General features: G+C 42.5%; 5 protein-coding genes across 11 annotated transcripts in view; 2 read left to right on the top strand and 3 right to left on the bottom strand.

Annotated features, from left to right (window-relative positions):
- Positions 1-7,268, bottom strand: part of rab11a (RAB11a, member RAS oncogene family) — an 8,426-nt gene extending 1,158 nt beyond the window's left edge. Inside the window, exons 1-4 of the mRNA XM_034105469.2 lie at positions 7,075-7,268; positions 4,652-4,847; positions 3,731-3,924; positions 402-482 (exon numbers count right to left, since the gene is read on the bottom strand). Of these exons, the coding sequence (XP_033961360.1) occupies positions 402-482; positions 3,731-3,924; positions 4,652-4,847; positions 7,075-7,114 (511 nt within the window). The 5' untranslated portion in view covers positions 7,115-7,268. The remainder of the gene's footprint in view (positions 1-401; positions 483-3,730; positions 3,925-4,651; positions 4,848-7,074) is intronic.
- Positions 7,269-8,705: 1,437 nt separating this feature from the next.
- On the bottom strand, positions 8,706-12,409 carry sh2d7 (SH2 domain containing 7). Its single transcript, XM_034078001.1, has 5 exons — positions 12,258-12,409; positions 11,346-11,435; positions 11,090-11,255; positions 10,189-10,419; positions 8,706-9,392 (listed from the first exon to the last, which is right to left on the bottom strand). The coding sequence occupies exons 1-5, from the start codon at positions 12,407-12,409 to the stop codon at positions 8,706-8,708; spliced, it is 1,326 nt and encodes a 441-aa protein (XP_033933892.1).
- A 10,764-nt stretch (positions 12,410-23,173) lies between these two features.
- Positions 23,174-32,615, top strand: dapk2a (death-associated protein kinase 2a). Its single transcript, XM_034105468.2, has 9 exons — positions 23,174-23,257; positions 23,581-23,663; positions 25,969-26,190; positions 26,848-26,986; positions 28,229-28,358; positions 28,490-28,565; positions 28,661-28,813; positions 29,058-29,103; positions 29,622-32,615. Exons 1-9 carry the CDS (start codon positions 23,255-23,257, stop codon positions 30,273-30,275), a joined length of 1,506 nt encoding a protein of 501 aa, XP_033961359.1. The 5' UTR covers positions 23,174-23,254; the 3' UTR covers positions 30,276-32,615.
- Positions 32,616-41,839: 9,224 nt separating this feature from the next.
- herc1 (HECT and RLD domain containing E3 ubiquitin protein ligase family member 1) lies at positions 41,840-118,997 on the top strand. 7 transcript variants are annotated; one of them, XM_034105463.2, is made up of 79 exons: positions 41,840-42,211; positions 46,453-47,429; positions 48,095-48,190; positions 48,431-48,625; positions 49,501-49,812; positions 50,067-50,163; positions 50,906-51,049; positions 51,253-51,380; positions 52,029-52,173; positions 52,652-52,823; positions 54,018-54,152; positions 54,345-54,510; positions 55,573-55,698; positions 56,590-56,811; positions 58,480-58,632; positions 59,139-59,271; positions 60,037-60,228; positions 60,381-60,605; positions 61,225-61,398; positions 61,487-61,601; positions 61,711-61,831; positions 62,319-62,490; positions 63,181-63,490; positions 66,693-66,813; positions 66,943-66,994; positions 68,249-68,520; positions 68,691-68,906; positions 69,026-69,146; positions 70,155-70,392; positions 71,347-71,519; positions 71,755-71,910; positions 72,018-72,124; positions 72,610-72,720; positions 72,809-72,979; positions 73,089-73,328; positions 73,555-73,638; positions 73,859-74,418; positions 75,433-76,057; positions 76,393-76,666; positions 77,094-77,304; positions 77,399-77,568; positions 78,439-78,555; positions 79,019-79,274; positions 79,705-79,826; positions 84,045-84,271; positions 85,181-85,449; positions 85,985-86,037; positions 86,169-86,369; positions 86,532-86,706; positions 87,270-87,537; positions 87,905-88,118; positions 88,675-88,934; positions 89,019-89,146; positions 89,655-89,788; positions 93,001-93,201; positions 93,325-93,455; positions 93,532-93,755; positions 94,575-94,695; positions 94,856-95,059; positions 95,147-95,248; positions 95,335-95,508; positions 96,824-97,123; positions 97,209-97,274; positions 97,367-97,492; positions 99,284-99,422; positions 99,866-100,047; positions 100,176-100,331; positions 100,480-100,602; positions 100,730-100,832; positions 101,131-101,300; positions 101,676-101,814; positions 102,308-102,477; positions 102,879-103,048; positions 103,502-103,667; positions 111,903-111,979; positions 112,771-113,023; positions 116,074-116,226; positions 116,668-116,973; positions 118,319-118,997. In XM_034105463.2, the coding sequence occupies exons 2-79, from the start codon at positions 46,479-46,481 to the stop codon at positions 118,502-118,504; spliced, it is 14,952 nt and encodes a 4,983-aa protein (XP_033961354.1). In that variant the 5' UTR covers positions 41,840-42,211; positions 46,453-46,478; the 3' UTR covers positions 118,505-118,997. The 7 variants fall into 7 exon arrangements, with proteins under 7 accessions (XP_033961354.1, XP_033961355.1, XP_033961347.1 ...); XM_034105464.2 differs by having other exon boundaries at positions 63,157-63,490; positions 75,457-76,057; XM_034105456.2 differs by having other exon boundaries at positions 63,157-63,490; positions 84,048-84,271.
- A 915-nt stretch (positions 118,998-119,912) lies between these two features.
- Positions 119,913-138,181, bottom strand: LOC117441993 (circadian-associated transcriptional repressor-like). The gene is given in 7 exon segments (XM_071202603.1): positions 119,913-121,674; positions 122,935-123,050; positions 129,544-129,622; positions 132,027-132,102; positions 135,634-135,663; positions 135,666-136,050; positions 137,998-138,181. Coding segments are annotated over 6 exon segments (1,044 nt in total). The 5' UTR covers positions 136,011-136,050; positions 137,998-138,181; the 3' UTR covers positions 119,913-121,276.
- Positions 138,182-144,179: the final 5,998 nt, after the last annotated feature.

The raw sequence follows: 144,179 nt of genomic DNA, 5'->3' as shown, positions 1-144,179 counted from the left end.
TAAAAAGTACTAAGACATTATTGGCGTTGGTCTTTTTATGAGATTTGTTGACAATAAGATGAACACAACAAACCGATAAAGGCTTTCATACAGATAGTGCAGCAGGACCATTAACACAGAACTGACAGCAGTTATAACTTTGCACTCAGTCATCTCACCAGTGATAACAAAAGCTAAGCCGTTCACATATTGCGTGCTAAAAAGTGAGTCCAGTATCTCTGCCCGGTAGCACAAGTTCACTCCCCACCTGACTTCCCCCTCACTGTAATCTAACTTATAAAGAGGACACTGTGTCATTTCCTCAGTCAATGTTTTTTACAATGTGTTCAAGTTTAGGAGGTGGTTACTGTGGAGTATGAAATTGCAGAAACCGGCATGTTAAACACTAACGCAGTACACACCTGTCAGGATGGTCTGGAAGGCCGTCTCAACGTTGGTGGAGTCCAGAGCCGATGTCTCCAGGAAAGACAAACCATTCTTCTCTGTGGGGGAGAGTGAAGCAACACGTTATATGTCCAACATGTCACATTCCACAGATAGCAGAGCAGTGTGTGAGACCCTTTAAACACAGATTTGTGAACGTGAAACTCGTACCAACCACCATTATTACATCATTTCTTTACCGTTTCACCACTGCATTACATCCAATCCCCATTACAATGCTTTTATCAGAATCATTAGGAATTTGAGAGGAGGGAGGAAGTAATTGTTTTGTCAGTCACAACATCTCAAGTCCCGAGTCAAGTACTGAGTCAAATCTTCTAATCGAGCCGCAATTCCTGTATGACCGCAGAGTTATCATATCCAAACTCATTTATCTTTGGCAAAAAAAAGATAACATCTTTTTTTTCCTTTGAGCTTTGGAGAGGGTAGCAAGTATCTGTTCTTAGGCTCGCCTATACTAGTGCTACCCCAGATCCTGCTCCCTTTCTGTGCCCTGCTGTCCTCGACCATTTTGAGCCTGTATCCCTCTCTTCTCTCTCGGATGTAGTCAAGCACCTGCGGCTGACAAATTGCACCTCAGACAGCATTCCCTCTCGCCTTTTTAGAGATGTTTTCGAATCAGTTGGAGCAAGTATTTTATTACTTATAAATACCTCTCTTAGCTCAGGATGTGTCCCAGCTGCCTTCAAACATGCCGTGGTTAAGCCACTACTTAAAAAGAAAAATCTCGATCCCTCCATTCTCGCAAATTTCAGGCCCATCTCCCAGCTACCCTTTTTATCTAAAGCCCTGGAGCGAGTAGTCTACGCCCAGTTGCAGTCATTTTTAACCACCCATGGTATCCATGAAAAATGTCAGTCTGGCTTTAAACCTATGCATAGTACTGAAACAGCCATTTTAAGAGATTTTAATGATCTGCTCTTAGCCGCCGACTCAGGCAGCCCAGCTGTCTTGGTGCTGTTAGATTTAACTGCTGCCTTTGACACTGTGGATCATAGTATCCTGTTGTCACGGCTTGAACAGTCCACAGGCATTACAGGCTCTGCTCTTGCATGGTTCAGGTCTTATTTGACGGACCGTAGCTTCTCAGTGCAGTTAGGTGTCTTCTCCTCTGCCAAAGCCCCTCTTACCTGTGGGATTCCCCAAGGCTCGATTCTGGGCCCCATCCTTTTTCTATTGTACATACTGCCCCTAGGTTCAATTCTCACAAAACATAATATCCCCTTCCATTGTTACGCTGATGATGTACAGATCTATCTGCCTCTCAATCAAAATGCCAACTCATTACAGCAGTTGAAGGACTGCTTAATAGAGATTAAATCCTGGCTGAGCCAAAACTTCCTCACCCTCAATGAGAGTAAGACCGAGGTCATCTTTTTTGGACCCCAACCAACAGTCTCCCCGGTTGATATTCTGGGCTCCCTCAATACAAATATCTTCCCCTCTGTTATGAACCTTGGAGTGACCTTCAACAGCGCCTTTAAATTTGATAAGCAGGTTAGCACTGTAGTCAAGACCTGCTTTTTCAAAATACGACTATTGGCTAAGACCAAGTCGTTTTTATCTTTTAAAGACCTATAACGGGTTATTAACGCCTTTGTTACCTCGAGAATGGATTACTGCAACGCTCTGTATGTGGGTATGGATCAGGCCTCAATTAGACGCCTCCAGCTAGTTCAGAATGCAGCTGCACGTCTTCTCACTGGCCATAAAAAGCGCGACCATATCACCCCAATTCTGGCTTCATTGCACTGGCTTCCAATTCGGTTCAGAATAGATTTTAAACTCCTTTTATTTGTTTTTAAAGCCCTAAATGGGCTGTCTCCTGCTTACTGTATATAGCCGAACTGCTCCTTCGCTACACCCCAGGCAGAGCCTTAAGGTCGGCTGATCAGCTGCTGTTGATAGTGCCTAAGACCAGGCTTAAAACCCGAGGGCATCGAGCTTTCGCAGCGGCTGGCCCGAGGCTCTGGAATACTTTGCCCCTCCATGTGAGGTCAGCCCAGACCCTGGGGGTTTTTAAATCAATACTTAAAACTCACTTTTTCTCTCTGGCTTTTGTTTAATTATCTATTTATTAATTAATTTAGTTATTTATTTATTCATTTAGTTCTTTATTTTTAATATTTATAACATAACATAGGATTTCATAAAGTATTTTTAAAATAGTTTATACATTATTCGAATATAGGAATAGTAGATAGGATTACTTAAAATATAGTACCTTATATTTTATCTTTTTTTCCCTTTAGACCCTTGTGGTTTATTCTTAAAAACCCTTACCCACCCCCCATTTTCCCTCTGCTGGTCTATGGCCTTGTAGAGGGTAACGGGGTACAGAGTCGCTTAGATAAGCGGGGGAGTGCATCTGACGAAGAGATAGGTTGTTGTGCTCCCCATCTCTGTTTCTTATCTATATCTAATAGAACTGCTCCGGTCTTGATAGATTGAGTGGGGAAGTTCATGAGATCTTTCTAGAGGGTTATCAAGAATAACTTTTATCCAATGACCTTTCCCCTCTCTGTCTGTGTCTGTGTATTCTCTTGTTCCGATTAACCCAGCCAAATCTTTTTTCTTGTTTTGTATCTATATCTACGCCGGGATCCGGAGTCGAGGCTGATCCTCTTGCTGTAGTCCTGTGTCTTGGATCCTCTATCCTGAGTTCTGGATTAAGTCGTGGACTTCGGGTCGTGGCTGAACCTGTCTCTGCGGTCCTGCCTTGGGTCTCGTCATGCTGCTTCCCTGATGGCTTCCACAGGATTGTAGCTGACATCCTCGTGGATTCATCTTCTTATTACAGACACATGCATTTCCTAACTTTCGGTCTATATGCTGTAAAATGTATTATCTCTTCAATTTACACACGGCATCTATTGCACGTCTGTCCGTCCTGGGAGAGGGATCCCTCCTCTGTTGCTCTCCCTGAGGTTTCTCCCATGTTCCCCTTAAACTGTGGGGTTTTCTCTGGAAGTTTTTCCTTGTACGATGTGAGGGTCTAAGGACAGAGGGTGTCGTTTTTCTCATACTGATATTCTGAACAATCTGTGTTGTTGCATTTGCTGTAAAGTGTCTCTACTGTAGGTTATTTTTATTATATGTACAGAACTTTGGCTCGACCAAAAATCGTTTATAAATGTGCTAATATATGCTATATTCCTGTTGTGTTATATAGGTTTGTGTGCATGTAAATGGTCTGGGAAGGCTAAAATCCAAAGGTCACCTCCAGAAGGGTTTCTCTCTTTTTTATATTTCTTTGATATTTGTATAAACACTACGACAGTCTCACCAGCAAAAGCCCGCGCCTCGTCAGTGGGGACGGCGCGGAGGTGGCGCAGGTCGCTCTTGTTGCCCACCAGCATGATGACGATGTTGCTGTCGGCGTGGTCCCTCAGCTCCTTCAGCCAGCGCTCCACGTTTTCATAAGTTAGATGCTTTGCAATGTCGTAGACTAAGAGAGCCCCCACCGCCCCGCGGTAGTACCTGCAGCACAGAGAGCCAAATGACAGCAATATTAAAGGAGAGCACTATGATTCCACTCCAACATGTCCATGTCAGCCTGTGGAGTTATTCCAGCAGGAAACCTCAGAGGCTCATTGGGTTTCAGCTCATTGTCTGACATTTGTCCAACAGCTTGATATTTCTGATGTGCTTTTGGTGTAGGATTGCAGGAAGTGAGAGATTGAAAGCTCCAACATGGACATTGTTTACGTCTTGACGTCACCTCTACCTCCTGTTTTACATTGGAAAGCAGGCATACAACGGCTCAGCAGGAATTCATAACTGTAGAGAAAATATGAATGACTGGACTGAGAACATTTTGTTTTTGAAAAGAATTAAAAGCAACAAATACAGATTAAAGAAGAATATTTATGTAAATAAAAATATGTTTTGATCTTTCTTCATTTTTTCAATACATTATTGGACATTTTTGGATCACACAAGTCTAAAAGATCTAAAAGTAGAAATACTTGCTTTCAACAACATGAATACATGCAAAAAAAACATCCAAAATGTTATTTGTTGTTTAGAAAAATCAATACATCCCTAACATAATTAAAAAAATGCAGATCAGGAGGAGGTTTTTGAAATGAATCTGATAAATAACAATTCTGAAAGAGTGAAAGGAGCCGCCCTTTGAAGTACACTCTGAATAGTTGAATCAGCTGTTTGTATTGGACTAAAGTCTGTTTCTCTCCTCTGAACTCACGCTGAGGTGATGGCTCTGTAGCGCTCCTGCCCCGCTGTGTCCCAGATCTGAGCCTTCACCGTCTTGCCGTCCACCTGGATGCTGCGCGTGGCAAACTCCACTCCGATGGTGCTCTTACTCTCCAGGTTGAACTCGTTGCGGGTGAAGCGGGACAGCAGGTTACTCTTCCCCACCCCCGAGTCACCAATGAGGACCACTGAGACAGAGTACAGAGAGCAAGGTTTAATACAAACTATAAGAATGATATACGTTAGAAAATGTACTTCTCTAAATGACCACCTGTATGCATCTTACTTTATGAGATTGTTTTACAGTAGAAATGTCAAACACTCTGGTTTATGACACTCATTTTGAGGATTTGCTGATTTTTTATTTCTTTTACAAGACACTAAACTGAATAGCTTTGGACTGATTGTTGTTCTGATAAAACGAGTTACTTCAATTATATATTATATATATATTGTTACATTATTAAATTTTTTGTGACAATTCAAATACTAAATGATAACCGAAAATAATTATGAAAACAATTGTCGGATTATTTAATGTTGAAAAAAAGATTCACCCTGCCTAGTGTTAATGAAGTATTACAACGTGTTATACACATATTGCCTACTCAGTTAGGTGTAAGGTACTCATACAGTATGTAGGCACGCTTTCGCTTTTTATACGTCCTCTTTTATTCCTTTTACTTTTTTCATCAATTTCACTTTATAATCTATAGCCTACTGTATTCTTATTTAACTTTGTGCATGTAGCTGCCAGAATATGTTGAACCTTTAGAACCTGTATGTGTTAGGGTATTAACTCATCTTTAATTTATTACCAAACAAACATGTATTGCAAATGTTGTCGAACTAAAATTGTTGCCCGAAGAGGTAACACAAGTTTACTCCATCACCTCAACAGAAAGCACTCATTGTAGTAGGCTACGAAGAACGTATGGTAATACGATCTGTTTCAACAACCAACGCTGGTGAAATGTCAAAAGTAATGTAGAGTCAAACGTATAAATGTAAATGCATTTCCAATTATTGAAAAATAAATAAATACCGTGATAATGTTATAACTTGGAAAAATAGCGTGATATGGGTTTTTTGTCATACCGCCCAGCCCTAACTTATTGTATGGAGTTCAATAAGGCAGTATATACACGAGGTCATAAGGACCAAGTACGCGGTGCTAAAGTACACGTAATGCTAAACCAGTGTCAGAATGATCTGTGGTGGAAAGTCAAACATTCTTGAGAACTGTACTTTTTGTGGTCATTGTACTTCACTTGAGTATTTCTATTTCTTTTACTCCTACTCTACTAAATCCCAGAAGGAAATATTTGAGTCTTTACTCCACTACAAGCGACTTTCAGATTATTATTATTATTATAGATTTAACAACCCAGCATTATATAAAGTAGTTGAATTAATAGAATGCACCTTAAACAATCATAGAAAACAAACAAAATATAACACAACCACATAATATTAAGCACAGCATTAATCCATTAAAAAATTAAAACATATTGGTACATTTACATTTTTTATATCTAATCGGAACACTATAAAATAGTCAAATAACTTTTGACTCTGTAACAGTAGAGTAAAAATAACAATATTACGAAACTAAAATAAAAATACCTTATATCTTAATTTAGGTACGGTACTTGAGTAAATGTACTTCGTTACTTCAGGAGGATCTCAGTTTGTTTACACTGACTTCATTTTTTTGCCAAGCCGGAGCTGCAGTGCAGTTAATAAATTAACACTTTAACTGAAGCTAGTTAACGTTAGCTGCAGGATTCAACGTAAACTAAAGATTAAACGTACACTTAGATTTTCGTTTCGTTAATTATTCTGTTCGCTTGGCTGGTTAGATACTATAACATAGTAACAGAAAGTGTATTTATACACTTGTCAAAATCAGCGATACACACAGATATAAGTGCTTCACAATAAAAACATAAAATAAAACCGTTTGTAGACAGACACTGTAATGTTTGAATAACCAGGTAAGAATACATATAATAATAGAGGAATAAAGTTAAACAATGGATGATTACAATATAATGCGATAACGGTTAACGTTAGGTGTGTCCGATGTGAAGCTGGTCCGCGCCCACTGATAGCAAGCTAACATCAGCTAACTGCTAACGTTAGCCGACGTTCAAGACGCCCTGTCGTTTAACGATAACTACCGTAAGGTGACGAACTGACTGCTCATGTAACCTCCACTGTTCACAGAAGGGTGGTGTCAAGTCCTGCACATTGATTAAACAAGCTGACATCTCTCCTAAAGCTCGGTGAAAAGCACTCGGAGCACAAAGGTTGACTGCGGCTAAGTTAGCACAGCCTGACAGTTAATCAGCTGGCCCGTTTTACACTGTCAGCTAACAAGACAATAAGGAGAAAAAAAGGCTTTGGTTTTACCTTTGAACAAATAATCATATTCATCATCTCTAGTACCCATCGTCTTATTGGGAAATGGCAAGTCCAAGATTTAATTTGTGTTAATTAAAGAAAAGCGATGATCTACTGTATTTTATTCTTCTTCCAACGGGAATCTGTTTGGAAGCCCTACTTCCGTAATTCCTTCTTCTTCTCTGGCAGAGTGTCAGCAGCACACAGAGGAAACTCCGGAACCTGGTGGTCAGGAAAGGGAACGGCAGAACACTTTTGAGCAGATAATCAACTTAGTAACAGAGTAATTATTTAAACTACCTGTTTTTCTATTTTTCTATTCTGTTCTACATTGGAAAATAGGTTATAATGGGAATGTCATGCAGCAAAGGGACAATGGTCATATTTGAGACCAAGGTCTCTAAGGACTCCAATGCGGACATTGTTTGTGTCTTGACGTCACCTCTACCTCATGTTTTGCATTGGAAAGCAGGCCTGCTGCAGCTGAGCAAAAGAGGTTATAGTGGGAATGTCATGCAGCAAAGGGCCAAGGGTCATATTTGAGACCAAGGTCTCTAAGGACTCCAATGCGGACATTGTTTGTGTCTTGACGTCACCTCTACCTCATGTTTTGCATTGGAAAGCAGGCCTGCTGCAGCTGAGCAAAAGAGGTTATAGTGGGAATGTCATGCAGCAAAGGGCCAAGGGTCATATTTGAAACTCACGACTCTAAGGACTCAGGCCTACCAGGAGATCTACCCTACTACATACTTGATATGTATGCATGTATGTGTATGCAGTGTGGATATAATGTACTGCACTGCATACAGATAGATGACAATAAAGCATCTTATCTCTTCTAGTATTGTAACTTTCTCTTACTGTTTCAGCCCTATAGAAGATTTGTTTTGTGTTTTGGAATAAAGGACCTTTGACCAATGGGCAGTTGTACTCCCCAACACCTGCAAAGATTCAATATGTACAATCAGCGGTGTTCCCCTTTAATACACATCATATGAACTTGGTTAACACTCGGATCGTCCAATCAAGTCAAAATACACACCTTATTGACATGAAACACCTTTGTGAACTACTGTGGGATTGTCACTTCATATTATCAGTTGACTATTATATCTACAGCAGCAGCTGTCACGATGTTTCTGTATTGCCTCAGGGTTGGATTCAAATGTTTGGTGTGACAGACTTTCTCCTGTCAAACATGGCTGCTAGACATGTGGTGAAAATAATTATTGATTTGCATTGACGTCATTGTGGTTTGGGGCCAGTTATAAATGTTATCTCTTTTTGTTTGCTGTTTTTTTAAAGATTGATAATGAGATAGAGATTATTGTTTATTACATTTCACAAAAAAGTAAAGTAAAACAACACAATTAACATAATTCAGGGGTCCACTTCTAATCGATTTTCTTACTTATTAAAATGCTTTTATAAAATGACTTTATTTAATACTAATCTAATCTAAACTTTAGTGTCAGGTAACAAATAATCAAACAGTCAATTCCACACGTTGAGTCCTTTTTATTTCTTGTTCTCAGGAAAAAATTTCTTCCAAAGAATATTCTGCAAACAAAAGAAAAAATACATCAAATTTGATATTTCTGCTCTCAATAACATCCACACCACTCATTATTCTTTCAGACTTACATTTTCCCCCAGGTGGCTTTGGAATTCTTGGTCTTCAGCTCTTCCAGAGACTCGTACATGTTGCCTTGGGCGATCGCCGCCTCCCCTGGGATCTGCTCATATGTGTCATCAGGCACCTTCTGGGGAACCTCGGCATACATGGGGTCTCCCTGCGGAGCTGAATCCCCCCCAGGCCCCCCCCAGGTCTGGTACAGCGGGTTGGACTTCAACATCTCCAGACCACCACCCTGCTGCTCTGACATGGAGCTTGCACTCGGACTGTCTCTGGGGCTGTGGAGGGAGTAGGTGTGACAGGTGACCTTCTTCAGAGGAGTGGGTGAGTACGATTCTGATGTTGCTAAGGAAAGCGTGCTGAGCCGATTGGAGTGCTCCTCCACCTCCTCTTTCCTTTTTTCTTCCTCTTCCTCCAAGTTGCTGCTGTTTAGTCTTGGTAGAGATGTGCTCCTGCTCCCCACATGTGTCAACTCAGAGTATGTGATCCCTGGAGGACTTAGATCACCTGGATAACTCATGTTGGAGGTGTTGAATGAGTCTCTGTCAGAGACTTGGTTTGTGTTTCCTCTGAGTCTCTCTGATCTGTTTGGTTCGGCGTAGGTTTCACTTGGATGTGATGTTGTTTCGGGGAAAGATCCTCTCAGGGAGAAGCCCAAAGGAATACCTCTCTTTGGTACTGGAGGAACACCCTGAATGACATAATGGAACTACAATGATAATATAGTTGACAAAACAATCTGTCCTCATGGTCGCTTAGTTGCAATCTTACATGATCTTCCTCAGCAGGGAAATGAGTGTAAACATCAAAACTAACAATACTTTCTTACTTCCCTACCTTAGCTTACACTAATCTACCTTTGCTTTTTTTTTTGCCAATTGGATACCACCGAAGACTACAATCTTTACTCATGGTAAAATATGTTAATTTTGTTGTAGTTGCCAGCGATTCTCTCACTTGTTTAGCATACTCAGCCCGACTCAGCCTGGTTGTTGGCCCGGAAAGAACCTCGATTTTGGAGAGCCAGAAAACTGTGAAATAGTACCCGCTAGCCGGAACTACGCCTAGTGGAAACGCAACCAAAAACGGCACGGCACGGCACGCTTAAACCGAGCTGTAGTGGATATGCGCCATAACTTCTCTTTTTGGTGTGAACGCAAAATTCCAGGCACTAACGGAACTAAAAGGGAAAAGTACGGGTCAAAGTACTCCGGTGTGAAAGTGCCTATTGTTTTGGATCTTTAAAATATCTGAATCAAACATAAACTTATTGTTTTAATAAAACCTTTCTTTTTTTAGCACATTGGCCTTAATTTAACAGAGGGCTATGTAAAAAAGGGGGAGAGGAAGGTATACGACATGCGACAAACGTTCGGTGGCCAGAACCTAACCTTGGACATTGTGATTATGGTATGCAAGAGAACCAATTGGGTGCCAAAGATACTTACTCATAAAACCTTTTAATGAAGTTCAAATGTTCATCATACCTGTGAGAGGGACACTGTGTCTACAGAAACCACTCCTGTCACTTTTCTGTTTTTGGATTTCAGCGGCAGTGCAGGTGTAGGAGGGTCATTTTGCTGCTGGGTCCTTTGATTGTTGCCGGGGCCGCTGTGATCATCTTGTTTCTGGTCCCAACGAGTCCTCAGGGCTTGGACACTCACCCCAGGCTTCCCTTTGGTGTATTTTACCACATCATACAGCTCACCTGAGTCTACCTGAAAATAACAACCATGTTATCAATTATTTGAGACATAAACATGATGCTGGTACCAGTCAAATGAAACTAGTGGTGTAGTAACTATGGCCTTTCAAATGTCAAAGTTAGAGTTGAAGTGCAACGCCTGGTTGTTCAGCGCATTATAATGTCTGGCTGAAGGATGGGAGGTGTGTCTGTGTCAGCAAAAGAAAGTAATGATAACAATAAATGATCTGGTTTACAAAAAATGGATGCTGTTTTAATTATTTCATTTCCAACAGATTAAAAAAGCAAACTCTTGCTAGCCTCATATCATAGCCCATAATGTTTGCTGTGTTCGCCGTTTTTAGCGTGCTATTGTGCTAACGTCTCCTTATTAGCACTAAACACCAGTACAGCGTAGTCCAAAATGTAAAGTCACCTAAGTTATTGAATTTTGTCCTGTGGGCATCAGAAAATCATCATTTTGTTTCAATCCATCCAATAGTTGTTGAAATATTTAGTGAAACCAAGATGTTAACCTTATGGCCTAGACTAGAGGAAAAGTCAGAAGATTATTAGGTCTTCTGGGATCCATGAACATTCTGCTGCCAATCCTTGTAATATCTTGGAAATGTTTGACTACATTCTTAATAGAAGGAGGAAGAAAGGAACTAATAAACACTTACATCAAATTCTTCATTCTTCACCTCATACAAGCTGGTGGTCAGATATTCTCCAAAGGGCTGGATGGGGCTGACTTTGAAATGTTCCATGAGCTCTGTGAGGCTTTTGTATGTCTGACAGTCTCCTGCTATGACAAATTGTCCGTCTTGATTCTGGGTGATGACAAAATGGCGGCACCTGTCATGTCCCCTTTGGAAGAAAAAGCACAACTGGTGAGATGAAACAGAAAGGCGGTTAAGAAGCAAAGGAACACTGTTGAACAGACTTGATTGGCCTCACTTGTAGGACAGGATGTAGCCGATGGCTTTATCACTGAGGCGGATGAGAAAACAGCCCTGAGCCTTATCTCTCAGCAGATCTTCTGTGTCCCTGAGGCAGACGGCAAAGCAGGACAAATTAAACAGACTTGTAGGCCAATTAGATTTGAATATCAATGCCGTGTGATGAAACCTCTGTTTTCTCTGAGTGAGGTGAGTGAAAGTGAATCAATAGGATACAGGCTGGACTAATATGATATATTCCTGTTACTTCTAGAGTTATTGGTACTGTCAAAAACATTGATTTCCCCCCTGCACATAGCCTTAATATCTGGAATCAATGTATTATCATGTTCTCCTTACCTTTAAGCAAGACTATGTTACTTTTATAACTAATGAATCTACAGACTGGTAGCTTTTGGATAATGTTAGCAAATTAGGTTAATCCTACTTTGAAACTGCCAATGAAAGATCAAAGGTTATAAATTATTGAAATCATTTAGATTTGATCTGTTTTGTTCAGTTAAAATATTAAAATACTGTTTACTGTAGATATGCCTGTATATTGCATTTTATATTTGAGAATCTAACTTTATACACAAAATGTAATTAATTATGTGTAAATAGCACTTTACTGTTGCATCTTGAGCTGGAGCTAATTTTGACTTGTATTTGCTATTTGGCTTGAGTAATAGCCAAATAGCAAAAAAAGGAAGTTACATTCCACCACCGCCATACTCCACTACTGCAATGTAAAGATAAAAAAACATGGATGAACAAAATTTGCCTGCTTCAATCTATTCAAATAAAGTCAAAGTAGAACCTACAGAGCCAACACATGTGTAGCTTCTTATATGTCAAATAATTCAAAAATAAAATACTCAAACTTCTTTTCACTCCGTCACCACATCCTGTGTTAGGATTATTTTCTTACTTTCGTGCAACGAAGCCTTGAAACCAGTCAGGGAAGTTTCCGTTGTTGAGGATGAGCGGCGCCTGAGTCTCAGAGAACCACCTCAGCACCAGCTCCTTCAAGCCTCCCTCGGATGTCTCAGAGTTCAGGTCAACACCCGACATCTTCTCCATCCTCACAGGTTTGCCAGGAGCTGACGGAGCAGTGGTGGAAAACCATGCATGCTCTTTGCTCAGGTGACGTTTAATCCTCTAAAGGAAGAGGATAGGATATCTCATTTGACTATTTCTGATAGCATCACTCTCATCTGAATAGTGGCATTGTTTTTAGTTTATCTACAAATGACTCTAGCCTATTGCTCATTGGGCTGCCAGTTTCATTTTACTATCTGTGTTCCCTGTCCAAGATTGAACTTTAAAGGTTGATCACGCAGTACATATTTCATTTTGTTTGTTCATTTTAATTTAAAAAAGAAGTTTCTCTACGAGACTTTAGAAAATGTATACGAGCAAATGATAGAGCTTCAAAAATAAATATCTCTGTGTGCGTACTTGTATTGATCTGAGTTGAACAAATGTGATTGCACAGTTTTATCTCTCCCACAATATTTTTACAAGATAAACTATTCAAATGTAGTTTAAGATGTGAGCAACCATTCCAAAAAGCTGGAACCACATTCATTATGTAGGTGATGTGTCCATCAACCAGAGAATTGGTAAAATGTTGAACTGAGCGCTGAATGTGCACCAAAGTTATTACAATTCATCCTGAAGGCCAGGAACCATAAATGTTTCAGTTCAATATATTTATAAATACATTTTAAATCAATATGGATTCAGCTTCTGGGGAATATGAATATCAGATATCACAATGGATTTCATGAAAATCCATCTGTAAATTGCCCATATTTTTCACTCAAACATGTCAACCTCACAAAAGGGCAAGTTGAAAAGTCAGTTTATCATTACTCATTAGGATTCATCTTCTGGGGAACATGAATGTGAACAAACATACTAGATGTGTTCAAAAATGTGATCAGAATTTGCACATTACATTTGTCTAATGTGTTGTGTAAACGTTTTGGTAGATGGAAGTGTTATGGAGAAAAGATCAGGTGGGCCACAGTATATTATTCTAATGAATTTATTATAAATTGAAATGATTATAAAAAAGTGTATATGTTCTGGATCAAGACATGTAACCAGTAGGCTAGCTAGATTAGAAAAGGTCAAAGAGAAGGACAGCCAGCTGTTATTAAAGGAGAGAAATGCAAGTGTATTTTTGAAATGCTTTAAATAATTTACATTTACCGGTACAAAAATCAATAATGTTTTTTAATTAATGAGGCTGAATAAGAAAAGGTGTCAGTACTGACTCGACAGACAGTGTACTAGAACGCGCAAAACAACAGGTGTCATAGTTTCACGTGCGAGCAGAACAGATGACCGGACCAAGCGGCACAGCACAGACACGTTGACGCCAAACTTCATTTATATTATTGCCAAGTAAACATTTACTTTAATTTCTACCAAACTACATACCTGATTTCACACATTCGAATTTGCATTCTGAGTTGCCTCGTCTTAGTTTTTCATTCGGCATAAACAAAATACACACACTATTTGTAACATTTTAAGCAGCAGTGTAAACACAAAAACAGGAATATTAACATTAAGTTCAAACTTACTGATTTGCTCGGGTCACAGTTACCATGCATTTACATTTGGGTATGGGTTAGGTTTAACCCTTGTAGGCTATGTTGTTCGGGTCTGTGGGACCCGTTTTCATTATTAATCTAAAGAAAAAATATATGATAAACTATTTGTTCAAACTCAAACTCAATGGCCTTCATTTTCTTTGAAGAACTCAGAACACATTTTCAATGATCATCCACTGTACACCCGCCCCTACACATTTATATTACATACAGGGTGTTCGGGCTAACAAAAGTGTGAAAATTGTAGGTACCTACACTCGGTCCTCCTCCTGTCTGGGCCTTGTGTGTGTGTGTGTGTGTGTGTGTGTGTGTGTGTGTGTGTGTGTGTGTGTGTGTGTGTGTGTGTGTGTGTGTGTGTGTGTGTGTGTGTGTGTGTGTGTGTGTGTGTGTGTGTGTGTGTGTGTGTGTGTGTGTGTGTGTGTGTGTGTGTGTGTGTGTGTGTGTGCGTGCGTGCAGGGGCGCCGCCAGGGATTTTGGGCCCCATGAAAATATATCACATTGGGCCCCACCACCAGGCACAGGCCACTTTGTTTATAAATTACCTCGATGGCCGTACCAAATGGTCTAGCGGTTCGTATACGGCCCGGGGGCCGGAGGTTCCCCACTCCTGCTTTAATATAATAACATTAGTATTAATATCATAACCAAAATGTCTGTGATTAACATTTTGTTTACAGACTGATCACTCAATGCTTCAAACTGTCCATCATCCTAAATCAGGGATGGGCAACTTTGATGGTGGTGGGGGCCACATAATTGATGTACTGGCCACCAGGGGGCCGCAGCTTCACTTGGAACACACACACACAAAAATTCCATGTGTCGTATGTAATTATTAACAAATATACTAAGTCTGACATCTTCATTGACATTTTACAATCAATGGGAACATCCTCTAATAAGCCACTAAACAAATATCGGTTCACAGAAATGTTATTTCATTTTTACAAGTGGCATGTTTGTATTGAACAGGTTATTAAACAGTGCAATACAACTATTTTAAACTATTGGAAAGCACGGAAATTGTGTGTGTATTGAGATTAACCATTAGATGACATACACATGAAGTCATGAACACTAACCCAGACATTAGTTGTCTAACTTGAACCTAAAACACTTGTAGCCAGTCTCTGCATTCCCCTTATTCCACAATGAGGGGAGTGTCCACACAGACACCCGTCAGCCCGCACTCTGCAGTTCCTCAGCGCCGCCCCCCTCCCTCCCGCTGACATTATGAATGAAAAGCGTAGTAATCATAGATAACACGGCAGGGTCCGTGACAGTTTGTTTTCATCTGATTTCAAATAAACAAAGTCTTTTTAAGAATATTAAACTTTTTTCGCCAAATTCAGATGATAAATACAAATGTTAAGCTTGTAAAGGCATAATTACAAGCGGCAACTTAACGTCACAGCAGGCATAACAACAGCCAGTGTTTCTTGTGTGGGTTTCCCCGGAAACAAACACAATACACACAAATGCGTCACAGATTATTTTGCGGTATTTAAAATCATGTACACAGCTCGCGACGTAACTAGGAGTCTAGTGGACGGTATCAGTACTACATTTTTTTTTTAAATTAAAAATTAATTTTTAAAAAAAAATTAATTACGTTGTTTATAAATTAATCTGAGGGCCGCAAAAAGAGGAGGTGGGGGCCGCATGCGGCCCGCGGGCCGCTATTTGCCCATCCCTGTCCTAAATAGAGTAAAAGCAGTTTTTTGTTTTATATAGATCATTGGCTATGTGGGAAAATACTGTGTTTGAAATGTATAATTTAAATTAGATGTTAGCTTTTTGTTATATATATATATATTAGGGCTGTCAAACGATTACAATGTTTAATCAGATTAATCACAGCTTAAAAATTAATTAATCATGATTAATCACCATTCGAACTATGTCCAAAATATGCCATTTATTTATGTATATTGTTGTGGGAATGGAAAGATAAATGAAAGAAGGCGGATATATCAATTTAACATACAGTATGTATGTTTATTATAACATTTTTCTGCATGTCAAAATGAAAGACAACCCACACACCTATCAATCATTACGTGTTGATTTCTATCAACGGGGGAGTACTTCAGGAAAGTCGACAGAGGGGGGGGGGCTAGTGGAGTACTTCGTGACCACAGAGTGTGAACGTTGTGATCAGCTGTTTTAGCGCAGTTCTCCAGTGAAGGGGGGAGTCTCCCTCCGCAGCCGGTTGGCGTAGTTTTGGCACAGTTCCGTTGTACAGACCGACGTTAACAGCAGCCCTGTCTGTGCACACGGAGTCCGACTCTGTCGTCCGGTGATCTAACCGCCTTCTGGAAAAGCTTCACAAGTACGTCGGTACGCAAATGCGCTTTGTGACACAAGTGACGGTACGCATTTCAGATTACGCACATAACCTGCGTACCAGTTATGTGCATAGATATATATATAAACACTAGATGGCTCATGGGAGATTTTCCAGCGTAGCTGACCGGCCGCCATCTTGCTACAGTTAACAGTTACTCTGATTCCCGTTATGGTAGCTGTTGTAAGGTGAGTGATCTGCACAAAAATACTCTTAACTCACTGAAATCTTGACTGATTTACAAACGGTTTGGTTTATTATAAACATGATTAGCATGGCTATGATACAGGATGCTTGGACATGTTGAAATTGCAGCTTTTCTTTGTGTATGTGGTTGTATTTATTAGCTGGCTAATAACAAGAAGCTGTCAGTGAGACCTAGTATTACAAAGTTGACCCAGCAACTTTACACCAGTGGGAGAGGCAGAACTGTTCTTTCTTTTCAACACAACTTAAGTTACACATGATTTCTTCCAAGTGGTTTGGCTTGTTAAAAACATATTGCATTATGATACAGGAATTTGCTGGCTTTGTGTTTACAGAAGTACCTGACTATGCCGGACTTGCAGCCTACGGATGCTCTTATCACCGCAGTCTGTCTGTCTGCAGTCTATATGAAGATCTCATGTCAAAAATAATTGTGATAAATTAGACGGAACTGGCCTGTTGGTTTGGTTCTTCTGATAAAGGTGTGAATATCTAAATAATATACCAACATATGCTATTGTCATTAGTTGTGTCCCTGTTCTTAAAGCTAAGGCATTGCTAAATTAACAACTCTTGGCTTACAGAGTGGTAACATGAGACCGATTTTTCTATATAAAATATAAATGTATTTTAATTTTATAATTGATTTTAAATATTAACAATATAATAAAAATAAATGGAAATATATACACCGGCAAATATTTAATATAAATACCTTGTGTGTGTGTATAGCTTTATCTGATTAATGTTGTTTTCATATGAAAGTCCATGATTATAAGTATGCAGTATCATAACTACATCTTTGATGTTTATAAAAAACCAAACCGTTTGAAAATTGGTTGAAAATTGAGCAAGCTATGGTTATTTAAATAGTAAACCATAATGTTATGAATGAGAGAACTCCCTGTAGCAAGATGGCGGCCAAGTGGCAACGTCGGTCTCCATTGGCCAGCAGCGCGGGTGAGTCATCTAGTGTTTATATATATCTATGGTTATGTGCACCCCTGTACCAGAGCCATATTATTACTATTATATGGCTCTGCCCTGTACTACAGCAAAAGTATTCTCCGTCGGGACTTCCTGCAACAACACCACGCCGTTATCAAAGATGTTCTATTGAGAAGACGATCACTACGTGACAAAAGTTTTCAAAACCGTGGCGACTGAAATCAATCTTACTAACTGCTGTCTGTGCAATTTACTCCGCGCGAGTTGGCAGACTTTATTTTGCTTACTTTAACATCATTTTTCATGGTGGGGCTCAGCCATTTCTTGGTATGGGTGTAGCCTACCCCAGCCATACCCTGGCGCTGCCACTGGTGGCACGTATGGGGCGGGCCATTCTGCACATGCGTTAAATGCGTTAAATATTTTAACGCAATTAATTCAAAAAATTAATTACCGCCGTTAACGCGATAATTTTGACAGCACTAATATATATATATATATATATATATATATATAACAAAAAGCTAACATCTAATTTAAATTATACATTTTGGGTTTAGGCAGCATGGATTTTTCCTCTGTCTCAGACACCTCCTACCCACGGTCGTAATAAGCCCACGGAGGGCCATTATTACGCCTCGTGTGGACAGCACTGCACACACCTCCGCGAGCCGGTGTGGAATGCAGCGTGTGGAGGGCTCTGGCATGGTTTGTTACCAACCACAGCACATCCAGAGAATGTACACCCGGCACTATCAGAGTACTGTATGGTACTCAGGGTGGCGGCGAGTATGTCTGATGGACAGATGGATGGGCAGAGGGTAGTCTCTGCAATTCGCCTCTCCCCCCACAGTTCTACGGGATACAGGAAGTCCTGTCATCCCAAGAACAGTGTCTCGCACTCTGGTTAAAGAAAGCCTTTTCCCAGGGTTCCTCAAAGGGAAGAAAATCAGGGATTTTTACTCCCGCTATTTTCTGGTCCCGAAGGAGACGGGGCGGGGGGAATGAGACCCATCCTCGATCTGTCAGTGTCAAACAAGGGAATGGCCTTTTCCCATGCTGACGATCAAACAGGTGCTGGAGTGTGTTCACCAGGGAGGTGCACATCCATAGTCCTGAAGGATGCTTACCTCCACGTAACCATCATCCCGAAACACAGCAAATTCCTGCGTTTCTCATTCCTGGCTCCACACACTTTTTTCAAAGTGGGTGGAGACAGTTGGAACAGCTACTCAGAATGGGGATGAGGGTTATTTTACCTGGACGACCGGCTGTGGCTGGCTCGCTCCAGGGAGGAAGCGGTTTTTCAGACGATATAGCTCGTATCTCATCTGTCAAGCCTGGGTTTTCATTATCAACTGGAAGAAGAGCTGTCCTCTTCCCTCCCAGACATTTAACTGGGAGTGGAATTGAACTCAGCCCGCATGAGAGCGCAACTCTCACAGCAGAGAATGGAGAAAGTGACAGCTCTCCTCCGGTGCAGCTGTTAACTTGTCGGTTAGCAGGCAGCGCGGTTTTTCCTCTGTCCCAGATGTGCCTACTACACACGGTCGTAATGAGCCCAGGGCTGTTATTACGCACTGTGTGAATAGCACTGCACACACCTCCGCTCATTCCTCAGCAGGTTTGAGCGTGAACGCGCCTCAATGTCCAGAGTTTACGTGTGAGATGCAGTGTGTGGAGGCCCCCTCGCAGCCTTTTTCGGACCGGGCCCCTCTTGGGTTGCTTCACGGGCAAAGGCGGCGAGGGCTCTGACGTGGCTCGTAACCATGACAACCACAGCACATCCAGAGCAGGTCGCGCGCTCTCAGAGTATTACTCAGAGTGGCGACGCACGTGTTCGATGGACAGATGGATAATAATAAGGAGCAAGGCTCACTGGTTAAGCCGGCTGCCCCTGACCTGTCGGTTATAGGCATCATGGCTCGCTGCATAAACCGGCTGTCTTTAAAAACCTATAGGTTTTTAAGCAGCTCGGACAGCTCACCTCCGGCGTGTCACACCCCGTGCGTCAGAGGAGACGCATGGTGTACATTCCTCCTTCCGTGGGTTGGGATTGAACCCATGGAAAAATCTCCACGTCAGTGGGGGTGCCCCTGAGCAGAGAGACGTCACACACCACAGTGTTCACAGACGCATCTCTCGCAGGCTGAGGAACGTGCATGTCGCAGGCAGTGGGGGGACAGTGGCCGGGTCACATGTCTCTCCATATAAACGTGCTGGAATTACTATATGGAAAGTAATCCAGCACTTCGTCTCGTTGCTGTACAATCAACATGGGTTGATTCGAACAGACAACAAAGCAGCGGCGGCCTGTATAAATCGCCAGGGAGGTGTTCGATCAGCACAGCTGCTGAACACACATCCTAGCCAAATGGACAATGTTCCGTTTGGTGTGTAGGGAAAAACCTGGACCCCGTTACGGGCCCCCTGCCACGTGCTGTCGTTCCTCCAGCTGTTGCTGGACAGGAATTTGACCTATAGCACGGTCGAAACATATGCTGCTGCCATTTCATCTTGCCACGTAGGTTTGGTGTCAGCACGGTGTTTAGTCACACTCTGACAAAACGTTTTCTACGGGGAGCACAGAGACTCAGACCTGTGTCACGCGCTTTGGCACCTCAATGGGTTTTGGCTTTAGTGTTACGCGCACTGAGTAAAGCTCCATTTGAACCTTTAGATCAGGTTCCCCTGAAGTTCTTGTCAGCCAAAGTAGCTCTGCTCTTGGCTCTGACATCAGCTAAAGGGTGAGTGAATTGTCTGCTCTCTCTGTGGCTCCGTCATGTCTCCAGATCCAAGGAGATGGCAGCTTAGCTGTTTTGCGCCCTAACCCGGTTTTTATGCCAAAGGTGATCACAAGCTTGTTTAGATCGAGAGTGATAACCTTGGAGGGCTTCTTTCCTCCTCCTCACACATCAGAGGAGGAAGCCACATCTCATCTCCTCCGTCCCGTGCGCGCGCTGTTTGTGCATTATAGAGAGCGCTCATTAGGGCAGCCTCTATCTGCACAGCGCCTGTCACACTGGCTGTGTGAGGCTGTGTCACAGGCGTATGTTTTCTCTGGGTTGGATCCCCCGGAAAACATTAAAGCGCACAGCACCAGGAGAATATCAACTTCTACGGCGTTGCACGGAGGAATGACAGTGGAAGACATTTGCATTGCTGCATCTTGGTCTTCACCCTGTTCTTTTATTCGTTTTTATTTGAGGGATGTCTCCCATTCCTCTCTGACACATTCAGTACTGAATTGCCTGCCAGAATGAGTAATGTCGGGGGTTTTCAATTGCATGCCCTCTCCTGCCTGTCAGCACTTAGAGAGCGGCCTTCCTCTATACATAGTCCCATTCGCAACAACCATCTATTTCTCCCCCCTTACACTGATGGGGCCTTCTCTATGTGGTAGAGAGTAGGTCTTATAAGAGTAAGGGACCTTTACATTAACAATGTTTTCGGTAGCTTTAGCCAACTCTCTGACAAATTTTGCCTTCCAAGCACTCATCTATTTCGCTACTTCCAGGTCCGAAACTGGGTTAAACTAAACAACCCTTCATTCCCCAATATCCCTCCGGATTCAATAATTGACTCAATTCTGGACACTTTAACAATCGAAAAAGGTCTGATTTCAAGAATTTACAATTCCGTCTCCCACCTCACAGAAACATCGCTTGGTAAAATCAAACAACATTGGGAAGAGGAACTAGTCCAAGCCATAGATGATGAGGTCTGGGATGGCGCATTAGCGAGAGTGAACAATAGTACGTCCTGTGCCAGGCTCAATCTTATACAACTAAAAGTTGTCCACCGTATCTATTACACCAACTCTAAACTCTCCAAAATATATCCAAATGTTACGGACACCTGTAACAGATGCCACATGTCACCAGCAAACATGACTCATATGTTTTGGTCTTGTCCTCGCCTACAAGGATACTGGACAAGCATTTTCAATCACCTTACTGAGGCCTTGGACGTGGTATTGACACCATGTGCAGAAACTGCCATTTTTGGAGTAATACCTGGCCACCGAATGTTGAAGAGGAAAACTAAGGACAGTATAGCCTTTGCATCTCTTTTAGCACGAAGAAGAATACTCCTAGAATGGAAATCTTCTATACCACCTAAAGCATCTCAATGGCTTCAAGATCTAATGTTGTACCTGAACTTGGAGAAGATTAAATATAACCTGAGGGGCTCCTCAAAACTATTTGAATCTGTCTGGGGCTCTATGATAGCCTACATAGCTGAACTTAAGACACTACATGAAGGAGAAAGAGGGGGAACTACGAATGTATGTTTTTTTTTTTTCCTTTTTTTCCTTTTTTTTTCTTTTTTCTTGTGTCTCTTTTTATATTAATTTTTTTTTTTGTTAATGTATTTATTTTTATTTATTTGTTCTGTCTTTGTATACATGTATGTATGTAGGTAGGTACGTGCATGTATGTGCATGTGTACATGTGGGTATACATATGAGTATATGGGTACAAGTATTACTGTTACTATTCTTTATTCCCTTATCTATACATTTTCTTTTAATATTATCTTCTATATTACTTTACTTTTACCTATACAGGTATCTATCTTATTTATTTAGTTAGTTATTTATTTTACTAGCTAGGACCGGGAGGGAGGGAAAGGGGAAAAATAAATAAAAATATTGACTGTATAAATGTAAACTCATTGTGCCTGACTCAAAAAAAAAAAGTACAAAAAAAAAGAGAGCGGCTTTTGTTCCCTTCTCTCGTTTTAACAAGTGAGACTCGATCTCTACTTTTTATAAACGACAGGTAGCCCGAGTAAGCCTACCTTCGTTCCCTGATGGAGAAATATTCATTTTTTAATGCTATATTCCCTGGGAATGGGATGCTCCATTTACGCACGGCGAAATGGACATGGGTTATTAACTGAGTAGGTGTGTTTTGTGCTTCTGGTAACGGACGGAACCAGTGGGGCGTGGACTACATCCTGCTTCGCCCTTAACCCAATAGCGATAGCCTTAGAGGGCGAAGCCTTATACGATACAGAACTGGGGTTATGTAATGTAACCCAGCTTCTACTGTATGAGTATAGGCGCAGCCCTCTAAGGTTCGGGCCCCACTGGCTCCGCGAATAGCTGAAGAAAAGCTGTGGGAGTGGATTGTAGGGCCTACTTCCTATTTATACGGAAGTGAGCCCGGAGGTGGGGCCCACGTCATAGGTGGGCGTGGAATAAGTCTGTCAGTGCTGCACACGTGCAGTGGGGATTACCCAATAGCGATAGCCTTAGAGGGCTGCGCCTATACTCATAGAAGCTGGGTTACATTACGTAACCCTAGTCTTACGGGAACCAATCTTTATATTTTTCACATTCTATCCCAGCTGCAAATTTGGTGCGGGACACAATAAATAAAGCTTCGCCAGTTTGTGTCCTTATCACAACCGATCAAGATGGCCAAAAGATTAACCATATATGCTGTTTATATTGCTTGTAATTAGGATGTAGACATCTGTTGAGTATTTTAACATAAAATAGTTTAATTGTGTTGAATTGAAACCCAAAAAGGCAGCGGGTCCACCAGACCCACGAACACTGGCTGAATAACAAAAATATGAACACCACATAAGGGTTAGCAAAAAGCGACATATTTTAGCTTCTCAGTTAAAAGTATTAACACGAAATGTTTTCACACTGAAGTGCAGTGTGACTCTCTCCCAGGCTGGGGGGGCGGGATGTGTTGGGACGTCGCAGAGTCCTCGTGTGCTCAGAGACGCACACAGGGCAGCAGGAGGACAGGGGAATCAACATGTGAATAATTTTTCTACATGGTAATACATTTTCTAACCTATTCATTGATTATTTTTATTTGTTGTCCTATTATTTTTGATAACTTGTGATAGTTACAATTATAGTTTCCTTCTCCAGACAAAGTCAAGTAAGCCAAACTGTCAGTGGGTGTCTACATTTGAACTGCATGACATTATTTTTGTATAACAGGATATGTTTTTAAATCGTCTCATTCATTTTTATTAGCTTTTTTTTTCATGATATTTGGGACATTTTTATTCCAGATGGTGAAACAACTGTTGTCTGATATTTCAGGTAGGCCTAAAGAGTAATGAAGAAAATGTATTATCCTAACTAACTACAGACATCAGTGAGGACTGCAGCTATGGACTTATTCAAACAACAGAAAGTGGAGGATTTCTATGAAATTGGTGAAGAGTTGGGAAGGTACACTTATGCATGCATGCATCATATCTACTCATTCACTTCTTAATTTGTTAATAATTGCATCTTGCATTTGATTTAATCAATAATGCTGGGATGTTGAACAGTAATCAAAATCCAAATATCGTGTAGCGTAATGCAAACACTTCTAACAGTATCGTACATGCCAGGAAATGACTTCATATCAAGAAACTGAGCTACAACATAGGTCTATATTTCAACTACATGTTACAATCTATGTATATATTCTTTAATTTCAGAGTCAGCCAGGATCACTGATATAAAATGATGATCTATGCAAAATCTAAATTGTTTAATTTGTCTTATTTTATTTTAAGGCATACAGCACGAAATTAGATGAAGATATTTGGAAATGTAGTTGTTATTTCTTCACATGACTACCACAATATTCCAATATTGTACATAATTGGTTAGACATCCGCAATATGAATATACCAGAAACAACTTCGTGTTTATTATGAACGTTTTGTTTGTTTGTTTGGTTGTAGAATTCTTTATACCTTTCAAAATAAAACATCACTCAGACTGAAACATAGTTTCCTTTTCTCAAAAGCATGTATGTCACGGCCCCAAGCAGTCATTGCTTTGCTATAACAATACGAAGATCACACTGAATCATTGACTGCATGCTGCAAATGACAGGAGTCAAACTGTGTGTACCTAAGCCTCCTGCACAACACAAGTGTTTCAAATTACACTAAAAGACCCCTGGTCTACTTGTGTAGTTTGTTTCTGTGCGTTGTCAGGTGGGGACAACTGTTATGCATGTCAAGCTGCTTTTTAAAGGACACTTCTATCTTTAGCCGCAGCTATATCTACTCCCAGACTGCCGATGAGGAAGTGGAGTGTAAGATTACAAACCATTCAAGTGAACCAGAACTAAAAGTATGCAGCTGTACAGTCCTGTGATATTTGAATTTAATGACTGAAAGACACAAAACCCTGTATTTAACGGAAGTGTTTGTATTAGACTGTAAATATGGAGACCAGTGTATCGCTTTGGGGCATAGCAGACTGTGTTCCACACTATAAATAAACTGCAGTGGTGGGAAAATGCAAGTGACAAAAATAAACCACATTCCCACCAGAGTTCTGTAGCATGTGTTAGTGTGGGGTGCCTAATACTTAGTAAGCTTTCAGTAACAGACACGATTAAAATAACTCGTTATTTAATAACTTACGTGAATGTATAACCATCCCTACATGTACAGGCTTTTTTGAGTTATTTATTTTTAAAGTTAGATTTGTTCTCCTCTCATTGAAGTGCAGGTATCAGGCCAATCTTTTTAACTTGTATATATTTTCAAATTAGTTATCCGTCCTCATTGTGCCTATCAGTATTCCATGACTCTTTAATGTTATTTATTGAACAGTTTTTAGTTTAGCCTCCTACCTCAAGACAGACAAACTGTATGTCACACTCCCAGGTTTATGTCACGGTTTTAGTGTTGTCTGTCTGGTTATGGGTTTTGTAAGTCGGTTCATTCGGTGTTTTGTCTGGTCCTCCTCCCTGGTGGGGAGTTTCCCTGGTGTGTCTGATTGTCTCATTGTGTTCACCTGTTGCCCTTGTGTTTCTCTCTCCCCTGCCCAGCTGTGTCTTGTGATTACCCTTCTGTGTATTTAGTCTAGTCTTCCCCTGTGTTCCATGTCGGTTCATTGTTTCCACTCCATGTTATTCCACGGTCTGTGTTCCTTGTGCTGCTCGTTTGTTTTGGATTTTTTTGGATACTGCCTTTTTTTGCCACAGCTTTTATTATTTAATAAAGTTCGCTTTTCGTTAAATTCTGCATTTGAGTCCTACCTGCTTCACCCAATCGTAACACTGTATGCATCTTGAAGGTGGGTTTAATGGGGAAGAAGAACCTGAATAGGATCAATTTGCCTGTAAAAATATAGGTTTGATACTTCTCACTCAATCAAAGAACTGAACAATTTTGTGATGTTATAGGCATGTGATTACTTGATTAATCACGAAAATGGTTGTAACAATATATATTGCGGTAAGCCACATAGAAGACTTAAGCGATTAGAGTATATTGATGTGAAGCATCTTCCAAATGAGGTGATGGCCCCAAAACAGTGACAGGACAAGGTTAGGGTTAGGGATGCATGCTCAGTGCTATCTGCTGGACAAATACACTAATGATGATTTGTAAATGACCTCAAATATTTCAAGGACCAATATAGTAACAAATATATCTGTGATTATTCAGGCGACAATCAATTTGGTCAAGCCACTCATAGTTTTTCAGATGTAACCCCATGTAATGCCTGCTCTGTGTTTCAGTGGGCAGTTTGCCATTGTAAAGCAATGCAGAGAGAAAAGCACAGGGCTGGAATTCGCCGCCAAGTTTATCAAGAAGCGGCAGAGCATGGCCAGCTCTCGAGGAGTGCGGCGGGAGGAGATAGAGCGGGAAGTGGACATCCTGCAGCAGATTCAGCACCCAAACATAGTCACGCTGCACGACGTCTACGAGAACCGCACTGATGTGGTGCTCATCCTGGAGCTGTGAGTGAGGGGGATCAGTTTATTTGAAGTCACAAATGTATTCATAGTACTGTTATTAAAGCATGGTGCTGTTAATCATAAAGTGTCTTTGGCTCATATCAAACTGGTAGGTCAGTCAACACAACACAACCACACACTGTGATTTAGAAAAGGGTTCAAAACTTTATTTTAAATGTTATTAGACAGCCTTGGGTCAACAAACCTACCTCTTGGCTACATTTCAGGGAACTTAAAACTTCGTATTAAGTGTATTATTGGGCAAATCAAATGACTCTATCCAATGGGCCAATTAAATGAGGATTCAATGGGCCAATGAAAGTACCTTATTCAAAAAGCCAATCCAATGACTCGGTCCAAACGACCAATCAAATCACTTGCTCAAATTGGCCAATCAAATCACTAGATCCAATATGACCCCTACCACAATAAGTTACCACTTATATATGCTGAAAGTTCTCAATAGTATCCTTTAACGTGTGTGTGTGTGTGTGTGTGTGTGTGTGTGTGTGTGTGTGTGTGTGTGTGTGTGTGTGTGTGTGTGTGTGTGTGTGTGTGTGTGTGTGTGTGTGTGTGTGTGTGTGTGTGTGTGTGTGTGTGTGTGTGTGTGTGTGTGTGTGTGTGTGTGTGTGTGTGTGTGTGTGTGTGTGTGTGTTGCAGGGTCTCTGGAGGAGAGCTCTTTGACTTCCTGGCACAGAAGGAGTCTTTGAGCGAGGAAGAAGCCACTCAGTTCATCAAGCAGATCCTGGAGGGGGTGAACTACCTCCATGCAAGGGAAATCGCTCACTTTGATCTTAAGGTTTGTCCAGACAAGACACGTTACACGGTTTTCCCGTTCTAGAAGAGGTTCAAGGTTCTTTATTGTCAAACTAACATAGCTACAGAGTAATTATGTCGTTGAAAATCTTAGGTCACAGGCTTCTCCAACAATGCAACACAATAATACAGATAAGCAGACAATATTAAAGTATATTATATTAAAAGTAATACAAAAATAAAAATAGTTCTAAAGAAAGTGGAATAGTGCAATACGAGTCTATATACAAGTTATTGGACTGATATATTAACTTGTATATAGACTCGTATTGCACTATTCCACTTTCTCACTTTTTTTTTGAACTATTTTTCTTCTTGTTTTACTTTTAATATAATATACTTTAATATTTCTTTAATACCACACACAAGAGGTCACGTTTTCAAGTTTCAGATTCACTCTCAATCGACCTCATTCAGCTTAGCTGTGACATTTCATCAAAGCGGCAAAAGCTTGTTTTCTAACTAAAGGATACTGCTCATAATGATTCAGCATATTTTGTTAGGCAAAACAAGGAAGATTCATTTTTACAGCAAAGTTCACAATGTGCAAGGCAACTTAAAGAGCTTGACAGCAACAATTAAAAGCATTACAAATATAAGGCAAAAAGAAACCCAGTTTTCAAATATATTTATTATTCAAAAACAAAAAGAGTATTTTAAATATTATTACTAATATGATTTGTACATACTATTCAACATTACATCAATACAATGTTTCATTAAATGGTTTTGGGCACCTTTTCCTTCACATTTTGTTTCACTTGTCAGAATTAAGATAGATTAATCTAAACTTGACTTGACGAAGACTAAAATGAGATATGATCAAAAGCTCCAGAACAGATACTGAATCGACCTTTGTAAGATCATTATCTCCTGTTTCCCAGGTAAAAATATAACTTTAAACTCCAGCGAATGTTTTTTTGGGTTCATCTTGACTCCCTTGAGTTTATTTTTCTGTAAAGAGGAGCGAAAATGTTTGGATGTTTTTACTGCTGCTGTCCAAGTGGAGGTCTAAGGACGATGACCTTGTCACTTTAGTAAATTACAGGACACATATTTGTTCCACTAGGTGGAGCAATAAGGTCTGTTTAATGTAGAAAGTATAAATTGCTACATTTGCATACTAACTTAGCTATTTTCTGCGTGTCTATTTTTTCCTGATTTTTGACGAGGATAAAAAATGTGTATTATGTCAAATAAATGCCTTTCTCTCTCATACCTGCAGCCAGAAAACATTATGCTGCTGGACAAGAATGTGCCGTTACCAAGAATAAAACTCATAGATTTTGGTCTCGCCCACAAGATTGAAGCCGGGGTTGAGTTCAAAAACATATTTGGAACACCTGAGTTTGTAGGTAAGACAATGTTTTTAAACAAACTCAACCAAGAAACAACAGAAATGCAATCAAGCATCACTCACCGGACACCTGACAGTCAAAAAATGACATAAAACTGCATTCTTCCTCTCATCTATTTGCCTTTCAAGCACCGGAGATTGTCAACTATGAGCCACTGGGATTAGAAGCTGACATGTGGAGCATTGGGGTCATCACCTATATCCTGCAAGTGAACCACAAGCACCATATTGTCACTTCTACTGCAGCTACCGTCAAACTGGGTGATGAACTTCTCTCTCTGCTCTTTTGTTTTGCTCCAGGCTGAGTGGTGCTTCACCTTTCCTGGGAGAGACCAAACAGGACACTCTGAAGAACATTTCAGCCATCAATTATGAGTTTGATGAGGAGTTCTTCTGTCACACCAGTGAGCCGGCCAAGAAATTCATCAGCCAGTTGTTGGAGAAGGATAAGAGGTACAAATAAAATGACATTGTCCTTATGGCTTTATAATTGATTCAGAAGGAAGACTCTTAGGTCAGATGAAGTGCTACATGTGGAGGAGGTGGATGTTGGGGACCAGTGTAAATGTCAAATCGCCCTGAATTGAGAAAATATAATATGAATTAGTTTATTGGATTGGATTGAATTGAATAGCCACTCAGTGATTATATGTACGATCATCATTTTTTGGACTTTCACTCAAATGTTCTCTTACAGGAAAAGATTAACAATTCAAGAAGCTCTTAATCACCCATGGATCAAGGTAAAGAAAACGAACTTTCTATATTTTATTTTTGTCTGCAATTTATATTATATTACAGAGCCTGAATTTGAGATTAAATCAACATTTTATTTATTATATATTTTATTTAACATTTATTTCTAGATCTAAACTGCCTGTAGAAGGTTTAGAATCAGCTGCTATATGTTTTCCTTCTTTGCTTCAAAAAGGGATATTTTAAAAACAGATTAATTCAACGTTTTTGAATTTGAATCTGTCCCTCGATCATTATTTGACCAAAAACGGTGTAATTTGGCTCTAAATATTGCATTTTCCCGTTTTTCTTTTGGCCCTCTGCAGTCTACACATTGGTTAGGGTTAGGAGGTTAAATCATTGATTTGTCAGCCCATAGTATGTCCAGCTTATTTTCCATTGTATTTTCATCAATCGTAGAATATGTGTAGAATATTCACATTTCTGACTCTGCATTGCATGTATTTGTGCCTAGTCCTCCCTCTTTTAGACACAGTTCCTAACTCTCCCTTCTTTATCCCTAAAGTCCAATGAGCACAAGGAGGAGAATAAAGCCAAGGAGCCAAAGAAACGGGAGCGGCGCCAGCTGAAGACAAAGCGCCTGCGGGAGTACACTATCAAGTCCCACTCCAGCATGCCACCCAACAACACCTATGTAAACTTTGAGCGCTTTGCCCAGGTGGTGGAGGACATTGACCATATGGAGGGCTCATTTGTCAGCCTGGCAGCAGCCCATGACTCCCTGCAGGAAGACATCGATGCCATGGTCTCCATATACAATGAGAAGGAGGCCTGGTATAAGGAGGAGAGTGAAGATGTGCGCCATGAGCTCTCGCAAATCCGCTACGAGTTCCGTAAAGTGGAGGCCTTTAAGAGGAGCCTGCAGGACGACATGCAGGCCTTCAGCTCCAGCCTCGACGGAATCAGCAACCGCTACCAGGAGAGACAGAACCACTTCGATTCGCTGCATCAAGAGCTCAGCGATGAACTGAAGTGGGTGCAGGAGGTGATGGGTTCATTTCCCATGGATGGAGGTGGTGGAGGATACCCCAACTGCAGCTTCTCCACCGTCTTCAACAACGACGTAAATGAAGCCCTGAAGGAGCTGCTGAACCGCTCCTGTGGAGGAGAGCTGCTTTCCGGGATCGACCTGGACTTAGAAACCGGACAGCAAAGATAAATGCTTCAGTTATGCAATAACCATTTTAAATCATGGTGACTAGTAAAATCTAAGAAATAAGGCTTTCAAAAGGGTTTAAGTTCTACCTACAACCATTTGCTTCTGATGAGAACATCAAGAAAGGGTTCCCTTGTAGGAATAAGGGTTCAATTAAGAACCTTTTTCTTCCAAGTAACCATTTTTTGTAGAAAGAGTTCTTGAATGATTGATGACAGCATGGGTGTTACAATAACCTTCCTGGCCACACCCCCATAATGAATGTGATCCATGAATGTTCTGGGTAGCCTCATCAACCTGGCCCTTAAAGTAGCCTATCGAAGACTAAAGCTACTGGATATGGTTTCCATAGAAAATAGCTGATATGTTAAAGTAAAACCAATTTTAGGTTGCTCGGACTATACCCTAACCACAATATGTCATTTATGGGATTCAATCATTTTGGGCTCTAAAGTCCACTACAATGTGGTTCTTCGAGAATTCAGAAGACAGGATGATAATGGGTGAAACCCTTTTAAAAAGGTTATGTTTAGGTCCCCTGTGAATGTTCTGGATAAAATCCTTATAATATACAAGGATTCCCAGTAAAACACCATGTATTTTTGGCAGCACCTGTATACAGTGTAAAGGATCTGGATAGAACCCCAAGAGAGGGGTTTTGGGTAAAAAACATTCACGGATGGTTCTAGATATATCCCCTTTTATGCTCTGATAGGTTAGAAGGTGGAACCTTGAACATAAAAAGTGTTCTCCTATATAATGGGGACAAGCTGAAGAATGCTATATTGTTCATGTAAGACCTTTATTTCTAAGAGTTTACATACCCAATGTCACAATAGGTAGGTCTGTGTCAGGCCATAACGGATTATTTCTGTTGCAATACAAATCAGGACAGAAAAGTATTACCCAATCTTCACATTTTTTTATTATTTGAACAACAAGGTATGTCATCACATACAGTGCATACAATGCAATGGTCAGCAGACTCATTTTGGTATAACTTTTAGTCAATAATGTCAACCGTTGTGCTCTGTCCTGGAGATAAAGGTACTATGGATGTTTGTATTCTTAAATGCTTAAATGTATCTTTCAATGTCCAATCAAATATTTAAGAAAAACAAAATAGAATCCTGTACACACTAAAAAGCAGGTTACTTCAGATCAATGAATACTATGACAGCCAGCTGATATTTACACAAGCATGCTTACACAATAGTGTTAACTTGGTACCACTTTACAATAAGACTACCCTTATAAACGGTTTACCAATAGTTTGTAATTCATTTATTAATTAGGTTGTGAACACTTTATAAATCATTAATAAGCTTTTATAAGACATGAGATAAACAGGGCAACTGTGACCGGTTGCTTGCCAAATAGAGAGCACATTTGAGCCCAGTGACTCTTTGTGATAGTGTTCCACATTCAACCGGATCGAATCAGAGCTGGTAGCATTTTAGAATGTCAGGGGGTTTGCAGGTTATGGAAAGATGTCTTTCTTTATACTTAAATAACAGAAGTTCTTAAATTGCTTCAGTTTGAATTATAAAACACTGTTTTGGTTGATGAAGAAGTTCTGATGATTAGTCATGCAGCATAAGTTACAAGTTGTTTTTGTTTTTCTCAGTTTTTTTCGGTGGTAAAAATGTCTCATGATTTATCTGAAATGCCATTTCATTTCAAACTTGAAGACACACTTGGTCCGCTTGTTACTGTAGTTATGGAGCATTAGTCATGGTGGCAGTGATGAGAGGTGCTGTCTGCTGGGATAAGCTGGAACAGATCAGAGACAACATGGAACTGGAGGGTAATTTGTACCCCTTTTTTGTGAATGGGTCCACTTTTGAGGAATTCCAACATACTTTTTTTCTTAAAATATGTAACCACCAACTGAAGATTAAATGACTATACAAAATTGATGAATTATCTTAATGAGATTCAGTAAACGTTATAAAGGCAGCATGACTGAGAGAATGCAACACATTCAACCAAGGGTGTAACTTTGTTTTGAGAAGTGGGGGGGACACAAAACAGGGACTCTGTGGGTCCTTTGCAATGAAAAACGATTTGAATCCCATTTACTGCTTTTCTACAGATATGGTGTTAAAAAATACAAGAAAAATGTGTTGTGTATAATGAGTGTGCAAATGTATCTAGTATCCAATCAATGTCAACCTGCTTTATTTGGGGGTGGACCTCACATCAATTAGGGGGGTCCGGGGGCATGCTCCCCGGGAACGATTTAAAAAAAAAATTGTTAAAGTTAAATGCATCGATCTGTGGCACTTTGAGGGGAAATTAAGGGATTTATGGATACAGCTCTCAACACTCATGAAAAATCCTTAGGATCACAAACAATAAAAAATAATTTAAACTTGTTTATTTTATAAACTCCTCACTCCCTCCTCTCTCCTATCCTTATCTTATGTTACCTAGTTAGCATTCTTTATCATATTTATGCATATTTTACTAATCACTGCCCTTTAAACTGTATTTTAAAAATGTTACTGTCGTATAGTACACATTGGAATGATTTCTTACTTTATTTGTTTACGACTAAATTAAATAGATTCTCTCTCTCTCTCTCTCACACAAAATGCGCACACACACAGGGGCTGTGTAATCCTCCGTGGCGATGACCACTTGCGTAAATAAATAAAAAAATTAAACACTATTGAAAAGTGGGGGGGGACACAAACGGGATTTTGAAAAGTGTGGGGGACATGTCCCCCCTGGAAATTACGCCCATGCATTCAACGCACAAGAGATAACACGTTAAGCCAGTTTACCTCTCGGAAATGCTTTAAAGTGGCTAGTTAAAAGCATTTCACTGAGCTGAACATGTACTGGCTGTTAACCTTTTCACATCACTCTTAGAAAATGTATGTGGATTAGGGGTGTAACGGCTCACAGAAGTCACGGTTCGGTTCGTACCTCGGTTTGGGGGTCACGGTTCGGTACGGTTCGGTACAACAAGAAAAAGCAAAAAAAAGTCCCAAATGCATAATTCCAGGTTTGTTGTTATTTATTTTTGAACAGTAGTGCAAGTTTCAGTCTCAAAATAAAGAACTCTGACATTTTGAATAATGAACTGTATTAAACAGTTAAAAACAAACCACAAACAGTACCACACACACTTATGCGGCTTTCACACCAGCGCTTTTCAGTTTCTAGCTCCGAGCGGGAGCTTTTCTGGTTCAGCTCCAGTTTCCCTTTTCAGCTCCCGCTCTGTGCACACCGCCCACTGGCGCCCCAGAGCTGCCCTTGCTGCGTCATGACGTCACCGTTTACATCGCTGATTTGCCCCCCAACGGAAGCTCACAACAACAACAACAACAACTGCGTCGGGTCGATGATCGTGTTGCTTTTAATCACACGAAGCCAGAATAAATTGAATAACGACTTCTCCAACCTTATACTTTGCTCCAGAGTGCCGTGGTTCATTGTTTATTAATGTGTTTCTGCAGCATTTACCGACCGCTGCAGTGCAGCTCTTCCACAGGAGTTTATTCTCCCGTTAGCTCCCGGTTAGCTCACACTGCAGCGGCCGCTCTAAAGTATTCACTGTCCGACTCACACAAGCAGCTGATGCATATCCCCAGTTCCCCTTAGCCTAAGTGAATGTGTGTCAGTCTGAATTGACACTGTTTGGTATCACAACGCTGTTATGAAAGTTTCTCTGGTATAAAACGGGTGATGTTAGCATAGCAACCGAACCTAAACTGACTACTTGCATCCGATAGCTGCAATAATACAAAACAACACGTCTGCCTCTCTCCACAATGATCGATAACAGCGAACGGATGGTCAAAGTAAGGCACAAATAAACAGAACCACACGAAGCCTGGTTAGTGTTGCCTGACTTTATAAAGTGTGTTTATAGGCACTACTGCTTGTAGGCAGGCATAACAGTCGACCCATGGGAGGTGGGTTTAGTTTCCTGCACGCCTCGACATAAGAGAGACGTAAGCGACGTCACCTCTTAGCTCCAAAGCTCTTGCCTCTGGACCGACAATTTTTTGGAGCTGGAAACGAAGCGGATTCCGGAGCTAAGAGCCGGCGCAGCTCCGGTGTGAACTGGAAAACCCAGCGCTTTTCAGGCTCTAGCTCCGAGCCGGAGCTGAAAAGGCGCTGGTGTGAAAGGGGCATCAGATGGCCAGATTATCTATAATGGCTGATGTCAAACAAAAAGGTTTCATCAAGCTGTAAAACTAAAAAGAATGTCTTACATCATAAATAATAAGAAAGTGTTTCAAGAGCGCAAAGTCGTTGAAAAAAATATGCCAAAAGCTTCCGTTCTCATTCATAACACTCCGTTCGATGTCCCACTATGGGATGCGCCTCATCGCGGAGCAAACAGAAGCATCAATCTCATTACGCCAATCCTGATTGGCTGGTGATCTTGACGTCAACGTCAGGGGAAATCACCCCCGATAAGTAGCCTGCGCCACGACGCATGCGTCATTCAAACACCTCTTCTCGCTTCAGAGCACATCTCTAATGGTAGCCGGGCTAGCTTAACAGTCCACAGACTGAACCAAAAGCTAATTTCGGTCGACGGGCGTTAGCCGGCTACCCTATTCTGCCTCGCAGAAGAGTATAGTACTAACACACCAGTTAGTATTATACAGTAATCAACCTCGCCGTTCTTCCTCTGGAATTAAGGTAAGGTTTTGATTCTAAAGTTAGCAACACACCCGTTGCTAGCTTGTTTTTTTCCCTCACTGCCGACACCACGGTAGCGAGGACGTTTTTTCTTTTCTCTTCTCACGGGGGAGAAAAGGATTAAAAGAATATTACCACACCAGGTAATATTCTTTGAGGAAAAAGACCCACACTGTCCTTTTTTCTCGTAAAGCACCCACTCAACATGGGCCTCATAATAAAACTAAACCGAGAGTTTTGGTGATTATGAATTGCGTAGTGGCACTACACGCGACTTTTCTAGTGCGGGACGCGCCTACGGGTGCTGTCCTTTCACGGAAGGTGGTCACCACGGACGCAGGTCAGACAGGCTGATAGGGTATTTACGAAGGTCGCCCGGTGAGAGGTCCCTAGAGCAGAGACCTCCAGCGGGCACACGTAAACTACCTGGAGCTTTTAGCGGTGTTCCCCACCCTAAAACGCTTCCTGCCTTCTCTCAGAGGACACCATGTCCTCGTGAGGACAGACAACACAATATCGTGTATGAACCGCCAGGGGAGGTTGCGTTGTCTCCAGTCACACACACTGGCATACAAACTGATCCCTTGGAGTGGCAGACGTCTCCTCTCTCTGAGAGCGACACAGGTACCGGGAGTGATGCACCTCGGGACAGAATTACTGTCAAAAGGTGCACCACTCTATGCAGACTGGACTCCTCATCCAAGGATCGGGAGTCCGCTGTGGGTGCGTTACGGCGGAGCCACGTTAAGTCTGTTCGCAAAAGGAGAAAATGCTCAATGACAGCTGTTCTCTTTAATGCACGATTTAAACGCACTGTTAGGCGGGGACACACTCGTACACGATCGACCTCCGGGTCCTCTGTACACGTTCCCACCCCTGGCTCTGTTACCCCCAACTCTGGCCAGAGTGAAGGAGCAACGCCACACACTTACTCTGATGTTTCCGCCCTAGCCCGCAATGTACGGGCTGGCGGAGATATATCAGCTGTTGTGCGGGCAGCCATGGCAGCCCCCACCACGCAGGGACAGATTGTCTCAGGCGGGGGGGGCGATCCTTCACCCACGCCCAGAGCACGGGGCAGTATGGGCCTGACCCGTGAGTGGTACAATCTGAATACAGTGGGACTCCCTCAGAAGGTGATGAACACTATTCAGAGTGCGAGAGCTTCCTCCACCAGGTCTCTTTACGACTGTAAGTGGAGGGTGTTTGAGGAGTAGTGCCTTCAAGAAGGACACATCTCTTTTCAATGTCCTGTCGGGGTGATTTTATCATTCCTACAGGACTTGATCGATAAACACAGAGCTTTCTCCACGATCAAGGTGTACCTGGCTGCTATTGCTGCATGCCATGTGGGCTTTGAGGGCAAGACGGCTAGTCAACATCCTTTGGTTTGCCGTTTTATGAAGGGAGCTCACAGGCTCCTCCCTGTCTCCAGGTCGCTGGTGCCCTTATGGGACCTGGCAGTGGTTTTAAATGGGCTCAGAATGACCCCATTTGAACCCCTGGAAGGAGCTGACATGAAACATCTGTCACTCAAGACAGTGCTGTTACTGGCCCTGGCATCCGCCAAGCGGGTCAGCGATATCCATGCACTGTCTGTACATCCCTCATGCACTCTAGGGGTGTTGAAAATAATCGTTTCTACGATGCATTGCGATGCGGACGTGGACGATTCGGTCTCGATGCAGGGACGGAAGATAATCGGTTATAGAGTAGTAACGTTGCTTCCTGATTTTCCGGCCGCGGCTTTACTATAACATTTTTTCTGTCACTTTAATATCAAATCGGTCGGTGACGCAGAGATCAGGGAACAGACGTGACAGCGGCATAGCAACACGGAGCAGTCTGCTTTATCCACCAACACAAGAACACCAGTCCAGAACCGACAGCAGGACCCGCTCTCAATCACTCCGTGTCAGAGCCGCAGCGACACGGAGTGTGACAGGGATTTATGTTTTTCAAAAATAATCGCGTTACAATCATGTCAGGTTTTTGGTGGATTTAATTAAGTCTTGGATTGCAAAGTATGAATGTCCTCTAGCAATTTTCAGACGATATATACGTGTGTAAAGTGTGTGAAGGCAGGAGGAAAAAAGCTTCCGCGATCACCGTCTCCTCTCCGTTCCTCCAAGCCCCGCCCCCTCCCTGAAAATAATGAGTGACATGCTGATAGTGACCCGATAGAAACTTTGTTATTCACTTAATCACTGAGATATAATGCAGCTAATTTAATCTCATACATTCATGGGATTTATGTAACAGTAAGACAGAGAATGTAAGTGTGCACCCACATGCACTATTTTTGTTTGTATATGCTGTTGTAAATACTCCTGTTGTCTGCTGTGTTCAGACTCAAGTCCTGTGTGTGATGCCTCATTCAGGACATTCAGTGTCCTTTCTTAACAGAAGGACCGTGGCTAGAAGCTGCAGCTAGGACTGCAGAAGCATTAGCTTTTTGTTTTTGAGGATGGAACAACTTCACACACGGAGGCTAGACCTATACAATTCATTTATTTTGGTTTATAAATTAATGTCAAGACATTTATGTTATTGATTTCTGAAGCACTTTCTAAATAATAAAAAGAGAGTTCATATGTATTTACTGCATGTATGCATTGATGAAAAATAAGCCATGTGCAGTAATATAGAAAATTGAGGATGCAACGCATTGGTATGAATCGTGATGCACCGTGATGCACCGGGATATCGAACCGAATCGAATCGTTGACAGGATAATCGTAATCGAATCGAATCGTGAGACCAGTGAAGATGCACAGCCCTAATGCACTCAGTTCGCCCCAGGGCAAACGAGAGTGTTGTTGAAACCCAACCCTGCCTTTACACCAAAGGTGGTTGGTTCGTGTACCCCGATTGACATTGAGGCATTTCCTCCGCTGCTGGTTTCCTCCGGGGAGCAGCAGCAGGATCTGTTGTGTCCAGTCCGGGCTTTACACACATATATGGACAGATCAAAAGAGCTTCGTCTTAATGACCAACTCTTCGTGTCCTGGGCTAATCCTCACAAGGGTAAGCCTGTTACTAAGCAACGGCTCTCCCACTGGATCGTGGAGGCGATTGCTTTGGCCTATACGAGTCAGAATCTGCAAGCACCTTCGGGTCTGCGGGCTCACTCGACTCGGGGCCTGGCTACATCCTGGGCTTTGTTCAACGGTGTTTCCATCCAAGACATCTGTGCAGCGGCGAGCTGGTCCTCGCCGCTCACTTTTGTCCGCTTTTACAGGCTAGACGTCTCCGCTCCAAGCGTGGCCCGAGCAGTGCTGGGCACCTTGTTGAGTCGGGACTCCACCTGTTAAATTCTGGTTGATCGGTGATCTTCGAGATAAGCTCGTCTGGCAATACGGGAGCTACAATATCCCATTGTGAGACATCGAACGGAGTGTTATGAATGAGAACTATAGGTTACTTACGTAACTCCAGTCTTCAGAGTAACATGAAGTGAGATGTCTCACCAGACGGCCCTCCTTGCTATGGTGAAGCGAGAAGAGGTGCTTATTTTGAATGACGCATGCGTCGTGGCGCAGGCTACTTATAGGGGGTGATTTCCCCTGACGTTGACGTCAAGATCACCAGCCAATCAGGATTGGCGTAATGAGATTGATGCTTCTGTTTGCTCCGCGATGAGGCGCATCCCATAGTGAGACATCTCACTTCATGTTACTCTGAGGTCTGGGGTTACGTAAGTAACCTATAGTTATTTATTTTGGTTTCTCGGCTCTCATGTCGATTGGCTTCTTAAAAACAGCGGGGATCAGCTGTTGAACTGCTGTTGTCTTTTGCCGGGCTCCGGTGATTGGCAAATCTGGGTGATGCCTTCTGATATGATTTAGCATGTTTGGCGTGTGTCATTAGCATACCGCACCGCTATCGAACAACGCCGACACACCGTCCTCGTCGGATCCACCACTCGCACACTTCATCGTTATTGTAGTCCACAGGGAACCCGAAATGTTCCCACACAGCTGATTTAAAAGAATCAGGTGGGTTCTAGCTCCTGTGTGTTATCTGAAATCGCCATACTAACTTTCTTCTTCTTCTTCTAGTTCGTTTTGTTGTTGTGTTTCTTCTTGTTCTTCATTTGTTGTTTAAGGGCGGCTGGCAAACAGCTTTTAGGCGCAATACCGCCCACTGGATTATAAATAGTGTAGTGGATGCTGCCCTGAAGGACAGACTTTTTTCCCACTCGTAAAAAAAAGGCGTATTCGCCGTGTGACTGCATGTGCCGTGACGTCCGAACCGTGACGGTACGGGACGGATACCGTCACACCCCTAATGTGGATGTATGTTGACTATAGAAGTGGTGTTTAGAAGTAGTGTGGGGAAAAACATCTTCACATGCCTGGCCATGAGACTCAGGAATGATGATATTGTTATGACGGACAGTAAGACAACCAACCTCATACATATCAGGCAAAAGCATCTGATCTAATCTATTTAAATTTGTACTCTTTTAAAGTCCATCAGTGCTGCAGCTTGTGCTAGGTTAATTCAAGGGCTTTACACATATTATTGGCCCGGGGTTGACCGAAGCCCAAAGCTAAATGATTCACACTGCACTTCCAAGACCTTAAAACAGCCCTTGTATACCTAGCTATTTGTAACATCCTGATTTGTGTGAACCTTTTTTTTTCTTCTTGTTTTTTTGAAATGCTAGCATATTATGTTGTATCAGTTCTTGGCCAAAAGAGTTCCTGGCCTACTTGAATATCCACCCCTGCCCTTAATTACTCACATGCCCCTCAATTTAAAAATGATTTTCCCTGTTTATACATAATACTGCTTTCTTGTTACCCTGGCAGATTGTCTTTGTCTATCTTTGTGATTGAATAGCTTTCCAGCATTTCCTAGTATTTGATTTATATGATTCTTGACTTTACCGTGGTTATTGGATGTTTGCCTGCGCCCTGTCTGGATGAGTTTACTCCTTTTGGACAGACTATCTCTGAATGACTGCTTGTTTCTTCAGCAAATACCTTTAAACCTTAACCTTGTGTCTCTGGATGTGAATCTGTGTTGTGTGACCAGGAAAAAGTTGCAACGTTAAGAACAACAAGAAGAAAGAATGGAAGAAATATATATTATGACTTGTTAAAGGGGACCTGTTCCCTGTTATGCCTTTTGGGGTTGTCCCTTTCCTGGAGTGTGTTATATAGGTTTTTGTGCATGTAAATGGTCTGCAAATGGCCAGACAGTTCCAGACACAGCCCCCCAGACACAGCCCCCCCCCCCTTCCTGAAACGTTTCGATGGGACACTTTTGTTTACTTTAAAAACAAAGTGACATGACTATGTAACACTTGTGCTTCTTTTGGCTAGCACTCCAACACATTGTACACGATTGAACATTAAAGCATGTGAATGTCACAGAGTAGAGGCACAAAACACAAATATAAAGATGAAAACTTAGCATATTAGGGCCACTTTAAGTAAATGACAGACTTGAAAACATAACAAAATGTTATTCAACTGAATAAATATACAAGCGCAGTGAATTGAAACAAATATGTGCTATAAAAATATTAAAGCTTTGCAATATTGCTGACTGTTTGATCACTGAGTAAGAGTATATTAAAATAGGCATTGATCGCATTGATGATTCGACAACATGTGTAAATGTATGTTTAATATGTTGATCCATACAAATCTCCTTCTATGCTCATCCAAACATTAATTTGTATTTAATTAAATGTTTACATCTTCAAAGTGACATCCTGTTATAAGTAGATTGACTCAGGTTTTACATTAGCAGGTAATAAAGGGCATCCTGGGGACATTTGATGCACTTTATCCCAAAAAGTTATATGAAATGTTACTTAAGTAAAAGTAGAAATACCACAGTGTAAAGTCCTGCATTCAAAACGTGTATATTTAAAGTATTTAGTGCATTAATGTGTTCGTATTGTTTTATGTAGCAGCTGCTACAGTAGGTGGATCATTTTAATAACTTTATATACTGTGGGGGAACCCAGTGTCTACTCTGTACCAAAGTAAGGGGCAATAAAGTATTATATTAAGAATAAGATATTATAATAAATGTATTTGTGATAATATTTTGTAATCGTAATCTGAATCTGCAGTTTAGTAACTAAAGTTAAACGAGTGCAGTGAAAATGTGCCTCTGATTTTATGTGGAATATAAGTATTAAGTATAAGAACATTTAAATAATCAATTAAGTAGCTACAAAAACTTAAATGTATATCTAAGTAGTATACATACAAATATGTCCCATCTCTCATCCCCATCCCCATCGCCCTGTCCTCTCATTCTATTAGCTCTCCAATGTCAGCTTGCTAAAAACCCACAAAAAGGCTAAAAAAAATAAAGCCCACAAACTAATTGATAGGATCAGCTTCTGAAATAAGATTTGAGCTGCAACTTAGGCGGGAATTCTCTGTGTCTGCACCTTTATATATACAGTCTATGGTCTGCACCGGTAAGATAACCACAAAACACTCTAGCCACAACTTGGCATTCATTTGGAATGATAGACTTTTGCTTGTACAGGATATTTCTACATTGTGATATTACTACTGACTGATTTACCTAAGTAAAAATATATGAGTACTAATTCCGTCTCTGTTCAATAAGGATCAAATGAGTAAACTGACATTATAACATAATTATAGTATAGGCTATAGGCCGACTGTAAACTGCTCTGTGTGTATGTTGGTAAAGTAGCATCAAGGGTAAGTGTATCAGTGTATGTAAAAACAATAGACTGTATGAAGGTAAATGCATGCAATATCAGTGGCTATTTTATATTATAAATGCCATTTAATGCTTACCAAGTGTTCTCATGTTAAACCGCTGTGTGTTTTGGACCTCTTTGTCTTAGTGGGCGTGAATGTCTGCGCGTGAACCACTGTTGACGGTATGGTATGAGATAGAGTTAATGCAGGCAGACAGGCAAACATAGCAGGCAGACAGACAGATAGACAGGCAGATAGGCAGATAGACAGGCAGATAGACAGTCAGGCAGACAGACAGGCAGATCTTAACGTCACAGTCGGGGCTGGGCTGGGGCTCGTTTAGGGGCTGGGGCTCGTTTAGGGGTTGGGACTGAGCAGACCGCTCCCCAGAGTTGCAGTGGAAGCTACGGGAGAGGCGGGCGGAGGCATGGAAATCCATGCATGGCTCTGTTTCCTTTCACAGTAACCATATCGAAAAGCGTAAGGATATCCATTGAACTGTTCGCTTGCAATGAAACGCATTGTGTAAGCACAACGCACAGAAGAGGAGGCATTTGACGTTTACTGGTAAGCGAGCTTTATATTCCAGCCAGCGTTAGAAAGTGCAACGTTAGCTAGCGAGCTAACCTGTTTGACGCTATGATACAGCAGATAAGCCAACCTAATACTGGCCAAAATAGCTTCCACAAATGCTGGGCTTTTAGAAAGGTATGCACAGCGCTATGACTTTATAATAAGCCACCTGTCATACCTTTATATAAGGGTGTTACGTGTATGCTTTGGTGTTTTATGCTTTGCTAGCTGAGTGACGTGAGGAAAGTTAGCTAACGTTAGCTAACATAAACAGTAGCGCAAGTTGACAGTCGGTGCACAAACAACTGCCAACAATATTGCATCAAAGGTTTGTCCCAAGAGCTTGTAAGTCTAATGCAAACGTTACTGGTTTGATGCCATGTCGGAAATGTTAGCCAGTGTCCAGTATTGTCAGCGATTTGTTAAACAGTTAGCTGTAGGTGATTACCACAACAGGAAAACTGGGTTTCTAATCTGACACAACAAGCAGGCTAACAACCTTCTACCACTTAGAAGCCTGCTGCTGTGTCATGGTTACTTAGGTGTCTAATGTTGTCTTCAGGTGCTAAGCTAGTAACGTGCTAACAACCTCTGCTTAAACTATAAATACATTATTGTTAGCATGGGCCGTTTCTGCAGATGACTTGTCCTGTTCATTTAGCTAGCTAGATGCTAACCGCCTATAATAATCACTGAAGCGACCTAAACAACTACAGTGTTGACTGTAAGCTCAGTGGGTCTGTCAACATGGTGAAGGGGTGTGTGAAGAAAAGCACTCGCCTTCAATAAGCAAAAACACTAACCGACACCAAGAATGGTAGCAAGCAGAACAATGTCAATGATAAACACATTTGTTTATACAACAGGAGGGTGGATTAACAGCAGCCCAGGCTGTAGTCAGAACTGGATGAATCTTTTAGATCCAGAACTATGGGCATTGTAGCAATACTCTGTGGTCAAACGTTTTTCTTTAAATAAAAGTACACAAGTATAAACAGCAAAATAATAGCCGCAGTTAAAGTAATCATAAAGAGAGAAATTATACTTTTAGTACAGTACATGACTTCCAGTTACCTCCCATCACTGGTTGTAGTGAACATTTAAAAGCAGTTCATCTCTTGAATTTAAGCTATCATGGATTAGTAAATATGACTTTAAAGAAAAAAATTAGCTGCATTTGTATCCACTTCAGTATGTGGTTCTATAGGTTTGGATATGGAAATAACTGCTCCCCTGGCCTGACCTTCTGGAATGAATGCTGTGATCAGGTCACTTTCTGAGTCTTTTGTTAATGGTCCACTTGGTCATAACAATGTTGTAGGGTTTTGTGTGCTCTCGCCTGGTCTGTTGCTGATACTGATTTCTCCACCCTGCACAGTATGTCAAATAAGAATCATCAAACGTCTTTGAGTCTGGAATTCAATTTTGTATTTCACCTTACAGGATATGGCCAGACGGATAGTCGGCACGCGGCAGTTGTTTGTTATGGCAGAATCCTTCTCTTGTCAATACACTTATGCAGTTGCTTCCACAGTAATTCATTTAATGTTCACAAGTCATACTAAACCAATGCAGATGCTGTGTTTTGAATGGGATTTAATGTAAGGCCGTAAGATAATATATATGTTGGTTTATATTGAATGGATTTATGAGCGGTTGTCTCTATGATTGGTTTAAGTGGAAGTGCATTTTATTTAATATTCAGTTTGGTGAATGAAAACTGATGTGTGATATAAAACAGAGAATAGCAGGACATCCTTATACTTGAGAGGCGGCATAACAGCATTTGTGCATGAACAACTAACTATTCATCGATTAACAGTTACACATTATTTTTCTATCGAACCACTAATGGATTAGTTGACCTATTGTTACAGCTCTACACTACAGTGCACTTCCCAACCTTGCTCATCAGCCTTATTGTCCTCTGGCTCTAAAACGTTCTATAGATTTATAGATCATAGATTTTAGCTGCAATCCTGGATAAAAGCATTCCCGGTAAATGCTTATTGCTGCTGAATCCTCCTCATGCATGAAATGCTTGGTTGCTGGGATAGATTATTGGTAACACATCAATCCCTCCCATACACACAGGCTGGATCTGAACCTTGTTCAGTTGAGTTGACTGATTACTTATCACCCTTTTACTCAAAGGGTATTGATCATATTTCTTCACAAGAGAGTGGTAGTCGAAGTTCTAATATAAATGCATTTTTTTTTTATATGATATTGACCTTCATATGACCCTCACAGCACATTTCATATCAAGATTAAATCAAAAACAGTACGGTTGGCTACAGAAAACCGGTTCTTGGTTGCAACTAGTGTCAGACCTTTACTTTAGTTAGAAAGCATGCCTTTTCTTGTCAATTATTGATTATTTAAAGCAAAGTTTGGAAACTCTCTGACCTGTTACACACAGTTCAACATGTGTGTAGTGCTTACAATATGGCCAACAAAGTCCTCAAAAGTATTGCTAAACACTTTGAATTAGCTTGATAAAGTATTTAAAACCTTAATTTACCAGGGTAGTTTCACTGAGAGCAGGGCTCTTTTTTCAAAACACACTCATTTACTGCAGTAATAATAATAAGGCAGTGGTTCTCAAACTTTTTTCAATAATGTACCCCCTTTGTAAAAGAAATTCAGCCAAGTACCCCCTGATCAGTGCAAAAACAATTTGTTAAGGAAAACATGCCTATATAAAGAGGTACAGTACAGCGCTGCACCATCAGTGTCTGATTCATTAAAACAACAACCTTGTAACTGAGAAACACTTAAATGCTACATTTCAAATGTTTACAATCCATCACTAAATCCATGCAAACCAATTTTAACATCATGCAATAACACAGAGGACATTAGTTGCATTGAACTGATCTTTTTAATAAGTTGTACTTACAATGTAGTGAAACATGGGCTTGTGCTTCACTGAGGACCTTTGTCATTCTGACAGCGAGGCAAACTGCAGTTATTACACTTCACGTTTTGAAATATGTGTAACTCTGTTCATATAAAACCCACACTGCTCAAACTTCATTACTTTTCCTAAAATTGGTATATTTGTATATTTATTTATTTTGGGGCGTGGGAATGAAGAGAAAAAAATATATGAGCATTTTATGAGCATGGGATTTTGACCCCTCATATAAACATATGCATAATGCTGCGCTATACTTTGCTTATTGTTTAGGTCCTTTTTAAAAGCAGGCAGTCATATAATTAACTAGAACTATCTAGATCTGATAGATTTGGACATAGACGCGAGTGAAGTCTAACCGACGCGAGAGAGAGATCAGAGAGCAGATCAGCTGCTGCTAACGGAGAACACGCAGCTCTGCATGATCACAGCTCCGCCGCTGTGACGGACCGTTGAGCCGAGCAAAATACACTAAGAGTTAGACCTAACACACTTAGCTAGTTTATCTACTCTGGAACTAGCTAAACTAGTTTTAAATATATTTATTCTTTACTGTCGGGTCACTTATTACAGGTTCAGCGAGCTGCACGAGACTGACGGGCTGTGAGGAGAGGGAGAGGAAAAGAGAGCACCCCGTTTATTTTCCCCATTTTATTATCCAGTTTGTGTAAATGCATTAATTATGTTTGTTTTTTTCATTAACATAAAATAAATCTCACGTACCCCCTGCAGTACTCCAACGTACCCCTAGGGGTCCGCGTACCCCCATTTGAGAACCACTGCTAGAAGGTGTACAATCTGAGTTTTTCAGTCACAGACAAATCTATTCTATTGGGCAGATATTTATAATCTACATTTCCTGTTTGATATATAATGGGTCTCATATGCTTTAATGGGTCCATTTTAAAAATAACTTTTGTTTCATAATCTTGTTGATTATGCAATTAAGTAGCAGTCTTAAAGAGGACATTCTGCTCATTTTCAGGTTCATATTAGTATGTAGTGTCTCTACTGCGACATGTCTACATGCTTTAATGTTCAAAAAGCTCTTTGTTTTTCTCATACTGCCTGTGCTGCAGCACCTCTTTTCACCCTCTGTCTGAAACCAGAGCCCAGTCTGCGCTGATTGGTTAGCTGGCCGGCTCTTCTGTAATTGGTCAACAGCTTAGCGATGTCCCGCCCCTTAGCCTGTCACCTACAATGTGTTTGAGCGCTAGCCTATAGTAGCGTGAGTGTTACATAGTGGGGAGTATTTGGCCCTTAGAAAATAAAGCTTATGAAAATGTGATATTTACATGTTGTGTGATGTTTTCAGGACTGATGGCTCCAGAGTGACATGCCATGGCTTTAATGATCCCCCCGGTGAAGCTCAAATGGCTGGAGCACCTAAACAGCTCATGGATCACGGAGGACAGCGAGTCCATCGCGACACGGGAGGGAGTCTCGGTGCTCTACTCAAAGCTGCTAGCTAACAAAGAGGCTGTGCTGCTGCCCCAGCAGGTGCTGTGTCTGAAAGGACCCCAGCTTCCAGACTTTGAGCGTGAGTCCCTCTCCAGCGATGAGCAGGAACACTACCTTGATGCTCTCCTCAGCAGCCAGCTGGCCTTGGCCAAGATGGTCTGCTCTGACTCTCCCTTTGCCGCGGCCCTGCGCAAACGTGTGCTGGTGCTGCAGCGCATCTTCTATGCACTTTCCAACAAGTACCACGACAAGGGAAAAGTCAAGCAGCAGCAGCACTCTCCAGAAAACAACTCGGGCTCAGCGGATCTGCACTCGGTCAGCGAGAGGCCGCGTTCCAGCACCGACGCCCTCATCGAGATGGGCGTTCGTACCGGCCTCAGCCTTCTTTTCGCTCTTCTGCGCCAGAGCTGGATGATGCCTCCTCCACTCAGCCCTGGTGGAGGTCCCGGGGGCAACATAAACTTGTGTAATGATGTCATTCACACAGCCATTGATGTGGTCAGCTCCCTGCCACCCCTCTCTCTGGCCAACGAGAGCAAGATCCCACCAATGGGGCTGGACTGCCTGGCCCAGGTCACCACATTTCTGAAGGGGGTGACCATGCAAAACTCTGGGGCGGATATTCTAGGGCGGCGGCTGGCCTCAGAGCTGCTGCTAGGGCTGGCCTCCCAGAGGGGCTCCCTGCGCTACCTGCTGGAGTGGATCGAGATGGCCCTGGCTGCATCAGCCGTGGTCAGCGCTATGGAGGAGAGTAAGGGGCTGCAGAACCAAGAAGGGCTTATTGGCTACGAGTGTTTCATGAACATCCTCATGCAGATGAGACGCTCTTTGGTAAGTAAGCATTCACAAAACTGTCGGATTGGATGTTTATTTGAATATGCTTGTTATTGATTGGAGCTGTCGAAGTGCTTAAAAATGCCATGCCATTGTCTGTTCAACCTAATTTCCCTTGTCCCTATTAATAGCTCTTGATTCTGCAAAAATGAAGTGAATCTGTATTCTTTATTGTGCACGTATTATGTGGTTAGGAATGATGAACATATTTATTTGAAGTTGATCAGAGAAGCCAATTGTCATTTAAATGAATTCTTACCAAGATAAATACAGAAATACTCCTATGGAGTATTATTATTGGTACAATATATTTTTCATTCAGCCTTCTTTTCTCTCGATAGAAAGCTCTGCAACAGTTACAAACTAAAAAAGATGAAGATTCAATCACTAACATGTATTTATATATCTGTATGTTCAGTGGGATATCTGAAAGCATTTACTTGTAGTTGCTGATTAAAGACGGGATATCCTTTAAATTAATAACAAATACAGACCAGAAATAAATGTCATCAATTATATAATATTATATATTGTATAGTGTTTTCAAAGATTTTTGACATGTATCACATGACGTGGGTTGTTTTGGATTCCTACCAGATTGAATAAGTACAAAGTGAATTTGATGTCATGCTCTCATTGATTTGTGTTTTTGTTTATGTCAGGGCTCCTCGTCAGATCGCAGCCAGTGGAGAGAACCAACGCGGACGTCTGATGGCTTGTGCTCATTGTATGAGGCGGCACTCTGTCTTTTTGAAGAAGTAAGATATTAAGCAGTATTTTATTTTCAGGACTAGTTGTACCTAACACCTCAACATGCTTATTTATTAGAGCGGATGAATTCTTGTGCGAAAAAGCCATACTAGTTACTCCTGTGAAAGTTCCATTGTAAAAATATGTTGGGCTTTTCTAATACCTAGATATGATTTGAAGAACACAAAGATTATCCCAAATAGAATCTCTCTGGAGCAAATCTTTCATAGAATACTCTTTTCTTCCAGGTATGTCGAATGGCATCAGACTACTCTCGCACCTGTGTCAGCCCAGACAGCATGCAGACCGGAGAAGCACCCGTGGTGTCTGAAACCTGCGAGGTGTACGTGTGGGGCAGCAACAGCAGCCACCAGCTCGTGGAGGGCACACAGGAGAAGATCCTGCAGCCCAAGTTGGCGGCCAGCTTCGCCGATGCACAGACAGTAAGAGAAAAGAGTTTGCACGTCTTCTGTAGAGCTTGGTGAATGCAGGCCTGTATCCACATAGCCCCTTTTTTGGCAGAAAGGCGCTGGCAGGCAATGTGCTGCATATGGCAATACAAGTATTTCACTCAGAGGCAGCAACATCCAATATCTGCTCCAACAAAAGGGCTTTTTAGTTTTTCTTATGATAGTTTCTGTCTGCGAGACAAAAACCAACTTCTCCTCCAATTTCTACAGGGATGTGACTGGCGTTCTTCTGAAAATGTACGATATGTTCAAATGTAAGCACTTGGAGCTTGCGCACAAAAAGGTCGGGCTCAGATAAAAGACGCTAGGTGCCTTTTCTCGTGGCGGCTGCATGCCACGGCTTGCCCTCACTCCTCATTAGAATGTTTTTATCAAAGACACTGGCAATCAGTAAAAGGCGCTATGCAGACACAGTTAAGAGAGGACATATCTGTAATATTCGTATTCATTAATAATCAAAGTGTAGAGAAACCGCCATGAATTTCTAGAGGAATTTTGCTTAGTTTTGGAAAAAGTGTTGTTGACTTTAAAGAAAGCGAATCAAAGCATTCATTCTACTGATCAGCTTGAAACAATGGCTTGGCATATACATGATGACATAATGCAAATAGTGCATTGCTTTCATCTACAGCTGTAGACTTTTACTCTGCAAGATGGATGAGCAGTGCTCTGTGTTCTTCTTTTTCTGGAAGGAAATTAAACTTGCACAACAAAGATAACAGTTCTTTATTGCAAGTTGAATACTCAATTCTGATTCCGCTGCAAAAGTTAGCAGACAGTTGCTAAAGCTCCTCTGATCAAGGCCTATGTGTAGTCATACAGACACTGATCTTCTTTGTATTTTGCAGATTGAGGCGGGGCAGTACTGCACTTTCGTTATCTCGTCCGACGGCTCCGTACGGGCATGTGGCAAGGGCAGCTACGGCCGCCTGGGCCTCGGGGACTCCAACAACCAATCGACACTCAAGAAGCTCACCTTCGAGCCCCACCGTGCCATCAAGAAGGTGTCGTCGTCCAAGGGTTCAGACGGCCACACGCTCGCCTTCACTACGGAGGGTGAGGTGTTCAGCTGGGGAGACGGTGATTATGGAAAACTGGGTCACGGGAACAGCTCAACACAGAAATACCCTAAACTCATCCAGGGGCCGCTTCAGGGGAAGGTAGGGTTTCACACAAAATGGCTTGACACAATGGTATGTTATTGATATGACATTAATGTATTATTTAAAATCCAGTAACATATTTAAATGTATTCTATATATATGATCTTTTTTTTCCTACTTCATCAACACATCTATTATTTGTCTTGTAGCTGCTCACTCCTATGCATTCGGTTCAGAAAGCAGTATATGTATATTTGCTTGTGCGTTTACCAGCAGTCATAAAGCATGAGGATGTGTGTTGTTATGGTCAGGTGGTGGTGTGTGTGTCTGCGGGCTACAGACACAGTGCTGCAGTCAGTGAGGATGGAGAGCTGTACACATGGGGTGAAGGAGACTTTGGAAGATTAGGTAAGTTGCTGAACCAAGTCATCCTAAAATGAATGTGTAGTGTGCAGTTTACAGATTCCCAATGCATTATTGAGAAGGATGCAAGGCTCTTCTGTGGGTGGAAAGGGTTCTGATTCAGCTTTGACATTTTACAGTATGTGTCATCTTCTCCGGATATCACCCTGAATCATCATTTGGACAGCTTCCATTTAAAGGGGCCATATTATACTCTTTGGGGTTGTCCCTTTCCTGTTGTATGTTCTATAGGTTTCTGTGCATGTAAATGGTCTGCAAAGGCTAAAATCCCAAAGTTCCCTTCTCTCTCACACACTACCCCCTGCCTGGAACGCCTCCATTGGACATCATTATGTAAGATTGGCGCTTCTATTGGCTAGCGCTCAACACATTGTAAGTGATAGGCCAAATGTCGGGACATCTCTAAGCGGCAATGGTTTCAGACGGAGGGTGAAAAGAGGTGCTGCAGCACAGGCAGCATGAGGCAAATAAAGCACTTTCTGAACATTAAAGCATGGAGACATGTCGCAGTAGTGGCACAAAATACTAATATCTACCTGAAAATGTGCTTAATAGGGCGGCTTTCAAATCTAGGCTGCATCGTAGTTTTGAATACACAGGAAGTTAGATGTGCTTATGTGGATACAAACCGTATGTATTGCCTTTTTCACCCTCCATTCAGGCAAAGAAAAAAACTCCACCTTTTGTAATTTGGACGTGTTAAATGTTTCATTGTTTTGGAACACAGGTCACGGTGACAGCAACAGCCGAAACATTCCTACCCTGGTTAAAGACATCAGCAATGTAGGCGAGGTGTCATGCGGCAGCTCCCATACTATCGCACTGTCAAAGGACGGACGCACTGTGTGGTCCTTTGGAGGAGGGGACAACGGTGGGTTAACCCTTCAACATGACTTGCATGTTAAATGTCATAACAAGTCTGTACATTTAAAGCATTTTTGAAATGTATCATTTTGCAGAGCTTGCAATTTTGTATTTGATTGTCTTTAGATGTCAGCGTGTCAAATTGCACATCAATACAGTGTGTGTTTATACTGATGCCCTCTAAAGAGAAACCATGTGTTCTTCCTGCAGGAAAACTAGGTCATGGTGATACTAATCGAGTGTACAAGCCAAAAGTAGTGGAGGCCCTGCAAGGAATGTTCATTAGAAAAGTGTGCGCAGGAAGCCAGTCGTCTCTCGCCTTAACCTCTACAGGACAGGTAGGACATCGTCGTTTACCAAGACTGGTTTTTAGAGGAAAGGCAGAGGCTTGACGTTCTTTAACATTTGTCCCTTTGAAAGAATTCCATTCAGCTGTTAATGCATTCCCTAGTGACAGCTGGTTGGCCAATAACAGTCATATCTTTTAAGGTCAGGACTTGTTACGGAGCATAGCTCTCCTTTCATGCCTTTGTCTTTACGTCTTAATCGGGATCCCCATTAGCATTAGCATTGGCTGCTCTTCCTATGGTCCCACACATTTACACGCGATATAAACTCAAGTTCTTCAAGAATGAATACCTATATCTATATTTTCTACTACAAATACAATACATAGTAGTTCATGACAGAAATAACACTTATAATGATCTCTTTTGTGGCTACAGACATGTTTCATTCCAAGAAAAAAGGGTATTTAAATAAACTAATAAAGAAAGGAGGATTCTTTCACCACATTTAGTTTCTTATGCCATTACCCATAGTTCATAGTTGAATACACACAGAAGCAGTTCAGTTATCATTTCTGATTATTTTCATTGACGACCGATCTTTAGTATTCTCTTGAGCATATTCAACTGTTCATTTTTTCTCTCAAAGATATACTCTTACTAAAACAAATGCTTATGCTGATTCATTGTTTTTCCCAGGTGTATGCTTGGGGCTGTGGTGCTTGCCTGGGGTGCGGCTCTTCCGAAGCCACAGCACTCCGACCCAAACTCATCGAGGAGCTTGCTACCACCCGGGTGGTGGACATCTCCATAGGGGACAGTCACTGCCTAGCCCTGTCGCATGGTAGTTGTCTCTTCCCTTTTTTCATGCCCTGTCTCTTTGTTGCATTGCTTTGGAACCACATTGAGTTTCATAACAGTTTGAAAGAGGGCAGAAGTATAGCTTGGTAGTGCTTGGTAGTGCTTGGTAGTGCTTGGTAGTGCTTGGTAGTGCTTGGTAGTGCTTGGTAGAGCTTGGTAGAGCTTGGTAGAGCTTGCCGCAGATGTACTGGGTCTCTGCTTCAAGGACTAGGGTTCGAATCTGACCCAGGACCATTTACTGTCCCCTCTTTCAACTCTGTCTCTCCAATGAAGGTGCTGGTTGCTAAAAACAGAACTGATGCAATAGCATGATGTAATAGCAAATAGACCATATTTGTTTAAGCTAATATGTAACCTTAGCGCACGTCATTATTATTCAATAATATTGTGCAGTGAGAAAAAAAAAATCAATACAGCCGTGTCTAATTTTGTGTTGTGTCTGTTACTCAACCTCCATCCAGACAACGAAGTATATGCATGGGGCAACAACTCCATGGGTCAGTGTGGCCAGGGGAACTCCACAGGGCCGATCACCAAGCCCAAGAAGGTGGTGGGCCTGGATGGAGTCGCTATTCAGCAGATCTCAGCCGGCACCTCCCACAGCCTGGCGTGGACCGCGCTGCCCAGAGACAGGTCAGTTACAACACAGTAAACACACTGAGTGGAGCCGGAGTAACCGTGACGATAACCTGGGTTTTACAGGAATTATTCACATGAGGGGGGAGTGAGGGTAAAGGCCAGTGCTGATGTCACTACAGCCCTTGACTACTTTGTTTTGTAAAGGTTGTTTAACAGGTCAAAGGTCAGTAGCTGCGTAATGTGAAATCTACAGCAGTTTTGTTTCCCTTCTGTGTTACAAATAACTCACGAGTGTGTTAGATTCTATTTTTCATTCAGAGAAATTGTAACAAAAGTTAAAGTACTAAATAAGGTTAGATTAAGACATTTTGTATGGAAGATTATTTATTTACATTATGGGAATTGTAGGATCCGGCCCTTTTTAAGCTCAACCTATTCCTCAGATAAGATGTTGCTGCTTTGATTTTTGATTTTTAAATGCGCCTTCTGTTAGTCCCCTGACCTTATGGAAGTGTGATTTAAAATCACTGGAGAACTGCTTTAGGAGCAAACTTATCACAATAGTTGACAAATGATTTGAACAACGCAATTCATAATAATGGTCAGACATTAGGGAAATATTTCTTACTCCATCCCCATATTGATGAGGAAGTACATTCACATTAAAGGTGGGGTAGGTAAGTTTGAGAAACCGGCTCGAGATACACTTTTTGTGATATTCCATGGAATGCTCTTAACATCCTGATAGCAATGAATATCTGAAGTGCTTTCACAAAAAATCCATAAAAAATGTCATCTGTGGAAGCCGTAGCACTGTAAAAAGCACGACCAATCATTTTAGCCGGCCCGGCTAAAGTAACTGGATGGCCTACCTGCCTGTCAGCCTTCCATCTGGGCACAAACTTATCTCGTGCCCTCATTGGTCATGTGCGCGTTCGTGTGTGTTGGGGGAGGGGCTCTGTAAGGAAGTGTCAGATTTCTTCCGGCTGTGTATTTTCAAATGCTAGCGCACTCAAGCTGGTTTCTCCAAAATGACCTACCCCACCTTTAAGGGAATTTGATTTGTAAAAGTTTTGTTACGGCTTCAATGTACAAAGTACTTCTGAACTGATACGTTTAGGAAATGCTGTTTCCCTCCAGATTACATTTTTTCTATGTCAATAGAAGATAAACTCTGATTCCATTAGAGCTCTACATGTAAAGTACTGAAGCACTTAAAGTCAATATTTACTCTCTCTGGCTCTCTAGGCAAGTGGTGGCTTGGCACAGGCCCTACTGTGTCGACCTCGAAGAAAGTACCTTCTCCCATTTGCGATCCTTCCTAGAGCGATACTGTGACGGCATCAACAGTGAAGACCCCCCTCTTCCATTCCCATCCTCCAGGTAAGTGCATGCACACAGCCTGCAAGTCACCATCAGTGCTAGTGTCAATTGGCTCAGGTGTCATTGCCAAAGACCTTCGAAGCATTAGGAAAGGGGAGATTTACCCCGTTTTTTCTATTTGTTTTGGAAATGGCAAATGAAAACATAACCAGCCTGAACGTTTTGAATAAATAATTGCTTATATATTTGCAGGGAGCATCATAACTTCCTCAAACTGTGCCTTCGGCTTCTGTCCAATCATCTGGCTCTGGCTCTGGCTGGGGGCGTGGCCACCAGTATCTTAGGTCGGCAGGCCAGGCCCCTGAGGAACCTGCTCTTCAGGCTGATGGACTCCTCCGTGCCGGATGAGATTCAGGAGGTAGGAAAAAAGAACGTGCACTGTCGGGCATGTTGGGAAAGTTGTTCGCAGCCTCATACAGACAGTAAGACCAAACGGAGAATACGTCAAGGCACAAGAAATGTTCAGGAAAACACAGTGACACTATGATATTTTATTTTCTGGGATAGCAAGAGTGGCGGTTCTAGAACATTTGACATGGGGTGGCAAAGGGGGGGCAAGAGGTCATGCCAGGGTGGCATGGGAGGGTGGACAGTACGTGATATTTTGTACTGTGTATATAACCTATTTATTATTAAATCATGCCCTAACACAAGTGTTCTTAATGCACAAGAGAAACAAGGTGTTCAGACAAACAAACTAAAATATAGTATACAACATCAGAAAATACTCATGACACCCTAGAATTCTGTTTACTGTAAGTACATTAAAAGTAGGTAGTTATAATTAAGTACACAAATGACATCACCCATCTCTTCAGAGAGCTAAAGGTGACCTGTGCAGCAAGACATTTCAATCAATATTTGTCAATACTAAGAGCTGCTAGATTGTGCTGCTGTGATGGAATATGTAAGGAGAATAAAAACATACCATGTGGTCCAGCTGGAGTTTCATCTGCCTCCTGATCCCTGCCTCTGTCCTTCTTTCTGACACTTGTTTTTTGTTGAGCGGTAAAGCTGAGTGTCATCTACATGACATGAAGAAAACGGAGGTCTCTGTAATGGAGGGTCTGTCAAAGTGACAAACTATTCAACTGCACATTGTGTTTCCTACAAACCATAACAATAATTTTTCTGAGATATGTCCGTTTCAATAATTATCACATTAACTATAATTTTGAAACTGGGAGACATAACTGCTTGGCTCTTGCTTTTGTATCCCCCCTGAAAAGGCTTGTAATCACTGCGTAATTGGACCAATTATTTTTGTGCTTTTCATTTCCTTCGCAGAAACACCGTGTTCCTTCTTCTTGATTAGCACTTGGGACATAAAGACAGTCATTTGCTGCTAATGTCAACAAGCTCTGAATAATTTACATCACCTGCAGCAGAGGAATAAGTCGGTGTGTGTTTGTGCCATCAGGCGGTCATCGAGACCCTGTCGGTGGGGGCGACCATGCTGCTGCCTCCGCTGAGAGAGAGGATGGAGCTCCTGCACTCCTTGCTGCCTCAGGGCCCCGACAGATGGGAGAGTCTCTCCAAAGGACAGGTACCCTATGCTATTTACACACAGACGCAATGTCACTGGATTCATAATTATCACCATGTTTTTCCATTTCAAGATGTTTCCGGTGTTTTATTTTGTTATCATGTATGGATGCTTCCAAACTGAGCTAAGACTAGACACTTTTCTATATCGTTTTTTCATATCCCATTATTCTAATTTCTGTCAGAACCTCCAAGTTAAAAGCCACTGACAAATACGTTAATGTCCTTGAGGTTTTTATAGATTAACAAATGCCTATTTAGAAGGGCCTTTAAGTTAGCTGCTCGGCTAATGGGTCTCTTTGTTTGGCTGCGTGTTCTGAGCCTCGGCCTCAAGAGCACGCCCCATTTGACCAACATGCGAAAGCTGCCCGTACCCTTAACTCTAACCCTAGTCCCGCTAATACAATGTCTTGAAGATACAGTATTTTGAGGAACGTTTTGAAGTTCTTGTGGCAGCGTGGACAATAATGGCATCTTCATGGTTTATTGAACTTCTGTAAGTGGCGTTGGATAAAAGCGTGATTCAAATGTTATGTAATATATAATGTGCAGACAGCGCCCAATAGTATGCAATGTAATCGCTAAGTTTTACACTTGCTAATACCGACGTCATGCTACGCAATGTTGGATTGGTGGACATTGGATATATGATAATAGCCAAAACCAGAGAGTGACTGTTTTGGCCGGTGACCGGTTAAAGGTCAAAGGTAAAACAAGACATGTAATACTCTATTACGAAAGGCCATGCTAACCAACATTAAGGCCAACTGGGGAAAACCCCTCCGGTGACTGACCTGGCGTTGTCCCCAGTATGAACCTCAGTGTAAAGTTTCAAATGAAGTGTTTGGACTTACAGGGTCAGCAGTGTTATTGAGATGTGTGTGTCCCACAGAGGATGCAGCTGGACATTATCCTGACCAGTCTCCAGGACCACACCCACGTGGCCTCGCTCCTGGGTTACAGCTCCCCCGCCGACGGCCCGGAGGTACTTTGTTCTGGCCCGGGTTTCACAGCCCCCCCGGACCCCACATACAGCGCCACAGCAGGACACCCCGACACACACCTGGCTGAGATCCTCATGAAGACGCTGCTCAGGAACCTGGGCTTTTATACCGTGAGTGGATGTTCTGTGCAGCTCCATCGGAGAGCATGGGGTTTGCTCTTATTGATTTCTCTGTGTGTGTTACGCAATAACACACCATTATTACTGGGGTCATATCGATCGATTCTGGACCGACAAAGGCAGACATTACTCAAGAAGGAAGCCGTCAGTGAGGTCGACATCTTTTTCCACCATTGTTCCACTCCACCATGTCTCCGTCTCCCTCGCCTCTGTCAATATTGGAGTGGTGGCAGAGCATGACTCATATATATAATCCTTTATCTTCACCTGCCACCTCTTTCCTGGCACATCAGGGGCTCGCTTCTGTTCCTTGGCTTCTAAAAGATGGCATTTCATTGATTAAACCACACACACACACACACACACGCACACGCACACGCACACACACAGTGATTATGCAGGCCTGAGAAATGAATGACGATTAGACTGCAAGGCTTTCTGAATATGAGTCACTGCTTTTGAATTCATTACCTCTCAGTGTATTTTCTCTTTGTGCTCTTCTTACGCCTCTCTTAATCCATAGAGCCCCGTCTTCTTCTATTTTTTGAAAATCACAAATTGAAAAACACAAATCTAGATGAAAGAGTATAATAAACCAAAAACCAGTTATTCAATGCTGACCTTCTAAATGGCACAATACCAAGAATCCAGAATACAAAAGCTGTAAGTGGAACAAAGTAATAATTCTGTAAACATTCACCGAATATCTAACTTGCTCATGGTTACCATTTTCAGTAGAACAGTACGTTCCAGTTTTATTTAAGAAATGGTTGAGGAACAAAGTGAAACCATGTTTTAAGATGCATCTAAAAATAAAAATGTTGCAGGAGGACAACAAGCTTCTGGATAAATGAATAGATTCTAAGGACTCATCCAAGTCATTGTGTTCAAGGCTGCTTTACATTCTAGATCCATTTGATAGCTGTTTTCAAAACAAGCTCATGTTTTCCTCTGTGGCTTGAAATCCAAAAATGTTCTTGTTTTTATAATAAAATAGTAATTGGTCATTGATCCTGCCTGAATGTCAATGTTTTGTCTCAGAATACAATTTGTTTCCTATAAAGTAACCGCTGGGAAGTCAAATGATTTGTCTTCTTCTGAGCCTCCCACAGAGGCCTCATTGCCATACTGACGAGCACATGAGTGAATTAAGTCGAATGATGAAGGTTTAACAGCGGCAAGCAAGCGAGATAGATAATGTTAAGTAAACCTTAAGTCATGCCTGAAAAAAAAAGTATATATAAAATAATTTGACAATCACTAATGACCTTTTGCCAACAAATCACATTTACAAAGACTTGCTGGCTAACGATCTGCAGGAAATCCATATGGCCCGTTCCAGAGCCTCCAGCCAATCAATATAATGTCACGCCATTAACTTGATCCGTGTCTCAAACTATGCCGAAAAAATAATGGAAATACTCGAATTGTACTTAAGTACAGTACTTGAGTAAATATACTTTCCAACACTTTAACCCTTCCAGCTATAAGGTGACAGCCAATGAAATGTGGTGTGTCGAACATCCTCTGTTATCAAATCACACGCCTTTTTTCTACATTACACCTCTTTTTTCTACATTACACCTCTTTCATCTTGGAAGATGCCTTTTATTCCATGTTATTGTTGATGTTCTGATTTGTGTGTGTGCGTGCTTGCAGGACCAGGCATTTGGTGAACTGGAGAAGAACAGTGATAAGCTGCAGCAAGGCATGGCCTCTTCCGACAGCAGCCAGCCTGCTCACCTCCACCAGCTGCTGTGCTCGCTGCAGAAGCAACTGTTAGCGTACTGCCACATTAACTCCGTCACCGAGGTACGCACTCTCAGCTGTGCTTGTTGATGTGAAGCCTGATCTCTCCTCCAACTGTTTTATCATGTACAAATAGTGTTTACACAATCAAACTGTCTTCATGCAGTTATTCAAACTGCTTGGTCTCGTGCCATTGGGATCATGTGACACTGTTGAGATGACAACATGATGTTTGTCTACCTGAAAGCCAGGCGCCCCACGGCTAATTCGGTCAATTTGATGAAGTTATTTACTCGCTACTGCACATCTTGTTTCAGAACTCACATGGGCTTGCTTAATCTTTTTAATAATTACATTAAATTGCCTTTATTGAATACAAACATGTTTGTGTCACTAATGCATGACTCAAGTTAGTGCTATTTGCATACCCTGTTGATCGTTGAGCTTATTCTTGAAAACATTTAGTGGATATTAGTGGCTTTTTATTAATCACAATTTCAGTAGGTGTGATTAACAATCTTAACACCAGAGTCTTATGAAAACATTCTGATCCTCTTGTTTGTTTGCAGAACTCCAGCAGCGTGGCTTTACTCCACAAGCATCTGCAGCTCCTGCTGCCTCACGCCACCGATATCTTCTCCCGCTCAGCTGCTCTGATAAAAGAGAGTTCCTGGAACGGCAGCATACGAGAGAAGCTACAAGGTGAGGAGGATCTCTTTTCTGATCAGGGAACAAACCTTATTGTTTCCCTGATTACGCTACACTACTTTGTGAAAGATAAACACATATACAGTTCAGCAGGGGAAGAGCTAGCTAGCTGTTAGCAGCCCATCTACAGTATATTCCTGCCTCGGTCGAAAACAGTTAGTTAGCCAACAAGCTAAATAATGTAGCTAACGTTAAAATGATGATGCATTCAAACTTCATTCAGTAAACATGGTGAAGGCAAAATATAAATCAACAAAATGCATTCGTATCGAATGTAGATTTTGGGCTTAAAACTTGCATAAAAAAATGCTTTCACAGCTATAAATAGATATAAATACATCCATAAAATAGGTATTGAAGAGGGAATTCTAACCTGTTAAACATTCCTATCAAAAGCCAGCATGACAGCAAAACAGCAATCATTAATAAAGAAGTATATCTTGAAGTAAATGGGATTTATTTTAATTTGATTGTCTTATCGAAGTGTAGAAATTCACAGCTACTGTCATGGAGTACGACATTTCTAGTATGGTAAATTCTAGATAAATTCTCCACTTATTGACGGTGCAGAGTAACCTGCAGTCATCAACACAAAAATAATAAGGTTATGTTTTTGTAATTAAACTCAAGAATAATGTATTGAAAGTAAACTTAATATTAAACATTTCTTTCCCTTTTGACAAACACCATTTTAGTTTTTTCTTTGATCGGTACCATTGTTTTGAACCTCTGTGCTAACCATGTCTCTGTCACCTCCAGATGTGATCTACGTGTCGGCGGCAGGCAGCATGCTGTGTCAGATAATCAACTCCCTGCTGCTGCTTCCTGTGTCGGTGGCGAGGCCGCTGCTGAGCCAGCTGCTGGACCTTCTGCCTCCTCTGGACCGCCTCAACAGGCTGCTGCCCGCCGCCTCGCCTCTGGAGGACCAGGAGCTGCAGTGGCCTCTGCATGGTGAGCATGTGATCTGATCTTTCACATTGTCTCTCTAAAAATCTATAGTTGTAGATCTCTCAATACCTTAATATCCCCTTAAGAACTGAAACTATTTGGAAGCCTTTTAGTTTTTGAGCAGTATCATTTATGCTGACGTTCCATCTGTCCAGGTACCTCAGACTTTGCTGAGCCGGGCTCGGGGATGTCTCTGCCGCAGCCGGCGTTCTCCTGGGTGTGGCTGGTGGATCTGGAGAGGACTGTTGCCCTGCTGGTGGGCCGCTGCCTTGGTGGGATGCTGCAGGGAGCCCCCACCTCTCTGGAGGAGCAGGATACTGCTTACTGGCTCAAAACGCCTCTCTTCAGCAACGGCCTGGAAGTGGACATCACTCAGCTGGGTAGGGAGCGGACGGATACAGAACTGTGATGGCTGATTCGTGCATGTTTTTAATGTTGATCACAGGTAACAGGCATTGGAGTAAGGGCAGAGCAATATATCACCATTATATTGAAAACATTATTCAAAATGAGATATCATTTTGAAGAGGGCCTTTTATGCTTTTTAGGTTGTTCCATTTCCTGTAGTGTTATATAGGTTTGTGTGCATGTAAATGGTCTGCTAAGGCTAACATCCCTGCAGAGGAAGTTTCTCTAACTGGATACAGCAGACTGTTTGAGATGGTCTATTATTTGCTCTTACCCGCTTGGTCTTTAAATCCACATGAATGCTGATCATTTATTAATAATTGTTATCTTTTTATACTTTGTGAAAACTACAACTGTCAACCCTGCAATATTGTAACAACATTAATATTGGTCAAAAATATATTCTTTTATAGAATAATATCTTTAACTTTTAACCTTTTATTCCATCATATGTTGCTTCCTCAGTGTTCTTTTATTAAAGATGAGAGTTGAAGATAGAGGGGGTGACCACAGCTCTATCAGGTGATCTATTCAGCTGCCCCTCAGTGACTTGTTGAGATGATTATGTGCTTGTTCACTTGTGTCCTCCAGACGCCTGCATCAGCTCATTACTTGAAGCGGCGCTGTCCGGTAATGAAGAGCAGAAGCCTTTCGACTGCACACTGCGTCCTGAGCTGAGTGTCCTGGTGAATTTGGCTCTGTGTTCCTCTAAAGAACCCGCCAACAGCCTCTGGATCAACATGCAAGACTACGCCATGAGCAAAGGTCCACAGCTTTGACTAAGCATATAATACATCTATTGTCTCCATCATTAGTCTTGTAATGACTGACTGTACTGTGTGTTCTGTTGCAGACTGGGACAATGCCACTCTCAGTAATGAGTCACTGTTAGACACTGTGTCCAGGTTTGTGTTGGCAGCCTTACTGAAGCACACAGGGATGCTGGACCAAGCCTGTGGAGAGGGCAGGTACTGTACCATGACATTTATGATGTGTCTGCATGAAGGTGTGCACACTGTGCCAGTCTAAAATTAACCTCACATGTCAAAAGTTTATTTTTTTATATTTTCCCATCAGGTACCAACCGTCCAAGGCTCTTGCAGAGGTGTATCGCAGTGTCTATAAGGTGCGAAATCGCCTGCTCGCCTGTAAGAACATGGACTTCATCCAGACAAGATCCTCTTCACGTGAGAGGAGGGTGAGTGATCAAAAGTTGCTCGCACACTCGGTCTGCACACTTAATAGTAATTGAATCAAAGTGAAAACCACAGTAGGCGTTGTATTTGATACAGGCAAATAATGTGTTAGAGGCCCTATCATGCTTTTGTGTGTTATTACAATCGGGTTGCAAAACATGATTTTTTTTATAAACAATATGTTTATTTTAAGGCCAAGACAGGACATCATTTAAATGTAAAAAAGTTTAGCATCATGCAGAATAGTTAAAACTGGTTACACAATGGTACCAATTTCTTTAAAGTCACCTTTCATGTTGGGGAAAAATATATATTTATTTAATTCATTTATGTTTGACTTAAATAGTTTCCCACAGATTGTTCGATTTATTTAAAACGATATTGTGAAAAATTATGCATTTGATAAAAGAAAATGTTCCTTTTTTTTCTTTAAAAAAAAAAAGATATATATATATATATTTCCCTCATGGATGTCACATGGTTTCACAGATTTCAGACAATCAGGACTCTATGGACATGGACCCTCAGGAGCACTCGTTCACACGCACCATCGACGAGGAGGCAGAGCTGGAGGAGAGAGTGGACCGCGAGAGAGAGGAGGGTCACCAGGAGCAAGATGACGAAGAGGAGGACAGGGAACACGAAGTAATGACGGCTGGAAGTAAGTACGCCTACTCCAACTGTACGTCTATATGCTTTCATTTCACTTATCATTAGGAACATCATCATCATTTTAATATTGACTGCTCCTATTCATTCCCATTTCAGCTTTATTACAAAAAGGTACTAAAGTATTTGAAAAGCAATTTAATTTTTTTTTTTTTTATTAGCATTCTATCCTCTTGATGTTTTGGTTATTTATTTAATAATATGGGCAGTTTGGTGATGAATCCAAACGTAATCCTTATTGTTTTTGATATTAAATAACCTTGCTATAGTATGCAGTTGTTGTAAGTTACTGATGCCAAATAATGAGTCCAGTGATCAGTTAGTTTAAGGAAAAGATAAATATTGCGGCTTCATAGAATGTCATGATGATTGTTTCATCTTGCTCGATTTGGCTTTTTCTGAATACAGTAATGATGTTGCATTTAAGTTCCTTGTTAGCTCAATTATTTGATTGTAATGTAAGATTGTTATCGTCATATCAAAATAATGTGGATGGATGTGTCAGGCGCTTCTCGATGTGCTGCATTGGCATGGGCTTTGGTTATGAACTTTGCACTCTAGTAAACCTCGAGTGTATGTGCGGCTGCTGCTTGTCCTCTAACCCAGCATCTTGTGTGTGTTTGTTTATTTGTGTATGTGCAACTTGCACACCACACAGAAATCTTTCAATGTTTCCTCTCAGCGCGGGAGGTAGCACGCAGCCGGGACCGAGAGCGGGCCAGCAGCAGCACGGGACTGGGCTCCGGCTCCGTGTCCAGGAGCGTAGGAGGAGAGGAGGACACTGTTCTGTCCCAGGAGGGCATGAGGGGCAGCACGGGGCTCCCAGAGGGCCAGGACCTGTACACCGCAGCCTGCAACTCTGTGATCCACCGCTGCGCCCTGCTGCTGCTCGGGGTGAGCCCGGTGCTGGGAGAGCTGACCAAGCAGGACCAGGAGGAGGGCCAGAGCCAGTCAGCCACAGGAACACAGGAGAGCCCGAGCTTCATGACCAGGTCAGAGTGCTGCACACCTACGGTGTAGAGAGAGTCAGGAGGGAGGGGGGATACATCAAATGAAGTCCATCAACTTTGCCCACTACAGGTGGAGCATGACGTAACTCATTCACAAAAAGAAACCCTTTATCAACACATAATTATATAAATACAAGATTAAATAAGTATCTTAACAGTTCTTAATTAATGTATTTCAAATCAAACTGTTACTCGAAATATATGCATGGTAGATATTCTCATGAAAAACCACGAGCTCAAGAGAGACCGGTACATTTGACCGAATGCATTATTTCTAAATCATGTCACACCACTCCGATGAGACAACAACTGCTGTTCCTATTCTGTGCATAAAAGCATATTAAAGTTCAGCCAAGGCTAATGTGATGTGATCACAGATCTGCAAATACAGTGTATTTTCCAAAGGGACCAAAATCTGTTTGTGTTTTCCTGGATAATATTTTCTTGTTGAGCTGCAGTGGAAAACAAGTCACACAAGGAGGGCACTTTTTATCAGATGGCTGCAGGTTCGGAGTTTTCATTGGGGTTATTCAGACGGCTGACGCCTAATATTAGCTCTCGCTGACTGTATGCTTTTTTGCAGTGGTGCAGGAGAGGCTCCTGTTTGTGGTTGGTTATATTTCACACAGGCTCCGCCCTCTACTGGACTTTATGGGTACTACCCTTAACCATGCTATGCGAGCATTCCCATACTGAGTTGCATAAACGTAGCCGGCCAATCGGGGCGAGCCTACCTGAATGCGCGCGCAGGCCCACAGTATATAAGGTGGCTACGCCTCCTGCCTGTCATCCTTTTTCTCTTCAGCGAGCAGCAAACAACTGATGAGAATGAAGCGTGAGAAGAGGAAAAGATTACCGTAAGCGAAGATGGATTCACCGCTCCTCAAGACCCGGCCCTGTCCTGCAGGCCCTGGCTTGATTGCGGGTGCCGATCCCCACCACTTATGTTTCGAATGTTTGGGGCCTGACCACGTCGTGAACGGCGTGAACCAGCGTTTCCGCCAGGGGGGCGTCTTTGACGCCCTTTTCCGCCATTTGACGCCCTTATTCAGCTCGGGACGCCCTGAACGCGAAACTGTGGTAACATGAAGAGCCTTTGGGAGCCGAAACAGCCGACGCGTTAAGAGAGCCGAGCCAAATGATCCGGCTCACTAACGTAAAAAGAGAGTATCTATAAGGGACGGCTCCAGTCAAAATTCAAAACAACCCCCCCCGCTCTCGGGGTGGACGCCCTCTCAGCCCTGGTCTGGCGGAACCACTGGCGTGAATCATTCCCCGGTCTGCAATGCCTGCTGAATGCTCCCGCTGCTCAGACGTCAGCACCGCCTGAAACATTTCCAGGCACATTATGTCTCGCCGGGTGAGGCGGAGGACCAGCTGGAACTCGACGTGGTGGAGATGATGGAACAGGATGTGGTCGGAGAGGTGCCATTTACATTCGCCATTCCGGTGAATCGACCGGCCCCGTCTGTCGAGGAGGAAGACGACAAGGACTTCTCGGTGTCGGGCGCTTCCAGGTCCGGCGTCCATGAGAGTCCACACAGGTCTGCCCGTCAGGACTTTCCGGTGGTGATGGCCTTGGCGGCGGAGCGTGTGGGGCTACCGCTCCCTCCACCACTACCACCGAAGCCGGTGAGCCGCCTCCGTCAGGGGTTCTACGGCCCGATTCGTCCGGCACAGCCGGCCTTCGTGTCGCCGGCCTTCGTGTCGCCACTGGAGACAAGGGCTCCAGTGGCTAGAATGGCGGGAATCCTCAAGGTGCAGGGCCGCACGGACACAGCGTGTCCCGGTGTGCCCCCCCTTGATGAGAGCCTATCTGCTCCCACAGGTAGTAGGTTGGAATCCCTGCTTCGGGCAGTTTTCAGACTGCGACAGGGGGAAACAGTGTCAGCTTTGACCATTATGCAGACTCTGGGTCTCATGGCGGCTGCGCACTCCGTGGTACCACTGGAATTACTAAACGGTCTTCGTTTAGATCCCAAGAGGCATAAACGACGTCTGGTGACCAACCCCCCCCTCAGTGGAGGGCAACCTCCGATACTGGGGGTCCCCAAAGCATCACGTATGATGTTTGTCAATCTTAAAAAATAATTTCCACGTCAAAAAAGTCACAGTTTGTCATAAAACTGTTGAAATATAAGACTATGAAAAATACGCAACTAGAAAGACTACAACTCCCAGAATCCCGGTCCCGCATGCTGGCTCTTACGGAACCGACTAACTCCCCTTGTGTGTATGTACAGCTCTCAACATGCCCAGACTTGTAGTAATGTTCACCTTGTTTAATACTTTTCGCCTCATTCTGAAGGAAAGAGGTGGACTTCACCTCTCTATAGAGTCCAGTAGAGGGCGGAGCCTGTGTGAAATATAACAGGGGGTTAGGTATTGTAAGCACAGGCGGAGCCCTCTACCTAGGGGCCCTATCTTTCCTATGCCGCTCGCTGAAGAGGAAGTAGGATGACAGGCAGGAGGCGTAGCTGTGGGCCTGCGCGCACATTCAGGTAGGCTCGCCCCGATTGGCCGGCTACGTTTATGCAACTCAGTATGTGAATGCTCGCATAGCATGGTTAAGGGTAGTACCCATAGAGTCCAATAGAGGGCTCCGCCTGTGCTTATATAACCAGGGTTATAATACGTGTATGGTGACGTGCCCATACCCAAATGGACCAATCTGTGGAGCTCCTCACACACACACACACACACACTCACACACTCTCTCAGCGGCGAAACTGGGGGGGGTGCGGGTGCTAGTGGAGCCTCACAGATGGGCGTCCTGCAACCCCCTCAGCACCAAATTATAAGATAAAATCTAAAATAATGTAAACAAGTGTTAAATAATTTTGCTGTAATGTACACAGCAATATAATAATTGTATAGACATAAAGAGAAGTAGTAATATATGTATATACAAAGACAGCTCTGCTCGATTCACCATTTATTTGTTTTGATCACTTTGACTTGTACTCTCCAGCCGTGTTGGGTCCTAGATTTCCATAACAATGAATATATATGTACAAAATAAAAATATATTATATTATATATATAATATATTATATATATGTATATATTATATTCTATATATATATATATATATATATATAATGGGGAAAAACTTTAACATTTGTTACTGGTGTGGTATTGGCACGATAAAGAGGATACATAACAGTTTGCTGTGTGTTTGCAGGAGTGAGAGTCTGAGTGCAGAGAGCCGCTCGGTGCAGAGCAGCCCGAGTTACAGGCTGATGAAGTCCAGGAGCGAGTCGGACCTCTCTCAGCCCGAGTCAGACGAAGAGGGTTACTCTCTGGTAGAGCACACACACATTTGTTTCCACACAAACTCAAATCTTTCTCGGCATAGATATGTATGTATTCCAGATGTGTACAAAGAGTTATCTGGATTGTAAAGCCACATCTGTCTTTGTTTCCTCTTTCAGAGTGGAAGGAGAAATGTTGACCTGGACTTGGCGTTTTCTCACAAAAAGAGAGGTAAAGCTCATTTGAAAAGCTCTGTTTAATGCTGGGAGTGAGGATGATACAGGGCATCAATCATACTCTTGTCTCTCTGTCTTTTGATTCCTGTGTGGATAGTTTATTTGCTCCTCTTGGGCCAGTTGAGCCCCAAACACAAGAGGAGCTACAAGCAAGTAAACGATGGCATGTTTCTTCCTCTTGTTAGACCATACTTCCATGACTGTGATGCCTCTTCATTCATCTCTCACGATGAGGGCTTTGCGTTGGGCTTTGCTCCACATTCTATTATCTATGCTCATGCATAGAGGGCAATACTAAATAAAGACCATACATATGTCCTGATAGTACACATAGCAGGTCATTCTTCTGCTAAGATGAAGGCTCACTCCCTTAAGAGTTTTCATGGAGTTACCAGTCACGCTTTTTTAGATAAATCATCACTGCAGATCTCATTTCTGTTGTAATATGGCAATACTAGCTCGGTCACCATTTCCCTTATCAACCAACTGCAGCGTTTTCCTCGGTAGTTTTTGGGGTAACCGATTGTTTAGGCGCATAGCAATGGTGGGCAAAAGCTTTTGAACATTTAGAGCATGTAAACATGTCAGTAGAGTAGAGGCACACAATACACATATAAACCTGAAAATGAGCATGATCGGGCCCCTTTAAACGGAGAGGAGCGATGCCGTGATGAGAGGACAAGAGAATGAGACAAGTGTTTTTGTGGTTGGTTCAAACTTCTGTTATAATCTTATTTGAGTAGAACCGTTGATATATACACGGCTATCGTCGGTTGAAAGAATAAAATGAAAATAACGTTGTCAGTCGCCTATGTTATAAACAGGTTTGGTTACGCACAACGCATTAAAGAAGGGGATTCTGTGTTTCTGTAAATCTGTAGCGCTATTTGTGCTACTCCTTACGAAACGTGTTTACCCTACTACCACACAAGATTACACCATAGTTAGGATGCTCAAACTGTGTACCATCCATTTTTAAGTAATATTGTCGCTGGCGCTGCCTGTGTTTTGCCCACCAGCCACTACGGTTACTCCAATTGGAGACCCACATTATATCGGAATCCATAATGGCTGATTAAGACTTGTGCCAGCATGTATAATAAGCATATGGCCATTTGATGAATTCTTATGGATGAATAATGCATTGCACTGCTTCAAGTGCTTTTAAGCAACATGGTCCACCCATCAAAGAGTTCTGTTGTGCTTTAATGCATCTGAAAGGCTCCTCTCCCCATCCCCCCGTCTTTAGGCTTACTCCACAGCTTCCCAGACTCCCTGGCTGAGTCCTGGTTCCGCGCCAAACTGAGCCGCCAGCGGAGCTACAGCTCGGCGTTCTCCTACGAAGAGTCAGAACTGGACCTGAGCCGCTCGCTGGGCATCCACGCTCTCATCGACAACATGGTCAGCTTCATCAGTGGCGACATAGGCCTGGCTCCAGCCTTCAAGGAGCCGGAAGAAAGCATGTCCACCAGCCCACAGGCCACTATCCTGGCGATGGAGCAGCAGCAGAGCAGAGCGGAGGTGTGGGGTTCTCCCAGGAGTTTGAATCCAACTAATAATTTCGACTTTCTGAAAGTAGCAACATATTATTGGTCATAGGGCAGCCAATATGAGTCACATACAGTCCAAGAGTTGTTCTTGTGACCCCGTTAGAATATCCGCTTGACTTCTGGAATGTGTTTTATCTCCAGCTGCGGTTGGAGGCGCTCCACCAGATCGTGGTGTTGATCTCTGGCATGGAGGAGAAGGGCAGCCTGCCCGGCAATGCAGATCGAACCAGCGGTGCCTTCCCGTCCTCCTCCCTGCTCACCTCCGTCAGGTTGCAGTTCCTGGCGGGTTGCTTTGGCCTCGGCACCGTGGGCACCGGAGCGCTGAAGAGAGAGAGCGTGCAGCTACATCATTATCAGGTAGGAGGCTGATAAACACTTCCAGGCAGTTTGCAGATGTCCCACTATTTGATTTACAATAGAGTACAAACCCTTTTATATGCATCTTTACATATTGGTGCATCCTTCTTTTTCCGCAGGATGGTGTAAAAGCAGCTAAGAGGAGCCTCCAGATGGAAATCCAGACAGCTGTCCATAAGATCTACCAGCAACTGTCTGTCACACTGGAGAGGGCTCTGCAGGCAAACAAGCACCACATAGGTAATGGAGACCTCTATTCTACAAACCCAGCAGGGGAGCCCTTAAGATGTATCGGACCCAGTCTGTTCCGGGTTACGAGTTGGAGAAGGGGACTGTTATGCTTTGGTCGTTATTCTCGCGTCCAGGAGAGAAGCTTTAAAAGGAGACTAATTGAGTCTCTGAGAAGGTTCCAATGGGTACTTTAATTAATAGAAAGCGCGGTAATGTTACAAACAGGATATTGTTCAGTGAGGAGAGAAAGTCTGCAGCTTCCTCTCGCAGGTGCTGGCCGTGCAGAAGAGAGCTTACAAGCATTCGTCCTTCCCGCTTGCTGGCTGTTTGCGCCTCCTCTCTGGGAGCTGTAGTGACGTAGGGGACTTCCCCCCCCGTTCGTCTGTGTCCGATATCGTGTTAAACAGAGGATTTCGACATTTTACATTCATTGCTTACTTCCACATGCCTTTTCTCCTCCTTATCTCTGTCATAACTGTATATGTAATACACGTTAACGGCGTCAACAGCCACTTTAATGATACTAATGGGCGGTAGTCCCGGATGTCGTCATGATGGATTTTCAGAATAAAAGCTTGGTATTGAGAACTTCTGTTTTTTTCCAGAATAAAATAGCATTTAAACTGACGGTATGTTTAAGGTACATTATGCCATAAAACATTGATTTTAATTTCTAACAGGACCCGTTTATTTCTATGAAAGTTTCTCAGTAGTACATGAAGTCAAAATGGCCCGACTTTTAAGAAGCACTTATTTTGTGAATGGGAGGGAAAATAACTCTGGATTTGGCTTTTAGTGCATTTAACACATTTTAGGAACTAATGATTAAAACAAGAGCTATTCAAGTTTTCATCCTGGCAAGTTGACTATCGGTAAAAAAGTTGGCTGGTTAATAGACGTCTCTTTCCAACTGTAAGTCACCGTTTGGCCACGAGGAACATTTGCTTTAACACCTGCCTCTCTTTCTAGGTACTTGGTTTTGTCTCATCTCTTTGTCTTGTCCTTTCTCCATACTAGAAGCCCAGCAGCGCCTCCTGCTGGTGACGGTGTTCGCCCTGAGTGTTCGCTACCAGCCTGTGGACGTCTCCCTGGCCATCTCCAGCGGGCTGCTCAACGTGCTGTCGCAGCTCTGCGGGACAGAGACCATGCTGGGGCAGCCGCTCCAGCTGCTGCAGAAACCCGGAGTGTCCCAGCTCAGCACCGCCCTGAAGGTGGCCTCCACACGCCTGCTGCAGATCCTGGCCATCAGCACTGGGTAAGAGATGGGCGGCACGCTACAAGGAAACACTTAGATGTTCACTATCCATCTAGAGAGATGTTGGCTTTGCTTTTGTTTCGTAACATGTCTTTTTTCAGTTTAGTGGACTACTTGAGAGAAAACATCCAAGAATATTTTTGCTTTATTTGACTTACTTTGTCGAATGGTGTTTTAACATTTCCTTTAAATTCACCAAAAGTTTGAATTTGTCTTTGCCTGCTTTGAATTCAAAACATACCTATTCAGATAACCTTTAATACAAAACCAGAATGTCATAATGTAAGTAATATAGTATTGTTAATAATATTGTATTGATGTGTTGGTTGTTTATTATTATAAAAATGATGACAGTTCTTTTTGGGTTTATGGAGTGACTCAATGGCCTGGCCCCGCCCTACCTCTCTGAGCTGTTACACAGCTACACGCCAACTCGCACTCTCAGGTCAGCTGATCAGTTGCTCCTAAGGGTGCCAAAAACAAAGTGTAAGCGCAGAGGGGACCGTGCTTTCTCTGCTGCCGCCCCTAAACTGTGGAACGACCTGCCCTTGCTCATCAGACAGGCTCCCACACTGACTGCTTTTAAATCCCATCTTAAAACCCACCTCTTCTCCTTGGCATTCCAAAACAAGTAGAGTGTTGCTTTTATTTGCTTTCAGTGGTCTATTGTTTTGATTATATGGCTGTTATTTATTTTTTAATTATTACGTTTATTCTGGTTTGTTTTGTGTTTGTATCTTGTATTTATATTATGTTGTGTGAGCTTATCTCTCTGTACAGCACTTTGGTCTGAAGGTTTTTAAAGTGCTATATAAATAAAGTTGGATTGGATTTAACGTTTAAAAGATACATGTTTACCATATTCACCCGCAGTGTCTTCTCGTGGGAGATGTAATACTGGAGGAATGTTAGCCTTAAGGAAGTGTTACATTGTGTCTTTTCTTTGTTTTGCAGGACATATGCAGACAAGTTGAGTCCTAAGGTGGTTCAGTCGCTGCTGGACCTGCTGTGCAGTCAGCTGAAGAACCTGCTGTCTCAGGCAGGAGTCAGTCTCCTCTCTCCTGGGGAAGAGCAAGAAGACAGCAAACAGGAGGACAGTGCTGACTCTGAGAAGAAAGACTTCAGAGGTGATCCTGGAGTTCGCCCTTTATCTTTTTGTCACTTTCAGTCACCTGATGAGTGAGCTCTGCTGGCCTTCATGTGTCTGATAGGAAATACAACATACTGTATTGGTGTATTTCACTTTGGTTTTTCAATAGCTATGATCCAAGACATTATTTCCCTAAATGATAAGATTGAACCTTGAACAATGAAGGTTTTTATTCCACGAAATGTAATAATTGTGTCGTCTTGTTTCTTCAGCATTGCTCCGTAAGCAGCACACTGCTGAGCTCCACCTCGGGGACTTCCTGGTTTTCCTCAGGAGGGTGGTGTCTTCGAAGGCCATCCAGTCCAAGATGGCCTCCCCTAAATGGACTGAAGTGCTGCTCAACATAGCTGCACAGAAATGCTGCTCAGGTACCACCACCTTATGTACCGTATATCATTTAACTGCGATAACTGTGCAGTACTTAACCTGATGAAAAACAAAGCCGAGACATGAACTCTGGGTTGGTTATTGCTAGGGGTCCCTCTGGTTGGGAACTTAAGAACTCGGCTCCTTGCTCTTCATGTATTGGAGGCTGTCCTGCCTGCCTGTGAGGCCAATATGGAAGACGACCAAGTCACACAGGTATGTTATTATCACTATACGTATCCCTGCCGATATCCCGCTTATTATCACTTAGAAATAAGTCTAATCATTTGATAACATTTCGATTTTTACAATATGTTCTTGACATAACTTAAAAAGACAGCAGCACGTTTTCTGCGTGAAAGTCTGTTCACATTTCTTTTCAATGAACCAGCCTGTTGCACTGAGAGCACACCGTGCTGCCTTCAGTGTTTACATTCCGTCCGTCTCTCTGCTGATTTCTTTGTCCTCCAACTCACTGACTTTTCTGGTTGAAGAGAACTCGTGTTTTTTTGCCAAAGCTGACGTTAAATGTACCGTACTTCTTTCTGCTGATTGATATGACGAGCGTCTTTAGCAAGCTCTGATATGGAAGAGGGCGGACAGCACAATGTCCAAATTGACCAATCAGAATTGAGTATTCTACTAAGCTGTTTAATGAGCCCTTAAAACAGTCAGTGAACTAACAGTTTGTTCTCCTTCAGGTGGTTGAGCGCCTCTTCGCCCTGTTGTCTGACTGCATGTGGGAGGCTCCCATTGCCCAAGCCAAACACTCCATTCAGATTAAAGAAAGAGTTCAGGAACTCAAACTGCAGGTACACACCAACCCATTCTCTTTCCCTAACAACCTTTCTGTATCATCAATTGTTGTTTGAGTGACTCTTTTTTTTTTCTATTCCACAGGGAGAGGCAGAAGAGGAGGATGAGAACCTTCCCATCCAGGAAGTGTCCTTTGACCCAGAGAAGGCTCAGTGTTGTGTGGTGGAAAATGGCCAGGGGCTGACGCACGGCAGTGGGGGGAAAGGCTACGGCCTGGCCTCCACTGGTATCTCCTCTGGATGCTACCAGTGGAAGGTAATGAGAACATTACATATATTTTAAGAGGAACCCTGCGTCCGGTGAACTCAGAGTTTAATCATCAAAATCGATGTCATTCATTTCACATTTGATTTTTTCTTTCTAGTTTTACATCGTCAAGGAGAACCGCGGCAACGAGGGCACATGCGTAGGCGTTTCACGATGGCCCGTGCACGACTTCAACCACCGCACCACGTCTGACATGTGGCTGTACCGGGCATACAGCGGAAACCTTTATCACAATGGAGAACAAACACTGGCACTTAGCAGCTTCACGCAGGGAGACTTCATCACCTGTGTTCTGGACATGGAGGCCAGAACCATCTCCTTCGGCAAGAACGGAGAGGTGAGAGGCGCAAGGCACGACCTCTCGAAGCTCTTCAACAACACAAGTGGCATGTGGGATAAAAACTGACTTTCAAACACTGATTATAAGTGTCTTAAAATAATATGAAAATCTACTTTACTTATATAGAACCTTTCATGCACTTTCACATGAAAACAAAAGATATTTAGAAAAGCTTTCTATGTGTCCGGTGTCTACCTCTAACTGCTAACTTGTGATTCCACAGGAACCAAAGCTAGCGTTTGAGGATGTTGACGCCACAGAGCTCTATCCCTGTGTGATGTTCTACAGCAGCAACCCAGGGGAGAAGGTAAGACGACACAAGTGTCCACCTGACTGAAAAGCCTTCTTGTTCTCCGTCTGTATGTCAAAAGACAAGGTCACTGTGACCTTTTATGGCCAGACCTCAAGAATGAATGTGCTAATTATGAACATTTCCCACAGAAGTCTGTTCTGAATTAGAATGCTGAAGTGGGGACACTTTGGACACATGGATGTCAAATGAAATGTCACCTAAATTGTCTTGCCAGGTTAAGATCTGTGACATGCAGATGAGGGGAACGCCTCGAGACCTGTTGCCTGGCGACCCGGTCTGCAGCCCCATGGCCACCGTCCTGGCCGAGGCCACCACACAGCTGATCCGCATCCTACACCGCACAGACCACTGGACCCACTGCATCAACAAGACCATGACGGAGCGCCTCCACAAGATCAAACTCTGCTTCAGAGAGTCTGCCAGTGCAAGCGGCGGCGGTGGAGGTCAGAGGCTGAAGAAGAGCCGATCGGTGCAGAGCCGCGAGGAGCACGACGCTCAGAGCGAGAGCCAAGAAACCCCCACGAGGACGGAGGAGGAGAGGGGCCGCCACGGGCGACAGCATGGCTTGGGAGAGCTGTCGGAGCACCACCTCAGGACGCTCTGCACGGAGGTGTGGCCGGTCCTGGCGGTGATCGGAGGGGCGGATGCAGGATTGCGCGTCGGTGGGCGATGTGTGCACAAGCAGACCGGGAGGCACGCCACTCTGCTGGGCGTGGTGAAGGAGGGCAGCACCTCGGCCAAGGTGCAGTGGGACGAGGCCGAGATCACCATCAGGTACCGGCACACATGTTTTGCTGTGGCATCTTTTTTTGTTCTCTTTGTCTATACGCTGCTAGTATGCTTAATTATTATTAACTAATTGATACATTTATTTCGATTTTGACAATATTTCATGACAAAAGGCCTCTGAAACGTACCAGGCCAGTAGTTCCCAACCATGTGGAATTGCTTGACTTGTCGTTAAGTTTGTACTTTCTGGATTTTATAGAGTGCAAGAAAACGTTTAAACCTCACAGAATAAAGACACGCTAACTAGTCAACAGCCTCATTTAGCATTTTAATAATATGCTATAACTATTGGAACAATGGCTGAGAAAATGCAAGAACTAGACGAAAAACTGAAAAAAGGAGCAGATTAAAGTACGATGTGAAAAACACAGAACTGTATGCGAAGTTAAAAAAATGAGATGAAACTGATCTGCGATACATGCATCCGAATGGCTCACTTTACACAAACTTCATGCAGTTATTGCATTCACTTTATAGAGTTATGTACATCTTATGAGTTGAGTTGCACTTTTATTGCGATGCACTGACGTGACATGACGTTTTAATAAAATATGTCGTAGCTGCTAGTCGGGGGTCGTTAGTTTACTCGATGATAAAAGAGGTTGGGAACCACTGACCTAGGCAAACATTGATCCGCACTACATGAACGACTACATGGCTAAAATAATGTATCTTAAAACACACTTGGAGCTGAATGTTTCTTCACCTGTACTCACATTCTTCTGACACTGCATTAGCCACCTCATTGCTTTCGAATCACCTTTTCATTTCCCCTCGCCCTTATTTACTCTTGTCATGTTGGTGTTATTGACTCGCCCCTCGCGTCATTCATCCAGAACGCTTGTGCATGGCCCATTAAATCATCGATCAAGGTTTTAGTCTCCAGACATTCCATCTCTTGATTTGTTTTGCATGCCGTGCTCTCTCTCTCGTGCCCTTTCCCTCACTTTGTGTTTCCTTCCCTTGTCTCCTTTCACTCTCCACTCCTTTCTATTAAAGCTTCCCAACTTTCTGGTCACCTAGTGACACTCCGCTGTACAACCTGGAACCCTGCGAGCCGCTGCCCTTCGACGTGGCACGATTCCGCGGCCTCACCGCCTCGCTGCTGTTGGACCTCACCTACCTCACCAGCATCCACGAGGAAACCGCCACCAAGCTCAGCGCGCGACGCCACGACAAGAAGCATCGCAACGCGGCCTCCACCGGGCTCGAGCCCACGGGTAACGAAGAGAAGGCGGAGAACGAGGGGCACAACCGAAAGGAAGAAAGAGATAACCAAGAAGCACCTGGGGCTCCAAACACCTCTGACATGCGTGTGTCCCACAGCCTCGATGAGGTGAAGGCACATGCAGCACCCGGCTCAAAGTCAGAGAGCGAAATCTCCTCTGTTGTGAGTGGAGGCAACGAGACCCTCTTCACTGCAGCTCCTCACACTCCGGTTGAAGGAAGCAGGAAGAAAGGCCATGAGCACGGCTCCCGCAGTCACGAGACTTCGCCCTCCTCCGTCGCCATGCAGTCGGAAATCCATGCTGTGCAGCTTTCCTACCTCTACCTGGGAGCCATGAAGACCCTGAGCGCCCTGCTCAGCTGCAGCAAGTATGCTGAGCTGCTGCTAATACCAAAGGTACAGTTGTATCACTTCGATGTTCTTCAGTTGTTTGAGTAACCTTAAGTCAACATAGTTACAGTAGAACCTTTCAACATTTTCAGAAATATTTTTGATTGGCTTTCCGGCTAAGAGTTAGATGATGAGATTTGTGCTCAAGTATCGGTCTCATCGTCTAATTATCTGCGAGGAAGCGAATGTGTGCATTCTTGCAACATATTTATTCTTTGACAATTCAAACCAATACAAATACACAGAATCTGGCAGGTGTGAGCCAAATGTCTTGCCTGAAACCAATCCAGTCCAAATAGCGGTCAGAGGTATGCTAACTTATCCTCTCTTGTAACATCAAGGTGTTACCAGACGCAGCATCCAGCGGGCACAACGCTGATCTGAATGCCAGCACCAACGGGAGCACAGCTGCCACCTCGCCGGTGTGCCAGGAAGAGGTGGAGATGCGAGCGGCTCTGCAGTTCCTCATGCGCCACATGGTGAAGAGGGCAGTGATGCGCTCCCCCATCAAGCGGGCCCTGGGCCTGGCAGACCTGGAGCGGGCACAGGCCATGATCTACAAGCTTGTTGTGAACGGGCTGTTGGAGGAGCCCAGTGGAGGAAAAGCTAAGCCTGGTGAGAATATATAAACATTTTAGATTGGATAAGACATTTAAAATCTATATATAAGATAGAATAAAATATAATAAACCAACCTATGTGTAAAATTATAGACACAGGATACTATTTACATATACAGTGTGATTACAGTAGGTAATATGTTTTGGGGGGGGTTTATAAAATGGAAAGCAGAGTGGAGTCCTGTTAAGAAAAGAGAAACTAAAGAACCTAGGAAGTGGGAGTTGTCTGTTAGCCTTGGTGGTATAGAGTGGTGCAGGAATGAGTCCTCAAACTGGGAAATTAGTTAGCATGTTACTGCTTGGGGTAAAATCCTAAAGTGTCCGCTGAGCAGCTGATGACGGTGTGATTGTTTATTACTGCTGGGAATTCTTAAAAGATAACAATAACTTTTCAGCTTCGTCTGTCTTTTTACACCCTTTAGGAGTGAGAAGTGAGCCGGAGGGGGAGGGGGACGGGACAGAGGGGGAGCAGTTGGCACAGACTCCAGTCACAACCAGCCCCTCTGCCTCCAGCACCACCTCCTTCATGAGCTCCTCGCTGGAGGACACCACCACTGCCACCACCCCTGTCACAGACACAGAGACTGTCCCTGCATCCGAGTCTCCGGGGGTCATGCCTCTCAGCCTCCTCAGGTCAGAACAGATGGCTGTACATACCGTCAGTTGACGAGCCTCGTTTCTCATGTATGATTCAATCGAGATGATTATTTCAATGCTTCTCTGACAGGCAAATGTTCTCAAGCTACCCGACTACCACTCTGGCTCCAACCCGGCGAGCTCAGACTCCCCCAGCAGTAACCTCTCTGCCGACCTCCCCCTCAGACGAGGTGGGCCGCAGTCAGAGTCTCACCTCCCCCGACTCCCAGCCCTCCAGACAACAGAACAGGACAGGTACCTGTAAGTATGCCTGACTGCCATGAGTGTAAATATCGAGAGAGAATTTTCAGACAACAAACTTCATTAAATTAATCCAGAAAATAATGTGCGTGTGATTTATCAATAATGAAAATAAGTGTTGGTTGCAGCCTATTAGAATAACTTTTTAAAAAAAAATCTCAAATTTAATATTGGTTTTTATAGTGAAATAAAATGTGACGAAAGCCAAAATCATGTGCTACAATGGAGGGGAGTTGTAACTTAAGTTTTATTAAACTTGATTAAAAAAAGAATGATATTAAAGTATTATTAAAACAAAATACGATGGCAAACAGTTTTATAGCTTGTTGACACGGGTTTGAATTCAATGCAAACCCATTGAAGACTGATATCATTCATGACGAGGGATTCCCCTTTGGTTCATCTTTAAATGAACTCTGTCAGATTGCGGTCGTTGATGCAAACATCAGAGAGCTGCTGATTCAAAGTCCAGTATGTAACCCTTTTAACTCTTATGTCCGCTGCTGTCCACCTCCTTTGACCTTTACTTGTAAGACCTGTGACATTGCAAACCGCCGCTCTGATAAATCATGCAAAGTGAAACCACGATGAGTTCAATGGCTTTAAGCTGACAGTCTGAATCAATAGAGCCTGATGCATCACAAAGCAGATATATGCAAATATTTTCAGAGAAAGGAAACTCATTTGTAAGAGTATAAGGGGTTTTTAGTAAATACAATACAACGTATTTCCTCAGTGTAACTTTAATTGTTAGATTTAAACGGCAGCCTTTACTCAAAAAGTGAAATGATGACATTCTTGTTATTTCATTCTCCAGTATAACGAACACATAGAGATTTGTACTAATTGTGGTGGTGTTGTTTACTTCAGCTCTGTCGGACCCCAGCAGTAGGCTGTCCACATCCCCCCCTCCCCCGGCCATCGCTGCGCCCCTGTTGGAGATGGGCTTCTCCCTGCGGCAGATCACCAAAGCTCTGGAAGCCACCGGTCAGTCTGAGTTGCATGCCCCCTTTTTTCAAATTGTACTTTATTGAAACTTTTTTAAATGTATTTTTTATAAAGTCGACTATATATGGTTATTTGAGAACATTATTACAATCACAAATACTGAAATGTCACAATAATATAAAACAGAAAAGCAACACATTTCACATTGAAGGAAACAATTGATTGTGTAAGTTTGCATTCAACAGGCTGAATTGTGTCTTTGTGCAAAAACTACTAATAAAAAAAGGATACATTAAAAGAGATTTAAATACAAACACAACAGAAACTACATTAAATGCACTACAAGGTACTGAAAACATGGAATAAAAGGTTATCACTATTTTCAGTCGACTACAGATTGGTACAGGAACAGCAGGTAATGGATCAAAAAGTGTTTAGTAAGACTCTACATATTGTAGTATGATCATCTTGTGCTGTTCTGTGTGTGTTCCCGTTCACTCAGGTGCCAGTGGAGAAGCAGACGCTCAGAACATCACGGTGCTGGCCATGTGGATGATAGAACATCCCGGCACGGAGGAGGAGCATGAAGAGGGTCACACCAGAGGCAGTGGTGTCGGCGGCGACGGCTCCGACTTGTCCTGCCCAGGCGCAACAGCCTCTTCTGGAGGCAAGTCTCTGGACAGGAGCCCCTACCTGGTCTCTCCTGGAGACATCGCCAGTGCTGATGCCTCAGAAATGGAGGAGGGCTTCAGCGAGAGGTACAAAAGCTTTTCTTCTACGGTTGAATAAAGCGAATAAAGATACATTCAGAACAACAGTTGACATGCTTTAATGTAAACATGTTCTAATAGAAACATCCAAAAAGAATGTACGAGCCTAAAACTCAGCACATATATATCTTGTATATCATTCTCCTTTGAATGAAGATATCTGCATGGCATGAGAAAACAAGAAGGGAGAATAGTATCATTGTCTGGTATCCATTACCTTCAGAATGATGTTTAGGCTTTTGTAAGTCTGGTTCTCCTTTTGGAATCATGGTAGACAATGATGATGTACATTAGTTTAAATCATATACCACGTCATTATAAATATTACAGTTTCTTACCCTATCCTGAATGCCAGAAGATTTAACATTTGTAATGTATAGTCAATATTTTAAAAGCATTTATTTGTGTTCTTTTGTAGTCCTGAGGGTCTGGAGCAGGACAATGCATCGGCCTCCAGTGGCGGTCCGCTCAGAGGCCGCTCTGCTGCCGGCAGGAAACACCGCTTTGACCTGGCAGCACGCACGCTGTTAGCCCGCGCTGGTAAGACATTCCACAAGAGCCTCATTTACCTCTCCTTATAACTTTATCGCCCGCTTCTTCACTCAATCAATCAATCAATCAATGTTTATTTATATAGCCCAATATCACAAATGTTACATTTGTCTCAGTGGTCTTCACAGTGTGTACAGAATATCAGTATGACAATACGACACCCTCTGTCCTTAGACCCTCACATCGTACAAGGAAAAACTTCCAAAGAAAACCCAGTTTAAAGGGAAAAATGGGAGAAACCTCAGGGAGAGCAACAGAGGAGGGATCCCTCTCCCAGGACGGACAGACGTGCAATAGATGCCGTGTGTAAATTGAAAAGATAATACATTTGCAACATAGGTAGTCCAAATGTTTGGAAATGCATGTGTGTATAATAGGAAGATGAATCCACGAGGATATCCATCCAGGACCGATGATCCAGGACCACAGCCACGACTCAAGATCCAGCGCTCGCGATCCAGGACACAGGACCGCAGGATCATCCATGACTCCGGATCCCAGCGTATATAGACACCAAAAAGAAAGACATTTGGGGAAGCTGGGTTAATCGGAACATGAGTGTACACGGGTATAGACAGAGAGAAGGAAGAAGTAAGATGTCCCCCGACAAACTAAGCCTATATCAGCAAAACTAGGGGCTGAATCTAATCAGCCCTAACTATAAGCTTTATCAAAAAGGAAGGTCTTAAGCGCACTCTTAAAAACGGATAGGGTGTCTGCCGCCCGAACACAAACTGGAAGCTGATTCCACAAATGTGGAGCTTGATAAGAAAAGGCTCTGGCTCCCATTGTACTTTTAAAGATTCTAGGAACAACCAACAACCCTGCATTCTTGGAACGCAATGCCCTAGTAGGACAGTAGGGTATAATGAGTTCTTTAAGGTAAGATGGCGCCTGCCCATTAAGGGCTTTGTAGGCGAGAAGAAGAATTTTAAATTCTATCCTGTGTTCTATAGGGAGCCAGTGTAAGGCAGCCAGAACAGGAGTAATGTGGTCCCTTTTCCTAACTCTGGTTAGTACACGAGCCGCAGCATTTTGAATCAGCTGAAGCGACTTGATTGACTTCTTAGTACTGCCTGATAATAAAGAGTTACAATAATCCAGCCTAGAAGTAACAAATGCATGGACTAGTTTCTCTGCATCGTTTTGAGGCAAGATATGCCTGATTTTTGCAATGTTACGTAGATGGAAGTAGGCGGTCCTTGAAATTGATTTTATGTGGGCGTTAAAGGATAAATCCTGATCAAATATAACACCAAGATTCCTTACAGTCTCACTGGAGGCCAAATTAATGCCATCCATAGTTAGTATGTCTTTAGATAATTTGTTTCGTAGATTCTTCGGGCCAAGTACAATAACTTCAGTTTTGGTCGTGTTTAACATCAAAAAGTTTAAGGTCATCCACGTTTTTAAGTCCTTAAGGCAGTCTTGAATTTTATTTAGATGATTAATTTCATCAGGCTTGATTGATAAATATAGTTGAGTATCATTCGCATAACAATGAAAGTTTACAGAATGATTCCTTATAATATTGCCTAACGGAAGCATATATAATGTGAACAAAATAGGTCCGAGCACTGAGCCCTGTGGCACTCCATGGCTAACTTTGGTTTGCGTGGAAGATTCATCGTTAACACGTACAAACTGAGAGCGTTCAGATAGATAGGACCTAAACCAGCCTAAAGCAGTTCCCTGTATGCCAACTAAGTGCTCTAGTCTTTGCAATAGGATATCATGGTCGATAGTATCAAATGCAGCACTGAGATCGAGCAAAACAAGAATAGAGACAAGTCCCTTGTCTGAGGCTATTAGAATATCATTTGTGACTTTAACCAGAGCTGTCTCTGTGCTATGATGTGTTCTAAAGCCAGACTGAAAATCTTCAAATAAATCATTGTTTTTTAAGTAATCACACAACTGTTTTGCGACCGCTTTCTCAAGAATTTTTGAGAGGAACGGAAGATTAGAAATAGGTCTATAGTTGGCTAAAACCTCTGGATCGAGGTTGTGCTTTTTAAGAAGCGGTTTTATCACTGCTACTTTGAATGATTGTGGAACATAGCCTGATAATAAAGACATATTCATAATATTTAATAAAGAAGTGCTAATTAATGGAAAAACTTCCTTCAACAGCTTAGTTGGAATTGGGTTTAACATGCACGTTGATGGTTTAGAAGAGAGAATCATTGAATGTAATTGTTCAAGGTTAATGGCTGAAAAGCATTCTAGTTTACTATCTAGTGTAATATTAGAACTTACGATTCCGGGAGCTGTTGATAACACTATACTGGTCGAAGGCAAGAGGTCATTAATTTTGTTTCTAAGAGTAACAATTTTATCGTTAAAAAAGCACATAAAATCATTACTACTGAGTGCTATGGGAATAGAAGGCTCAATGGAGCTGTGGCTCTCTGTCAGCCTGGCTACAGTGCTGAAAAGAAATCTTGCATTATTCTTATTCTCATCTATTAATGAAGAGTAGTAGGCTGCTCTCGCTTTACGCAGTGCTTTCTTATATTCATTGAGAGTAATATGCCAAATTAAACGAGATTCTTCAAGTTTAGTGGAACGCCATATCCTTTCAAGTTGTCTAGACTTTTGCTTTATTTTGCGGGTTTCGGCATTATGCCATGGAGCTAATCTATGTTGTTTTATTTTCTTCTTTTTCAAAGGAGCAACAGAGTCTAATTTTATTCGCAGCGCATCTATAGCACTATCAACAACATGATCAATTTGGGGTGGTGTACATTTTGTATAAGTTTCCTCCCCTACATGCAGACATGCTATCGAGTTAAGTATTGGTGGAATCTCTTCCTTAAATGTGGCTATAGCACTAACAGATAGGTTTCTGCTGCAAGAGCTTTTGACTAATGCTTTGTAGTCTAGTAACAGTACTTCAAAAGTTACTAAGAAATGGTCGGATAGAGCAGGATTATGCGGTTCGACTAATAGTTGCTCAATTTCAATACCATAAGTCAGAACAAGGTCGAGAGTGTGATTATAACAGTGGGTTGGTTTATTTACACTCTGACAGAAACCAACAGAATCTAATATAGAGTTAAATGCAACAGTAAGGCTATTTTTATCATCGTCAACATGAATATTAAAGTCACCTACGATAATTACTTTGTCTGTTTTAAGAACCAAAGTTGATAAAAACTCAGAGAATTCTGATAAGAATTCTGAATAAGGACCTGGTGCACGATACACTGTAACAAATAAGATTGGCTGCAAAGTTTCCAGGTCGGATGCGTAAGACTAAAAACGAGGCTTTCAAAAGAGGTATAATTACATTTTGGTTTAGTATTGATAAGTAAACTTGAGTCAAAGATTGCTGCAACTCCACCTCCTCGGCCCGTGCCTCGAGCAATATGAGTGTTGACATGGCTGGGTGGAGTGGCCTCATTTATGCTGACATATTCTTCATGTCTCAACCAAGTTTCAGTGAGACAGCATATATCAATATTATAATCTGATATTAAATCATTTACCAATATTGCTTTAGATGCTAGAGATCTTATGTTTAAGAGACCACATTTAATCTACTGTTTTGTTGCACTGTAGTAGTTGTTACATTTACTTTTATTAGGTTATTATGTATGACACCTCTATTAGGTTTTACCTTAAATTGTCCTTGGGCAGACACACACACCGCTAATATTGGGTATTTTATTGGGTTCGGGATTCCTATGGGTGACTGCCTAGGAGAGAGCGCAGAGAAGCGTGTAAGACTGCGACTCTGCCTCCTGGTCTCAACTCCAGTTTGTCATGGATTACGTCCACAAAGCCCTGAAATGTTTGCCGAAATGAGATCTGCACCTTTCAAAGTAGGGTGAATGCCGTCTCTCTTAATCAGACCAGGTTTTCCCCAGAAGGCTGTCCAATTATTTACGAAGCCCACATTGTTTGCTGGGCACCACCAAGACAACCAGCGCTGAAATGATGACATGCGGCTATACATGTCATCATTGATCAGATTGGGGAGGGGACCAGAGAAGATTACGGTGTCCGACATTGTTTTAGCATAACTACACACCGACTCCACATTAAGTTTTGTGCATTCTGATTGATGTAAACGAACATCATTACCACCGACGTGAATAACAATCCTACTGTATTTACGGTTATCTTTAGCCAGCAGTTTAAGGCACCTGACAATGCGCATATGTCCCCTTCACTTCACTTTAAACCTCCTCTCCCCTTCAGCAGGACTGTACCGCTCGGTGCAGGCGCACCACAGCCAATCACGGCGGGAGGTCTCGTCGCTCCAGCAGCAACAAGACCCCGGCGCCCTCTACGACTTCAACCTGGACGAAGAGCTGGAGATGGACCTGGATGAGGAGACCATGGAGGCCATGTTCGGCCAGGATCTGGCCAGCGACACGGATATTCTGGGAATGTGGATCCCGGAGGTACTGGACTGGCCAACATGGGTGTGTGTGACTTTATGCTTTGTCCAGAGGGCTGCCAACTCCATTCTGCTCTTTACCCGCATCCCTTCTCACAGTTAGCTCATACTATACGTGCACGCTAAAAGGCCTACGTATAGGGGCCTTTGTGCTTTGTGCGGGTTTCCCTTTCCGCTAGTGTGATGGCTAGGTCCTTGTGCCTGTAGATGGTCTGCAAAGGCTACAATCCCAAAGTTCCCTCCAGAGGGAGTTTCTCTCGCACACAACCCTGCCTGAAACGTAACATAGTGACATCACTTCTTAACCCTAGCCATTCTATTGGCTAGCACTCCAATCAGAGGTCGCGTTAACCCAATATGTTCCGTCTATGACCGATTTTTTTTTAACAATGACGGAAAAATCTGAAAGCACCGACGGGTAATAATGGATTGTGACGGAAATGTTATGATCCTGTCCGTCAAAAGGACGGGCAGCCAAAAACTCTAGTGCAACCTCTGACTCCAATACATTGTATTTGATAGTCTAAGGGGCGGGACATCTCTAAGTGGTTCGCTAACCACAAGAGACGACCAGTTAACCAATCAGAGCAGACTGGGCTCTGGTTTCAGGCATAGGAAGTATGAGAACATTGGAACATCAAAGCATGTTAACATGTCACAGTAGAGGCACCTGACAATGCGCATATGTCCCCTTTAAAGTCACTCGCTTGCACATTTCTCCCAAGAGCCCACCCACTCTACTGATCTAACTGGCATGGAATGAAAGGCTTGACACTAACAAAATGATTATTCCCTGGCTGTTGCTTGGACCAGATTGTTGTTGATTTCTAACACACCACATGGATGCCTACCTGCTGCTCTGAACAACTCTGTCTTGTTTGTCTTCATCGATGTGAATGTGTGTGTCACTCTGTCATTTCACCACACCGCGCAGCACGTGTGTGAAACGGATGATCGCGATGAAGTTGTGGTGTGCGAGCTGTGTGAGGCCAACGTCGCCAACTTCAACCAGCACATGAAGAAGAGCCACCCAGGATGCGGCCGCAGCGCCAACAGGCAAGGTTACCGCAGCAACGGCTCCTATGTAGACGGCTGGTTTGGAGGGGAGTGTGGGAGTGGAAACCCGTACTACCTGCTGTGTGGAGGCTGCAGAGAGAAGTACCTGGCCATCAAAAGCAAAGCCAAAGTCCCCATTGTGGAGAGGTTGGTACACCCGAGAAGATGGAGTGAACATGAGAGCACATGTGTGTCTTCACTGTATCTTAGCGTTATTAGCCCGTACATCCAAGCTGCTTACAAAGAGGACCGCTTTAGGTTGGTTTGTTCACGCGGCCAAATACAAGCTTTGCACAAGTGCTTTTCTGAAAAGTCAGATTGTCTTTATTTAGAGTGCTTGGAACAGCACCTCAAAATGGCTCGGAAAGAAGACGCCGAACGCAGCGCTCAGTCGTGAGTTGGCCACATGTAATGGCTTGTCGCTGGCCTCTTTGAATTTTTTTTAACAAAGATTTGATTAGTGTTCTCTTTTGTTTTATTATTATAATTTTTTTTAATAATGATTTGAGAAACGGGTAACTCTCCAGACCACTTTTAAAAGCTTTAGTTCCTTATTACATGTATCTGTTTGGAAACATACATGGACTGCACATCTGTAAACTCACTGTTTGTCATGTTGAAATCATCAGACATTCGGTTATGAATCTGATGAATTGTAATCTTCTCTTTGACATGTTCACAGGTATAAGGGACAAGCTCCTGACCTCCTGGGCAAGCAGGACAGTGTCTATGAAGGTATTGTCAATTTTAAAATGTCAAGCTGAATTCGAAATCCAATGTTTTTGAATGTTCTGCGCAGTAACACACAGACCTTTTTGCTTAGCTTTGATTACAATTATATTTGATGTCTGTCCGTCCCGCTACAGAGGACTGGGACATGCTTGACGTTGACGAAGAGGAGAAGCTGACGGGGGAGGAGGAGTTTGAGCTCTTGGTCGGACCGTTGGGTCTCAGTGAGCGGAAGATCGTCCCCGAGGCTGTCCAGTTTCCAGACAGCGACCCTCTTGGAGCTTCTGTTGCCATGGTGACAGCCACCAACAGCATGGAAGAGACCCTGCTGCAAATAGGTGTGAAGAAGATCCCATAGAGTGGTGCAATGAGGACGTTAGCGACACAAACGCTCTCTCTACAAAAAACAGTGGAATTATTTAAAATAGCCGAATATAAGCTAATAAGTCGTACGACCAATCTTGAACATCTCTTAAGCTTCTGTGTGTGTTTGTGTTTAGGCTGTCAGACCTCGGTGGATAAGAGTTCCACGGGCAGAGTGACCCTCGGCGAGCAGGCGGCGGCCCTCCAGAACCCTCATGACCGCGTGATGGCGCTGAGGAGGGTGACGGCTGCAGCCCAGGTGCTGCTGGCCAGGACCATGGTGATGAGAGCCCTGTCCCTGCTGTCTGTCAGGTAATTGACATCAACACAAGAGCATGCCGACACACTGCCTGGGCGTTTGTAATAGACCTGCATGTGCAGCTTTGTAATGTGCTCTCCTGCCATGTTGGATGAATAGCAGTTCCAGATATATATAGGTTGTCTGGCTATTTGTACAACTTATTTCTTTCTTACTTATAAGATTTTAAAATGTACAACCTTGGCAAAGATGCCATGATAGTATCGAAAAGTGGTTCTAATGCACCGAAAATAATATAACTATGAAATTGGGATTCTTGTTAGACAAAATGAGTTGCTCGGGTACAGTGTATTTCAACTTGTGTTGATGTGATCACATATTTGCAACCTCTTTCCTTGTTTATCACGTAATAAGACTGGCTATTTCAAAATCAATAAGTTAGGTGAGATATAACGCAATGATCTTCCTAAAATATTTTCTCCATTTACATTTTTGGTTGAAGAAGTGGAAGATTATTTGAATATTTTGAGAATAGAATATCCTCCATTTGTTATGTAATACATGGCTTCCCTCTCTCTTCATTCCTCTATACTCCCCCTCTCTCCCTCCCTTACAGTGGCTCCAGCTGCAGCCTGGCAGCCGGTCTGGAGTCTCTGGGTTTGACCGACATCAGGACTCTGGTCAGGCTGATGTGTCTGGCGGCTGCAGGCAGAGCCGGTCTTTCCACCAGTCCAACATCGGGCTCCGGTCACTCTGAAAGGCCCCGCGGGGCCGCCAAGTCGGGCAAACCCATCTCCTGTCTGGCTTACCTCAGCACAGCTGTGGGCTGCTTGGCCTCCAACAGCCCCAACGCTGCCAAGCTGCTGGTGCAGCTCTGCACTCAGGTACATCATGCAACTCATCATTCGGCTGATTTAGTTTTTATATCATGGCTTGATTTAAGCTGTATTTAGTTTTGAAAAACAGCTCAGCTGAGTTATATTGCTCAATAAATAGTCCTTTCTTCTCACTTCCTGTTAGCAGACGCAGTGGATAAATAAACAATTCTTAAATGTCACAGCATGTAAAAATGATCCAACAGTCAACTATGAAAACAACACATTGGATTTATGAATGGCCTGACTCTGATGCAGTCGCATTAGAAAGCTGCCCCGCTGTATCATTATTATTATTCCCTGAGTAACCTGTTTAAAAAGTAACGCTGCTGCCCCATATACTCTTTATATAATCCAATACTTCTTTCCTTTCCAGAACCTGATCTCTGCCGCTACCGGCATGAATCTGACCACAGTGGACGACCCCATCCAGAGGAAGTTCCTGCCCAGCTTCCTGCGAGGCGTGGCCGAGGAGAACAAACTTGTCACGTCTCCAAACTTCGTGGTCACTCAGGCTCTGGTGGCCCTGCTGGCAGATAAAGGGGCCCGACTCAGACCTGCCTATGACAAGGCTGACATGGAGAAAAGAGGTTTGTAGACTGAGAGGAACAGAAGATGGTCCTCCATGGTATCCAACTGTTTATGTGCATTTCTTCATTTCATCTTATTGGAATAATGTTTTATATTGGTAGTATTTATGATAAGTAAGTAGATATAATATATTGTTTGTGTAAGTAGTTTTCTTTCCATACTTTACATTTACACTCATAAGGGTAATTACAAATCTGTAACTAGCACTGCCTTTATTAATTGTGAATATAACTTTACTTTGAACAGTTCCCTGCTCTGGGAAGAACAACAAAAAACTGCATTATTACATTTTGGCGATTCTATCCCATCATGTGTTTTTTTTAACACATATAATGTCAATGCAATGTTTAATTATGTATTTGTAATCACCTCATAATGATTTTCATGTATGCCAGGCTTTCATACACACTCATGCACCTGCCACCTTGGCACTGCCTCTCTCTGTCACTTTTCGGTTTTTCTGTGCCTTTTTTGTTTTTATGTTTGCCATTTTAATTTCTGTCCCTTCTCTCACTCATCGGGCCATCGTGTCACCTTTTGTTCCGTATCGAGCAGGTCTAATTGCGCAATTATATGCCCATCCTTCCCATAATCCCTCCGCTGTAGGGCCTCTGGAGCTGGCCAACGCTCTTGCGGCCTGTTGCCTGTCCTCCAGGCTGTCCTCGCAGCACCGTCAGTGGGCGGCGCAGCAGCTGGTTCGCACGCTGGCCGCCCACGACCGGGACAACAACAAGAACAGACCGCAGACCTTCGCCGACATGGCTGGGGACCTGCGCAAGTGCTCCTTCATCAAGCTAGAGGCTCACCAGAGCAGAGTGAGTCATCACAGGATTAGGAATGGTTCCCTCGCTTGGTTATAAACAGTTTGGGGTTAAATCAAAGCTATGCATTTCCCTTAGGTCATCACATGTGGGTGGTGCAGTAAGAAAGGCCTGTTGGCGACGAGTGGCAATGATGGGACGGTCAGGATGTGGAACGTCACCAAGAACCAGTACACCCTCCAGCAGACCTGCATCTTCAATAAGGAGTAAGGCTTTCTCAAATACTCAGTCTCTTGTTCTTACTCCTGATACTTTGAAGTGTAAATGAACGGTGCAACAATCAATATTCTTGCATAAAAAATACATTTCGAGCGACATTTTGTTGCGAAATCAATATTCTTAGATGGAATTAGAGCAGACTGGGCTCTGGTTTCAGACAGAGGGTGAAAAGAAGTGCTGCAGCTCAGGCAGTATGAGAAACATAAAGACCGTTTTGAGCATGGAGACATGTCCCAGGAGGGACACTACATACAAATCTAGGGCTCCTTTAAGAAAGACCACGCAGAGCTAATACAAAGTTCCTGTTGGGCATACAGTACATTAAAATGAATGCTAACTGCCAAACACTTTGCCCATGAAAACTGTATGAGGTGTTAGTACGTTTAAATATTTCCCATTAACAACTATGAGGTGATGTTCTATTCTTTGACTTTTGTTTTTCCTGCAGCTCAAAGCTCTCTTGTCCTTGGTGTTTACTCTGTTTTCTCTCATCAGCGACGGCTCCGAGGAGGGCATGTCAGGTTTAGGATCTCCCAGCGACCCTTGCATGTCTCCTCTGGCATGGAGCGTCACTGGGAAGTATCTGGCTTCTGCCATGGACAAGATGGTCAACATCTGGCAAGTTAATGGTAAGAATGTGTCTTTTATAACTCCTTCGGGGTAACTGCTCTGCTTCAATTGAATTATACGATATGTTAACGATACGCTCCTTTTGAGTTTAATGAGGGAAACTGATCGTAAAATGGTTTGGCCCAACTTTTTCAGTGCTGCGTGAGGTCGGCATTAAGATGTAATAGTTCCCCATTAAAAGTAAATGCTCTGAATGTGCTCCAGTGATCACTTCCTTTACACACACACACACACACACACACACACACACACACACACACACACACCACACACACACACACACACACACACACACACACACACACACCCTGCAGCCTGAACCATCTGTCCTCACACTTTCAATCGCCTCGAGGATGAACGTCCAAAAATCACTTTTATTCCCTAAGCACATTTTCTCTCTTAAAATGTAGCTGTGTCTGTGCATTATCATTTAACTTCATTGTTGTGCAATTCCCATTATTAAAAAAACAAATGGGTGGCAGGTCGCACAGTCTGTCGGGCTTGGGAATCGGAGGATCCCGGTGTCAAAGCCCAGAAGGCACCTAGTTTGAAAAGGAGCCATTTTTCTTCTGGGCACTTCTGAACAAGGCGCCAGGCCCCTGTACAATATAATAATAATACGTTTATTTATTATAGCACCTTTCACAGAAATAGATTTCACAAGTAAGAACAAAAGTTAAAATGAAGACTACAGAAACATACAATAACCACATGAGGCAGACATTTAAGGTCAACATAAAAACAAAACACAGACCACGTGGAGTCCTGAAAGGAACAGACATAATAACACGACACATCACACACATTTCAAATAGAAATAAAAGCCAATGTAAAAAGATAGGTCTGCAGTAGTTTTTTAAAAGCTTCTACAGAGACTGCAGAGCGGATGTCTATAGGGAGAGAGTTCCACAGTGTTGGAGCACCGCCTGAAAGGCACGGTCACCTTTAGTTTTTTGACGAGACCGTGGGACAGCCAGCAGCCCTGGTCTGAAGACCTAAGTGACCTACTGCCAGGGTTGGGAGGGTTACTTTGGAAATGTAATCAGACACTGAATACATGGCTCTGAAAGTAATCCGATTACTTTTAGAATACTTTTGGAATACTTTCTTTTTCCATAACAGATGGGTATGTTTTGGTGAACAGGAGACACGTATTTTACTGTTTTCATGGCTTATCATGAACTCAAACACAACATCTTGGTGTCATTCTGGACAGCTCTCTCATCTGCACCCCACAGAAAAAACATCACCCGGACTGCATTCTTTGTACTGTCTTAAAACCTTTCCTTAGAATATGTTATGCATTGTAAGGTGTCCTTGGGTGCTTTGAAAGGCGCCCCTAAATAGAATGAATTATCATTATTATTATTATCTGAAACGATGTAATAACTTTTTCCAGCCCCATGCATTCAGCAGCAGCAGGCCATTCACTCTGATTTGATCCCGTTATAAAATGTCATCATTTCGACAATAAAGAAATGCTACATAGACGTTATCTTGCTCATGTTATCTAACCATCTCCGTTTCTAACTTTCAATATATTTAAAAAGAGATCTCTCTCTCTCATCTGCGTGCGGGGGCGGGGCCTCACAGACACGCTGCATCTCTCTCTCGCTCACAGACACGCTGCAGCTCTCTCGCTCACAGACACGCTGCAGCTCTCTCGCTCACAGACACGCTGCAGCTCTCTCGCTCACAGACATGCTGCAGCGCTGTGCAGTGTGTACACAGTTCTGCCGGTAATGAATATTACATTTTGTGAGGAAACTTTTCCACCAATAATTCCAATAAGTATTCCAAAATGTATTCACTTCAGGTTTACCAAAGTAACTGTAATCAGATTACTCGTTTTTCAAATGTAACGCCAGCTGAATACAGTTAGCCTACTTGATTTTTGTATTCCGATTACGTAACGCTGTTACATGTAGAGATGGAGAAGGTCACATATACTCCAGTGCATTTCCACGCAGGGCTCTACATGTAATAACTGCTCATATGCATGTTAGAAACTAGTTGATGGTGAATTTCTGTACCTTAATATAAAGTGTTACCTATTTTTGAAAAACAGTATAATAGTGGACCTTAAAAGATCATTTCATAAAACTACCATTGGACATGATAACAAAGTTGTCAGCCAATGGGGAGTAGTGGATGTGATGGGACTTAAATTATAATGAAACAAATAAGCATATATATGTAGTGCCATTCTTTGCTTTAATTGTGTTTAGGTAGGAGAGTAGAAATGATTTCACACTCCCGTTTATTTTAAATGTGTGCGTTGTGCAGCTTCTAAAATCAATTCTAAAACGAGTTGGGAGCCAATGTAAGGATTTGCAATATTTCTGAGATGGAAAAGCGTGTACGGGTCAGTGATTTAACATGCTGATCCAAATGCATTGCCTGATCAAATGGCACACCAAGATTTCGTAGATTGGACCGAACAGCTGAGGAAAGGGACCCTTTATATACTCTTCGCAACTTTCGGAGCTATACTGTCTGACGCAATGACGAGACCCTCTGTTTGGTCTGCATTAGGCTGCAAGAAGTTAGACTTCAGTCCTTAATGGGATTTAGACAGTTGCTGCCTGCCTACTGCTCCTAGAACCAGGGGTGGTTAAGTGCAGGGACTACATTTCACGGTGTGCAATGCTGTGTAGATATAGAAATGTGTGACTATTAAAGGGGCCCTTGTATGCCTTATGAGGTGTGCCCCCGCCTGTAGTGTGTTATATAGGTATGTGTGCATGCAAATGGCTGCAAAGTCTAAAATCCCAAAGTTCTTTCTCTCCCACAACCCCACAACCACCCCATGCCACAAACACCTCCATTGGATTCCTTTGTTTACTTCCGTAACATAGTGACATCACTAAATAACACTCGCCCTTTTATTGGCTTGTGCACCAACACATTGTACGTGATAGGCTAAGGGGCAGAATAGCTAACCAATAATGCAAATGTTTGAGCATTAAAGCATGCAAACATGTCACAGAACAGACACTAAATAAACATTGGAAAATTAGCATAATACGTCCTCCTTAAAGTAGGAACTCATTCGGATCCTTCAATTTTATTTCTCATAACATTTTTAATTACAAAGTTAATCATTTAAGGCTCAAGCTTTTTTGTTCCCTTTTTAATAACGGCCTCCATTTTTTTTTAAATAAAATGACCGGGGTGATTGCTCCTCACTAACTGTGACCTCTCCTCTAAGGTGGGAAGGGCATTTTGGACGTGCAGCCTCACTGGGTATCGGCGCTGGCTTGGCCTGAGGAGGAAGCCGAGTCTTTGTGGTGCGGGGAACCAAAGGACATGCTGCTGGTGGGACGAATGGACGGGTCTCTGGGCCTCATCGAGGTGCTGCACACCTCCAGCATGCACCGCACCGAGCTGGAGCACTGCTACAGGAAGGATGGTAGGGAAAGGGAGCTTTTGATAAGGGCTACATCTATGTATTTCTCTGGGAAGACGGTCTAAAGGACGGATTGTCAGAAGTGTAAAACTGCATCTGTTAAAGTGAGTTTTCTTCCTCCCTCAGTGGCAGTGATGCACATTGCCTGGTACAGTGAGGACAAGCCTTTCGCTGTGGGCTACGCCGATGGCAAGCTGCTGATAGGGTCCAAAGAGCCCTTAGAAAAAGGAGCCATCGTAGTCATTGATGCACACAAGGTAATCTATTTGGACTTATTTCTACTCTTTCTTGAAGTTCCCCTCAGGACTGACTCTCTGCATGTTGTTTTCCCAGGAGTCCATCACCAGCATGAAGTGGAGTCCCACGGGTCAGATCCTGCTGACCTGTGCCAAAGAGGAGACGGTGAAGCTGTGGGCCAGTCCGGACCCTCACTCTGGCTCCGACTCAGGTTCTGGTTGGCGCTGCCTGCAGAGTCTGAGACACCCCTCCCCTGTGAACGGTGTGGCCTGGTGCAGCCTGCTGGGGCGGGGCCCAAAGACCCTCAACATGTTAGCCATGTAGGTTGTCTACAAACACTTGATTCCACTCACTGATTGACTTATGAGGTGTCTCTTCACATCCTACACTTATGTTGCCATCATCCTTTAAATGAGTTCCTTCAAAATGTCTACGTTTTGTCTTTGGCAATGTGACAATTTAGCTGTCTGTCTACAAGAAGAGTCGTTATGAGCAGAACATGGGCAATATTCTCAAAAGCTCTCTTATGTGCTAGATGTAAAGTAACTAAGTACATTTACTTAAGTATTGTACTTGGGTACAGTTTTGAGGAACTTTCCCTTTATTGCTTGTTTCAATTTGAATCGGAAATGGCTTCTCCTCCACTACATCATTAATGATCTGATATCAAATCTTAATACGAGTTACTTTGAATATTTTTAAAGTTTTTCTTACAGCTATAGCAGTAATACTGTACGCTGCAGTGCATCGGTAATAATATTCATATAATATAATTAACTACCGACTGTTATAACTCTGAATTGGACCATTCTGCTGCAACAACAAATACTTTGAGTTGAACACTTTCAATGAACTTTGCTGTTAATACTTTAATAGATAAGTAAGAACCTTGAATACAGTACTTTAACTTGGGTATTTTTAAAGAGTGGTGTTGCTTATTTTACTTCATTCAATGATCTGAATATGGATTTAACTGCATCGGCTTATTTACAACAATAACTTAACATTCAAACGGGCCCATTTGAAATGTTTTTAATAAGTTGTATTCTCATCTGTGGTATCCTTTTTAAAGCATGGATGATATATCTACATGAAATACTATTTATTGTGGGTTTTAATGTGTCTCTGTGTATTTTCAGATGCTGCCAGAATGGCCTGGTCTCAGTCTGGACTGTTCCTCAAAACATCTGCAGTTACCCAGAATCCGTTTCCTCTGAGTCGGAGGGATGGTGGGAGAATGAAGCTAAACCCAGATTCATGGTACATATTCATAAATGCTTTTCTTTTATTCATTTGCAATACTACTGTTGTGATGGAGGCAAGCGTATGTATTCCTGTACGTTTGATGAAGGATGGAGGGCATGTTGTCTAGGCTTCTTGATATTTCTGACACCCGTTTTATCTCTTCACACAAACGTAGAGTCGTAGGAGAAAAGAAGCTGCATTCTTCCACTCACCTGCTGTCACTGTGTTGCAGTCTTCCCGGTGGTCAGGTAAAGGTGCAACGTGTGTTTTCCAGCTGAAGGGCCACATCACCCCGGTGAGAACGCTGGCCTTCAGCCCCGATGGTCTGGCTCTGGCATCTGGAGGAGTGGGAGGCCTTATGAACATCTGGTCCCTGAGGGTAAGACACAAACACAAATGCAAACACTGCAGGTAAAAGTCGTATGCATTGAAGAACTGGTTCATCTTGTGTTTGTGTGTCCAACAGGACGGCTCAGTGCTCCAGTCCGTAGTAGCCGGTTCAGGTGCAATCCAAAATATAGTCTGGATCCCAGATGTCGGTGTTGCCGTCTGCTCCAACAGGTCAAAGGTACGTCGTCTTAGCCTGATGTGTATGTGTCCATGTTTCTATCGGCATCACTGAATCTTTATTGTCTCTGGTCTGATGCATTCCAGGATGTGCTGGTTGTGAACTGCTCCAAAGACTTCATGGTATCCAACCACGTGCTGGCCACTTGCCGCACCGCCCTGAAGAAGCAGGGCGTGGTCGGCCTCAGCATGGCGCCCTGCATGAGGGCCTTCCTGGAGAGACTGCCTGTCATGCTGCAGGAGCAGTACGCCTACGAGAAGGTACAGACAGTTTTCTATGTATAGCCTCACAACATTTAATACATTATAGTATTTAATAATCTAGATATGTACAAGACAAAACACACTTTTTTTTAGCACAAAGGGTTTTAGATAGATCTAAGTCGTTCAAAGCATTTTCTATGTTATTATTACTCCTTTATCTTTTCCCGTACGCATGCAATAATGGCCCATTTCTCAAAATCTTTGAAAGTACAACCATATTGTATAATTACACTACATCTAGCTAATGGCAGCTTTTGAACCTTCTGTAAATAACAACATCCCTCCAGCCTCTCCAGCGCTGTGTGATGGCAACCTGATGATACACCTGTTCTATTACTCAGTCAACAATGACCATCCAACACACTGTAGCCCAGGTTAATTATTACCCTGGGCTTTTATCACGTCAGCCAGCAGATGGTGGCTGTTATCATGTTACCTGATCATTATATCGCCATGGCGGTGGTGATGGCAACACATGTATTTATCAGTATGTTTAACACAGTTGAGTTTTTAGGAGCTTTTTGAATGTTATACACAACATTAAGAAGCCCAATGCCGAGATGCTGGTCTTCTTAACACATACATTCTATGTATGAATATAAACGTGATTTTGAGTGAAATCGAGGCAGAAATGGTCCCATTGTAATGCTGCAGCTCTTGTATGTAATTATATTATTTATTTTTGATACTTAAAATAATCCAAGCCAACTCTGAGGCCTGATTCCGAATGAAGTTAACATCTGTATGACAATACTAAATTAACTTATGTTGTAAAGTGTATTACTAAATGTTTTACAGAACAATTTGAAACAGCTTGTGTCATTCCAATCCCAAACAGCGCTGCACATGTTCAGGCAGGGCAGTTGGTAAAGTCGGGACCAGTGCAGACTTCCTATTGGAGGGTTTACTACCACACTTCCACTCCCCACTAGCTGGTTTATCACGGCACTAAATGCGGTGGACTGTTGACACAAACGCAAATTGAGTGGAAATGTTCAGGGAGAGGCGGCGGGTTGGAATTGGTCCCGAGTGTGAAGCAGAGCGTGAGCTGCAGGAATGATGCATGTGGTGCTGCTCTTTATGGCCTCGCCTGCTGTTTGAATGGAGCCCCGTGCTGCTTTCTGTCGTGGTCCGTCTCCATTTGGCTCTCCGCTGAGGAAGCAGGCCCTTTTTGATTATAGGAATGATGCATAAAAGTTACAAATAATACATGCAAACAAAAACAAAGGAAGATGACTGAAATGACTTTAAAGCACATTAGTGTTATTTTAGTTTATTATTGCTAATGTTTCCTTCTCATATCCTCTCCCAGCCCCACGTTGTATGTGGGGAGCAGCTCGTTCACAGCGCCTACATGCAGTGCCTGGCCTCCCTGGCTGTGGGTCTCCACCTGGACCTGCTCCTGTGTCGCCCCCCTGTGCCTCCGAGCTTCCGCCACTGCCCCCCAGAGTCCGGCACCGCAGTCTGGTCTGCCAGCGAGTGGGCCTGGTTAGAATGCTTCTCTACAACCGTCAAGGCGGCAGAGGCCCTCGCTCGAGGAGCCACCTTCTCCGAGTCCTTCTCTGTTCCCGACATGGAGCCTGTGCCCAAAGAGGAGATGACTCTGCTCATGGTGAGGGAGGGGGCTGCTGATTCTCCTAATGTAATCAACACCTACTGGTGCGTGTGATAACTGTGTTTGCACTCTGTTTTCCCAGGACAACAGTAAATGGGCGCATGGGGTGGATGAACAGATCATGTCCTGGGCCACCTCCAGACCAGAGGTAATTCAGACTAGCTGTAATAAGTGGTGTGTCTGGTCTGTTCCCCTCAGACTCAGCTGGTTATAACTGCTATGTTTCATACGTGTTTGCAGGACTGGCACCTTGGGGGGAAGTGTGATGTGTATCTGTGGGGCGCAGGGCGACACGGCCAGCTGGCAGAGGCCGGCAGAAACATCCTGGTGCCGACCAGCGCCCCGTCCTTCTCTCAGGCACAACAGGTAAATATGTCATGTCTTTATAAACCACACCAGCCAGTTGCTTGTCATCACATCCAGTTACATCACAGTGAAGGATGTCGAATCTATGTAGAAGATTATTTGTGCAAAATGAAAACCCTTGGGTCAAAAGTGTGATTTTATTATATTGTGCTTGTGTTGGTTTACGATACAATTTGGCACTATTAGTTGCATATTTTTGCCTCAAAGGAATACTTCACCCACAAAAAGGTAATCTGAATATCTATTACTCACCGGGTTTCACCTTGACTTTGTTTTTCTTGCGTGCACCCCTAACCCTAACCCTAACCCTAACCCAGGGTCAAATAAGAAACAAAAAAATGTAAAATGATTGATTATTTTAAGTACATTAACAAAAACTGTACTACAGTATGAATGTATCAAAACATCTGTTTACAAACTGTAGCATAACCCAAGACTCTTTAATCCACGCAAATGATCACTATTCCACAAACCTTAATATTTAAAAGAGTTAATGTGTCCAAAGTGTTTTAAACTTGAGGCTAATAAAGGGTAAGGTAAGTGAGGAATAATTAGTTAACAATGGTTATTTTGACGATGAAGTATTATTTTAGTGACTGGACGCTACACTCTTCCATAAGTGGGTCTAAAAGGACCCGTATTAGAATAATGTGTTTTTATGCCATTATTGTCATTTTGGTTAAGAACAATCACTTCTATAATATATTTAATTTTTCACAATTTATAATTTTAGAAAAAAAGTTTACATTTTGAAAAAAACCGTTTTGAACTTATTGATGCAAAGATCTCCGCTATTCTGAGACCCTCACAGCATTCCAGTCCCTTTTCAAAACTCATCTCTTCTCCTCTTGTCTACTCATAGCCCACTCCCCATCAATACATGCCGGTTGATCAAGTGTGACAGTCCTATTCCCCCCACCCTAACCTTCCCTTATATTGAAAAGCGATTTTGAGTCCTTGAAAAGCCCTATACAAATATAATGTATTATTATTATTATTATTATTATTATACTGAAAGGTATCAGATCTTGCTGTGTAAAAAACCTGAGCGGTGTCACTTGTGGTCTACAGTGAATGTATTCCTGACAGCAACAGGTGATAAGAATCATAGGATCCCATAGAAAATGCATGCGCCTTGCATTTTTGACCCACTTATGGAAGCTTGGGGTAGTAATACAAAAACTACAATATCTTAAAATGTAAATTTAAAATGTGAATGGCATGATATCCAAAACATGTTTTTGAGGAATAGCTGGAATATGAAATGATACAAAAATGTAATTACATGACATTACATTGCCTTTAGCTGACGCTTGTATCCAAAGCGACTTACAATAAGTGCATTCGACCAAGAAGATAGAAACTTGAAGAAAACAGAATCACATAAGTACATCAGGCTTCATAGAGCTAAAACATTTCAAGTGCTACTCAACTGGCTGTAGATAAGCCAGTCCTTTATTAGTATATAAGTGCTTTGTTAATAGTTCTATCGCTCGAAGTGGAGTCGAAAGAGATGAGTGTTCAGTCTGCGCCGGAAGGTGTGTAAGCTATCTGCTGTCCTGATGTCAATGGGGAGATAATTACAAAGATACTTCAAGAAAACCACCTCACCAGGTCCAATAAGACCCACTTGTGCATCTAAGGGGTAAACAAGTAAAGTAGTATCATCAAATAAAGCCCATTATGCATATAGGATCTCGTTGTTTAGGACTAGAGAGAAACCGTTGACCAAAGTACTATCACTGTTTTATTTCCTGCATCTGTTTCCTCTTCAAACCTTTGCTCCTTCAGGTGGTGTGTGGTCAGAACTGCACCTTTGTGATCCAGCCTAACGGGACAGTGCTGGCCTGTGGGGAGGGCAGCTACGGCCGCCTGGGGCAGGGCAACTCTGACGACCTGCATGTCCTCACCGTCATCTCAGCTCTGCAAGGTGAAGCGGAAATACCTTATCACGCATGCTGTTAGATGCATATCGCCGAAATGCTGGTTCATAATTGTTTGTGTGTTTGAAAATAGGATGTGCTCACGTGTCCTCTTGGGGTTTGCCAACATATCATCAAATCTAAATCCTTTTGAATCACTACTTGAATCTAATAATGTATAAACAACTAAGGCTCAAAACATATATAATCAGATTTGATTTGAGAAAGTTTTGAATTGATTTAATTTTCACTACCGTTAACCTGAAAGTGTTGATTCAAACCTGACACATCACTGGCTTCCTGGAAACGTACTCATTGCCCTGATGAGAGGGGAGCATCCAATGGGCGATACCTAGATTGATTGAATGCTTTAGGAAAAGCTACTAATGTGTTAGTAGTTAGTAGTTTTGTAGCGACCTCCGTCCTGACTGGTCATCTCTTTGCCCCTCAGGTTTCGTTGTGACTCAGCTGGTGACGTCCTGTGGCAGTGACGGTCACTCCATGGCTCTGACTGAGAGCGGGGAGGTGTTCAGCTGGGGGGACGGGGACTACGGTAAACTGGGCCACGGGAACAGCGACCGCCAGCGCAGACCGAGACAGATCGAAGCTCTGCAAGGAGAGGAGGTGGTGCAGGTCAGTGCTCAGGAACTCATCCCGTCAGAGGACAGACTGCATTCGACTATGTCTCGTGCACTTAATGGTAATATATCACTTTGGCACTTGCAGTCACAATGTTCCTTTCTTTGCTCTCTGCCCTTTAGATGTCCTGTGGGTTCAAACATTCGGCAGTGGTGACCGCTGATGGAAAGCTTTTCACATTTGGTAATGGGGATTACGGCAGACTGGGTTTGGGGAACACCTCCAACAAGAAGCTACCAGAGAAGGTCACCGCTCTGGAGGGCTACCAAGTCGGACAGGTGGGAAAGAACATTGAGAAATGACCATGGAGAGATGATGAGATGTAGAAAATAGTCAAATCTATTTAATTAAAACAAGATGCTGAGTTTTTAATGGTTAACAAATATCATTGATTGCATCTCAGCGTTAAATTGCCTTGCTCCGCAGGTGGCTTGCGGTTTGAACCACACTTTAGTCGTCTCTGCTGATGGAATGATGGTTTGGGCGTTTGGTGACGGAGACTACGGTAAACTGGGACTTGGCAATTCCACAGCCAAGTCCTCCCCTCAGGTGAGAGCTGTGATTCTGTGAGGCCTGCTGTTTCTCCTGAACACTCAACACTTGATGTTTCACCTCCGAGAATGTGTTCTTTTTGACTGAATTAATGAATGCTTATTTTAAATTTGTGATTTCTCAGAAAGTGGACGTGTTGTGTGGAATCGGCATCAATAAAGTGGCCTGTGGAACACAGTTCTCAGTTGCTCTAACCAAAGATGGCAACATTTACACGTTTGGCCAAGGTACCTTATGGTTTGATGCTTAATTTAAATGATTAGATCTGAAGTGATTACCAAATGTTGAATTGTTTTGGATGTGATTATTTTAAGAGTTTTGTCGGCATACAGAAATCTCTAAAATGAAAAGATACTACTACTATTCGTGTAGCTTTGGTTATTTATTTCCTACTCATATACCCTAATTATATAAAATGATTGCAGTCAACCGCAAGTGCAATATTTTCACAATTCATGTTAAGACCCTTTTCTTTTATTAACATGTTATTATTCTTTTTATTTTGTTTTCCTCCCCTGATTGCAGACCGCCTCATTGGCTTACCAGAAGGCCGGGCCAGGAACCACAACCGGCCCCAGCAGGTGCCGGCCCTGGCAGGGATCCACATCCAGGATGTGGCTGTCGGAGCCGAACACACTCTGGTGCTCTCCTCAACCGGCGACGTTTACACCTGGGGCAGCAACTCGGAGGGGCAGGTGAAGTGCTGACTCACACACACACTGAAAATAGAAAATTGTCATGATGCAATTATTAACTTCACAGCCAGTGTCTCCTCTGGATTAAGGAGTTCTTGGCATTCAGTTAGAAATTGAGCACCATATTTATATATATATATATAATATATATATATAATATATATATATAATATATATATATCACCACTTTTAAAGATATGTTTTAAGTAGTTTTCTATCATAGTTGATACCAGATAATGATATCAAAACATCACAGTTCTCATTCCCAGATGGAGTTTTCACACAATTTCTTTGACTGTAAATTATTCACATGTATAATTTGGTTGATATTTTGCTTCCAATTGTTAATTTAAGTAATTGTTTACATTTGTGTAGCTCGGCCTGGGCCACACCAACCATGTCAGAGAACCCACAATGGCCACAGTGGTGCAGGGCAAGAACGTCCACCAGATCTCTGCCGGACGCTGCCACAGCGCTGCCTGGACGGCTCCCTCTGTGCCGCCTCGAGCACCAGGTTAGACACACACACACACACACACACACACACACACACACACACACACACACACACACACACACACACACCCTAACATGCAACATACTGTCCCTGTAATGGCATCTATCTAGCAGACACTTTATCCTGGAGGTCAGTTTCCCTGCAGTGCTGCTGGCACGTGAAGTAAATACCAAAGCGGGGCACAGCACAGTGCTGTCGGATGAGGCACCAACATAGTTTGATGAATGATGGATGAGGATTTGAATGTATTGTGGTTAGAAAGTGTTGAGTCCTCATGTGCACACACCTAATAGAACACCTACAATTCTATATACAATTCAACCACAACTAAACGACTTGCTATATTAAGAATAATGTGTCCAATGTGACTTGTGGTAGACCCTCATCAATATTTATTCCAATCTTTTTCCCCTTGACTTATTACCCTCCTCCTCCTCCTCCTCCTCCTCCTCCTCCTCCTCCTCCTCCTCCTCCTCCTCCTCCTCCTCAGGCTCGTCGGTCCCTCTCCAGCTGGGTCTTCCCGTGGCGGTGCCTCCTCAGTACAGCGTGCTGAAAGAGATCAGCATCGAGGCGGTGAGGGCTCGCCTGAGGCTCCTCTACCACTTCTCCGACCTCATGTACTCCTCGTGGAGACTGCTCAACCTCAGCCCCAACAACCAGGTGGGCAGACAACACGGAAAAGGAAAATGTCAATAATGACGAGGAGTCACCTGATGCAAAGAGCTTGTTGTGCACATTAAAGGAATGATCTATCTACGCAACTGAAAAGCCCTGACCTTTAAGGAGATGTCTTTTCTTTTTGTTAAATGAATTGAGCATAATATTCTGAAAGATTTACATTTCAATGACTCCCAAGATCACAGCCATCAGTGTGTGAGTGTAAGCAGTTAGGCGCCTTGTGTGGAACCATGGTAATGTGTTTGTGAATGGGTTCATCTCTTGCTGTGTGAAAGGGCTTCAAGTGGTCGCAGCACTAGAAGGGCGCGACACGAGTCCACTACCAATCCATGTACTGTGCATCACAGTATGTAATGATGAGCAATGTCATTCTTTCTCTGCAGAGCTGTACGTCCCACTACAACGCGGGTACCTGGGGGATCGTGCAGGGCCAGCTGAGGCCCCTGTTGGCCCCCAGAGTGTACACCCTGCCTATGGTGCGCTCCATTGGCAAGACCATGGTGCAGGGCAAGAACTACGGCCCCCAGATCACCGTCAAACGCATCTCCACACGGTCAGTAATATGCTTAGTCTTCACGTATGGACTCAGAAGTACAGAGGTTCGCTAGTTTGGAGGGACAATTTATATGATGAAATATGCAACAACAAAGGGTTGGTGGGTTTGCATTTTTGTGTAAGCCTTGAGCTTATTTGTGAAAAGTGTTATCAGGTACTTTGGGCTTTTATAGAAAAACATGTTCATACATGTAAATACAGTCAAATACATTATTAAATACATTATTATATAAAGCAAATACTGCATAGAATTAGATGATAACAACAGATAAAAACACATTATATAATATCTCCTAATAACCTAACTGCAGATATAAAAAATGGAATATGAAATGCCAATAAAAAAAGAACTGAAATATAGTAATACTCATTTAAAGAAAATCTTATGATATGTTTCTGTGATGTGTTGAAATCTGACTCTTTTCCCCTTTTGTACTCCGACTCTCTGCAGAGGACGGAAGTGTAAACCCATCTTCGTGCAGATCGCCCGTCAGGTTGTGAAGCTGAACGCCTCGGACCTCCGCCTGCCCTCGAGGGCCTGGAAGGTCAAACTGGTGGGGGAGGGAGCTGACGACGCAGGAGGGGTCTTTGACGACACCATCACAGAGATGTGTCAGGTATGAGCAGAAGTACTTGTTTGTTAAATGTACTCTTGATCAGCCTGTACTACGAAGCCAGTTCAACAGACCCTGGATATGTTTGAGTTATCTTAACTAACCCTAACAAACGCGCCCTCGCTCAGCGGTCCTACGATGCTAGTTATCAACTCGGTAAATCAACCCAGGGTTTCTCAGTTCAGCGGAGTGCGCGTTCACATGAAAAGGGCGGGGTTAGCAACATTTGACCAATCACAAACATGGAGAAGCGTACTGACAGCGCAGCGTCATACTTCATGAATGAAAAGTAAATATCAGGTTAGACAAATATGAAGAAGTTAAACTTTAAACATCCATGACTTAAACAGATAAACCGGGATACAAACCACATAGGTGAATACAGAACAGCTGGGAAATAATCAAATAAACTACAGAGTGTTTGAATGCGTACATTAACAGTTTATGATATCACTGCCCCGTCTAATACATGAGTGGATCTGACTTTAATTGCATTTGAGTGTTTCTTCAATTTAACGTGTTGCTTAAAATAGTACTTCTGCATACAGTATGTGACACTGTAAATGTTGCACGGCCAGATACGGCTCGAGAAGCTGACTCAGATAAGGACATATATGATATATTATATGATCGATGATGTGATATGAATGATAAGTGCGACATGTCGGCGTCTTCCCGGCATACGGCAGCTTAAACTGTATTTCCTTTATCCTGTAATATGACTTGATAGCTGTAGGAGCCAATTAACTGTGGGTATAAAGGTAGGAACCTATGTGTGTTGGGGAGAGGTTCCGCCGGAAGGCCCATACAGTTTTTGACCACACGGAGAACACACACACACACGGAGAACACACACACGGAGAACACACACACTGAGAACACACACGGAGCACACACACACACAAACACGGGATTACAAGCAAAGCAAAAGTATTGTGTAAACGGTAATATCGTGTGATTGATTTGTGACAATCCGTTTGACTTTAAAGGAGAGGTGTCATGGCCATTTCCACTGATCATAATTCCATTGTTGAGGTCTACTAGAATAGATTTATACCGTGCAATTTTCCAAACTCACATTGGTTTCGCATACAGCATCTCTGTAAAGTATGTGTATTCACTCTCTCCACTAAACGGCTCGTTGCAGCTCTTGCCCCCCCCTCCCTGTGAGCCCAGTGTGCTCCGATTGGTCGGGACCAGTCGGGACGTTGTGAATCGCGCTGAGCTCCGTGGAGGTGTGATTTCCTTGTTTAGCGATACACAGCGGAACACAGCCAAACTCACCCTGAGCACACACAAAGTCACAGCCGAAGTAAAAACAATAAGTGTGGCTTGATATTGAGAAGAAAAAGGTTGCTAAACGCTGTGAGAATGGGTCTGCAGAGAGAATTTCGCCGCGATCCCAACTGTCTGTTATCAGCCTGCAGCCAGGGAGGAGAGATCAGCAGAGCTGCCTGCACTGAGTGCGTGAGGAAGTCGTGGATTGGTCAATTTGGACCAATCAGCGGGGGCTTAACGTAACGGCTCCACGGATTGGCCCATTTGGTTCCGGGTACCACATGACCGTATCGCGTCATAGTTCTGGGCGTGGCTACTGGGTGCTTCTACGACACAGCACCCAGGAAGTAAAAAATGAACAATGAAGTTTCACCAACAAGGCGTTTTGGGGAGGTATTTTCTGTTTTAGAGTTTTACTTGCTTACTTGCTAGTTTTACTACACACAGGGTGTACTTTGAGGGTTTTGACTCTGCACACCGCTTACATGCATAAAAACCTTCATAACACACAAGGGGACGGGTAATAACCGGAAAAGCATGACATGGGACCTTTAAGACATTCAAATATGGAGGAGCGCGCTGCGGACATACCAGCAGCTGACAGCGCGTCAGATTACGCGCTGCCAGCAGCTGGCAAGCTGGATAGCGTGGCCAGCTGTAGTGATGCGCAAAGCACTAAGCGGGTAGTTAAACTCTCTGCCAAAGCACTTGCGGAAAAACTTGAGGTTGAAAAATGGCAGAAAGGCTGAGCTAAATAAAGCTAGCAAATTAAGAACAAATATAAAAGATTTGATGTTAAGTGGTGAACAACATGCTAAGGTTCTAAATGCTCTTGATGGTTATATTGAATTGTGTGTTGAAGCCAGGTCTATGCATGACACTTTAATGGGTTTATTGCCACATGATAAAAGGGAAAGACATGAAACATGGTTTGAAGCCAAAATGATGTTCAATGATACATTTATTGTCCAAATCAAGGTGTGGGTTTGTGAAACTGAAGGTACTGGTGATAATAATGATGATATCAACCCTGATGACAGTGTTTCTAATGTTGGTAAATATTCAAACAAAAGTGACGGCAGTACAAAGTCAAGTACAACTTCATCTGCACAAATTATAGCAGCAGCAGAAAAGGCTGCAATTGTTGCTCGCATGGCAGGCTTAACTGAGAGGCATGCACTGGAGGAACAGGAGCTACAATTAAAGCGGAAAAAGGAAAAGCTTGATTTGGAAACTGAGCTAGCTGTATCTAGTTTTACAGGGTTCACATTCACGACGTTCCTCTCTTGCACCAACAAATGGAATGAACTCATACCTGGAAAAGGAAAAAAGGAAACTGGCATCGTTAAACAAACTTAACCCCCTGGCAAAGGAGTATGATTCCACATCATGGAAAATATCCTCCAGCAAACCAACAAAGATGGACATGGGACCAAAGCAAGCTGAAAGGCAGTTTGCATTTAAGGAAGATGCGTATGTACAAAAGCAACATTATCTGGGAACATCACATGGGTTGATAACTGGTGAATCAACTGCATGGGAAAGTCAACAGGAAAATCACCATCAGCAAATCAATCGAATTCCACCTGAAGGTTTATTCACGAAATGAAATAACAGCTGCTGTTCACCAGCAACATTTACTGTCTCTACCAGCAAGAGACATTCCTATCTTTGATGGAGACCTGTTTCAGTACAAGGCTTTCATTAAAGCATTTGAACAAGGAGTGGAAAACAAAGCCAGCAAAGCCGACTGCCTGTACTATTTAGAACAGTTCACAAAAGGACAGCCACAGGAACTGGTCCGTAGCTGCCAGCACATGGCGCCAGAATGTGGCTACATTGTGGCAAAGAGTCTTTTACAAGAACATTTTGGGAATGAGTACAAGATCGCTGCTGCTTACATAGGAACGGCTCTAGCTTGGCCAACAACAACAAAGGCAGAAGACATTAAAGCACTACAAGCCTATGCCTTATTTCTGCGTGGATGTGCTAATGTTATGGAAGAACTTCAGTACATGCATGAGTTGGGTTTGCCCTCCAATATGAAAATGGCTGTCTTCAAGTTGCCATACAAACTAAGGGAACAATGGAGAAACGAAGCCTCAAACAACAGAGCTCATTTCATTGACTTGGTCAAATTCATTGAGAGACATGTACGAGTCCTTTCTGATCCGATCTTTGGAGACATCGAGGATTCAGGACATAAATCAGTTGCTATAAAATCTTCCAACATGTTTCAGCCACAATCAAAGGATAGAATGAAAGGAAGTAGGGTTGCCAGAAACTGACCATGATCAAAATCGATTATTCGGCAGCCCTGGCGAATAATAATCGATTATTCGACCGACCCCCCCCCCTCCCCCCCGCGGGAGAGGAAAAAAAAAAAAAAAAAAGGAATTCCATTGCTTTATTTTTTTTAAATTTTTTTTTATTAATCCTTTATTTATCCCGGAATGTCCCATTGAGATACAGGATCTCTTCTTCCAGGGAGTCCTGAGTCTTTACTGGAACATGTTTAACAGTACAAACAACAAACAAGCATGTCATCACAACGACGTGGCCTTGAAGTGAAGTTGGTAATGGCCAGCTGTGCTGCGTCTTTCTCTGTAACCTCTTTGGCGTGCTTCGCACTCAAATGCGAACGCATTGTTGAGGTTGAGCTGTGATAGACCAACGTCTTTTCACAGAGCTTGCATTTAACTTCCTTTGGACTTGTAAGTTCGAAGTAGTTCCACGAGGAGGAACTCTTTTTACCTTCCGCTTTGTTCATCTTTAGTCGCACGTGTGAGGGAGAGGGGGGGCGGGGGCGGGTCGGTGTGTAGCTGCTGCAGCAGCAGTCTGCTCTGCACGCAGGCTTCCTCCAAGTTTACAGTAAAACAAACTGGTGGTGTGACCAATGACCATTTACAATTATTAATACTATTACTATTATTAGCATATATTTTGGTTGAAACTAAGCCAGAAAAAAAACAAAACATAAATAATAAAAAAAAAATATATATAAATAAAATCGATTTTTAAAAATAATATTCGATTATGAAGACTGTAGCGAATATTCGAATAATCGCTGGCATCCCTAAAAGGAAGTAGTTTTGCCGCTACAGTATTCCCAATGAGTGAGGTCGGAATTAAAACGACAAATAACTCAAAACCACAGGAGAGCTTGGTGTGTCATTGTTGTGATCACAACACTCACGTGTTCGACAGATGTAAGCAGTTCAGCAAAAGGAAGCACAGAGACAAAATTAAATTTCTAAAGGAGAAAGGAATTTGCTTTGGATGCTTGTTTATTGGGACTGTAAACAACGCTTGATCTGTGAGGTTTGTGAAAAGCAACATCCTACTGCGCTCCACATAAATACATCTAATGTGGAATTGGGACAAACCGCTAAATCACAAAACCCCCCTCAGACATGTGGACGTACAGTGGCCAGAAATGATGGCTGCATTCTTTCAATTATTCCAGTGCAGGTCAAGTCCACAAAGGGAAGTGAGATTATACAGACCTATGCATTTTTAGATCCTGGAAGCACAGCCACATTCTGCTCAGAAGATCTCATGCACAGATTAAACATCACAGGAAAAAGAACTAATTTTCTTTTGAAGACTATGGGACAGAAAAAGGTCGTTCCAGCTTACTCCTTATTTGGGATGGAGGTATCTGGTCTTGAGGAAAATAACTTTTATCCTCTTCCAGAAGTCCTCACACAGAAGCAAATGCCAGTAACCAAAGAACACATTGCTACAGCCGCAGAGGTGGAATCATTTGTCAAAAGTTCATATCCCCAGCATAAATGCCAATGTTGACATGTTGATTGGAACCAATGCTCCCAAGATATTGGAACCTTGGGAAATTGTCAACAGTTGTGGAAATGGCCCATACGCTATAAGAACAGTGGTGGGATGGGCCATCAATGGTCCTTTACATGGAAGCAGCAATGGCAGCGTTGTTGACATGGAGCAAGCTTCTGTTGTGGTGAATAGGATTTCTATTTCCAAATTGGAGCATGCTTAGCAGTCAGTATAATCATGACTTTAATGAAAAGCCCTCAGAGGAAAAAGAGATGTCAAGGGAAGACCAAAAATGTATGGAAATCATGAATACATCTGCAACACTACAGGACAACAGGTACAGCCTGAAGTTGCCCCTTAAGACACCTGACGTCCTTCTTCCAAACAACTTTGCAGTGGCAAAGCAAAGGCTATTGGATTGAGGAAAATATTTGTGAGTAACCCAATGTTGCATAAGGAATATGCCAGCTTTTTTAATGGAGTGATTGAAAAGGTACCAACACAGCAGCACTGTGGCGGTGGGAAATGATGGTACATCCCACACCACAGTGTTTACCATCCACGAAAAGGTTCTCTCCGAGTGGTGTTTGATTGTGGTGCCACATTTAAAGGAACAACATTAAACGATGTACTTTATCAAGGTCCCAACCTCACCAGTTCACTGCCTGGAGTTCTCACTTGTTTCAGGCAGGAACCTGTGGCATTCATGGGTGACATACAGGCTATGTTTCACCAGGTCAAAGTCACAGAAGAAGACCGAGATTTCCTTAGTTTTCTCTGGTGGCCAGAGGGAGACTTCACCAGAGAGATCCAGGAATACAGAATGACGGTGCATCTGTTTGGGGCTGTCTCTTCTCCCAGTTGCGCTAGCTATGCGCTAAGGAAAACTGCTGACGACAACAAGTCTGACTTTTCTGCTGAGACTGTTGAAGCAGTTAAGTGAAATGTCTATGTGGATGACTGTTTGATGGGGTTGGGCTCAGAGAAGGCAGCAATACAAATGGTTGAAGATCTTAATGCTCTCTGTAAAAGAGGAGGTTTTGTGCTGGAAAAATTGATCAGCAATAGTCGGGCAGTTTTGCAGACAATCTCGGAAGAGCAGAAGGCTAAAGAGCTAAAGGACCTGGATCTGGATAGAGACAATCTCCCTCTTGAGAGTTTTGGGACTACTCTGGTGCGTCGAGTCAGATTCCTTTAAGTTTAAGATGGAAGTGAAACAGCAGGCTCTAACCAGACGTGGCATGCTGTCCACAACAAGCTCGGTGTGTGATCCTTTGGGTATTTTGGCACCAGTCACTTTGCCAGCCAAGATAATGCAACAAGAGCTTTGCAGGAGAAGCTGTGGATGGGATGATGCCATTCTACCAGATATCGTACACCAGTGGAGACGGTGGTTGGAGGACATTAAGCTGTTGGCATCACTCAAAGTGGACAGGTGTATGAAGCCAAAGGACTTCGGTGAACCCATACACTCTCAACTACATCACTTTGCTGATGCCAGTGAAAATGGCTACGGGACTGTAACTTACATCAGGCTAATGAACTGCAAAGGCGATGTTCATGTTGCTTTGCTATTAGGAAAGGCTAGAGTTACACCCATAAAAATGGTGACTATTCCACGACTGGAACTAACAGCTGCTGTTCTGGCTGCCAGAGTGGATATGATGTTAAAATCAGAGCTTCAACTTCATTTGGATGAGTCTGTGTTTTGGACAGACAGTACTTCAGTTCTGAAGTACATTAGCCACGAGGACAAGAGTTTCCACACATTTGTGGCAAATAGGATCACAACCATAAGAGAGGTTTCAAGACCATATCAATGGAAGCATGTAGGAACCAAAGACAACCCAGCTGATGCTGCATCCAGAGGAATGAAGATCCCGGACTTTCTGAAGAGCCGCAGTTGGCTTGAGGGTCCCACGTTTCTTGTAAAATCTGAAAAGGAATGGCCTACATATTATGGCGGTGATGTCATATTGGATTTGGTTGACCCAGAAGTCAGAAAAGATACCTCGGTTAATATTATAGTCAATGAATCACTTGATGCAACAGACCAGCTCATGACTTACTTCTCAGACTGGAAAAGGCTCAAGTTGTCGGTGGCCTGGTTTCTCAGGCTGAAGACAATTCTGTTGGAGTTGAGTCGTAAAAGAAAGGATATGAATCCCTCTGCACAAGCTGGTCAAGTGGAAAGACTGAAACCCAAAGTCAACCCGGAGAGTCACATCTTGACACCTAAAGATCCCTTGGAAGCTGAGTTGGCTATAATACGCTACGGTCAGCAGCATAGGTTTAAGGATGAAATCACTTCTTTCACATCTGAAACGGGAACAGTCAGCAGACACAGTTCCATCTACAAGCTGGATCTGATTCTGGAAGATGGACTACTAAGTATTGGAGGTTTTTCCTGACGAAGGAGGACTGGTGCGCTCCGTCAAGCTACAGACCAAGACCAACATTATTGTGCGACCTATTACTAAACTATGTTTAGTACAGGAAGTGTAGGATGTGCATTTCTATGTATTGAAAAATGATTTTTACATTTGGCTCCTTAATTGTTTTCAATTGACACCTGTACTATCAATTAGTGGCTGGTGTGTAGGAGCCAATTAACTGTGGGTATAAAGGTAGGAACCTGTGTGTGTTGGGGAGAGGTTCCGCCGGAAGGCCCATACCGTTTTTGACCACACACGGAATACACACACACACGGAGAACACACACACACAAACACGGGATTACAAGCAAAGCAAAGGTATTGTGTAAACGGTAATATCGTGTGGTGAATATGGAAAGAAGCAAGTAAATGGAAATAAATGGACTGTTTCAAACTGGAAACTTTGTTTCTGACCTTTATTCGGCAGCAAACTTGTGTGCGTCAATTACACCCAGTAAGCGGATCCTCAGAGGCTTAAAGCGTTGGCTTAGCCTCTACAATAGCTTTAAACTCCGCACACTGAGCCCCGGAGCAGGTTAGGTGTTCAGCATCAGTTACCATGGAGATCTACCCCGGTAAGAAGTGAACCAGCGTCGTAGGATCGGAAACTCCGAGTTAACCCTGAAGTTACCTCGCTAACTAATCCTGCTTCGTAGCACAGGCCACTGGTGTTGCTAGATGTGTTATGATCCAGTGATGTTTATCTCCTTTTGTTCTGTTCATGTGTTTGTAGGAGTTGGAGTCGGGCGTGGTGGACCTGCTCATCCCCTCCCCCAACGCCACGGCAGAGGTCGGCTACAACAGAGACAGGTGAGGAGGGAGCATGTAGGCCTGGGTTCTAACACTTCTGAAGGATATGGGTTGAATAATATGTCAACAAAGAGATAAGCAAGCAGAGACATTGGTATGTTACCAATCATTTCCCTGCGATACATTATTCTGTCTTTAAATTAAGTTAATTCATATAGTCTCACTGAAAATGTCACAATCTGGCAACTATTATATATAAAATCTATATATTGGATTAATAGGATATTTCTTTTTGTTGAAGATATTGATCAGTACTGTAAGTGTGGCAGTCTGTTGCTTTGTTCAGATATGGGAAGAAAGAAACACAAGATTACAAAATTATTATTTATTTTCCCTCAAACTAGACTATTGTTTTCTTTGCTATGAATGATTTTTTTTCTTACATTCTTTCATTTATTTAAATGAATACCTTTTAAGTTTTTTGACATTTGTTTTGAAGCACCATGGCATTCTTTGCACTCTTTCTTTGTTACATTAGCAAGGTCAGTTTTGCTCTCACATCAATTCCTTTTGCAAATATAAGACGGAACTCTCTGAAACACAAGCGTAAAATAAAGTAGCTCCAAATGTAGCTCCATCCGCCTTTAAGATAGATACTACTTCAATTAGGTTTCCAAAACAAGCTTTAGAAAGCCAGAGAAAACCTCTTTTGAGTTGAACATACTTGAAAATCGTCGTTGAAACCCTCATTGTCAAATATTTTCTTGGCCTGTAATGCTGTATGTTGTTATGCTCATGCTAAACAAACTTTAACACAGCTAAACAATTGTTATATTCATTCATTTCCCTAGGTTCCTCTTCAACCCTTCGTCCTGCATGGACGAGCACATGCTGCAGTTTAGGTTCCTGGGCATCCTGATGGGCGTGGCCATCCGCACCAAGAAGCCTCTGGACCTGCACCTGGCCACGCTGGTGTGGAAGCAGCTGTGCTGCATCCCCCTGCAGCTGGAGGACCTGGAGGAAGTGGACCTCCTCTATCTGCAGACGCTCAAGAGCATTCTTCACATTGAAGACAGCGGCATCACCGAGGAGAACTTCCATGAGGTGGGGGAGACATTGTATAAGTCATCCTTTAATGCAGAAAAGACTTCTTAACCGAGAAAGAAGACAATTACATGCAATATCTGTAATATCCTTACAAATCACATTTTTTATATAACAACTTAAAGGTGTTGTAGGTAATTTGAGAAGCCAGCTCGAGTGCGCTAGAATTTGAAAATACACAGCCGGAAGAAATCTGCTACTTCCTCACAGAGCCCCTCCTCCAACACACACGAACGCCACATGACCAATGAGGGCACGAGAAAATGTTGTGCACAGATGGAAGGCTGACAGGCAGGTAGGCCATCCAGTTACTTTAGCCGGGCCGGCTCAGATGATTGGTCGTGCTTTTTACAGCGCTACGGCTTCCACGGATCACATTTTTTAATGGGTTTGTTGTCAAAGCACTTCAGATATTCATTGCTATCGGGATGTTAAGAGCATTCCATGGAATATAACAAAAAGTGTATCTAGAGCCGGTTTCTCAAACTTACCTACCCCACCTTTAAGTGCCATGTGTTAGAAATGTGGTTAAACGAAGATTTCCTGCTAAGGCAAATATCTCATCAGGACTGGATCCATGAGTGGTAATGAGATATGTCAAATGCTATTGAATATAATAGTAATTCCACCTCGAGGCCTTGGCAGTAAATGACAGTTACACACGACCACATCACACTGTGTTTACAGCTCATCTCCGCCTCCAACGGCACAATAAAACAAATGTAATGTCAGCATTTACACGCTGGTGACTGATGGCTCACAGGGGGACGGATGTTTTGACACGGCAGGCATGCCATGCATGTATAAAGAGAACTGTGAAAGTTGCTCAGTGGTGCACGAAGCCCAAAGCAGACTGGCTGTAGGTTCAGAAAAGAGCACAACGCTTGTGTTTTTACTAAGTCCGCCTCCGATCCGCCGGGATGCGTTTGGACTGTGAAGTGGATTTACTTTAAAGGGGCCAACTATGTGCTGCAGCACATCTTTTCACCCTCTGTCTGAAACCAGAGCCAGGATTGTGATTGGTCAACCTATTAGAGATTTAGCTATGCCTGCTATAACGTACAATGTATTGAAGCGCTAACCAATAGAAACACAAGTGTTACATAATGATGTCATTATGTCGCGGAAGTGAACAAAGAAGTCCAATAGAGGCGTTTCCGGCAGAGAGGGGGGGGGGGGGGGGGGGTGTAGGAAAGAAACTCCCTCTGGAAGGAACACAGGGATTTCAGCCTTAGCAGACCACCTAAATAACACGCTACAGGAAAGGGAACACTCCCAAAAAGCAAAGCAAAAGGACCTGATGAATTAGAACGGCAGTGGAGTATCCCCGTTTGGCCAAACATTTGCTACAACCTTCCTGCGAGCTCGGAGCATACCCCTCCTCTGCCACGTGAACCTTTGATTCATCAGAGTAACACGTGCTGCTAAAAAGAAGACCGTTTTTTATACCAATAGCCAGTTTCCACTATCCCACAGTAAGCTTCAGGGGATGACACAAACCGCAGCCCTGCCACACCCAGTGAGCTATCGGGAGCCAGCAGGGAACATGATTGTAGAGGACGGACATCCTGTTTACAGCTGCCAGAGTTTATCACTAAGTTAGCAAACATCGCCCCCAATCTGTGTTTACATTCAGACTGGGAAAGCAGTGACAGTAATGTGTGTCTGGAGCTTGATGTTAGCCCTGCTGGGGGGGCTGTGGGTAAGCTTTTAAAACTCTCCCAGCGCTGATAAAACCTCAGCGTGACTGTAGCCCTGACACACAGACCCCGCCCCTAAAGGCTCTCTGGAGCAGCAGAAAGCCCCTCTCCTGTCCAAATAACCTCACACAGCCCCTGCCCTGAAAAGCCCCCGGCCTGCAGGAATGCCAGGGCCGCTGTTGATGCTGCACATCCTGCCTGCCGAGGACCTGGCCCCGCTCCCAGACTCCCGGAGGAGGAGGTCTGGAACCATAACACTGGCTCCATCAGCCAGGAGGAGGGAGGGGAGGAAGAGCTGCATCTGCTGCTCTGGCATGACAAGACAAGAGAGTGAGGGGATCAGTGTCGGCTCCTCTGGTTCCACGAGCTGCCAAATGTCTCAACGTGATTTCACATTCGCTCGTTCCTTTCCAGGATATGAAATAAACGCTGACTGAACAGTGCTGAGGGAAATGCCCTGGGTGACTGTTCATTCAACAACCCCATGTAGCTGCTGTTGTTCACAGACTGCTTTGTCTGACAGTGAAGAACACGTCCTGACCAGGGGGCAACACATCTGCCAGTCCGATACATCGGAGTCAGTGTAACAGGAAATGGCATTACTCAAATACCTAACTAGATTCAAGGTCATTTAGTTGGACCGTAAAACTTCTTTGTGATTATATATCAATTATTATATATTGACTTTTTCAGATTCAGCCACATTTGATCTATTTCTTTCCTTCAGCTGTGTCAACATATTATACGTAGAAAGAAATGAAAGAAAGACAAAAGAACAACATAAATAATTGTTAAATAATGATAATATTTATACAATTACAAAAAATATAATATTGATGAAAATAATATGAATAATAAACACAATAATGTAAATAATAATGATTTTTATAATAAAATATATCTTTTTATTTTAACATGTCTTGATTCTGATGAAATGTATCAATATAGTTTATTTATGTAAAATGTATTTACTATTGATTTATATTTTACCAAAGTATTGGAATCGCCCTAAAGAATCCACTATCATGTGAAAATGAACATTTGATATAGACTACTTCAAATCAACGTCAAATAAAACGTTGTTTTTTGTCATTACTGCATGTGGTAATCTCCTGCTGTCAGCCACTGATTAACAGATCCTTTTTAAGCCTCACCCCCAACAACTATCGATCAGTTGAAGACTGACACAGATATCACATCGCCCTCTGTGTGTATGGCACAAACAAAACAATAACAACATGTTTCTACAGTGCCACTATAGTACTAGGGGTAAGAACTCCAAAGGGTATCGTTGACTGGTATTGAGAGACACAATTATTTATGGTTAAATGTACACTGTTTGTCTCCCAGATGATTCCTCTGGATTCCTTCGTGGGGCAGAGTGCAGACGGGAAGATGGTGCCCATCATCCCGGGGGGAAACAGCATCCCGCTCTCCTTCTCCAACAGGAAGGAATACGTGGAGAGAGCCATCGAGTACCGGCTGCATGAGATCGACCGACAGGTGGGCTGCTTGGGAGTACCGCGTGTTCTGTGTTAAACATCCTTTAGAAACATTTAACATCTCATATCACAAGCTGACCAAGTCAATCTCCTCCTGGAGCTCGGACTAACTTTCCTAAAGGGTTTTAATACAATGGAGGAAAATAGAATCTTGTAATTGATGAAGAAAGAATTTATAATGAAAAAAAGGAACCCCAGAAGTTATTTCTTAGTTTCAGCTTGTTTAAGTGAAAAAGTAAATCAAATGAAATAGTTGTGAAATAAAGAAGAAAGTGAGGTACATTTCTCAGAATTGAGAATGTTACATGAGTTTTAGGAGGAAAGGAATCCTAGTTTCCTGACATCGATTCATGTTTGCTTTCAGCTGTAGTGAAGAATGTGAATAATAAAAAGAGATATGTGTGTACGGATGATGAACACATCGTAACCCCCCCTCCCTCAGGTGGCGGCGGTGCGTGAGGGCATGTCTTGGATCGTGCCGGTGCCGCTGCTGTCCCTGCTGACGGCCAAGCAGCTGGAGCAGATGGTGTGCGGCATGCCGGAGATCTGCTGCGACGTGCTGAAGAAGGTGGTGCGCTACAGGGAGGTGGACGAGCAGCACGCCCTGGTGCAGTGGTTCTGGCAGACGCTGGAGGAGTTCTCCAACGAGGAGCGCGTCCTCTTCATGCGCTTCGTCTCCGGGCGCTCGAGGCTGCCCGCCAACACGGCCGACATCTCGCAGAGGTTTCAGATCATGAAGGTGGACCGGGTGGGTGACGCAGACTCCACCGTGTGCTACATGTTGTCCGAATACATTTACTAAGGATTTAAGGTCTTTTACAGGCTTATTAGACGGTCAAAGTGCTGTGAGGTTGTCAACAGCATTCATTTCAATGTTTCCCTTTGGGACACGCCTCCCTTTGTTTTCCTCTGAAGCGTTTTGGAGGTAAAACGTTTTATTCTATCAAATAAACGTATAATAGGTGTTTTTTTCCACTTTGGACGAGTACAGGGTCGGACTGGAAGATATTTAGAATAATATTTTGAGTCCAGATCAAGGCATTGTGACGGCACGTCCACACAGGCATGAAAAAAAATCTTTCAAAGCTTCGCCCATTCACTTGAATGTAGAAGATTTTTAATCTTTGCCGAACTGCATTGTGGGGAGCGGAGCATGGCTTTGCATCGTGAGCATCAAGAGTTGAGCAATGTTCAACTTTTGATGCTCCCGATGCTTTCGAAGCTGGCATCAGCCAATCAAATCCCATTTATGCAAATCCCGCCAGTACAAGCGCTAGCCAATCAAACCGCGTGCAAGCTGGGAGAGCCAGAGCAGTTCATTTCCTCATATTCCAAAGGAGAAATTACGGTAGCAAATCACCCGGTTCTTTACGACCAGAACTATTTACCGGGATACAAACCGGAGGAGCCAGGCATGGAGGGAGGTGGCAGAGACAGTGGGTGAAACTGGTAGGTTTTCGCCTGTTTGGGGATTTTATATCCAGTTTACTTCGTTTTAACATTGCTATTGCTTTGTATGTCGGGGGCGGGAGATTCATGTGATTGGTTGTTGGTCGCCTTGGGCGCGTGAAATCGCCAAGCTTCAGACACGTCCGGTATCAAGATTTTTTTCATGCCTGTGTGCGGACGGGCCGTGACACTGCTGCTGCGGGCTTTTGCATTTCCACGGCATCAATTATTGTGGGCAGGGCTGGCTCAGAGTCTGCGGCTCTGTACCAACAGACATGAGAGGAAGTGTTATCTCTCCTCTGTTGCTGATCTGTTAAAATGATGGCAAAGTAAGCAGAAAACAATTATGACTTTCTTTACCTTTTCTGCACGAAAAGGGAGTATACCTGTACAGTTTAGACATGCTCTATAGTAAAAGTGCCTTGAGACAAATTGTAATATGACTTCAATTGAATAGATAAACCTTTATTGATCCTCAGAGGGGATCTTTGGTTGTTGGAGCCGAACCAAGACTGAAATAAATACAGAGAAAACGAAATAATAGGAACTATTTCAAACTAAAATAGTGGATAATAAGCAAAGAGCATTATGGAGACAAGAATTGTACGATTTTTAACAGCTTCTTCATTTCCCCCCCCCCCCAGCCGTACGACAGCCTGCCGACCTCTCAGACCTGCTTCTTCCAGCTCCGCCTGCCTCCCTACTCCAGCCAGGCCGTCATGGCGGAGCGGCTGCGCTACGCCATCAACAACTGCCGCTCCATCGACATGGACAACTACATGCTCTCCAGAAACGTGGACAACGCAGAGGGCTCCGACACGGACTACTGACGCAGGCAGCCCCACACGTGAACACGTGCATACATGTGACCTGCACACGGACTGTCTTATCGAACACGCGCACACAGAGCAAGATGCTTCATCATCGCTGCACCAGTTGTAGGGAACTCCTGAGCAGACACTTTTTAAATCCATTTTATGTACTTTCAAACAGCACAGGTTTTCCTTTCTCCTTGTGGTTTATTAGCCGTTTTTAAATGACACAAGAATCCACACGAGGAGTGCATTTAGTGTTCGTTTGTTTTGCGCATTACTCCACATCCCATTTTCAGGGTTTCTGCATGGAGGTTATGTTTATTTGTTTGGAAATGTGTATAGAATATTCAAGAAAGGAAAAAAAAGGAGGAAAGGAAGAATATTGTACATTGTGTAAAATGCTTCATTAGGGAAATGTTTTGCATAATATCCATATTTATTGTTTTCATTGCCGATGCCGAGTTTCCCAAAGCATACAAAAAACAACAATAAATGCTGCATAACTGAATTGTAGTCGGGTTTCATTTAAAACGGTTGTAGAAAAAAGACAAACATTTCCAGAAAGAAGACATCACATTTATTTCAGAAGTACAAAACATGACAAAGGCCATCTTTAATGGGAAGTAACTAAAATATGAAGAAAAAAAAGTACATTACACGACTATTCAGTGTGTTCAAAATAAGTGCTCGTGTTGGCAAGGGGAGACGTTTGGATATGAATTTTCTCTCAATCTCATGTACTTTGACGGTGTTTTGGTTGCGGTCATAAAAAATATAATTCGCAGTGAAAGCAGCTTCTGACAGATTACACAGGAGGCGTTCAGGGACAGTGCTGAGTGTGGGTCCCCTGCATTTTGGAAGCAGGGTCACGAGATCACTGTTAATATGTAAAAGGTAGGAAAATGGAGAGAACTTTGAGAAGGGAAACCCCCCAGACATCATGTTATGGCCGAGTGATCCACTAATCAATCAACCATGCGTAATCCTCCATGAAGCCATCTCTTAGTGACTCTGCCGAGACCTCATTATGCTCCAGCATCATAATAATAAGAATACATTTTATTTGTAGGCGCCTTTCATGACACCCAAGGACACTGTATAATTTGTTAAAGAAAAAGAAAACGCTAATAGGCAACAGAACATGATAAAAACACAAACAGGAAATCATGGAGGAGACAGTCAAGTGGACACAAATGAAACATATATTGGGGAGCACTACAGTGAGTAGGCAGATTTGAACAGGTGGGATTTTGAATATGGTGATTGTGTGTGACTGTCGGATGTGCGGGGGGAGGGAGTTCCAGAGTCTGGGAGCAGTGCAGCTAAAAGCCCGAGCACCCATGGTGACGAGGCGTGGGGTGGGGTGGGGACGGTCAGCAGAGGAGGAGCGAGAGGGGGTGTACTGGTCAGCCAGATAGGGGGGGGGGGGGGGGGGGGGCAGGTTATGTAGGGCTTTGTAAGTGAGCAGTATGTTTTTGAAGTTGATACGGGATTGAACGGGGAGCCAGTGGAGTTGGATGAGGATGGGGGTGATGTGTTCGGAGGCCTTGGTGCCGGTGATGATCCGGGCTGCGGAGTTCTGTATGATCTGTAGTTTATTGATGAGCTTGGTGGGTATGCCTGAGAGGATGGCGTTACAGTAGTCGATGCGGGACGTGACAAATGCATTGACCAGGACTTCAGTGTTCGATTGAGAAAGGGATGGGCGGAGTCTGGAGATGTTGCGTATGTGGAAGAAGGCAGTCCGGGTGATGTTATTCATGTGAGGTGAAAATGAGTCCGAGTTCAACCAAAGTGGGAATCTTCCACCTTGGCTGCTTAGTTTTAGTACAATATTCTGTTTCCTGTGCCTTTCACAGCGTGTATGGAGTGCAGATAAAGATTACAGCAACTGATAACCCTCTCAAAGTACATGTGAGGATTGTATTGGGACTAACTGGAACACGTCTTTGAAATGGTGGCAGGAGATGTTTCTACATTTCCTCTGGGGTCCCTGTGATCGTTCTGTTTCCCAACAGTGTTGAAATGTGTCAACTCACGTGTGAGGCGTGAAAGACAACAACTGACCAACAAATCCAGGTTTGGGGTATTCAAAACCTTTTTAAACCCCTCTGGAAAAACTGTAGACCTCAAGCTAATATATACGGATATATTTCACCGTGTAATGGTAACCCTCAGTGTAAGAAAGAACTACACCCTAAGGTTTCTTGAATGTACGCTGCTTTACTCTGCAGCTTGTGTACAACTTCAAAGGTTTCAGATCACCGACAGTTATGTTGTGCTGACACGGTCAAACTGTGTGCTGTCTCAGCATGAGGTAGAGGAACCATTGAAAACCTAAAGGAAGAAATCAGACGAGGTGACAGTCCAAGTGTTTCACTCAGAAGTGTAATGAGCTTTCGTCCATATTTCCAACCCCAGAGTTACCATTCCTCGATGTCCACTCCTCTCGTGTTGAGCTGATTCATCTCAGTAACATTGTTTTAACATTTGAACTCATTAGAAGATGAAATCCATCCAACTCAAATATCAGTGAAACTCAAAATGAAGGTCCAATGTTCTCACACAGACTTTTGAAAAAGTCCTTCAAGTCAAACTAAGCGAGGCCGTTTTCTCTTCACCACATTCTGACTCTGAAGAACCTGAAGTCCGAGGCAACTGCATTTCCACTGTTTAAAAAAGATATAGAAGACTTTGAAACATGCTTTTTTTTTTAAGGCCTTGTAGTGTCTCATGTGGGAGCCCAGATCTGACCCCGGATCAGCCTCTGGTTCTCGGCGTCACCTCTCAGGACCCCGACCCCCCGTCCTCCGCCCTCTGGGGTGTGATGATGCTGTCCTTGGCCTGCAGGAGTCTCACCAGACAGGGCGTGGTGAACTTGGCGGGCAGCGCCCCCCCCCGGCTGAGGCGGGCCGAGAGCGAGTCGGTGGAGGAGGAGACGGCGCTGTCCTGGGTCGCCCCCTGGCTGCAGCACGCAGGTGGAGGGGGGGGGGAGGCCGGGGGGGGCTGGCTGAGGGTGGATTCAAGAGTCTTCAGGGAGCACATGGGCGACATGTGGAGCCATTTGAGGCGGGTGGAGGAGTCTGAGGAGCAGAACGACACCGGGGAGGGTGCAGGGGGGGGGGCGCTGCTCTGATGCTGCTGGAGAGGAAACATCAGTGTCACAATGTCTACCATCAACGCATCTGCATAATTATTAAAAGTCTGTTAAACTCAATTGAATTACTTTTATTAAATTAAAAAAATATATAATGTATCTAACTCAATTAAGTTAAAGGTGGGGCAGGTAAGTTTGAGAAACCGGCTCGAGATACACTTTGTTATATTCCGTGGAATGTTCTTAACATCCCGATAGCAATGAATATCTGAAGTGCTTTGACAAAAAATCCATAAAAAAATGTCATCGACCAATCATCTGAGCCGGCCCGGCTAAAGTAACTGGATGGCCTACCTGCCTGTCAGTCTTCCATCTGTGCACAAACTTTTCTCGTGCCCTCATTGGTCATGTGGCGTTCATGTGTGTTGGAGGAGGGGCTCTGTAAGGAAGTGGCAGATTTGTTTCCGGCTGTGTATTTTCAAATTCTAGCGCACTCGAGCTGGTTTCTCCAAAATTACCTACCCCACCTTTAATAGTATTCAATTAATTAAGAACTGTTCCTTCAACTCAATTAAATTAATATCATTAAATTAATTTAAAAAAAATAGTTCCTTCAACACAATGACATACATATTTTGTAATTAATTTAAAAAGTCAGTCTAACTCAATTAAATAACTATTATTAAATTAATAGAAATATAGTTTGTTTAACTCAATTAAATAACGTATTAAATTAATTTAAAAGAAATGTGTTAAACAAAATGAATAGATATTATAAAATGTATTAAAAATGGTTGGTTTAACTCAATTCAATAAATATGAACTATTGATAAACTATAGTATACACTGAGGACTTTAAGTCTGGTTTGTATTCTGTGAACCCTTCTGCAGTTCAGATGGTTTTGCTGGTTTTTAAATGTAGAGGGTCACATTCTTGAGTGAGGGGCCGCTCTGGTTTTCCCCTCATTATCTGACCCCTACCCTTCTTAAGAAACGATTAAATCATCGCCATTAAAAATAAATGTAGACCTCCGCTTCCAGGATTCTGTTACATAATCGGACTCTTCTCACCATCAGAGCCGCGAAACAGACCGAACGGGAGATGAACTTCACCGTTAACGATGATTATTTATTATAATGACTTCAGATCGAGATACTTGTTGGTGTTATATTCTCAATTCATCTCATTTAACATGAGCAACATTTTCAATGCTCAGATATTTATTTTACTGTCATAGACAATCTTAACATTTGAAAAGCTGGGCATTTTTGCTTAACTCGCTGCAAAAGGAAATTGATAATCAGGATAAACTTGGTAGCCATGGTTGAATAATAATTACATGTTTACCTTTTGCAGTCTTAGCCGGAGTGCAGGGCTCTGTGTGCGTTGGGTCTGGTCTGATGTGAGGAAACCAACTGTGCAGCATCTCTGCTATCTTCAGTACAATGCTGAGGAAGCGTCCTCTGGAGGGGAGACAGAAAACACACAGGTTGATTTCCACCCTTTTCACATCTGCACAGGTTTAACATTGATGTACAGGTGGAGGTTACACACCAAGAGATGCTGCAATGTGCCACATAGACAGAAGACTCACTGCAAACTGGTAAACACAGATCTAAGATACTTAAAGTGGTGTTGCATCTTAAATCATTCAACATATTAATGGAGTTAAACAAATGCAGGAGATTACTTTTGTTTGTTTAAGAGGACATACCACAATGTAAAAAACACTTTGTTACGTAACAGTTTTGGACACAAATAGTCTGCTTCAATCCATAGTTGTTGTCATTTAGCCCTTCAAAAACGACATTTAATATCTATGTTACAAGCTGATGAGTTATATGCTGATTTCACAATGTTGTAATCTTGCTTATGGTGATGACATCATAACATAATACGACAGACATTCAAAGCTTCACTCAAAAACCTTAAAGCTACAAATGAAAAAAAAGATGAAACTCATTTTATGCACAGAACAATGTGTTTTATTTTAGAAAAAAAAAACTTAATTATGAATGAAGTTATCTGTTTGATAAAGTTAAGCTAAGTCCTTGAGTAAATGTACTTAGAGAGGTTCCTTGCACCTGAATGTGTCATTTGAGGAGTTTTCCTCCGCAGATTACAGAAGCAGAGCCCTGCAGCTCAGATGGTTTACGGATGTCTCGCCAATGGCCATTACGTAAGCCCATAAAGCCTGTGCCAACACATGGCTGCACCTGATTGGTGGACAACATGAAACAGCACAAAGACTGAATAAATAAAAAGCCTGTGTGGGGAGGGAGAGGGGGGAGACAGGGGGGAGTACGGACGACTGATCCGAGTGTATCTGCATTCCTCTCCGTCTGTGATGCTATCTGACGGCCACATACATCACATGAGGAGGAGGAGGAGGAGGAGGAGGAGGAGGAGGAGGAGGAGGAGGAGGAGGAGGAGGAGGATTGGAGCATGTTCAGGTCCACATGAGAAATGTGACCACACACACCCTCCCGCTGCAGCACACACGTGGCAGCAGGAGAAGGACCTCGTTCCATTCTATAAATAGAGCAGTAAGCCCCGGAGCCAAGCCCCGCCCACTGCCCACAGCCACGACAGCATCACACACACACACACACACACACACACACACACACACACACGCGTGCGTGCGTGCGTGCGCACACACACACACACACACACACACACACCTCGGTCATCACACTGTACACTTAAATAAACGTGAGACCAACAAAAGGTCGGGAGTTCATGGAATATTAGAGCTGCACCTACACTGAACAAAAATATAAATGCAACACTTTTGTTTTTGCTCCCATCTTTCATGAGATGAACTCAAAGATCTAAAACATTTTCTATATACACAAAATAACCATTTCTCTCAAATATTGTTCACAAATCTGAAAAGATCTGTGATAGTGAGCACTTCTCCTTTGCCGAGATAATCCATCCCACCTCACAGGTGTGGCATATCAAGATGCTGATTACACAGCATGATTATTGCACAGGTGTGCCTTAGGCTGGCCACAATAAAAGGCCACTCTGAAACGTGCAGTTTTGCTTTATTGGGGGGGTCTGGGGGTTCAGAAAACCAGTCAGTATCTGGTGTGACCACCATTTGCCTCACGCAGTGCAACACATCTCCTTCGCATAGAGTTGATCAGGTTGTTGATTGTGGCCTGTGGAATGTTGGTCCACTCCTCTTCAATGGCTGTGCCAAGTTGCTGGATATTGGCAGGAACTGGAACACGCTGTCGTATACGCCGATCCAGAGCATCCCAAACATGCTCAATGGGTGACATGTCCGGTGAGTATGCTGGCCATGCAAGAACTGGGATGTTTTCAGCCTCCAGGAATTGTGTACAGATCCTTGCAACATGGAGCCGTGCATTATCATGCTGCAACATGAGGTGATGGTCGTGGATGAATGGCACAACAATGGGCCTCAGGATCTCGTAACGGTATCTCTGTGCATTCACAATGCCATCAATAAAATGCACCTGTGTTTGTCGTCCATAACATACGCCTGCCCATACCATAACCCCACCACCACCATGGGCCACTCGATTCACAACATTGACATCAGAAAACCGCTCACCCACACGACGCCACACACGCTGTCTGCCATCTGCCCTGAACAGTGAAAACCGTGATTCATCCGTGAAGAGAACACCTCTCCAACGTGCCAGACGCCATCGAATGTGAGCATTTGCCCAGTCAAGTCGGTTACGACGACGAACCGGAGTCAGGTCGAGACCCCGATGAGGACGACGAGCATGCAGATGAGCTTCCCTGAGACGGTTTCTGACAGCTTGTGCAGAAATTCTTTGGTTATGCAAACCGATTGTTGCAGCAGCTGTCCGAGTGGCTGGTCTCAGACGATCTTGGAGGTGAACATGCTGCATGTGGAGGTCCTGGGCTGGTGTGGTTACACGTGGTCTGCGGTTGTGAGGCCGGTTGGATGTACTGCCAAATTCTCTGAAACACCTTTGGAGACGGCTTATGGTAGAGAAATGAACATTCAATTCACGGGCAACAGCTCTGGTGGACATTCCTGCTGTCAGCATGCCAATTGCATGCTCCCTCAAAATTTGCGACATCTGTGGCATTGTGCTGTGTGATGAAACTGAACATTTTAGAGTGGCCTTTTATTGTGGCCAGCCTAAGGCACACCTGTGCAATAATCATGCTGTCTAATCAGCATCTTGATATGCCACACCTGTGAGGTGGGATGGATTATCTCGGCAAAGGAGAAGTGCTAACTATCACAGATTTTTTCAGATTTGTGAACAATATTTGAGAGAAATGGTTATTTTGTGTATATAGAAAATGTTTTAGATCTTTGAGTTCATCTCATGAAAAATGGGTGTTGCATTTATATTTTTGTTCAGTGTAATTATTATTTGTATTAATCTCTCTGCCAATGATTTCCTTTATTAACAGTTTTTCAATCAAATGTCCATTGTTAAAATTCTAATGTCTCTTTTTGCTTGGTTTGTCCAACCACCAGGCCAGAAATGGAAAATACTGTATACAGACAGGTGAGTCTATTGTTCAGCCTACCCTTATTGATATCATTGAGAAACAGCTCTCTGTACAAAGAGATTCAGGAGCAGCACAAACTGCCTCCTGCTGAAGGATCATACAGTTGAATTAAAGCACAAAAAACTGTTTTAAGAAGAGCGGTTATCAAAGCGTAATAAATACTGGAATGATACATTAATACAAAAAAGACTTGCCCATTTAGTTCAACTTCACGCTAATCTTTGGTTCCTTTGTGTTTGAGTTAATGAAAAGCTCGAAGTGACTCCCCTACAGCTTTTAGGACACAACCTTGCAGCTCAATGGTTTTGGTTTGTATTCCGCGTAACTTTACTGTTTTGCTTCACTCTCATGCCTCTCATCTGTGTAATTGTTTTTAGTCAACAAGCTCCATGAAAAAGCTGTATAGTCAATAAAAGAATGAGTTATTAGCTACTAGCTTACTAGCTGGTAAAGATAGAGGAGAATTTAGCAGCTAAAGTATGTTCTCAGATCAGTGTCAATATTTATAAATGCCCAAATATGTTTTGTGATTTATATATGCGGGACTCTCCATACAAATATTGTACAGTGCTCACACAAATAGTTGAGTGACATGCAGAGCTCAAAGTGAGTTAGGCTTAGATTAATCAGAGAGAATCAGAATGAATGATTACTGACGGATGTGGATGTGTTGTGACGTAATTCATAAGACGTGTTAATACTGAAAAGGAGAAAGAAAATGTGTTTCTTATTTTGAATGTAACAATTTTGTTTCATTCAGATTTCCTTTCTCACACAAATACTCAACTAAAACAATTATTCCTGAATTAAGGCTGCAAATATTTTAGAGTTTGACTTCATTTCTCTAAATATCTCTGCCTGTTTTAATGTATTCTGCCAAATGTGAAAATAAACATTGAGCAGTGGATCTCATGCACCAGGACGTCCAGTGTGTGTGTTTAATGTGACATAATTGGGACAGATGTGAAGCCAGTTAGACTGCAGCGCTCCACGTGTGTCCAGCTCAGTCTGAACAGAGAGGTTCATTTCCCTACACATGTTACATTTACTGCACATGTCAAACCACAAGAAAAAAACTGATCACTATGTTGTTTAAGAAAGTAGTCCACAATAAAAATGGACCTCATTTTATAGTATGTCAAAAACATCAGAAGAAAGGATATAGTAGAGTATGTCAGGAAAAAACGGGGATGATGCCAAGGTTACGGATGTGAGTGGAGGGGTTGACAATAGAGCCATCGATGGTAAGAGAAAAATCTTGGGTTGAGCGGGTAAGTGTGTTTGGGCCAATGATTATAAGTTTCCGATTTGTCACAGTTAAGTTTTAGAAAATTGTTTTGCATCCAAATGTTAATGTCAGTGAGGCAGGTGCTGAGCTGGGAGTCTGTGGTTGGAGAAATAGATTTTGTTGAGAGGTAGAGCTGTGTGTCATCAGCATAACAGTGGAACTGGAGTTGGTGTTGACAGAGGATTTGTCCAATTGGGAGGATGTAGATGAGGAACAGAAGGGGACCAAGTACAGAACCCTGAGGGACGCCATGATTGACGGGGGCTGTGGGGGATTTGGAGTTGTTAATGGAGATGAATTGATGTCTGTCAGAGAGGTAGGATTTAAACCAGGAGAGGGCAGTACCGGTTATGCCAATGGGAGACTGGAGGCAGTTGATGAGGATGGAATGGTTGATCGTGTCAAATGTGGCTTTTAGGTCAAGGAAAATGAGAATTGAGAGGGAACCAGAGTCAGCAGAGAGGAGAATGTCGTTGGTCACCTTGAGTAGGGCAGATTCTGTGTTGTGGCGAGTACGGAAACCAGATTGAAAAAGTTCATGAAGGTTATTACAGTCCAGATGGGATTTTAGTTGGGAGGCAACAGTTCGCTCCAGAATTTTTGACAGGAATGGGAGGTTAGAGATGGGCCGGTAGTTATTGAGGGAATCAGGGTTGAGAACAGGTTTTTTGAGTATGGGAGTGACAGCAGCGAGTTTCAGATCAGGGGGGACAAGTCCAGTGGACAGAGAGGAGTTAATGACTGTGGTGATAAGATGAGTGAGTTGGGGGAGGCAGGCCTTGACAAGGGTGGAGGGCATGGGCTCCAGGATGGAAGTTGAGGTATTCATGCCGGTGACTTCGGCAACTATGTCCAGTGAGGTAATTTGTCTGAAGGCTGTAAAAGGGTGCCTGGAAGGAGGAGGTAGACAGGTTCCGCAAAAGGATGGGTGGTGGACGAGATGGAGGAGTTGGCTATGTTGCTGTGTATTATTTCAATTTTGCTTTGGAGGAATGAGAGGAAGGATTCACACTTTGAGGTGGTGAAGGAGTTGGAGATATTATCCATGGGGTTGAGGAGCTTGTTAATAGTTGAAAAAAGGGACTTTGGGTTATTGCTGCCAGATTGTATTACAGAGGAGTAGTGGAAGGAGCATCTTTGTACTGCTGTTGGTGGGGACTGCAAGTTTTTGAAAGTCTGTAATATTAAGTTTTAAAGAAAGATTTCCCAGTTGTTTTGTTTAATAGCAACGCTAAATCATAGGATCCTCAACCTCACTGTCGATACATTTAATCAACATTTCTAGGTTTTTATGTTTCAGTACTATTTGAAAATGTTTCTTTTTATGCAATCGACAACAATGAATAATCTTTGGATACATTTTGGCTTGCTATCTTTATAGATAAGTACATTTTATAAGAAAGCATAGACACATGTCCTTATTTTAAGGTAACGGAGTCTGTGTAGGTTCTTAAATTGAAGGTAAATATTATTTGGACTGACACATTTTCACAGAAACACAGGAGGGAACGCTTCTTAAGCTTCCAAAATACTGTTGCATTTGATTGGACTACTGAAAAGCGGTCTTTTTTCTTTTAAATGAAGCTACAGAGGACTGTTGCAGATTGATGACGTTTTGTTCTTGCTCACATGCACATGTATTTTCTTAACTAGGTGCGAAATAAGACAGAATGTGAACTCAAAAGGTCAAAAAGGCATGTTTCATCTCGACTTTTAATTAGGTTTATATTATTAGCAGCTAGTAAAAAAAAACGACAGTAGCTCCATCATTTTAACTTAGCTCCACCTTTCAGTCCTATAACTGCAGCTATGCAAGAACATTAGTGCATACAGCCGTCAAATTAGAGTTTTTCTGAAAGTCGAGCCATGTTGTCAATCCAAAGTAACCACTGACCCAAACCTGTTTCAAGTCAGACTTTTGGGGGCATTTCTCATCCATCTTTCTAAAACTATGCTATCCTAAAGAAACACTCCTGATGGAATTCAATCAGCCCTCTAATGCTTCCAACTACTATAACACAAGGGAAGTGAATACTATTTCCTTATAGGATCAGGAAATAAAAAGAAGCAAAGAAGGAACATTTTCGAACATGCTGTCATTAAAGCTGCTGAAGTATTTTCAGGATATTTACCCCATGTTTGGATTCTGAAGAACCCCCATTATTCTTTGGATCCGGTCCATGGCCACGCTCTCCTGGAAACTGCTGAAACCTGCGGGAGAAATAAAGAGAAATGATGAGGAGGAGGAGAGGAGGAGGCACGTGGCCTGGCCGCTGTGACACCACCTTTTCAATTCTAACCTCCTCTGTGTTGTCCTCCGCTCTGTGCGTTGAATCTTTGACGACACTGAACCACATCCGACTGCATGATGATTAAATCTACAGTTCATTTTGGCTACAAGAACATCCCTCCTTACCTACTCCCTCAGTTATTCTGAAAAAGCCTCCCGGATGCAGTCGTATTAAGCTGAACCACATCACTACACTGACTTCAAACACAAACCAGGCAGAGGAACAAGGAACAAGCAAGACCACAAAACACCAGCATTAGGAAGTAACCGCAGCACACTGTGTTCATCAGTGTGCTGCGGTTACTTCCTAATGCTGGTTAAAAGCTCTACACTGAAAGCTCGTTTGTGGACCCTGAGCACAAGATTCCAACAAGAATCAACTTTTTGTTAGCAGTGTGGCTTTGTTAATACATTCAGAGTCCCCAGAGGATAAATAGTAAGGACTTTGGTAAACCTCTGAGATTTCCTCTAACTGCACCATGAGGTTGTGTTTTTGAATGAAAATGACTCAACTACTCTATGATATATGGTTTCATGTACACAAAATGTCAGTATGCTACACTTAAATCTTGAATTTAATGGTAAATAATATATAATTGCGGCAAAAACTTTTATTTTGTACTTACTGTCAGACCTGATGATAGGATACATGTATTATGTTCATCTCATACCTACCATAAAGCAACGTTGCGAGTTGTGGTGCTCGAGACTATTTTAAAACTTTATCGCTTGTTTTTGGTGCAGCGTGTAGGAAGGAGTGCAAACAGCCGCTCTTAAATCATACATCACTTAAATTGTGAGGCTACAGATCCGGTTTTTCATCTCTGCAGCACTTTCAGTTTAAACGGATGCTTAAAGACTCGTGAGGCCTTTGATCCTTTCATTACTTTGTTCTGCAGCTGTAATATCCAGTCTTCTGCCTCGCAGTCTTTTATTGTGGACATTCAGTTTGAATTATTTCTACATGTGCATGTCTACATTGAGAAAATACTCTTTATAATCAAAGGAATATCATTTAATTTAACATTGAAAGCTTTTCATTACTTCCAAATCACTTTCTAATGAATGCTTTATCTTAACTAGGCATTTGATTTCAATGAAATGTAATGTGTTAATATATATTCACCAACCATCAGCTATCATATACATATACAGACTCCACTAGGAATGATAAAGGATTGAGGAGTCAAAAGTGTATTTACAATTAAAGGTGGGGCAGGTATGTTTGAGAAACCGTCTCGAGATACACTTTTTGTGATATTCCATGGAATGCTCTCAACATCCCGATAGCAATGAATATCTTAAGTGCTTTGACAACAAATCCATAAAAAAAACGTCATCTATGGAAGCCGTAGTACTGTAAAAAGCACGACCAATCATCTGACCCGGCCCGGCTAAAATAACTGGATGGACCTACCTGCCTGTCAGCCTTCCATCTGTGCACAAACTTATCTCGTGCCCTCATTGGTCATGTGGCGTTTGTGTGTTGGAGGAGGGGCTCTGTTAGGAAGTGGCAGATTTTTTCCGGCTGTTTATTTCAAATTCTAGCGCACTCGAGTTGGTTTCTCCAAAATTACCTACCCCACCTTTAAAAGAAGATGTCAGGGGCTTAGATAATATGTGATGAATAATGTTTATTACAATGCATAAACTAATACAACTACAACATAATTTTAAGAATAAATCTTACTGAATTGATATCTTAGCTAAACTCTGATTTGAGCTAAATGCTAATGCTTAGAATTAGCATGTAAACATACTTAGGCTACTCATGGTAATATTGCCAAAAGTTTGTGTTAGTGTAGCAAAATTCATGGTTAGTGCAGGAAACTCATTTTGTGATTACTTGTTGAGTGTTAGATGAGAATATCTGAATTAGGACACGGTTAGCCTAGCTTAGCATCAGGACTGGAAGCAGGGGGAAGTGGCTCTTCTAGCTCTGGCCACCTGTCCTAAGGTTTATTGGTTAATACATTGTACCTCATTATTTAATAGGTACAAAAACAGAGATAAAAATAACGCTTATATTTCTTTAAACAAAAGCTTTATGCTACGTGAGCGCTGCATAAACAAAAAACGTAAAACTTATCCAATAGCAGATGAGAAATGTGACGTCACCAACGCAGTACATCTTTTCTTCTGTTGGCACATATTGTGTGGGTCTTATTCGGAAGAACATCCAGTGAAATGGTTTTATAATCACCTCTGTTTTACGTCAACCATCCTCACATAATGTATCTATCTTTGGCAGTGTGATCTGCACACATCGTGTCCATTCATAAATCTGCAGAGCACTTCTTGTGAAAGCTGGGATTAGACACTTACGTTCAGAGTACCTGCCTGATCTCAGGCCCTGCAGGATGTCTGACAGAGACTGGATGTAGCACTGCAGCTCCGTGCACTGTGTGGAACAGAGAAGTCAGTTAGCATTCATGCTATCAGTGCTGCACCACATAAAGTGCTTTCTAATAGCTAAGCAGCACACTGCTTATTGCTTTCCTTAAATAAATTAGTGATCCCAAATACCTACATTAATTTATAGAGTAGTGTGTCTGTGTGCTGCATAAGATTCACAGCTTATCTGAATTTTTTCTTCACTTTCTCATTTGGTGAAAATGCTAATTGATTTACGGCTTACAGTGGCTGATAACCCATTTACGAAACGCTCCAGTTTGATGCCATTACTCCAGTTTTAACACAGAAGGTAAATGTCCACAGGCCTTTAATAAGAGGCTGCCTTTAACAGATGCTAATGGAGAAAATGATCGCAATCGACAGCTTCACCACGTGGCTCGCCAAAACTGTGTGTTGCCTTCAGACGGATACAGGACACCCAGCATCAACCGGGACTACCATGAAACTGGCACCATCAGATCCTCTTACCCTGTTTGATATCACCAGGCTGGCATTGGATGCCTCGCTGCAGCTACCCTGTCATCTGGAGCTGTAGTTTACTTTTAGGCTGCCACAGACTTTCCCATGACAGCTTCCCAGTGCTTCTTACATTTATGTTGTTCATTTCTAGGAACACATTTTTCACATACACTAGGCCAGACAGCTGCTTTGGCCTTCAGCAGTAAACTGAAATTGAAGAATCTTTATTTAGCTGCATTGCATCATGGTCTTTCCGCTACTGCGATTTAAGAAACAGTTTTCTGTCTCTGTTCTCTCTTTATGAAACACACTATACGGACATATTTATCTGGACACACCCTGTTTTATTCTATGCTTATGCTCTTGGGCTGTTTCTATGGTTTAGCTTACACCCTCACCCCAAAAAATTACATTTGTATGCCACACAATACAATTTACATTTAAAATTGAACACAAAAACACAAATAGATTGAAGATTGAAGATTTAGGTTAAGAACATATTTAAAAGTGTGACATTTCATATGTCATATCCTTTGTTCTAGTCATTGTGCTGAGACTACACATTATAACAACTAAACTTGCTCCTCCAGAGAAGTGAATTTGATTACAGCTCATATTCAGGGTTTTATTAATGTATTCTGTGCCTCTACTGGGACATGTTTACATGCTCTAATGTTCAAAAAGCTCTTTATTTTCTCATACTGCCTGTGCTGCAGCACCTCTTTTCACCCTCTGTCTGAAACCAGAGCCCAGTCTGCTCTGATTGGTTAGCTGGCCGGCTCTGTTAATCGGTCAATCGCTAGAGATGTCTCGCCCATTAGCCTATCATATACAATGTGTGGAGCACTAGCCCAATAGAAGCACCTAGTGATGTGACTGTACGGAAAGAAAGAAAAAGGAGTTGATTAAGGCGTTTTAGGTAGGGGGGAGTGTGTGGGAGAGGAACTCTCTCTGGAGGGAACTTGGGATTGGTAGCCTATGCAGACCATTAACATGCACAAAAAGCTATATAACACATTACAGGAAAGGGAAAACCCCTAAAAAGCATAAAACGACCCTTTAAAACTCCTTAACCTTTAAATTGTGACTAATTTGATGCAATTTCTATTCAATTTTTTTAGTGACATCTAAATTAATATACATGTAAAATAATGCTACATTGGTAAGAATGTTTCTCCTGTCTATTGGATAGAATTTAAAATTCTTCTTCTCGCCTACAAGCCCTTAATGGGCAGGCGCCATCTTACCCCTTAAAGAACTCATTATACCCTACTGTCCTACTAGGCATGCGTTTTCAAGAATGCAGGGTTGTTGGTTGTTCCTAGAATCTCTAAAAGTGCAATGGGAGCCAGAGCCTTTTTCTTATCAAGCTCCACACATTTGTGGAATCAGCTTCCAGTTCGTGGTCGGGCGGCAGACACCCTATCCGTTTTTAAGAGTGCGCTTAAGACCTTCCTTTTTGATAAAGCTTATAGTTAGGGCTGATTAGATTCAGCCCTAGTTTTGCTGATATAGGCTTAGTTTGTCGGGGGACATCTTACATCTTCCTTCTCTCTGTCTATACCTGTGTACTCTCATGTTCCGATTAACCCGCTTCCCCAAATGTCTTTCTTTTTGGTGTCTATATACGCCGGGATCCGGAGTCGTGGCTCCGTTGTGGCTGTGGTCCTGGATCATAGGTCCTGGATGGATATCCTCGTGGATTCATCTTCCCATTATACACACATGCATTCCAAACATTTGGACTACCTATGTTGCAAATGTATTATCTTTTTCAATTCCACACGCATCTATTGCACGTCTGTCCGTCCTGGGAGAGGGATCCTCCTCTGTGCTCTCCCTGAGGTTTCTCCCATTTCCCTTTAAACTGTGGGTTTTCTCCGGAAGTTTTTCCTTGTACGATGTGAGGGTTCTAAGGACAGAGGGTGTCGTATTGTCATACTGATGTTCTGTACAAACTGTGAAGACCAGTGAGACAAATGTAACATTTGTGATATTGGGCTATATAAATAAACATTGATTGATTGATTGATTGATTGATTGATTGATTGATTGATTGATTGATTGATTGATTGGTTGATTGATTGATTGATTTATTGAGGGACCTTGACTGGTCTCACAGAGCTCCGACCTCACCCCCGCCCAGCACCTGTAAGATGACCTGGAGCATCGACTGAGAGCCAGAAGTCACCTGATCTCTAACATGACTGTTTGAATTCACTCCCTTTCATGTCTGGATGGGAGCAAATCCCTGCAGTGGGTTTAACATCTGGAGGAAAGTAACTAAATAAGAACGATTATTCAAGTACTTTACCACAATCTTGAGTGAGAGTTGTATTTTACCTGAGTGTTTCCTTCTTGTAGTATTAATAATTCCAGTACATTTTAGACAAAATAGCATAATTTCTTTCACCCTGTTTGATTTATTGGATTAAAAAGTCACATACAAAACATTATCATCTGAGTAGCAGTAGTTTAGATCAGCTACATCATATTAATGTAATTATCAGGAATACAATTATTCTAATAATATAATTAGAGTTATTAAGTTATAACAATGAAATAGCATTATTGCTTCCTTAGATTAGCAAAAATAAGCTACTGGTCACAACAGACCATCCTCAGTGTATCTTGAGCGTTGTATTGCTCATTAATTAAATATTTTTGTTTGAATAAGTCATATTCCTTTTCTTTAAAGTAGCATGTTCTCACTTTAAGTGAATGATTTGAGTCACTTTTTGTTTTACTCCTGGTAGAAATAATCTGGTTAATCTGAAATTCAAACTGTGAGATTTGATGCATTGTGGACTATATTTTTGTCCATGTAATTAAGATAAACATCCAGGCCAAATGACAGCTTTCGAAAGGCTGTCACTTTTTTATCGTGAGACGCCTCAACCAAAAAGACTAAAAAGAGACCTTTTCTGGCAGATATCTGAAGTCTAACTGACAAGTTCTCCAAAAGAATACAGTTACACTACAAAGAAAAACCAAAGGAACAACATAAAAAGACTGTGTGAAGTACATTTGAACGAAAACAGTATTCATTATATCTCACCTTCTGAGAGAATTGTTCATTTCTGTGTCAGTTTGAGTCTTTTCACAGAGTCCCTCCACGTGGGCGCTGTGCACTCTCTTCCGGGTGTAATGATGCTTTGACCCCTCTGAAAGCTGCTCACAAACAGAAGTTAATCCCTGAACTGGACTGAGGGTTGGGGTCTGCGAGGCGGGTGGAGGCCCAGTGCAGCCGCTCCACCTCCTGCCCTGCGGCGCCGCTGCAGAGTGGATGCAGCTTGTAGGAGTAGTGGATGAGGTTGATGATGGCGGTACAGACAACTCCTCTGCATGCTGAGGACTTAATCTCGTTGGGCTGCCATAGTCGTCCTCATCGCTGGCGAGCCAGTCAATGGAGTAATCCGAGTCTGAGGTCGACATGTTGGAGATAGAGGCTCATCCAGCCGAGAGCGTCACGCACCTGCCGGGTAAACACCCCGATTTGTAAACAGCAAGTCAATAATAAATATCTTAAAGTGTGTCAAGTCAAGTGTTTCTGTGAAACAGTTTGTTAATGCCTGACATTTTAACCTTCTATTCACGCTGACTTTTGTCTAACCTACATATGGTATTTTAACTCAAGTTTAGATCCCAAAACTTTACAAAGACACTAATATGTCCGACTGGATGTTGTAGGAAAATGAGTGTAAAATGAGCCACCAGACCTCGTATTGCATTGGTTCAATACAGACCTAGAACAGATACAATAACTGAATTAAGATGATTTTAATAACACTTAAGCTATAGGAAATAAAAGTATAAAGGCTAATGTTAAAGAGGTTTGTCATCAGAAATGGTCCATCAATGCCAACATTGCTATTATAGTTTATTGTGATAATTTGTTGGAGTATTTTATATCCTGAAATTCTGTACAACCAAACAGTCAATAAACTGTTATAATAGGGGAAAGTGTTGAAATTGTATTGTGAATATACAAAATAAAGACATAAAACATGTTTGTTTAAAGAAACTTAGACATGTAGAAACATGAACAGATCTTTTGTTGAAATTCCATAAGCTGTTTGAAATATGTCTAAAAGCAGCCTCCACTTTTTCAACTGTTTAGCACCACATGTACATAATAACTCCATTACGTCATTACGCATTAAATTATGAAGACGTTAACATTTTCTTTTCGTCTACAAATATTTTAAATAATTGTTTATGCCAAATATTCACTTTCAAAAGTCTTGAATTCTCAATTTTTTAAATATCCATTTAAATTAAACTGCTTATTCATTTGGATATTGTTATCGTATAGGATCATTTGATCTATACAATATAAGAAAGAAAGTGTCAAATAGAGTTTAAAATCCCTAAATATTTCATTTACTCTTCCAAACCATAGACTGTATCCAAACCAGCAAATATTTAACTTGAACAAACTTAAATATGAACAAATCCGTTTTTTAAATGGTTTCAGAATCAGAATACACATTTCAAGAGTCACGTGTAATTGAAAAGTTAAATAATAGAAAATGTCACATTTTACATTTTTTACATCGTTGTGTTTGTGGGAGACTGGCCTCCGTATTTTTAAATCCTAGCTACGGCTCTGCTCCAGTAAATTCCCAGTATAGCCCGTACTGTAGACATTACAGCACAGCTCCCTGAGTTGACTGAATATTCAGGCCAGGAGATTAAATAACCCTCCTCTGCCTTTTTCAAATTGGCAGGTAGTCCAACATTATGTAAGAAAAATATCCAAACACATGGACCTGTTTCCCCTCGCCTGTCAGTTTACATACTCACACGCTGCTGATGCAAGTGACATGGTCTACACACCGTGACCGTAGATTCACACGTTTATTTTCTCAACTTCACTTAAAAAAGCAACACATGCGACAGCCATACCCAGAAGAACAAAAACTGTGTACCATCGGAGTACGTATACAACATGCCATAATGAATACAATGTTACACATTAACCTGTCCTGTGTCGTTAGGACGGTGCACAGCTGCGGTTCAACCCGAAAACATCACTTCTACAATCCGGCTTTTAATGCCAGCACTGCTAATTTTAGTAATTACATAGGCATAATACAATTAAAATAAATCCAGGTGAGTTCAGAATGAACGCGGTAAGGTGTGTGTGTGTGTGTGTGTGTGGGTGTGTGTGTGTGTGTGTGTGTGGTGTGTGTGTGTGTGTGTGTGTGTGTGTGGTGTGTGTGTGTGTGTGTGTGTGTGTGTGTGTGTGTGTGGGTGGTGTGTGTGTGTGTGTGTGTGTGTGTGTGTGTGTGGGGTGGGTGGTGTGTGTGTTGTGTGTGTGTGTGTGTGGTGTGTAGGTGGGAGGGTGAGAGGAGAGAGAGAGAGAGAGAGAGAGAGAGAGAGAGAGAGAGAGAGAGAGAGAGAGCAGATCGTCACTTACCAGAAGTGAACCGTGTGTTTCCCGTACGGCTCGGTGAGTTGAGGGCATGCGGCAGACAGCGGAGTGAGTGCGGACGCGCCGACGGACCGAGCCGACTGATGAAGATGGAGTGAAACCATGAAAGCAGGAGTCCCATCCAGCGCGTGCAGCCTCTCCCTGGGCAACGTGTCCGAGAGAGGCGGGGCACAACCTCTCCTCTCTCTCTCTCTCCTCTTCCTCTCTCTCTCTTCCTCCCTCTCTCTTCTCTCACACACACACGCACACGCACACAGAGAGAGAGAAGACACACGCACGCAACACACAACACACACACACACACACACACCACACACACAACACACACACACACACACACACACCCACACACACACACCACACACACACACACACACACACAACACCACACACACACACACACCACACACACACACACACAGAGAGAGAGACACGCATACACGCAAGCAAGCAGGAAATCACTGTGGAAAAATAAATAAAACTGTTGGGAACACACGTGATCATGTCTTGACGAAACAATGTAGCGTCACCGCCGGTGCTCCTTCAATTAAACTCTCCCATTGGATCAGAGTCGCATTGAAGCACGTGAGCTAGGAGCTAACTAATGCTGCGTTAAAGGTTAAAGGGCATCGATCTTGGAAATAAAAAGGAAAAACGAAAGAAGTTTACATTTGATAGCCTACAGTTTATTGCTTATGGAAGCCCATTTCCACCACTTAAAAAAAAAAAAAATGATAAGATAAAAAGTCATAATTCTGAGATAAAAAGTGTGCATGAAGGTAACTATTACAGAACACAGAATGCCCAGGAGAAACAAATTGTGAAGTATGTTAGTGCATATCAGACACCCTTTTCCTCAGATTTTGCACAGGATCAGATTTGTTCACAGGAAAGAGCATCACTGTCAGCTTCACCCAACTTCAGGGATTTCAAAGAAGACCTGTTGCTCATACATGTGGCTGTTACTTGGAGTTGCCAATCAGTTACGACAACCACCCAGATTTTCGACATGAAATGAACAAAGTCTTAGATAGCAACGTGTGGGTAATGGATATTGTGACACAAAGATTTCAGCTTACAGCAACTAGACCGCAATCAGAGGTTCACGTTTAGGATTTGTAGGTTTTCCAGATTCTTGTGAAGGAAGTACTACAGCTACACTTGTTTAACACTTGAGTGCCACCGCATCAACATCTTTTCAATATTTCTTTACTGCTTTTAGCCACTTTTGTTGAACAAAAGTGAAGTGAAGTTTAAGAACATGTTTACGTATCAATGCAGAGACCTCAGTTAAGGAAGTAGTTTAAGATTGATGGTTTATATTGCTATAGACTTCACTAATAACCTGAGTCTAAATCATTTATTTCAGACAACATACTGTTATGGTTATTACATGGTTTATATGTGGTAATGTCTAGGGTCATTTGGGATATGAAAGACAAATGGAACAACCTTACTCTGTGTTTCATATGTTATATTTACAACTTGTGTTTATCGAAAATGAAAAGCATTTGATGTTCATCTAACCTCCAGAACACATGCACCAAATAACCAGCCCCACTGTTCTTTCTGAAGAAACACCACTTGACATCAGGTTCACCCGTTACCATGTTGGGAAATAAGTGATTTATTACAAAAACCAGAGATGTCACATAATAGTCCAATGTGTTACAAATGACATATTCCTTTTTTAAGCACTATTCTATTCAGGTGCTGTTCTTGTTATTTACCAAAAGACAGCTTGGCATTCAAACCACTCATAAATGTATCGATGGATTACGATTAAAGGCTGCTGATGCTATAGCAAATTAGATTAAAATGCAGTCAAAATGAAAACAGAAATGTTGTATGCTATTTGTTTAAATAATTCAATAAATAATTCAATTAATACATGTGTGTGTTTTGCATTTGTATCCTGTTCTTACACATAGTCAATCTAAGGGCAACACATTACTTTTTTTTGTGTGTACATAAAAATATATGTACTGAGTATATTTGGTACATCTTTGACGTGTCTCAAACAGCTACAATTATATTTTCATTCATCACAGGTTAAAGTATATTATAATTCTGACAATTGCAATGAGTATATATATTTCAATTTGTCCTGCAATGGAACAGGAAACAAATACACATCTCTGAAATATAAATGGTGACACTGGCCCAGGAAAGTTAATGATCCAGTTCATTGTTCATCAGTTGTCTGAGTGCGACAGGTTAACGGTTTCAAACACATCATTTGTTAATTTTAGATCATACTCTGTGACATTAGATCCACACAGATATGGAACACATCTTCATCATGGTCCTTGAACACACTCATCAAGGCAGACTTGAACTTTCTCCAGTGCACGTGGTGCAAGCAATCTCCGCCTCCATACAGAGGACGGACTGCATGCAATATGGAGGGACGTCCATGGGGTGATTGTGAGTTATGGACTTGACGGACTCTGTGATTGTTCCAAGGCAATACAACCTCATCAAGTTCTTCCTAGGAGGCAAATAATATTCAGTCAAATAGAATGTATAAAAATACTGGGCAGTGGTTATTACGGCCTTAGTCAAGATGCTTAAAGACTCGTGAGGCCTTTGATCCTTTCATTACTTTGTTCTGCAGCTGTAATATCCAGTCTTCTGCCTCGCAGTCTTTTATTGTGGACATTCAGTTTGAATTATTTCTACATGTGCATGTCTACATTGAGAAAATACTCTTTATAATCAAAGGAATATCATTTAATTTAACATTGAAAGCTTTTCATTACTTCCAAATCACTTTCTAATGAATGCTTTATCTTAACTAGGCATTTGATTTCAATGAAATGTAATGTGTTAATATATATTCACCAACCATCAGCTATCATATACATATACAGACTCCACTAGGAATGATAAAGGATTGAGGAGTCAAAAGTGTATTTACAATTAAAGGTGGGGCAGGTATGTTTGAGAAACCGTCTCGAGATACACTTTTTGTGATATTCCATGGAATGCTCTCAACATCCCGATAGCAATGAATATCTTAAGTGCTTTGACAACAAATCCATAAAAAAACGTCATCTATGGAAGCCGTAGTACTGTAAAAAGCACGACCAATCATCTGACCCGGCCCGGCTAAAATAACTGGATGACCTACCTGCCTGTCAGCCTTCCATCTGTGCACAAACTTATCTCGTGCCCTCATTGGTCATGTGGCGTTTGTGTGTTGGAGGAGGGGCTCTGTTAGGAAGTGGCAGATTTTTTCCGGCTGTTTATTTTCAAATTCTAGCGCACTCGAGTTGGTTTCTCCAAAATTACCTACCCCACCTTTAAAAGAAGATGTCAGGGGCTTAGATAATATGTGATGAATAATGTTTATTACAATGCATAAACTAATACAACTACAACATAATTTTAAGAATAAATCTTACTGAATTTGATATCTTAGCTAAACTCTGATTTGAGCTAAATGCTAATGCTTAGAATTAGCATGTAAACATACTTAGGCTACTCATGGTAATATTGCCAAAAGTTGTGTTAGTGTAGCAAAATTCATGGTTAGTGCAGGAAACTCATTTTGTTGATTACTTGTTGAGTGTTAGATGAGAATATCTGAATTAGGACACGGTTAGCCTAGCTTAGCATAAAGACTGGAAGCAGGGGGAAGTGGCTCTTCTAGCTCTGGCCACCTGTCCTAAGGTTTATTGGTTAATACATTGTACCTCATTTATTTAATAGGTACAAAAACAGAGATAAAAATAACGCTTATATTTTCTTTAAACAAAAAGCTTTATGCTACGTGAGCGCTGCATAAACAAAAAACGTAAAACTTATCCAATAGCAGATGAGAAATGTGACGTCACCAACGCAGTACATCTTTTCTCTGTTGGCACATATTGTGTGGGTCTTATTCGGAAGAACATCCAGTGAAATGGTTTTATAATCACCTCTGTTTTACGTCAACCATCCTCACATAATGTATCTATCTTTGGCAGTGTGATCTGCACACATCGTGTCCATTCATAAATCTGCAGAGCACTTCTTGTGAAAGCTGGGATTAGACACTTACGTTCAGAGTACCTGCCTGATCTCAGGCCCTGCAGGATGTCTGACAGAGACTGGATGTAGCACTGCAGCTCCGTGCACTGTGTGGAACAGAGAAGTCAGTTAGCATTCATGCTATCAGTGCTGCACCACATAAAGTGCTTTCTAATAGCTAAGCAGCACACTGCTTATTGCTTTCCTTAAATAAATTAAGTGATCCCAAATACCTACATTAATTTATAGAGTAGTGTGTCTGTGTGCTGCATAAGATTCACAGCTTATCTGAATTTTTTCTTCACTTTCTCATTTGGTGAAAAGCTAATTGATTTACGGCTAAGTGGCTGATAACCCATTTACGAACGCTCCAGTTTGATGCCATTACTCCAGTTTTAACACAGAAGGTAAATGTCCACAGGCCTTTAATAAGAGGCTGCCTTTAACAGATGCTAATGGAGAAAATGATCGCAATCGACAGCTTCACACGTGGCTCGCCAAACTGTGTGTTGCCTTCAGACGGATACAGGACACCCAGCATCACCGGACTACCATGAAAACTGGCACCATCAGATCCTCTTACCCTGTTTGATATCACCAGGCTGGCATTGGATGCCTCGCTGCAGCTACCCTGTCATCTGGAGCTGTAGTTTACTTTTAGGCTGCACAGACTTTCCCATGACAGCTTCCCAGTGCTTCTTACATTTATGTTGTTCATTTCTAGGAACACATTTTTCACATACACTAGGCAGACAGCTGCTTGTGGCCTTCAGCAGTAAACTGAAATTGAAGAATCTTTATTTAGCTGCATTGCATCATGGTCTTTCCGCTACTGCGATTTAAGAAACAGTTTTCTGTCTCTGTTCTCTCTTTATGAAACACTATACGGACATATTTATCTGGACACACCTGTTTTATTCTATGCTTATGCTCTTGGGCTGTTTTCTATGGTTTAGCTTACACCCTCACCCCAAAAAATTACATTTGTATGCCACACAATACAATTTACATTTAAAATTGAACACAAAAACACAAATAGATTGAAGATTGAAGATTTAGGTTAAGAACATATTTAAAAGTGTGACATTTCATATGTCATATCCTTTGTTCTAGTCATTGTGCTGAGACTACACATTATAACAACTAACTTGCTCCTCCAGAGAAGTGAATTTGATTACAGCTCATATTCAGGTTTTATTAATGTATTCTGTGCCTCTACTGGGACATGTTTACATGCTCTAATGTTCAAAAAGCTCTTTATTTTTCTCATACTGCCTGTGCTGCAGCACCTCTTTTCACCCTCTGTCTGAAACCAGAGCCCAGTCTGCTCTGATTGGTTAGCTGGCCGGCTCTGTTAATCGGTCAATCGCTTAGAGATGTCTCGCCCATTAGCCTATCATATACAATGTGTTGGAGCACTAGCCAATAGAAGCACCTAGTGATGTGACTGTACGGAAAGAAAGAAAAAGGAGTTGAATTAAGGCGTTTTAGGTAGGGGGGAGTGTGTGGGAGAGGAACTCTCTCTGGAGGGAACTTTGGGATTGTAGCCTATGCAGACCATTAACATGCACAAAAAGCTATATAACACATTACAGGAAAGGGAAAACCCCTAAAAAGCATAAAACGACCCCTTTAAAACTCCTTAACCTTTAAATTGTGACTAATTTGATGCAATTTCTATTCAATTTTTAGTGACATCTAAATTAATCTACATGTAAAATAATGCTACATTTGGTAAGAATGTTTCTCCTGTCTATTGGATAGAATTTAAAATTCTTCTTCTCGCCTACAAAGCCCTTAATGGGCAGGCGCCATCTTACCTTAAAGAACTCATTATACCCTACTGTCCTACTAGGGCATTGCATTCCAAGAATGCAGGGTTGTTGGTTGTTCCTAGAATCTCTAAAAGTGCAATGGGAGCCAGAGCCTTTTCTTATCAAGCTCCACATTTGTGGAATCAGCTTCCAGTTCGTGGTCGGGCGGCAGACACCCTATCCGTTTTTAAGAGTGCGCTTAAGACCTTCCTTTTTGATAAAGCTTATAGTTAGGGCTGATTAGATTCAGCCCCTAGTTTTGCTGATATAGGCTTAGTTTGTCGGGGGACATCTTACATCTTCCTTCTCTCTGTCTATACCTGTGTACTCTCATGTTCC

This window comes from Pseudochaenichthys georgianus, chromosome 3, assembly GCF_902827115.2.
Source record: "Pseudochaenichthys georgianus chromosome 3, fPseGeo1.2, whole genome shotgun sequence".
Classification (NCBI taxonomy): domain Eukaryota; kingdom Metazoa; phylum Chordata; class Actinopteri; order Perciformes; family Channichthyidae; genus Pseudochaenichthys; species Pseudochaenichthys georgianus.
Note: the sequence above shows the minus strand (reverse complement) of the source record. Positions and strands in the feature narration are given on the sequence as shown.

What these genes read in the sequence shown, in the direction of transcription:
- dapk2a (XM_034105468.2), top strand. An exon ending in TGGAACACCTGAGTTTGTAG is followed by an intron (nt 28,359 to 28,489) that starts GTAAGACAATGT and finishes TTGCCTTTCAAG; the next exon opens with CACCGGAGATTGTCAACTAT. An exon ending in TTGTTGGAGAAGGATAAGAG is followed by an intron (nt 28,814 to 29,057) that starts GTACAAATAAAA and finishes GTTCTCTTACAG; the next exon opens with GAAAAGATTAACAATTCAAG.
- herc1 (XM_034105449.2), top strand. Translation starts at nt 46,479, where the DNA reads ATGGCTTTAATGATCCCCCCGGTGAAGCTCAAATGGCTGGAGCACCTA. An exon ending in AGCCCGAGCTTCATGACCAG is followed by an intron (nt 63,491 to 66,692) that starts GTCAGAGTGCTG and finishes GTGTGTTTGCAG; the next exon opens with GAGTGAGAGTCTGAGTGCAG. An exon ending in TAGTCATTGATGCACACAAG is followed by an intron (nt 93,456 to 93,531) that starts GTAATCTATTTG and finishes TTGTTTTCCCAG; the next exon opens with GAGTCCATCACCAGCATGAA.
- sh2d7 (XM_034078001.1), bottom strand. Translation starts at nt 12,409, where the DNA reads ATGGAGAAGATGTCGGGTGTTGACCTGAACTCTGAGACATCCGAGGGA. An exon ending in GGCTACATCCTGTCCTACAA is followed by an intron (nt 11,256 to 11,345) that starts GTGAGGCCAATC and finishes TTTCTTCCAAAG; the next exon opens with GGGACATGACAGGTGCCGCC. An exon ending in ACACAGTGTCCCTCTCACAG is followed by an intron (nt 9,393 to 10,188) that starts GTATGATGAACA and finishes TATGTCATTCAG; the next exon opens with GGTGTTCCTCCAGTACCAAA.